Source organism: Ambystoma mexicanum, chromosome 1p, assembly GCF_040938575.1.
Source record: "Ambystoma mexicanum isolate Mex_15411 chromosome 1p, UKY_AmexF1_1, whole genome shotgun sequence".
NCBI lineage: Eukaryota > Metazoa > Chordata > Amphibia > Caudata > Ambystomatidae > Ambystoma > Ambystoma mexicanum.
Genome location: NC_090921.1, coordinates 782,986,682 through 783,130,860, shown reverse-complemented (window position 1 = coordinate 783,130,860; position 144,179 = coordinate 782,986,682).

Genomic DNA, 144,179 nt, shown 5'->3' with positions numbered 1-144,179 from the left:
CAACGTAAGTAACATGTTGTCCGCGTAAGCGGTCGTTTTATGCTTTTTCCTGCCGAATGGGACCCCTTTGATTTCATGGTTCTGCCTGATTTTGGTGAGCAGAGGTTCTAAGTATATGGCGTATAGATGGGGAGACAAGGGACAGCCTTGTCTGGTCCCTCGTTCTATATCTCTAGCTTCTGAAATACATACATTGTCTGCCAATTTTATTGAAGGATTTTTATAGCTTGCCTCCACCATTTGGCTATATTTCGTGCCAAACCCCATTTGTTCAGTCGTCAGAAATAAATAAGGCCATTCTACCCTGTCGAAAGCGTTTTCAGCATCACAGGAAATCAAGGTGGCCGGGGTCCGTTTTATCTCTAATTTCTCCAGTAGGTAAATTACCCTTCTGGTACTGTCCCACGTTTGTCTTCCTGAAATTAAACCTGATTGGTCCTGCCCTATGACCCCTGGCAAAACTCCCTTCACCCTTTCCGCTAAAATCCCTGTAAAGAATTTTGCATCCATATTTAGTAGTGGAATGGGTTTATATGATCCACAGCTATTCGGGTCTTTATTTGGTTTTTCAAACACTACCACCTTTGCCTCTGTCATCGAGTGGGTCACTCCTTCCCCGTTCCGAAAATAATTATTCAATCTAGTGAGGAAGTGTTTTAGTTTGTTACAGTAAGTTTTAGAGAGAATGTCTGTGTAGCCATCCCGGCCTAGAGCCTTATTATTAGGGAGGTGCTTCATCATTTTCTCTACATTTTCTTCGGTGATCCCCCTTTCTAGGTTTCCCCTATTCTCCCCAGCTACCTTGGGTAATTTTATCCCTTCTAAGTATGCTTTTATCCTGCTATTGTCCAGGTGTTCTGAGGAGTACAGCTGCTTATAATATGTTACAAAGGCATGTACTATTCCCTCTGAATCTGTGGTAATGGATCCATCTGGTTGCTTTAATCCCTCTACATGGCGCTGCCCGCTCTGTTGTTTTATTAACCTTACAAGCATTTTATCTGCTTTATTGGCCCCGACATTAAAGCGCTGCTTAAGATTTAGGAGGGCGCTCTCCGCACTGGTGGTCCTAAGCAACCTCAGTTGTCTTTGAGCTTCTTTAACTTTATTATAGTTTTCCCTAGTCTTAAGCTCAGCTAATTCTTGTTGGGCCTTTCCCAATTCTGCCTCCAGATCTTTTTCTAGCCTGTCATTCTCTTTCCTTCTCTGAGATTTTAGGGAGATTAATTCCCCCCTCAGAACTGCCTTAAAAGCATCCCATACCGTGCCTAGGGGAACCGCTTGTGTACCGTTCAGTGAAAAATAATCCTTAATGTTATCCCTCACCTTCTCTCGCAATATGTCATCCCTAAAGAGTTCACCCGGCATCCTGCAGGCCCACAGCGGGCTACTTGGTTTTAACCCACTGAGGTGGATCTTTATTGGTGCATGGTCTGATAGGGAAATCGGGTCTATCTCTAAATCTGTTAGTGTCCCTAATATACCAGGGGTTCCCCAGACATAATCTATTCTGGAGAACATTCAGTGGACCTGGGAGAAACATGTGTACCCAGTTTCCTGCCTTTTTTTGCCCGCCAGAAGTCTCTCAATGCCATTCACACCATCTGGTTTCGTACTGCCTTAGAAGGCTGTTGACCTTTGCTAATAACCCTGCCACTACTATGCCTCTCCGAATCTCGAGTTATGTTACAATCCCCTGTAAGGAGGATCTCGCCTTCCGCGAAGCTCTCTAATTTCCCCAATGTCTGAAGTGAGAATGTGTCCTGTCCCGTATTGGGAGTGGGCATGGTACCTATTGTCATTAGCTTCTTCTCCAATATTACATGCAGGAAGATATACCTCCCATTCGGATCCACTAGAGTTTTGGTTACTTTTGCACCCAAGGAGTTCTTTATGATATGATATGATATAGCATTTATAATGCATCTATACACAAGTGTTTCAAAGCGTGGCAAGGGAGAGGGAACAGAGGGACGACAGAGACAACGATCTTACTAGGCCAGGTGACATTGAGATCGTTCAGGTGCAGGGGAGGGTGGAAAGGGAAAGTGCGGTAGGGGGAGGGGCAGTGGAATACATAAGATCAACAGTAAAAAATAAATAGAATAAAGTGCAGGGGAGGGGACCTGGCCCCGAGATCAGAGGGTAGCCAGGTGACCAGTGCAGTTTCAGTCAGGAGTTCAGCAAGGGAGAGCAGGGGAGAAAGCAGAAGCAAAGAAGCAAAGAGGAAGGTCTTGAGGTGCTTCCGGAACCGGAGATGGTTCTCCTCAAGTTTTATGGAGGCAGGGAGGCTGTTAAAGAGGGAGGCCCTGGCCGAAGGAGATCTACCACCACCTTGTTGCTTGGAGAAGCGACTGACCCTGATGGAGTTGGAGGCGGATGAGCAAAGAGCTCGAGAAGGAAGATATTTAGGAAGAGAGACTTGGAGGTATTGAGGCCCCAGGCCCCAGAAGGCCTTATGGCCACTAATACCCCCGCCATTCTATTCCGGGCATTCGCCTGGTGTATTTGTGTAAACTGGTGCAAGTGTATCTTGGGACCATCTCCTTTTTTGATATGTGTTTCCTGTAGTAATATCAGATCTGTCCCACCCCTTTTTATCTGTGCTCCTAGCTTCTTCCTCTTCACCGGGTTATTCAGGCCCTGTACATTATGTGGGAGAATTAGCAATGGTCTCATCTTAGTTTGTTGTTTTCTCCACCTTTCGTCTTTTGTATCCCCTGAAAGCTCCATTACCCCTGACTGTTCTCATAAGCCCTCCAAGTGGTCCCCACTACCCACCCATCAAACCCTCCCACCTTTCCCCCTACCTGCCCCCCTTACCACTATCCGTTTTAGGCACGGTATCATAACATACATCCCAACCAATGAGGGAACTGGCCCACGGTTCTACCCAGACCCCTAAGAGATTGCACTAACCTTCAACGATTCCAAGTGGTGCCCCACACCCTTCCCGTAGAGGCCAATTATTCATGCTAGATAGCTTTCTCTGTACCACCTTTCTTCATATATTCATCGCCGTTCAACTCTTTCTTTGTACCCCTTAAGGCGAAATGGTGTATGCTTTTATATGGCCTCAGTATTATTTTTCATCCCCTTTTCTTCTCGAATAAGGACCTTTTAGTTAATCTACTCTCTTTCCTTGAACGCTAGTCCACTCCCAAGGCCTGTATCTCTGTTGTTGGGTCACATGTCTTTGCTCCCCTAGGTCTGCATCCCTATCTTCCATCTCCAAGATCACCAGGCCTTCAGCACAAGTGGTGGCTCTCTGTTGTCTCCCATCCCACAGAAATAAAAGGCCAAAGGGAAAGGTCCATTTGTAGGGAATTTCTGTTTCGACCATAGATTTCGTTACCGGCCCCATAGCTCTTATTTTCTGGAGTGTGGTTGCTGCCAAAATATTGGAACAAGCTCCCCTGCAAGCCATTTATTGAAATCGTGGTCTGACCCCTGGCTGCCCTGAGGATTTTCTCTTTTGCTTCATAAGAGGCCAGAGCCGCTAATACGTCCCTTGGTTTGCTTTCCTCGCCACTCCTCTTGGGGCCAACCCTATGAATCCGATCTATCCGGATCTCCTCTGGGGCTGTGTCTGTCAATAAAGCTGCAAAGCACTGCTGTGCCGTTGTTTTCAGATCTGCCTCTAGGTTGTATTCTGCAAGGCCTTTAATTCTTATGTTGGAGGCAGTTTTCTCTAGCAACTCCTCGTTATGGCATACCCTCTTTTCCACTCCCGATAGACCTTGTTCTGCCACGTCCACTCTGTTTCCCAGGAAGTTTATATCATCCCTGACTTCCTTCAAGGAGCTCTTCAGCTCTTCTTCCAGGTTAGCCATTCCCTCTTGTAGAGATGCTGTCATCCTCTCCTCCATGCCCTTTAAGCAAGCCTGCAGATCTTCTTTGCCAACAGCCATATCTTCAGATGTCTGAGGGGCCTCAGTTCCCTTTTCTTGTTGTCCCAATTTCACAGAAACTACTTCTATAGCGGCCTGTTGCCAGCACCTCTCTAATTGGACTCTCCTCGCACTTTTCTGTGACAGTGGGGTCTGCTTCCCCTTTGTTCTGGGCATCTGAGTGTGCACCAGAAGTTAGACGGCTATCTTTGGGTTAACTTGGTTCCTAGCATCTTCTCGCAAATCTGCTTGAATGTGTAGACTTCTTTGGCATTCGCTTCGGGCCCCCACTATGAAAGCTCCTTCTTTTGAGGGCACCCCGTGGCTGCAGATTTCAACTGCCTCTTCCTTAGCAGCCCAAACACCAGGCTATCGAATTCTCCCCTTCGCCACAAGGGGCCCAGGCTCCGCCACTGGGCCCGCTATCTACTTCACCTATGTAGTTGCGGTGTCAAAGGCCAAGAGGGCCCCGGAGCGGGGACCCCGGGGGATCGTCTCTGCTTCTGGGGCCTTGATTGTATGCCTTTTTCTTTACAGAAGGGGCTGGGACGCGCAAAGATTGTCCCTCACCTTGAGTGGCAGCCCGCCTGCATGTTTGTCTCTGGTGCGTTCTGTGCCGGGGGGGCCTTATCGTGGTCGGTCTTCCCTCCAGTCTTGGTTCACGCAAAATGTGTCCCCCACCTTAGGTGGCTGGCCACCTGAATGTTTGTCTCCTGTGCGTTCTTTGCCGGGGGCCCTTATCCGGGCCGGTCTTCCCCTCGGTTTTGGATCACGCACTATGTTTGTTTCAGCGGCTGCTCCCTTCTCCTCTGAGGCGAGGCTTCTGCTTGGGGTCGTCACCCCTCCTTGTCTGCTCCTCCGCACTACGCAGGTCGGGTGGCAGGGATCCACCTCTCCCTCAGTCTTACTGATGCTGGGGCACCTTGCATGAGTCGGGCCTTAGTCGCTGCCTCGCACTCTCTCGGCACCGTGGGGGAATAGCTACCACAAGCATTTGGTTTTGCCGGGTCTCCTCTTCACTGGACCCAATGTCTCTTTTCCTCCAGCAATCCGCTACAGGTCTGACAGCATCCACAGGCCGCCTCTCTTGGTGACAGGGAAGCCGATCGGCTGCCACTCTATAATCCCCAGTCACCGACCACGATCCGTCTGGCACTATAACGGCGCACTTAGTCTCACAGGGGTTGTGAATCTTTATCTCCGTTTTCTTGCTATCTGCTACAGAATTTATTTCTCGTTTTTGTGGACCTGGCCAGGAGCTTGTGGGAGTGCGACCTCACTCTCCGGCAGCCATCTTGGAATCCTGAAATAAAGTTTTAAATACCAAGAGCACACATCAATGTCTAAATTGTTGAACCTGTTGCCAACTAAGCGGTTGCAGGAAAAACCCTGCAGAAAGATGGGTTGTGGCTTTTTCTGCAGATCCACAGCATGCTTAGAAGACACATTCAGAAGGTAGCCATCAAGGAGGTTATTTGCAAACCCTGCATAGAGTGTGCTGTGTGCAGACACTATGTTGTACCTGAACACAATTGTCAAAAATGGAAATGAAACATTTGCAGTGTAGTGTGATTGATGTAGCGACACACAGGTGTTATAGCACCCATATAAAACTTCCTCCCAAAACTCAGTCATACATCATTTTTGACATCGAATGCTGTCAGGAAACTGGTGTACATGTGGCCAACTACCTTTATGCAGACATCTGTCAAATGACTCTTCTTGGCGTTTAAGGGTGAAAGTTGCATAAACAACTTAATCAGCACCTTCATAGACACCCCTTTTCGGGGCTACACGTACATAGTGCACAATTCTGAAGGTACTTTGTCATGAACCGGCTGATTAAGGAAAACAATTAGATATTTCCATTAATGCTGGGCTGTAAGATCATAATGTTGACATTGGTCCCTTTAGAAATCAGGTTTATTGATTTTTTAACCTGTCTGTCGGTGAGCTTGAGCAAGCTACCGGAGGCGCTAGGTTTGGAAGGAGCCAGGGGGTACTTTCCCCACTTTTTTAACACCATGCTGAACCAGGACTACGTAGGAGCCTTGCCAGCTAAACATTTTTGGGGCATGGACGCGATGATGTCTGACATAAAATCATATTTCCTCAAATGGCACGCAGCCAAGAGGGGTAATATATTTGACTTTCAAAAAGAGATGCATTCCTATTGTCAACAGGATGTGCACAACCTGAGGAAGGCCTGTACCCTCTTTAGGAAAAGTATCAAAGAGATGACTTTACACAAAGGCTCTGTCACAAACCCTGAAACCCTAAAAGAGATGCCTTATAAAGATTATCTAGACCCCTTTCAACATGTCGCACTAGCACCTTTGTGTATGGCTATGCTCTGGTACATGTTTTTAAAACCTGACATCATCACCTTAGTGCCTACAGATCTCTACCACGGTCCTCAAAAACATTATTCCACGCCATCCATGCAGTGACTAATGTACATAGTAGAAAGTGAGGGTATCTCTATACAAACGGCTATACTGTATATCTGGCAGTTGTGAAAATGACATGTGGATGCAGAGACTATCTCAGGAGCTTGACAGCATCACTTGTGCGGCTAATCCTCAAAACGTTTAGTCTTGGCTTCAGGTAACATTGTCTCAGATTGATTGTGCAGATACATGCCAATAGATAGTGAATTACCATTTCTTCTGCTAATTTGCACATCGGGCACAGTACAGAAGCATTTGCGTGCAATCGTCTAGTGAACAATGCGATCTGTGGGGTCCCAAGTTTCATGCTGATGTATAATGATCGTTCAAAGGAGGCAAAATGTGGTCAAGGTAGGTGTACTGATCACCTGTCGAACACCGAGATAGATAATCCGGGCCCAGCTTTAGCATGGCGGCTTTGGCCATTAATCTCTCTTTGATTCTTATTTTTAAAGTTTCCTTCAAATTCTGTGACCTTATTCCCACTGCACTCAATGTATGTTTCAGATGTGTGGCCCATCTGACCTTATACATTCCATTCAGAGATAACAAGTGGTTCACTGCTTCATGATAAATGGTCAATTCGCCTGTTTTCCATAGTTGCTCCCAGTATAATGCTGATTTGAACTCAATTAAATCACATAGCGGGGCAACATAAAATTCAAGCTGTAACAGCGATGAAGGAGTGGTAGACGTGTACTCTGCTTGCTAGTTTCCTGATGTTGGCACATCCCCAGAGTTCAGAACCATATGTGGCGGCAGAGACGGCTTGTTTCTTGTATAGTTCCAAAGCCAGGATATTGCACCGCAGCCATGCCTTCTGTATGATTGTTGAATTGCCCTGCTGTATTTTTCCAGAATAATCCTAGATTTGAGAATTTGTTGTGACCATTCCCCCCCCCCCCCCCGAGTCTTGAAATCTTACACCCAGATAGTCAAAATGTTTAACCTGCTCCAGCTTGACATTGTTGACTTGGATCGGCATGGAGCAGTACTTGGCAGACTGTGGTTTCAACACCATAACTTTTGTTTTTCCTGCATTCAATTCGAGATGCACGTTTTTGCATTTTGACAGAAAGTTGTTCAATTCGTTTTTCAGGCCTATGGGTGTAGTGGTCAGGATGACGGCGTCATCTGCATAGAAGAGGGCGGGGATCTCCAGGGATGCCATCTTTGGATGGTCGAAGCAGCCCTTCACCAAAGCGTTTATAATCTCCTGGATGTAGATGCAAAATAAAAGGGGGGCAAGGACACCTCTTTGTTAACAGACAAGGCGTCAGTCTGCTCCCCCCAAGCCATAACATCCAGTGGCTTGGTTTTCCCTATATAGCAGCAATTATGGAGATCAGAAGTTCAGTGGGGATGTTAAGGTTTCTTAGAATCTGCCATAGTAAATTCCTTGACACCATGTCAAACGCGGTTTTTAGGTCCAGAAATAGGGCATATAGTTACATTTTGCATAATACCGGGTATTTCTGGATCACTGTGAACAATAAGAAACAGTGGTCAATTGTGCCCCTTTTAACGTGGAAACCACCTTGCAAGTTGCTCGGCACATCGTTGTCAACCCATTCTTGCACTTGATTGAGGATTACCTTCCCAAATATCTTCCCCACACAATCTAGTAGGGAGATCGGACAGTTATTCCCAGGCCACTATCTGCCCCCTTTTTTGTATATTAGAACTATAATTGTGTTCAGCCAAGACTTGCGGATGGACCTTGAGCTAAACACGGCATTAAAGAGTTTCATCAGCATGGGGGCCCAAATTACTGGCTCGCCCTTGTAGACATCCGACAGGATCAAATCAGGGCCAGAGCCTACCTTGAATCGCACTATACAATGCATGTCTGCATCCCAGAGTCTCACTGTATTTTTCAAAGGTTCAATTTGGAGGTTGAAGTCGCTGGCCACCAATGTACAGCTATTTAGCAATTTGCAATGGCCCCTTGAATTGACCATGCTTTGGAGTTGTGTAGTGTTAACTTTACTTGCTGGTCCTGTGGCCTGTTATATAGATTGCAGAGCTGCATATTTTCTCCCTCAACAGTTTTGATTGACAGCATTTATAGTTTGGACGGGTTTGTGCACACACAGGTTACTTTCCATCCCAGATTGGCATCTAACCACACATGTAAGCCGCCATTCGGCCTCTCCTTCTGTCCTTTGACAGCTGGGAAGTAGAAAATTCTGTACACTTGGACCATTACTGGTTCGACTGCCCATGTTTCTTGGAAGAGGATCCTCTGGTGCCCGCAAATGAATTGACACCATTCCGGATAACCAATGTGGCGGGACAGACCTGGGACATTCCAGGATAAAAGTGTGAGCATATGCATGTTATCCCCTGTGGTGTTCCCAACTCTCAGGCCTCCAGACTGACCTGTTCCTTAGCAAGCCCGGGTGGATGAAGGAGCTGGGGATGCATGATATTATTTGACATTGTGCTGTCATAGTGTGCAAATCTTCCCCGACCCCACTGGTTGATTGATTTAAATTCCCACTATTAACGAAGGACTCCTGCAATTTTAAGACAACTGTGACACTACTGGGTGGGTAGTCCGGAGGTCTGTACCTAGGACTCCTTCCACCAAAAACCATGAACTCAGAAACACCTGAATGTGGTCAAATGGGGAGTTAGGAGTTGGGATCCTACGACAGCCCATAATGTCCTCTCTTATTATGAACAGGCGGCCCTTTGTATGGTGGAACCAGTGGGTACACTTATTAATTAGGGTTCCCTGCGTTTCATATGAACCGGCATGCATGCGCAGGATATATGTCATAATCACTAGTGGGGGGCCCTCCTTCTTCCCTCATTCGGTTCTCTGTCAGCAAATTAGGGTAGGAACAAGCTCCCCAAGGATAAGCAGCTCGAGTCTCTAAGTAGAGACGCAGTTCTTGGTGTAGTGTTTACTTGGGAGCATTTATTAGGGATTTGTTTGTAAAAGGAGCCATGTCCGCGTTGGTGAATGAACTGTTGTCAAAGAGTGCTTGGCTCTACTCCTTCTCTGGGTTTATTATGTTTGTCTGCCCAGTTTGCAGCAGGGCTGGTCAGCACAGGGCCCTTAGGAGCTTGTGGTAGTTGGGTCGTTCTTTCTGACACTTTTGGTGCGGTCTAGACTGCTCTTCTCTGATTTGTGGCCTGAGGATCTTGAATGGCTGTTGGTGCCTTGGGATCAGCATCTATCGCTTGGTCCCTGCCTTCACCCAGCGCAGCCACCCTATCTTTAATTTCTCTTATCTTGTCTACTATTTCTTTTCGCCTGGTGCCTACTGTATTGTTAATCAGATCATATATCTCATCCCAAATAACCTTGTGTTTTGCAGATGGATCCACCAATTCTCATGGCAGTGGGACCACCTGTTTTCTGAGAGCCCAATTGGGATTTGGGGATAGGGAATGGCTTGGGATTCTTTCTCTTCACTGAGGGTCGCTGATCCAAATTGCATTTCTTGCCTTTCTAGCCTGTCCTAATGATGACCTTATTCTTTACCCATCTTGGCCTATTTGGTTTGGTTGGCCCTGCATCCGAAGCCACGTGTGGATCCGGCAATACTTCAAGTCTGTTGGCAGTTGTTATTTGTGGTTTTGCCTGTGTTCCCTTCTCTGTTGTTTCACGTCCACTTAAAACTTCTAAGAGGCTTGTCGTAGCCCTGTCTAGTGGGTTTGCCTGTGGGGTGCCAAAGTCCTTTCCTATACCTAGTTGGACTTCCACAATATTTGCTGTGGTTGTCCCTGGAGTGCCATCTGTACCCTCTGCGGGGAAGTTATAGTTCTTCCCCCTTGGGTGGCTGATCATGAAGGGTGCTAACAGCTCTTTTTTGGGAGCGCTTGGGTTTTTATGGCTTCTGATGGGGGCTGGTGAAACCTGGGTTTTGTTTGGGGCGGCCATAATGTCATTGTTATTCATAACTGGGCAATTAGAGCCACTTGGTTTGGTGGTCAATGTTTGCGCAGGTTGGGGCAAATTTTGACCCGCGCTGCCACTGCTACAAATTGTTTGAATATTAGCAACGGTGAGACCATCAATATTTAAATTGTTGCCTAATAACATAACCTCTATTTCATTCATTAGAACATTGACCTCATTTATGGGGTTCAATATCTTATAGATGTTGTTCTTGATTTTGGGAGAAACAGGCAGGTCAGCCTTCCTTTTACCCATGGTTATTGCAGGAAACATGCAAATAGGCTATCACTGTGCAAGCGACGTTTCAGAAAAAGGAGGGGGGGCGAACCACTAAATGGATGAACCACTAAGTGGACGCTGTACACTGAACAAACAAAGCAGGTATTCAATGAAAATCAATTTAATTGGTGGTGGATGAACACTCCAGAGCCGGGACGCCCGACAGCTAGAGGGGATGCAAGAGTACGACTCCCCCCTACCCTGTGTATCAGAAGTCCGCCAGGAGCTGGCATTGCGCCAAACACAAGTAACAATTCATGAATCCATTTCATCGCCGAACAATGTTCCATCCGTAAGATGAATAAGAGAAATGAAAGGTTGCAATAACATTTGTGGAGTTTCAAACACCCTAACGTGTGTGCGGAGGAGCCGGGGCCTCTGCAGCTAATTCCAAAACAGCACGTCAACAAAGTGGAACACTGGTACGTATCTGTCTAGGTGCTAGGTGCAGAACAGCTTAACACTAACTTGGCAGCGAGGGATTGGGACTATGGCGGCTATGAGTCAATGCAGTAGTCAATATAATGGGCTTACCACTGATGGTGGTCTCGCACAGGTTTCTCTTCCCAATCTGCCCCTTGAGGACCACTGAAGACCACTCTGTTCCCACTCAGCACCCTGCTCCGCTCTCTGCGCCGGAATGGGGATTATGTCGGTCTGCAGGCAGGTTCCACTGGTAAGGCACCTCCCCCTCCTGGTAGATGCAGTAGAAAGACTCAGCTCCAAACAGATTGGGAGAACTGAAGACCACTTAAGACCACTCTGTCCACACTCAGCACCCCCCGCTGTGTTCCATGTTCTGAGTTTAATGTGCTGTAAACATACCTATATGTTTTATATTGCCCTGAATACGTGTGTCCAGTGTTCCCTATTTCAAATGTACTTTGCCTTGAATAAGGGCAGCTTAAATACCTAAATAGACAATACTCCTGATATTTACAATGTTGGACAAGAGAGAGGAGTATTGGCCCTAACTACCATATTTGCCTGTCTGCCATAAGAGGGGGGGTAGGCACCTCCTCTACAAACGTTTTGTGGACTTGTTGGTTCAGCATACATGAATTTTACTTGCATTTAAAATTGCATTCACTTTTGAGTTCGGCACTTGTACATTTGAACGCGTCATTTATTTGTAATCATCATAATCAGCTCTGTTTATTTATTAGGTTTTCTTTCAGTTTCGGTATTCAATAAGTAAGAAGATGTGTTTGTTAAGCTTTTCATTCGGTTCAGAATTCAATAATTGTTAAAGGTTTAATTCCGTCCATCTCATTGATATATATCTTTGTAGATTACCTTTTATAACGTGCCCAGCACTCGAGCGACTTTCGAAAACATGCTTTCAGGTACACTCAACCACTCCATTACAATGTATTCTTAATTGTTTAATAGATAATGAGGATTTAAATTGGAGACCTTCGAAAATGTGTTTTATCATGCACTTGATCACTCCGATACAAAGTTATCCTCTGCATAAGTTCAAACATTCGCCTACTGGGTTTCCTCTCTCACAGAAACTCACTGGTTGCTTCTTTGGAGGTTCCCGCAATGCAGGTCTCTCAGCCTTCTGTTCTCGTCCTCAGGGCTCCACCTACTGCACCTACTACCTGCCTGCATGCCTCCCTTTCAGTGTTTGTTCGGTTCCACAGAGCTCCAGCTCCTGGGACGCACTCACATGAACCGTCGACGTGCTTCACAAGTACAGCTCCCCACTGCTTCTCTTGGTCTCTCTGCTGCTGTTTCACCATCACAACCACTGCATCTCCTACTGACATCATTTGATTGGGATTTCTTTTATACACCTGCAGTCCTTTAACAGGCTGCAGGTGTGAATGTGCAATCAGCCCTGCCTGACCCTCATTAAGGAAACATGCCTGACCTATACAACTCCCAACAGGTCTCTTCCTCGTCCCAGTACAAGAGTGGTAAAAGCATCTAGTCTTCATTACTCTTAATTGCCTCTTCCTCATCCCAGTACTGTTAGTGGTTATATATGAGGAAGTCAGGGGAGGTGACTCACAATAACCCATGAAGGTGGCAGAAGGGTTGGGTTGGTCGTCAGTAGGAAAAGGGGGATACCATATCCCTCCCTAGGGCAACCCAGTCCCCAAAGACCCTGTACCCAGGTGATTCTCCCTCGCCTGTCCACCTCCAGGGGCAGGATGCAAAAGCGATGGCCTTTCCCTGGCCACCTGCGCAGAGGATCCATGGGAAAAAGGAATGGGAATACCCTCAGGTTTCTCACAGAGGGAAAAATAAATGGTCTTGCCTGTGGTTGCTCTTGTGACTGCAGGTGAAGATGATGTGGTTACCTGTGGTTACCAAACAGCAGTAATCTTCATTACTCTGACTAAACACCTCATCACAGACTTTTGAGGTGTGTCCTCCCTTGCCCCTTAACAAGCAACATAATTCTTCCCAAATAAAGCTTGATCATCCTTCCTTCTATTTATTTTTAATCGGCCTCTCTCTCCTCCAGTTGAATATATACATTCCTATAATCAACCCGGGCTTCCTGTATATACCAAGTCATCGTAAGGAAACAACCTTGTTCGCATTTCTTGAGGAGGTCTTTACCAGGGAAGTATTCACCATGACAGGAGAAGCAAAAGAAGGTGATTGGGCTTGAATAAGAAACAAGTATGTAGCAGGTGGTACTAGATGTGCGAGCGCAAAGGACAGGAGAAGGGCACGCCCCCCATCAGCACACTTTAAATAACACCCGCCATTCCCCCAAGGTTACTAATGGTGAAACAGGCATTCGACCTAACCACACACACTGGAGCTCATATAGCACCTGTGCATAATTTGGCAGCGGGGTCCCATTACGTTTACACTGTAACGTAAGCGGGTCCCTGCTGCCAAATGTTCACCATTTGCACTGCAGGGTGCAAATGTAAAGGGTAAAAGGCGGCATAGATGCCTAAATGCCGCCTTTTTCCATTCACATGTGCACTCCACAGTGCTAAGTGAGTAAATACTGCCTAGCATGAGAATGCTGACATGATAGTTATCATTATCATCACAAAGTAGGTGGGCCCCATTCACGTTACGGCTCAATTGAACATGAGCCCCACTGTATCTTGGTTGGTTTCCCAATAAAAGAAGTGCACACACACAATTTTGTTTTATTAGTACAAAAGAAAAGCGTAACAATTTACTTTGCTGTGTTGACTCAGTAATGTGTATTATTTCTTTTATTGACATATCACTTCTACTTTACTATATTTACTCACCTAGTTAATTTTGAAATGCAAAGATGTTAGCTCAAAAGACAAGTCTTTGTTGTTCTTTGCTTGTTCTCTCTCCTTTATTTGGTTCACTAGATTGTGCATGTCTGACACACCCGTCTCCGCCATGTACCTCCCCCCAATGCACCCTAAGGTGTCCAGTAACAGGTGTAACTTGGACAAGTCAGACCAGCAGGTAAAGAGGGCATCCCCAAAGCAACACTAACCACATAAGCGAAGAAACGTTGACGCAAGGAATAACACCAGGCTCAACCAATGCCACGTGGTAGACCCGCAGGCACCAGTGCCACACTGGTAGAGGCACGAAGGTCAACGTATAAAAGTGGGGGAAAGAGAGGGACAGAGACTGTTGTTAAGCAGACATAGCAGATGTATTTATTTCCATGTGTGTTCTAAAAACATACTGTTGAAATCATGCCCTGTCTCCTTCCTCTTATTGTTTGAGCTGACGTGCGTGACCAATTCTGAGACAGGATAGCACGAGGATTATGGCACATTTTGGAGGAATGGTAAAAGTATGTGATGAGACACAAGGGAATGAGAGAGAGTGGCAGGATGATCTTTGGGCTAAAAAGGCTGGGCTGTCTCGGGAGGATAGCACAGGGGCAACATGCTCGCCTTGGAAGCAAGACAACACGGAGCAACGCAGGTTCGATCCCCGGGTCTGTGCTTATAAACCTCTGGGTATTAAGCGTGTTATAAATAACCTATCAATCATATCAAGGAAGCAGGGAGGGAAGTGGAGAAAGCGGCAAAGTAATTAAGAGAATAGTTACATATACTAAACACCACCTCCTGCACCGCTACCATACGCATACAGGATGCAATGAACAGCCACACCAGCGCAATGAGGGATGGAGTGGCTGCAGTAGGATCGGAGGAGGGCATAATTTGGACAGTAGGACAGGAGCAAGCGTGCACTCAACCACGTATGGATCCTGATATTTATGCCCTAACAGCTTAGCACACAACTAGATTGAATCCTTTTGCTAGCCACACGTCTTTACAGTTAATTACACTGCAGCTGACATATCTGGCACATACTCTAGTCTAACTCAGTGGGTTTCCTGCATGCCTAACACATAGCCATATAGACTTGCTTGTTTTTATATGTGCACCACAACAGTCTAAATCATGATGACTGTCCCCAAACACCTAACTCTGAGGTATATTGAATAATTGAATCAGGGGGCGCAGAAGCACGGCTGCCTGAACCGACGTCTCCTTGAATTCAGGCTGAATCAAACCATTAAGAGTTGGTTTTTCTTACAATTTACCATCACTGCACTCTACGCTCCTATGCTCTTACCTTCTGGGAACCTCTGGGCTGAGTTTCATTGGAAATTGGATCCTCCATTCTGTCTGGCAGCCGCCTCTCTGCTGTAGGGCCTTCCTGCTGTACTCTGAGAACCCCGGCCGGCCCATAGAGCCGAGGTTTGCTCAGAAGCACTTTAAGACAAGATAGCTGCACCCATGAGATGGATGGGGGTGCAGATGTATAACTCCAACACCAATCAATAAGGACAACTCAATGGTTTGGCAAAAGGAGTCCGTTTAATGACAAGTACACAAAACGTGGAGTTATGGATATCAGCAGTGATGCGATCTTCCTTCTTGCTTCAACGCCAACGAACGTCATACAAGTTGTAACATTTATACTCAGAACTTGTCATCATTGACGTGTAACACTCAAAAGTTAACATGCAATTCTATTGGTTAAGAAAAGGTAACTTTACTATAGGTATAATATCTGTATATGGTAACGGAGTGAGGGGATTGGGTAAACACTGTCAGGAGGGCGTCTAAGCCCTTCCTTCAAAAATGACTACTGTAAACGTCACTAAAAGTACAACGTCTCATTGGTTCTACTAACTATAGGACCCTATATTATTTGGTCCATTGTGATTGGGTTGGCACCAACCCCATGCATACTTTTCCACTTCGCTTAGCAGCACGCAGAATGGTGGGCCAGAAGGGTGCCCCTTAGTTATCCGGCCTTCCTCCGATTATGGTTACAATCAATCATCACTTTAGTAGCCATGTGTCAATTATTTCACTGTGGTTGGCCTCGAGACTGCATCTTCTGTCTGGAAAAGGTTCTGATATCTCCGCCTGGTCGGGTGCCAGGCGTAGGAGTGAGCCCTCGCTTCTTCTTGCTCGGCTGGTCACATGATTCCTACACCGTGAAATTGTCTCATTTCCCTCAATTTGTGTATTTGATTCTCGTTTCACCCGCTACCTGCCTTCGTCTTCTTATCTCGACCTTTCAGAGGCAGGATATTCTGTTCTTAGTTTCAATTAAATGTAGCTACTGTGCGCCTCTTCTATTGGTCTGACCTTGGCTTTCCTTGCATGAGGTACCTCTGCTGAGTTTCATTTCAGCCGTCTCTTCTCGTTTTGCTAAATATGAATCTTTTCTCATTTGGCCTTTAGTAACCTGGATTGATTCTGCTTCTTGTGCAACGTAGAAATATACTTATAATAATGTGCTTCGTTTGAGGTAGATTATGTATAATGGCGCTTGCCGCACTACTCTCTACTAAGCATAGCAAGCCGCACTGTTTTCTTAGCTTTCTTGCGGTTCCAAGCATATTTAGAGGTGTAAACTGGTAGACAATCTTCATTTTGCTTACAGCTTAATTTTCTTACATTTGGACATCGTTCTTTTACTTTAAGTTCCCGATATCCTTATTCATGGTGTTTCGTCTCGTTGTGTCATTCTCGGGTTGTCATTTCTTCTATATGTGAGTCTGTCCAGGCCCTTGTGACGTCCCCATTCGTCTTCCATTAAGATCTTTTTGGTTTCTTCCGGGACTGCACTTAGGCAATCTTCATTTCGTTTCATTTGTTGGTAGGGTTTTCTTAATGGATACCTTACTGGCTATGCTTTTCTGGGTATCGATACTTCAATAGGTGCTGTTCTTCTGATAGGCACTGGGCAGAGCCCTACTGCGGCTCTCTGCTGGTTTATTTGCTCATCATACGTCACATATCTTGGTGTGAACGTTCCTGGTACTTCAAAATGGGCGACTGGAGTGCAGGTTTTATTTGGGACCTCCTCTACACTCCCCCCTCTGGGCGATTCATCGACCACTTTAACTTCCGTCTTTGGATTCATCGGTTCTTCTGTATTCATTTTCACTTCATTGCCTGGGTTCCTTCCTTGTTCATCTTCTGGATCTATACATGATGGTCTGAAGAGGTGTCTCTATGGAGTCCATATTTGTATTACTCCTTTCAGGCTTCCTGCTGTCCTTACATGTTCGTCTTTATTCCATGTCATCAATTGACATTGTCCATTTGGGCTGCAGTAAACCCATCTTCCCACATAGTTTCAATGTTTCCTGGAATAGAGAAACTTTGTTCCTTCTGGTGCGTGAATGCTGGCCTTCACAAAGTCTCTTATTTCTTCATCAGTCAGGTCTTTGGGCTTCCATCCTGGCTTGACATCAATCATGATCTTCATCCCTATGGCTTTTTGCAGTTTTCTGGCACTGGGAGATTATTATCTTGATAACACAAACTCCTAGCAATATCATCACTAGCAAGGCTCCCAGGAACTTGAATGCATCTGCCATCCATTGTGGTACCCATGAGAATAGTGATCAGAACCAGCTGTCATCATCAACTTCATCACTTTCATCAATCATCTGATTCTGCAGCTTCGTCAGCATACCTGTGGCTTCTGTTAGGATTCCATTTTCCTCATCGTGAGAAGGTATAAATTTGCAACATGATTCTCTGATTTTTGCACACACTCCTCCATCCATAGCTGTGATCATGTCAAGCACATATCTGTTCTGGAGAGTCATCAGTCAGATGGCTCTTAACTCTTCCTTGATTGCATTGAATCCTTTTATTGTTGTGTTGATGGTCTGTAGTAACTCCCATCTGGTTATCTGTAACCATTTAGTATTTTCTACGATTTGGAATCTTGGCATGAAGATTGTCGTGAACACTGATGAGGTGAGGCTAAACAGCCTATGTTCATACGGAATTGCATGAAAAGCTTCTTCTGATTTGGCAGAGAAGTAATTCTCTCTCTTCCTCCGAGTTAGCAGTTCCACAGATCTCTTTTTCCTCAGGTGAGCATCTGCTTTCGGAAAACTATCAATATTCAGGTCACTTTTCGGGATCACCAAAGCGGGAACATGGACGTTCACTATTGTGCATATACCTCCCCAGTTTCCTGGCAGTCTGAAGTATGCTTTGGATCCACATGCCCAATAATGATCCATAATTACTGCAGCCCCATGCACCATTCCTGGGGCGTCAAAACCTCATCCACAGTTCTGATTCTCTCCCATTTTTCTAGTGCCATTATTCCTGAAGCAGAATTTGGCCTTTCCAGTGGCATTATCTGCAATGGTCCTCCTCTGTCTTTGGCCCATGTCAGTAGTTTTGCAAGTCTCTTTACTGTGCATGTTCAAAATATATCAGCTCCCAGTCTATGCCTTTAATCTGTTTCATTCCAGAAGACATGCTGTGTCCTGGTCAGTATAACAAAATCAATTAGAAGAAAAAGTTTCTTCTCTCTTTCTTTTTCTTGCTTTTTCCTTCACTCTGTCCCTCAGCGCAAGGTTTAAAATCTTCTCAAACAGTTCTGTTGATGGTTAGAAAGTTTCAGTTGCATCACAATGCCATGCAAGAGCATGCCCATCTGTGTAGAATTAGCTGGATCTCTGATGAATGTGAGGACGTCAACATCGATCGGTCTCCCCACAAGCTCTGGAAAGTCTGTGATAAACCGGAAGAACACAGTGCTGGCCAACCTACTGTTTACTGGCGACAGGGACGTTGGTCCCGTTCTGCTGATGTTCAGGACTGTATGCTTTCACTTCAATGTAAACAATGTCTGCACGTTCCTTTTGCGTGGAGTGCAACTAAGATCACAATGTTATTTAGGAATGTGCTCAGACGTTCTGTACTCGCTGGATCTCGAAGAAACGTGAGTACGTCTGTCATTCTTCCAACAAGATTTGGACAGTCTTCGATTAGATGAAAGAACAATACGTTGACAAGCTCATTTACTTCTCTCTTTGCTTGGGACATTTGTTTTTTTCCTCGCTGTACTCAGGAAGTAGGAGTAATTGTTCGGCAATTACAGTAAGTAATCTTCTTATTGTCTTTTCGTTTTCAGGATCTTGCAGAAAGTCAGTGACACTGGTGAGCCTCCCCACCAATGATGGGTACGATCTTAGCACTTGATTGAAGAATGTCACCACATCTTTGGTGATGTCGCTACTGTGGGACACCATTCGTGATTCCGAACAAAGCCTCGGTGTGGAAGGAATATGGATACTGTATTTTCTTCCAATTTGTTTGTCCTCGATCAAAATTTGACATGTTACTTTCTCGTCACAGTTTTGATGTGCCTCAATCCAAAGTTCAAATTCAACAAACTATGTTGTGGTTTACAAGTGCAATTGTCTTCTTCAACCTGCAACTAGGATGCACAGAGTGTCCAGGTTATCTGTCCTTATCCTCTTTTTTTTCTCAGAGGAATGTCCTAAGTGAAACCACAACTATCTCGCAAAAGTTCCTTTGTCTTTACTTTGCTGTTGCTCATGCGTCCTTTTCCCCGTCATGGATCTCGTCTGCACGTGCTGTGGTTCTTCCCCGTCGTTCGTAGTATCCTCGCGCTGGGGTGCAGGCAGGGGCCTTCTCCGATGTAGGGTTTGATATCGGCCAGAAAAATTCAAGCTCTCCTGCCTTGCAGTTTCACTGCGTACGGAGTGCAGTCTTCCACTGTAAAGGGACCGTTAAATCTTGGCTCGTCCCACCTTTTTCTCGTGTGGTTCTTAACCAGGACGGTATCTCCAGGGAAAACGGATGGTACACAAAGTCCTTGAGCTGTGCCTGTAGTAGTATCTCCTTCTGTGTTCCGTGCTGCCCTGCACCCTTTTCGTCGTCGCTGCAGCTGGTCTGAAATTACAGTAAGGCAAGATGTCATGCAATTCAGGTCATTTCTCCTGTTGACTGGGCATCACATCTAGCTCTATCTCGGGGTGTCAGGGGAGTGCGCATTCTTCTTCCTGTGGCTATCTCGTGTGGCGTAAAATGATGGTTAGAACCGGGTTGGTTCCTGAGTGCATACAGTGCCAAGGGAAGGCAGTGCAACCATCCCTTTCTTAGAGTAAGCTTCAACTTGGCTATCCTTTCCTTTAATAAACCATTGAGCTTCTCACAGTTTCCGTTACCTTGCGGATGATATGTCGACGAGAACTTGTGCTTTATACCAAGCAGCAAGCTAATCTGTTCGAAAATCTCATTTACAAAGTGAGCCCCATTATCTGATCTCATGACTTCACACACCCCCCACCTGGGGAATACTTCTCTCACTAAAAAGTTGGCCGCACAGGTAGAGTCTGGGTGTGTACATGGACCTGCTTCTATCCATCTAGAGAATGGACACCCCACAACAATTAGGTATCTGTACCCATTACATACTTGAATCATGTCGACATAATCAACATGCAAGTGCTGAAAGGCCCATTTGGCCTTGAGATGACTCCGCTCACTACTTTTAATGTGTGCCCAGCTGTGAATTGTTGGCAGATTATACAGTTCACTATAAAAAATGCAACGTGCTCGGTTAAGTTCGGTATGAACCAGTCATCTGCGAGCGTTGCCGCTAGATTCTCTTTTGTCATGTGTGCCGGATAATGTAGCTGCTCCAGCACTAATTTTAACAAGGCTATAGGCATTGCTGGTTTACCAGTGCTGTCTTGTCGCCACAAACTGTCAGAGGGGTTTAAAGAACACCCTCACCTTTTCCATAGATTTTTCTCTTCCTGTGGTGCCTCCCCTTGGAGTTCCATCAACTGTGTTTGCCCTAGATTGTTATAGCTTTCAGGTGTAGTCCATGCAACCATCATTCTCTCATTCGTATGGGTGACTTCCACTTCCATGATCGTCTCACTTTTGGATGCCATACATTTGGCTTCCGTGTCTGCTGCTTGTTTTCTGTGTGAGATAAAATCTGTCCCTTTCGTGTGGGTGGCGCATTTCACGACCGCAATGCCCACTGGGAGCTGTAGTGCCTTGATCAGCCTATCCAATAAGGCTGCGTGCTGCACTGGCGTGCTGTCTGCTCGGAGGTAGCCCCTCCTTTCCCAGCACGCTAAGCCTGTGTGCACTGTGGATGTTACATAGGCGGAGTCACTGTACACCGTTACTTCGTGGTCTGCGTGATTCTCAATGGCGAGTATCAACACCAATCATTCTGTAGCTTGCGCTGAATAATGAGATTGTATTTGTGCACTAAGGAGTACTTGAAATTCTCCATTTGCGGGGTGTTTCATTACAGCGACGCCTGTATATCTTTGCCCATTATTTTGATCGATTCTCGAAGAACCGTCAATAAAGACACTTTTTCCTTCTGCAAAAGCATTTTCTTTCACCCTGGGAATTTCATCATAGAATTCTTCATAGTTCGCACAGTCATGTATTGGCTCTCCTTCAGTGACTGGCTCTGGTAAAAACATAGCTGGGTTCACTATCTTACATCGGACTATCTTAATCGATGGATTCGATATGTTCACTTCATAAGCAGAAGCTCTCTGAAATGTCAGTGTGCCCTTAGGCTTCTCTAGGATAGCAAATAGCGAATGCTCGATGTACAATGTCATTGAGCATCCCATTACAATGGAAGTAGCTTTTTCAATGGCGAACGCTGCGGTAGCCAAACTTTGTTCGCACAGGAAATGGCCTTTCATCACCGGGTCCAAATTTCCACTATAGTATGCCAGGGGCTTGTACCCCAATGTGGTTCTCTGTGTGAGCACTTCCGTCATAACGCTGCCATTCATGTGTGAAAACAGGTCAAATTCTTCTGCATAATTGGGGATCCCTAAAACTGGTGCCGTGCAAATGGCTTTCTAGAGTTCAGCAAATCCTTCCTCCATGGTCTCAGGCCATTCAATTTTTTCTTTTATCACTTGGGCCTTCTTTAAGGCTTCGAGCAAAGGCTTGGTGTAAGAGCTATAATCGAAGACCCATGCCCTGACATAGTTGCACAGGCCTAAGAAGCTCTGCATCTGTTTTATCGTGTGTGGCTTAGCCGTGTTCAGTATGGCTTCAGCCCTTTCTGGGGTCACTCTTTTTCCCTTATGCGAGATCAGCTGGCCAATGTACAGCACTTCTTGTTTACAATATTGTAGCTTTTCCTTGTCAACCTTATATCTTTTCTCAGCCAGTATAGTCAATAGCTGAACAGAATTGTGCCTGCATTGCTCCTCTGTCGTGCTGCAAATTAAGATGTCATCCACATATTGCAAGACAACGCTTTCCAATGCAATATTGCTTAGGTCCATCTGCAGGACACTCTTAAAAATAGGAGACTCACAGTACCCCTGGGGTAGCCTCGTGCTTTTCAGACGCATCTGTCTGAATGTGAATGACGCCAGATCTTGTGAGTCACGGTGCAACAGGATTGAGAAAAATGCATTTTTCGAGTCAATCACCGTGAAATATTTTGCCTCAACAAGTATATTACATAAAATCGTAGCCGGGTTCGGGACTAAAGGGAACTCGGTCTCAACAATATCATTTATTGGGCGTAAATCCTGAATTAGCCTACAAGACCCTCCCTTTGATTTCTTGATCGGATAAACCTCAGTATTGCATGACGACTCTGACATCACTAAGATGCCTTGCTCCATCATAGCCGAAATTGTCTTAAAAATACCTTCATCTGCCTCTCTGGACATGGGATATTGTCGAGCTTTGGGTATAATTGCTCCTGGTTTCAGTTTAATCTTCACTTCTCCAACCCCTTTCAATAGGCCTACGTCATAGGGTCCTGTGGTCCACACTGAGACAGGCACCTGGGACATGTCGTCATAAAAATATTCAGGACGGTTTCATGCCGACATCATTCTCTGAGGCACTTCCTTTTTGATCATTCTCAGCCAAAAGGTGAGAATCACCTCCACTATTGTCTCTCCCATATCTGCTTGCTCTTCAAACAGATCGTCATCAGTGACGTCAGTCAATCGGTATCCTTCTTCAATGGCGATTACTGCACACCATTGTCGGCCTTCATCGTCATAACCATCAATCAAGGCCATTTTCCCTCGTACTGCAGCTGTGTGTATCACCAAGGGAAATACTTGTCCCTTTTCCTTGTGCATCAGTATTCTTGGCCTAAATAGAAACTCCTCTGGGGTCCTCATGATTTTGTCTGCAAGGCCTGGCTGCCCCGCCATTAGCACCCGCATTCCACACGCGAATATTTCTGGCTCTTATGGTGTAGCCCTCATAGTTATGTGTCCTACGTATGCTCTAATCATTTTGCATACGTTTGAATAGTGCATTCCGGAGTTGAACATACTATGCCCTCCTCCGTGAACGAGATTGTCATATTTAAGTTTGTCATTAAATCTCGATCCAAAATGTTTACTGGGGTCTGTCGTGAATATAATAAAGGCACATTCATCTCACATTATCCTATAGATACTGGAAGTGCGTTTGTGAAGGGAACACGACTTGTAGCTCCTGTGAAACTCTGAGTATTTATGGCCTCGCCGGACAAGGAAAACTTGCCTTCACTTATACACAAACGTGTTGCACCCGTGTCAATTAAGAAGGAATATTCTTTATCTCGTATAACGACATCCACCCTAGGTTCCCGGTGAGGGTCTGTTGTCACTGATAGGATTGAACACATCAGGGCTCCCAGTGACCTGTCCTAGACCATATATAGTTTTGGCCCACCGTGTGCTGATGGATTCCCCCCATTCCCAGTGTTACTTCCCATTACAGGGTTCACGGTCTGCCCTGTGCTCATCGTTTGTGACAATTGCATCAGTGACTGTTGGGACTGTCCTTGTGGAAAATTCACCATATTCTGAGGTTGCAAGCCTTGTTGCGCTCCTGGCGCTTGTTGTTGCACCGTGTGATTTTGTGCAACACCCTGCTGTAAAAATGCAGGTGGACTCGCCGTACCTGCTCCTGTTCCTTGGCCATTCTCCACCATGCCTTGGTTCCTGCATGTTTGTGCTAAATGCCTTGTCATTCCACATAACCAACATACTGGCGGTGGTCGGATCATTTGCCCATTTGACATATCTTGATTACCATGTTGCATGTTTTGAAAACCTCCCTGATTACTCTGCCATCCTTTTCCTCTAAATCCTCTTCCCCCGGGGTAAAACCCAGTACTGCCCTGATTATTCTGTTGTTGATTATTGACTTGTGGCATGCTTGATTCAGCTGTGCTAGTTATCATGGCTCCCTCAAGAGCATATTTTGACAATTTCTTCTGCACCAATTTCGCTTCCTTACCCTTTTGTGCAGCTTCCTTTTTGCGATTCTTTTCTTGCAGTAGCCTTCAATAGTGTGCGATGGTCAGCTGTATTTCTGACCAAGGTTTAGCCTCGATTCCTACCAATTTCTTGAGCTGTTTCTGTACCGGCTCTGGCAGCTCTTGGCACAATATATGGTAGAACACAGGTATAGATTTCCCCAAAGATTCATGAGTCTTGAGCACCCACGCGTCTTGAAAATTCTGTATGTAAATCAACAGATCCTCAGACTCCTTCATTTTATGTGTCATTATAGCTCCCATATCAGAAGTGTCTGGGTAAAGCACTCGTAATGCTTTCCATACCGCGGCTCTGCAATTGTTAAATGGAGCTCCGTCATGTGCGGTATTAACTGTGGTCACACCAGGGTAACCTGCCCGTGTCCACACATCGTCTGCTCTCTCACCAAGTATGGCGATTAGGAGACCCTTGATATCCTCTATAGCTAACGTGTTCCCTCCTGTCATTTTTTCTAACTCGTGTATCCACTTTCTGGCTCCCGATGTCAGCATTGGAAGATTGTTTTTCAAATTTTCTCAATCCATGTGTGGCCATGGAATATATTGTGGTCTTGCTCCCACTTTCTCGAGTAACGGAAATTGGGATGTATAGCTCTCTCTCTCTTCTCTCATTGTTCTCCTGTCTATTGCAGGGGTAATATTCCCGCATCGCCGCCTGCCTGGCAATGTCCTAAGCCTGCTCACATAGGATGGTGGAGACACCCCCCTCTGACCATGAGATACTTCTTCATGTTGGTCTGATTGTGTGGCTAATTCTGCTGTCCTCGGCGCAGACTCGCTAGTGTCTGACCATCTTATGCCTTTTCCCCTTGGGAATCATCTTTTGCACCTTCTCTCTTCGTCCTTTTCCTCACGCTCCTCCCTTTCTGTGTCGGACATTGTCTGTCACCAACTCATGCAACTTCTTGCGTCTTCTTTGTTCCTACTTATTTCTAATATATCCAGGGATAGTTCCCTATTCCCACTACTTCTTGAGACATCCTCAGCGTCGTAAAGCTGAGTGCTCTCTAGGCACTCGTCTTCTCCCTCCCCTTGGGGTATTTGTTCTAACCCCATTTCGTCATATATTCTATCAATCGTTTCTCCGATGCTTCTGGTGTTGAAGTCATTTTCAATAGTCGCCCTAGACGTGCCTGGTACTGAATCGTACTCAGGAAAGAGTTCTTCAATGTCTTCCCAATCTACTACTGGCTCAGGTTTTTTAACTTCTCTCTCCAGATATTCAAGATCGCGTGCTCTCTGTCTTCGCTTACGTTCTACATCGACATCGAATTCTCTGCGCTTCCTCGCCTCTTCTCTGACCATATCTTCTTCCTTTTTCTTTTCGTTTCTACGTTCATATGCCCTTTGGATTTCCTCATCCCTTCGTCTCTTTATTCTCTTCTCTCGTATTCTTTGCTCTTCCTCTAACTTTTGCTGCTTCTGTTTCTCTTGATCATTGGCTGCTCTCTGTTTGCGATCGAGCTGTCTTTCTTGCACTTCACGATATAGCTGTTCTTGTCTTTTCCTATCTTTTTTCCTTATCCTTTCGTCTCTCAATTCTTTCTCTTTCACCTTTCTCTGTACATCGTCTAGCCTCTCCTTTTGTTTCGCATCATCAATGCCTTTGCCATCGAGTTTCAATAAAATTTGCCCTCCCATCCATTTGTTTTTTGCAAAAGCTATCTCATCAGTTCTATCTTCGCTTCCTTTCCATCTTTTACTTTCTCTCTCCTTGTCGAGAGATGCACTTGTCTGTGTCTGGTCCCTTCTTTCGTCATCGCGTCTCTCCTTGTCCCTTGGGACTGTCGAGGTGATATCCTTATCTCTATCTTTACCTTGATTTTCATCACTACTTTGCGTAGGTGACTCATATGCCGGGTTGCTATACCCTGTAGCTGCTTTAAGTTCTCTCCGGGGGTATAACCCCTCGTCTTTGTTTTCTTCAATCTTCGTTTCGGATGGGCGGGTGGTGCGGTAGGTGTCTCACCCCCCTCTGTGCATACATTAAGTATCCAATCTATTGGCAGCTCCTCTCCCTTCACTTGTTCATGCATCTTCCAAAGCTCTAGAACAGCTAGGCGTTTGTCTAACTTTTTGCCCGTGTATGTGACGTGCAAATATGTCGTCATGTGTTGCAAAACAGCTTTAGATAAGGACCCGCCCTGTGGCCACGGCATAAACATTTTGTGGGCGGTTCCTTTAACCCACTCTATACTGTATTTTTTCAGTTTAGGTGCATGTTTCGGCAACTGTTTGCACAGGTGTGCTAATGGAGTTATGTCCTCCATGTTTAAATCTGTTCCCTTTCCCCTTATATAACACTTGTCAAAGCTTCACGTGACTCAAACAATTCCAACATTATGAGCGAGCACCAATCACTGCAAGCTCCAATCCCGATTTTTTCACAAAATATTATATCTTCTATTTTACTCAAGAAACATCAATTCGTATACTATAATATCTCAGTTCTTCAATCGTGTAAAATTTAAGTCAGTTCTTCTAAGGAAAATCTTCGACTTATGACGTCACAACAAACAACGTAAGACAACGTAAGACAGACGTTTAACAGACTAGACGAACACCAGCTGGTCAATGTATATCTGCCTCTAAAATTAGCCTGACATGGAGTTTAAACGTATCCCTTTCACGGCATCTTTAATCCCCATGGTAGTCTATTTGTTCCCCTTTATTTGGGACTATGGATACAAGTTTCTTCTAGCTGCTATATTAAAGCGTAGGAATAAGACAAATCCGCTAACTTCTCGGGTGTCCTCCCCGGTATCTTTCCTCTATCTACTTAATTATTCTTGAGTCATTATTCCCTTCCCCTATATATGTACATTCTTCTCTACTTCTAGCTATATTTTGTTTTCTCCGCTTCCCTCAGTTACCTTTTCCCCTTTACTTGTTCTAAAGCATGCACTTTTGCCAAAACACTTAGGGCCTCATTACGAGTTTGGAGGCAGCCATGCACTTCATAAGGGCATGGCTGCTTCCAAACTCGGGTCCGGGTTCCCTGAATGGGGAAATACCGGGCCATTCTGAGCTTGGAGGGCCCGGTATTTCCCCATCCAGGGAACCCGGACCTGGTACATCCCCATTCCCATTCGAGCCCCTATAGGGCTCGAATGGGAATGGGGAGCATGCTAACCACGGGCCTGTTAATGACTGGCCCGTTGTTAGCATGCTGGTCCCCTTGTGGGACCCGCTCGGGACGTCTGGTGAAATGAGGGAACCTCGTAATGGGACAGTACGGGGTTAACGGCTCCGGCACCAATTCTGGTGCTGTTAACCCCCTACCGCCCCTCTCGTAATGAGGCCCTTAGTCTTTTTCACTCACCGTTCGCATGTTTCCTCTCTGGACCCTCGGGATCACTGCCTTCGTCACCGCCTTCTTCGGCTTTTCTCCTGCTCAGCTGCCCGTAGGAGTGAGAAAGGGTTAGGTGGGTAACACGGGTCCCTTCAGAGCACGTTCTGCAGATTTTTTATCTTTACTCTACCACTGTCTACAGGGAGCTTCACGGTCTACTCAGCCGAATAGCAGCCGAATAGCAATGGACTTGTGATATTGCCAAGGACCTAGAGTTACTTTATGTCAACGGTCAATGGGTGTCTTATTCTAATCGATAACCTTCAATCTCTGCTACCAAGTGTACTCTGAGACCCCCGGCCGGTCCATAGAGCGGAAGTTTACTCAGAAGCACTTTAAGACAAGATAGCTGCACCCATGAGATGGATGGGGGTGCAGATTTATTACTCCAACACCAATCAATAAGGACAACTCAATGGTTTGGCAAAGGGAGTCCGTTTAATGACAAGTACACAAAACGGGGAGTTATGGATATCAGCAGTGATGCGATCTTCCTTCTCGCTTCAACTCCAACGAACTTCATACAAGTTGTAACATTTATACTCAAAACTCATCATCATTGATGTGTAACACTCAAAAGTTAACATGCAATTCTATTGGTTAGGAAAAGGTAACTTTACTATAGGTACTATATCTGTATATGGTAACGGAGTGATGGGATTGGGTAAACACTGTTAGGTGGGCGTCTAAGCCCTTCCTTCAAAAATGACTACTGTAGACGTCACTAAAAGTATAACGTTTCAATGGTTCTACTAACTATAGGACCCTAGATTATCTGTGCCCCTTATTTATCCGGCCTTCCTCTGATTATGATTACAATCAATCATCACTTTAGTAGCCATGTGTCAATTATTTCACTGTGGTTGGCCTCGAGACTGCTGTCATGATGCCTACCCCCGGGCATCCGGATCAAGCCCATCAGCCCCGGGAGCAGGCATCCAGGTATTTAATAAAACCCCAGCAGCCCCGGCTGGGGGCTGTCTGGGTTCAGTCCTGGCGCCTTAGGCGCCATGCTCATAATAGACTTTACTTACCTTATGCAAACCATGCAGCAAATGAATCCAAGCCAACATGAGGCCTGGTTGGGACTATTTTTCTACAGGGACTATTTTTTACTCGGGTGTGGTTCTAGGGACTTCTTACCTGGAACTACTTTGGAGGCTATTTAAACCATGCCCGAACAGCAGCACATGCTTCGTGTTATTCTGCATCCAGCAGCGTAACGCTCACCGTGCCTGTAGTCAGCATCCAGTTTTCAGCCACGCCCGTCTCGAATCCAGAGCTCCTAGCAATAGAAGAAAGAAGAAGGAAAGGTTAGAAAACAGATATTATGTCAATCCTTACCTGAATTCCGGATCCATCACGTCTTTGAACTTGAAAAGGACATTATTTTACACGTGTCGCATCGCCAGCTGCAGCGCCGCGCCATACTCACCAGTCCTCACAGCATTTTTCGATCAAGCGCACCCTCCATCATTTTCTCCGCCGAATTCCACCATCTAGGGGACAAAAGAAACATAAGGTGAGCCGAGAGAGCCAACAAATACAACCTCTCCACCATAGACTTACCTGATTAACAACCGGAGGCATTATTCTGTAACAAACCGCAACTTCTTACGCCGCGCATGTAAGGAGAGAGAAAACAGCAGTTTAAACACCTGCATCTTTTGCCGGACAGGGTTGGGTAATACAGACTCTTACATGAACACCATCAGCTGCCACAAGACAATCTTCCCTTGGACCCAGCTGCAACACAAGAAAGGAATGTACAACAGTGAACATCGGACATATTGAACTCTTTGAACTTTATACTTACGGGTTCTCGCCTGGAACCTCAGAGCTAATATTCATCCGGAACTCTTCCAACGCCCTCAAACCAGTGAAGTAACTGGTATCTACGCGCCCCTGCATTCCACGCAGGATGGAGAGCTCATCATTTATAAACATAAGGTGAGCTTACAGAAAGTGAATATCGGTGGTGATTAGTGGGGAGAACAGTGGGGTGCCATTACTAAAATCCATGGGTGGCTAAATCCCTTTCTCCACTTACAGGAGAATATTTCTACGGGTCAAGCAGACGGGATTAGGCGGTCCAGTCCAGTCTGTCATCCCTGCACTACGCTTCACGTTGGAGGAGGTCGCAGCTGTCCGGGTCCGATCGATGCCCCTAGGGGAGCCAGGTGAGCGTAACAGAACACGAAGCCTATCTACAAATTCCCACCCGGGCACTATGGAAACCTGCGAAACAGACCAACTAGCCCAATTATTAGGGGAACTTAGGGCGGAAGTGCACTCTGCGCGCAACGAGACTAATGCCGTCAGGAGAGAACTGATTGTGTCAAAGGAACGCACAGATGATCTTGCTAGACAACTGCTGCAAAATCAAGCTGGGCAAACACCCCTACCTGGACTCGGGGGAAACCCAGCTCCTGTTTCATCGAGCAATCCTGTGCAAGCAATCCTACCAGGTGCTATTCCTTTAGCTCCACCCGAGCGCTTTGCTGGGGACCCAAAAAGGTTTGCAGTGTTTATGAAACAATGCCGCTTGCACTTTTTTTGCAGACCTGGAGCTTTTCCAAATGACCAAGCCAAAGTAGCCTTTGTACTATCATATCTTAGTGGCAGCGCAGCTGACTGGTCAATTCCACTAGTCAACCAGGATGATCCTCTTCTTCGGGATTTTCAGGGTTTTCAAAGAAGCATGGAAAGACTATTCGCCAGACATTCACAGGGACAAGCCCTGGATAACAAACTTTTATCCCTTCGACAGGGTAATCAGGAATTGCTAACCTATATCGCAACCTTCAATAGGTTGGTGGTGGAAACCGGATGGCCTGAGGAGAAACAAATTACATTATTTCATAGTGGGCTTCGGGGAGAACTCAAAGATGTTTTGGCACAAGTTGTGAACCCACCTCAGGATTGCGCAGAATATATAGACTTAGTGGTCCAGTTAGACCACCGACTTCAGAATAGAAAGGCTGATCGAGCTAAATTCGAGAGTCGGGTATGGGTTAAACCCAATGTTACCCCCAAAGGAACAGATGCATCAGAACCTATGCAGATCGGGGGGTGGGGGGTTGAAGGACCCTTAACTCAAAAGGAAAGAGAAAAGAGACGGCAGATGCAATTGTGTCTGTACTGTGGAACCGCAGGACATTTTCTACGGGATTGCCCTATAAAACCACCCAAGAAAGTAGTAGGAGTTGCTGACAAAAGTCAAATAGAGCCTGATTCGGGAAACGACCACGCCCGACAAGCGTAGAGATCCGCTTGCTGAGCTTAAAGAAGGACACTCAGACCTCCCACCTAATTAAACCAATGGTCCTAATTGATCCAAGGCAGCCATCACGTATGCACGCAGTAAGGGCATACATTGATAGCGGGGCCGTAGGAAACTACATGGACCACGAATTGGCCTCAAGAAAGAATCTACCCCTTTGCAAAAAGACCGCTTCGGATGTCATCACCACAGTCGATGGAACTGAAATTGCCTCTGGGCCTGTAACTAATTCCACTACTGAGCTGACACTGTTGGGTCAAGATGGGCACCGAGAAACTGTTGTGTTTGATTTAATCAAGGCCCCGCAATTCCAAATAATTCTGGGAATGCCATGGTTGGAAACACATACTCCTTGTATTGATTGGCGAGAGAAGAGAGTGACCTTCCCAGATTGTGCACACACCTGTTACCTGGAAAAAACCTTGAACAAAAGCCTGGCCACCGTTACTAATCCAGTTGTGCAGTTACCTCAGGAATATCAAGAATTTCAGGATGTTTTTCAAAAAGAACAGGCAAATACCTTACCACCTCACAGATCATACGATTGTCAAATTGACCTAGTACCCGGTGCACAACCTAGATGCAGTAGAATCTACGCCCTTACGGAACCCGAAAATCTTCACCTACGACAATATCTGGACCAATACCTTGGTAATGGCTTCATTCGTCCATCCAAATCTCCTGCATCCTCAGCTCTATTCTTCGTGCCTAAAAAAGGAAGGTGACCTTAGAACGTGCATAGACTACCGCACATTAAATCAGATTACGGTAAAAAAACGATACCCATTGCCTCTGATCCCCGAATTACTAGACCAAGTAAAGGATGCTTGTATCTACACTAAGTTAGACCTCCGACGGGCATATCATCTGGTACGTGTAAAGAAAGGCGATGAATGGAAGACTGCCTTTCGCACCAAGTACGGGCTATTCGAATACCAGGTGATGCCCTTCGGGTTATGCAATGCACCAGCAGCCTACCAGTATTTTATGAACGATGTCCTTCGTGAACTCATTTACGTCTGTGTTATCGTATACATAGATGATATTCTAGTGTACTCCTCCTCAGAACCAGACCATGTGAAGCACGTTCGTGCAGTCCTAGAGAAACTACGCCAGCACAAGTTATACGCAAAATTGGAGAAATGTGTTTTTCATTCTACAGAAGTTGAATTCCTGGGATTTATCCTGACTCCAAAAGGAGTTCGAATGGACTCTCGAAAGGTGGACGCAATCCTCAAGTGGCCATCACCCAGTTCTGTTAAAGGGGTACAAAGCATGCTTGGATTTGCTAATTTCTATCGAAGATTTATTCCTGAATTCTCACATATTGTACACCCCATCACAGCACTTTTGCGAAAAAACAAATGGTTTTTGTGGACTGAAGAGGCTGAAAGAGCTTCCAAGAGCTAAAATCAAAATTCACGTCTGCACCTGTCTTAAAGCATCCACGCCCTGAGCTTCCATACATAGTTGAAACCGATGCATCCAGTTTAGCCATGGGAGCTGTCCTGTCCCAGAAGGATCCCGAAACTGGTCAACTGCATCCAGTAGCATTCTGGTCAAGAAAGTTCTCAGCACCCGAATTAAACTATTCAGTTACTGATAAGGAGTTATTAGCCATCAAGTCCGCCTTCAAGGCTTGGCGGCATTATCTTCTCGGTGCCAGGCATACCATCACTGTAATCACCGATCACAGGAATCTGCAGTATTTGAAAACAGCCAAGGCCCAATCATCGCGTCAACTTCGGTGGGCATTATTCTTTGCCGAATTCGATTTCGTGATCATTTATCGACCAGGTTGTAAAAACGGCAAGGCAGATGCCCTATCCCGAATAGGGATGGGAGAAGTATATTCGAACCCGGAACCGGTGCCTATAATTTCAGAACAAAGAATTCTTGGCATAACTACTCTACAGACTCTAGAAGACATTCATTTAAAAATCCAACAACTTTTCGATCCAGCAGCCCTGCAGGACTGGGTAAAGAAAGGCCAAGATTATTCAGTCAACAATGACCTGCCCTACTATCAAGGACATCTATTTCTACCACACAAGGAACTACAAGAACTAGTCATCTCCAATTATCATGACGCCCTTATGGAAGGACACCCAGGTATCACTAAGACTGAAGCTAAAATTAAAAGACAATTCTGGTGGCCCACCTGGCGAAAGGACGTAAAGACATTTGTGATGTCTTGTGGTATCTGCGCCCAAAACAAAAGTCAGAAGAAAAAACCAGCTGGCCTTTTATTCTAGTTATTGTGGATCTTTTTTCCAAAATGGCCCACTTTATTCCTTTAAAAGGATTACCTTCCGCTTCGATTTTGGCCAAGGAATTTCTCAAAAACATTGTTCGAATCCATGGATTTCCTTCCGTATTGGTCTCTGACCGAGGTGGTCAATTCATTTCGCAATTTTGGAAGAAATGCTGTCAATTGGCGCAAATCGACGTAAGGCTATCAACCAGTCACCACCCCCAAACTGATGGTCAGACGGAGAGGACCAACCAGACTCTTGAACAATACCTACGTTGTATGCTACACCAAACCGAAAGCAATTGGAAAGATACTTTATGGATTTCCGAATACGCATACAATAACTCCGTACATTCAGGAACCAGAGAAAGCCCCTTTTATACCATATATGGACATCATCCTCGAACCTCAGAACTCGATTCGCCTCAACACTTAGAAATGCCTGCAGTGACTCATCTGCACTCTACTATTACACAAGCTTTTAAGGAAGCAATAGAACACTTGAAACAAGCAAAGGAGAAATACAAGAAAAATGCTGATCGACATAGAAGTGAAACTCCACAATACCAGATTGGAGATCAAGTTTGGCTGGCTACAAAACACATACCTCTAAAGGGAACTCGAACTTTCAATCCAAGATATTTAGGACCTTACACCATTAAGGCCATTATCAACCCGGTGGCCGTCAAATTGGAATTACCCTCTAATTTGCGGATTCATCCTGTCTTTCATGTTTCACTTCTAAAACCAGTTCAACCTGGGACAAGATTAACCAAACCACCTGACCCCATCCTAATAGATGGACAACCTGAATTCAAGGTAAAGAATATCCTGGACTCTAAGATGGTTAAATCAAGACTTTTTTATTTAATCGACTGGAAGGGTTACGGACCACAAGAAAGGTCATGGGAACCTAGTGACCATGTTCATGCACCTCGGTTGGTGAAGAAATTCCATCGGAACTTCCCAGACAAACCAGGACCAAGGGGAAGAGCAACTTTAGGTGGGGCCTTGAGGGGGAGTGCTGTCATGATGCCTACCCCCGGGCATCCGGATCAAGCCCATCAGCCCCGGGAGCAGGCATCCAGGTATTTAATAAAACCCCAGCAGCCCCGGCTGGGGGCTGACTGGGTTCAGTCCTGGCGCCTTAGGCGCCAGGCTCATAATAGATATCAGTCCTGGCGCCATAGGCGCCAGGCTCATAGACTTTACTTACCTCATGCAGACCATGCTGCAAATGAATCCAAGCCAACGTGGGGCCTGGATGGGACTATTTTTCTACAGGGACTATTTTTTACTCGGGTGTGGTTCTAGAGACTTCTTACCTGGAACTACTTTGGAGGCTATTTAAACCACGCCCGAACAGCACCACATGCTTCGTGTTATTCTGCATCCAGCAGCGTAACGCTCACCGTGCCTGCAGTCAGCATCCAGTCTTCAGCCACGCCCGTCTCGAATCCAGAACTCCTAGCAATAGAAGAAAGAAGAAGGAAAGGTTAGAAAACAGATGTTATTTCAATCCTTACCTGAATTCCGGATCCATCACGTCTTCGAACTTGAAAAGGACATTATTTTACACGCGTCGCATCGCCAGCTGCAGCGCCGCGCCATACTCACCAGTCCTCACAGCATTTTTTGATCCAGCGCAGCCTCCATCATTTTCTCCGCCGAATTCCACCATCTAGGGGACAAAAGAAACATAAGGTGAGCCGAGAGACCCAACAAATACAACCTCTCCACCATAGACTTACCTGATTAACAACCGGAGGCATTATTCTGTAACAAACCGCAACTTCTTACGCCGCGCCTGTAAGGAGAGAGAAACCAGAAATTTAAACACCCGCATCTTTTGCCGGACAGTGTTGGGTAATACAGACTCTTACCTGAACACCATCAGCTGCCACAAGACAATCTTCCCTTGGACCCAGCTGCAACACAAGAAAGGAATGTACAAGAGTGAACATCGGACATATTGAACTCTTTGAACTTTATACTTACGGGTTCTCGCCTGGAACCTCGGAGTCAATATTCATCTGGAACTCTGCCAACGCCCTCAAACCAGTGAAGTAACTGGTATCTACGCGCCCCTGCATTCCACGCAGGATGGAGAGCTCATCATTTACAAACATAAGGTGAGCTTACTGAAAGTGAATATCGGTGGTGATTAGTAGGGAGAACAGTGGGGTGCCATTACTAAAATCCATGGGTGGCTAAATCCCTTTCTCCACTTGCAGGAGAATATTTCTACGGGTCAAGCAGACGAGATTAGGCGGTCCAGTCCAGTCTGTCATCCCTGCACTACGCTTCACGTTGGAGGAGGTCGCAGCTGTCCGGGTCCTATCGATGCCCTTGTGGGAGCCAGGTGAGCGTAACAACTGCATCTTCTGTCTGGAAAAGGTTCTGATATCTCCGCCTGGTGGGGTGCCAAGCAGAGGTGTGAGCCCTCGCTTCTTCTTGCTTGGCTGGTCACATGATTCCTACACCGTGAAATTGTCTCTTTTCCCTCAATTTGTGTATTTGATTCTCGTTTCACCCGCCACCTGCCTTCGTCTTCTTATCTCGACCTTTCAGAGACAGGCTATTCTGTTCTTAGTTTCAATTAATTGTAGCTACTGTTCGCTTCTTCTATTGGTCTGACCTTGGCTTTCCTGGCATGAGTTGCCTCTGCTGGGTTTCGTTTCAGCCGTCTCTTCTCGTTTTGCTAAATATGAATCTTTTCTCATTTGGCCTTTAGTAACCAGGGTTGATTCTGCTTCTTGTGCAACGTAGAAATATACTTATAATAATGTGCTTGGTTGAGGTAGATTATGTATAATGGCGCTTGCTGCACTACTCTCTACTAAGCATAGCAAGCCGCACTGTTTTCTTAGCTTTCTTGCGGTTCCAAGCATATTTACAGGTGTAAACTGGTAGACTATCTTCATTTTGCTTCCAGCTTAATTTTCTTACATTTGGACATCGTTCTTTTACTTTAAGTTCCCGATATCCTTATTCATGGCATTTCGTCTCATTGTGTCATTCTTGGGTCGTCATTTCTTCTATATGTGTGTCTTTCCAGACCCTTGTGATGTCACCATTCATCTTCCATTAAGACCTTTTTGGTTTCTTCCGGGACTGTTCTTAGGCAATCTTCATTTCGTTCCATTTGTTGGTAGGGTTTTCTTAATGGATACCTTACTGTCCATGGTTTTCTGGGTATCGATACTTAAATAGGTGCTGTTCTTCTGATAGGCACTTGGAAGAGCCCTACTGCGGCTCTCTGCTGGGTTATTTGCTCATCATACGTCACATATCTCGGTGTGAACGTTCCTGGTACTTCAAAATGGGCGACTGGAGTGCAGGTTTTATTTGGGACCTCCTCTACACTGCTCCCGTCCTGAGCGGGCGTGCTGGGCCTCTGCCGGCTGCTCTAGGGCTCCTCCGCTGGTCTGCTGTCTGCTGCCTCCCTCCTGTGATCTGCCTTACTCCTGCTGCGGCTGCTTCTCTGGGTGCTGTTGCTCCCTCCTCTTCGACTCCTTGTTCGGCTCTGGCTCCGGTGTGCTCCGGGGGTCTCTCTGCCGTGCCTACCCCTCTCAGCTGTGGGCCTGTCGTCGTTGGTCTGGTCTTCCGGGCCTGCCCCTGGGTGGACCCGTGCCTCTCTCTTATCTGCCGATGCTGACTCCTCCTTGCCTCCTCATCCAGCTCTGGCTCCAGTCTGCTCCGGGGGCCTCTCCATCGTACCCGCCCCTCTCTATCACGGGCCTGTCAGCCTTGGTTTGGCTTCCATCTGCCTTCTGCTGCTCCTCCATCGACTGGCCGGCGGGACCCCTCGGACTCCACTCATTTGTGCCTGCGGTCTCGTTCCTATCGGCTGGCCGCCCCTCCACTGGCCGAGTTTCTCCAGGGCTCCTACCTTCTGACTTCTTCTGCCTGCGGGCGGCCCCCGCCTTGTCCACTGGTCCTGACTCTTCAGTAGACTCCTGTTCCTCCTGCATTCACCGGGAATGCTGTGGCTGCCCCGGCCCTTCGGTTGGACTCCTGCGCCTCCTGAACTCTATCAGGGGTGATGTGACTGCTCCGGGCCTCTGTGGGACTCTCGCGCCTCCCACACTCCATCAGGGGTGCTGTAACTGTTCTGACCCTTTTATGGATTCCTGCGCCTTCTACTTCCATCTTGGGTGCTGTAGCCACTCCAGCCATTCTGTGAGACCCCCGCGCCTCCTACATTCAATCAAAGGTGCTGCGACTGTGCTGGCCCTTCTCTGGATCTCCTACGCCTCTTACCTTCCATTGGGGGTGTTGAGACTGCTCCGGCCCCTCTGCGGGACTCCTGGTCCTCCTACCTACCATAATTCTAGTGTGCTGCAACTACTCTTGCCCTTCTTCACGACTCCTGCGCCTCCTACATACCGTCAAAGGTGCCGTGACTGCCCCGCCCCTTCTCTGGGTCTCCCGCACCTCTTACATTCCATCAGGGTGCTGAGACTGCTCCGGCCCTTCTGTGAGACTCCCGCACCTCTTACTGACCATCAAGAGTGCTGTGACTGCTTCGGCCCTTCTGTGGATCTCTTGCTCCTCCTACTCACCATAATTCTAGGGTGCTGCAACTACTCCTGCCCTTCTTTGCGACTCCTGTGCCTCCTACTTACCATCAGGGGTGCAACAACTATTCCTGCCCTTCCTTATCCCTCTGCCTGCAAGCACCTCCCTTCCCTTACTCCAAATCCTGGCTCGTGCGTGGGGTCTCTCACGCACCCGACACACCATGAGGTTCTGCGACTGCTCCGGCCTTTCTGACTTCCTTTGCTTGCAAGCACCTCCTTCCCTAACTCTGGATCCCAGCTCCTCGGTGGGATTCTCATGCCTTCGACACAGACTTCCCTTTCCCTTCTGTCACTCCTCCTTCGTCTGGCCAGTGTGGTCCTTCAACCTCCACGCACATCTGCCTTCAGCCTCTGGGCCGCCCACCACTACTGGATTGTAGTGACTCTCTCCTCTTTCTCCTCTTTTTTGATTTTGTGCCTGCAACTGACCCAGCTCCTCTGACTACAGAAGTGATTCATTACCACCTAAGACTCACTTAGTCTCATTACCACCTAAGACTCATTAGACTCATTACCACCTCCCTTCCCCCCTGTCTGCTGCTCCCCCTTCCATCCCTTCTCTTCACTCATACTGATTACCTGCCACCACCAGATCTCTTCATGCTATAGTCTGCTGATCTCCTCCTCAACCTTTCTATTGTTACCCTCCCAAGCCCTCCCGATCTATCCACCACCAACTGCCTCCTGAGCCCCCTTTCGCTTGCCTCTTGCCTCCTTATCGGCTCATTCTCCCTCCCCCATCTGTCACAACATTACCCTACGGAACTACCATTGCTGTACTTTCTTCTTCCTTCTCCACTCTCTTACCTTTTGCTATCTCTCCCCCTCCCCGTCATCACCCGATTTCTACTTTCTTTTCCTCCTCTCTCCTCATCTTCTCCATCCCGCTCCTTCCCCTCCCCCTTTCCTCTCCTACTCATCCTTTCCCTTTTCCTCATGTCCATTCCCTTGCTCAACCCCCTCCCCCGAACACCTCCTTCCATTTCTTCCCTTCCTTATCGTCTTAACCTCATCTACCCTCCAATCCAACCTTCCAGTCTAATCAATTTTGCTCTTTGGAATGCCAGATCCATTTGCAGCTGTATTAGACATGTTCTTTCGTCTCAACCTTAATTTCCTCTGTCTAACTGAAACCTGGATCCCACCCCTCAACTCTACCGTCCCTGCCTCTCTGACTACGCCTTCCTCTTCATTTTCTCATGTCTCTCGTCCCACTGGTCGTGGTGGAGGCGTTGGTATCCTCTTCCATCCAAAATACCAATCATCTACTTCTACACTGTCCCTTCCTACCTTCCCTTCTTTTGAATACATGTATAAATCCTTTACTTACCCTCACCCTATTTCCTCCCTAAGTATCTATAGACCTCCTGGTCCTCTCTCCTCCTTTTATGACGACCTTGACCACCTCCCCTCTCTTATCTCCCCTTCCCCATCTCCCCTCACTGTACTTGGCGATTTCAACCTTCACCTCTCCACCTCCCCTCAACCTTCACCTCTTCTCTCTATCTTCGACTCCTACCTTCTCTCTCCTCTCCCCTCTTCTCCAACTCACTCTTCTGGTTCCACTATTGACCTCATCTTTAATTCCACTTACTCCTCGTCTCCTGTCTCCTCTTTACCCATCTATCTACCTGATCATGCTCTGCTCTCCTTCTCCCATACTCCCAACATTACACCTTCCTCTCCTCTACCCTCCTCTATATCTTTTACTCGACGTGACCTCCAGAACTTTAGCCCTTCACTCTTCCTTGATACCTGCTCTTCTTCTCTTCCTCCCCTTTCTGATTTCTCTTCTCTCCTGGCTGATCTTGCCTTATCCTCTCTTTCCTCCTCTATCTACACTAGTCTCGATCAACTCTACCCCCTTTCTTCTTTCCGCCCTACTCGTAAGCCTTCCCAACCTTGGCTCTCTCCCCACCTCCTATCCATGTGTCGTCTGCTCCGTCGCCTTGAGCGTTGCTGGCTCAAATCCCCTACTCTTCCTAACCAAAACTCCTACTTCTCTTATCACTCTCTTTATGATCGCTGCCTTAACTACACCAAACGCACATGCTTTTCTAACCTCCTTCCCTCCCAAGTCTCTCATTCTCATCGTATCTTTCAAACCCTCTCTCGTCTCCTCTCCCCTCCCGTTCCAGACATCTCTTCCACTTCTCCTCTTTCTCCTTCTGATTTTGCTAAATTCTTCTCTGAAATAATTATTTCTCTTTGCCAAAGAATTGTGTGTTCTCCTTCTTATTCCTCTCCTCTCCCCTCCATACACCCCCATTTGGCTAGCATGTCCACATTTTCTCCTATCACTCCTTCTGATGTCTCTCTCCTCTTAACTAAATCTCACCCCACCGCCGCTCCTTCCGATCCTATCCCAACCCTTCATATTCCTAAGATTTACCCCCCTCTCATACCCTTTCTAACCTCCTTCTTCAATACTTGTCTCTCTATGGCCACCTTCCCTTCTGCCTTCAAGCATGCCACTATCATGCCTATATTGAAGAAGCCTTCTGCTAATCCTCTTCTCGCTTCTAACTTTTGCCCAATCTCACTTCTACCTTTTCTCTCTAAAATGCTCAAACGCTTAGTCTATTCTCAGCTCTCAACCTTTGTCACTATCCACTCTCTCCTTCCCCCTTCTCAATCTGGCTTCCGCCCCAAACACTCCACTGAGTCTGCTCTTACCTATGTCCTTAACTCTCTCCTTACTGCTTGCTATTCTAAGCAATCCTCTATCCTCATCCTCCTTGACCTCCCTGCTGCATTCAACACTGTCGATCACCCCTTACTTCTCAATACTTTTTCCTCCCTTGGAGTCAAAGGTTCTGTCCTTAACTGGCTCTCCTCTTACCTCTTCCACCGTTCTTTCGCCGTTTCTTGGGGCGGACAAACCTCTACTACCTTCCCTCTTGATTATGTTGTTCCCCAAGGCTCTGTTCTTGGACCCTTCATATTCTCTCTTTACACTTCACTCCTTGCCCCTATCATCTCCTCCTTCAGGATTTCTCACCATTTCTATGCTGATGACACCCAACTGTTCCTCTCCTTCTCTTCCTTCACCTCTGACCTACATCTCAATCTCTCTTCCTGTCTTACTGCCATTAAAAACTGGATGTCATCTCACTATCTCTCTCTTAACACTGATAAAACTGAAGTTTTATTCTTTCCTTCTAACACACTTCATCCTCCCTCTCCCCTCCTTCTATTCTATTTCCCCCTTCTAATCTTCCTATTTCCAACCATGCTCGTAATATTGGCATTTACATTGACTCTTCCCTCTCCTTTGCTCATCATATCTCCCTCACCGCTCGGGCATGTCGCTACCATCTCTTTAACATCCGTACAATCTGTCCCTCTCTCACCTTTCATGCTACTAAACTTTTAATTTCCTCCCTCATTTTTTCTTGCCTCTTCTATTGTTCTTCTCTCTTCTTTGGTCTCCCTGCTTCCCATCTTGCCCCCATCAAATCCCTTTACCACTCCGCCATTCGGACCCTCTGTCTTCTCTCCCCTCACTACTCCATTTCCAACTCCCTTTCTCACCTAGGTTGGCTTCCTTTCCACTCCCAACTTAAATTTCACTTCCTTTGTCTTGTCTTTAAATCTCTTCACAACCTTGTTCCTCCTTACCTCTCCTCTCTTCTCTCATTCTACACCCCCTCTCGCTATCTTTGTTCTGCTGATCTCTTTTTACTCTCTGTCCCCTGACCCCCTTGTGCCGCCTCTCGTTTCTGCTCTTTTCAGCTCCTTGCCCCCTTACACTGGAACTCCCTACCTTTTTCTATCCGCTCTTCCCTCACCTATTCCTCCTTCCGCTCCTCATTGAAATCACTTCTTCATTCCCCTCCCTGACATCCTTCCCCCTCTCACCCTTCTCTCCCTCCCTCTAGTACCCTTCTTTTTGTTCTCTTTATCTTTCCCCTTCTCTTCTAAATTCTCCTTCCTCCTACTATTCACTTTACTCACTACTTTCTCTCCCTCTTTCCTCCTTTCCCACCCCCTTCCTCTCCTTTCCCCTTTTCTCATGTAAATTGTTCTACATGCCGATTTTCCGGTTTGATTCATGTTTACTGTTATTGCTTCTACTGTTCCATGTTTATGTGTTCTTGTTGTTAACTGTAAAGCGCCTTGGATTAAGGCGCTATATAAAACAATAAATACAAATACAAATATAAATTTTGTTAGCCTAAACAGCCATGTTAATTTGTAGAGCTCATTATACTGCCAACCCCATACACATAGCTGACTCTTCGTTTTGCCTGAAATTCCAGATAAAAATCTTGATTGACTCCTTGGGGGTCATTCCGAGTACGGCGGTAGTCATGGAGCAATTGGCAATTAGCTCCATGGCTCCCTCCCATACTGGTACCCAGTCCGGTGTTGTTCAATGGGTATTTACTGGCCTATTCCGACCCTGGAGGGACCGGTAAGTCCCCATTGAACAAACCATTCCCCATTCCCATTTGAGCCCCCATAGAGCTCAATGGGAATGGGGAGGGCGCAAATAACGGGCGCGCAAATGTCAAGCCCGTTATTTGCACCCTGGTCCCTTAGTGGGATCCGTAAAGGACGTGTGGTCCGACCACACGTCCCTTACGGTTCCCGCTAAGGTACCTCGGAATTGGGCGGTAGGGGATTACCGGCATCGGTCTCCTTAACGGTGCCCGGTATCCCTTACTGCCCAACTCGGAATGAGCCCCATTGTGTAAGTCCTGGCAATAAAAAGGCAGTAGTTTTGTATTGTACATTATGCAATATTACACAACATAATAGTCATAATAATAATAACCATATCATACATAATGTACACTTATGGGCACGGAGTCCAGGGTTGTGCCCCCTGGCCCGTGCCGCCACACCTGGATGGGTTACCGGCCTTCCAGGTTCCCCCCAAAAGTTGCTCATCTACCTGCGGCCAGACTGTCTGCCAAGTCTGAACGAAACTCGTCCATTCCCTTGTCCGGTAACTGCCCCTTTCTAGGGTTTTGCCATTACCTGGTGTTGCGCATGAGGGAGTGAATTCCTCCCTTGGTGCAGCAATTTTCCCCCATTTTATCGATCTTGGTCTTTGCTATGTCTATAGCTGTGTATGATCTTAACCCATATATGCTGAGCTCTCTTTTGCACCTGCTCGGGTGTCTGCTCTTTTATTGACATCCTGTTTGTTTAAAATTGACTATCCCATCTCTCCCCAATGCCATGGTAAATGTTGCTCTAACCGTTTCTGTTTCATACGGTTCTGGGCACCCTCTATCCAGCAAACTTATTGTAGTTCCCCTTCTGACCAACTTTAAACAGGGTCTTCCCGTCCTTCTGCAGGCCCATCAACTTTCCTTTACCCATTCCCTGCACCCCTTATACGTCTGCTGCGGGTTGGGTCTGCCCCAGATTGACTTTATACTATTTCTATGTGTGATAGCCCTGTACCTTCTACTAATTTTGGTAGTACCGTATTCAGCCACTTACTGTATTGCGTTGGATGCTGTTTGACACTGGGCCTCATTACGAGTCTGGCGGTAACTGCAGAGGTAAAACCACCTGGTTACCGCCAGACTCGTATTACCATTCCGCCTCCATGATTCCCGGAATTACCGGGGCATTACAACCCCGGTTTCCCGGGAATCACAGAGGCGGAATGGTGTTAATCCCCATTCCCATTGAGTCCTATGGGACTCAATGGAAATGGGGATCATGGAAACACAGGCAGCATCTCGTAATGCTGCCAGTGTTTCCTCGTCCGCCTGAAGGCGGGCAGTCAGACCTGGCGGGAACATCACCTCCCGCCTGCAGGAGTTGTGATCACCCGGCATGGAAACAACGGTGGCGGCGGGTTTACCGCCACCGTTGTTTCCATACCGGGCAATTTGTAATGAGGCCCAATGTCTTCTTGGCGAGCCCCCATTATACTAAACTTAGCTTTTAGTAGTACCGTTTTCAGCCACTTGTTATATTGCGCTGGGTAGTGTTCACCAATGTCGTCTCAGCGAACCCCCCATCACAATAACCCTGTTGTCCATGCTACCTGTAGCCCCTTGGCCACGGCTGTCCGGCGTTGGCCTGTTGTTGCCATACCTATTTCTTAAAGACTTATGCCGCTATTTGACAGTGTCTTGCGGATTTTGGTTCCCTTATTCTACTAAACTTCTAAATACCTTTATCTGACTTGTTATCATCTGTTGGGGGTCTCTTTACTCATTTTTCCCTTGCATGGTATTTCCTAAAGATCTCTGTCTGTCTTTATCAGTGTCTTGCGAGCTTCGGCTGGACCCTATTCCGCTAAACCTCTAGCTACCGTTATCTGACTTGTAATCATCTTTGTGCGGTCTCTTTACTCATTTTTCCCTTGCATGGTAGTTATCATGGTAGCTGTCACTGAATTATTATTTGTATACTTACAGTTCTGACTAAAAGTTACAAGATTTGCATGATGCGCTCTGCCCAAGAATATTGCTGATTCTAAATAAATCGCACTGTGACATATATGCAAAGTCTGCAAGAATAAGTCGTTTCATTTCTTTGAAAAGGTGGTCAGCCGACCTGTGTTTCAACCAGAGTCGTTTTCAAGGCTGACATAACCATGAATAAAATAGAATTGTGCCAGAAAGTAAAGTTACAGTTCAAACGGTACCAAAAACCAAATAAATTGTCACAAAAAATCATTACAAAATCAAAAATTGTCAGCACATTATCAACAAATTAATTTTACAGATATGATAGTTGTATTAAATTGTTTACATACCCAAATTTGATTCAATCATTTGAGGGGCCCTAGGCACTGCATGTGTGTGAGGGCGGCTTTCAGTTCCCTCGGCCGGCTGGTGCCGACAGAAGTTAGCACCTCATGGTGACCATTGTAAGTCACTTGCTATTACTTCCTGCCTCCCTGATCTCTTGTGTGGGTGCGGCACATGCTAATGTGCTTTGGCACGTTGCTGTGGCCCTCATCCTGCCTGTCTCTTTGCAGCTGAGTGAGAGGGGAGGGGTATGGGGTTGACCATGTGTCTGCAGCATGTGTTCTGCCCATACCCCTGTGACTTCCTTGCCCCCAGGTTACTTGTCTGCGCTTTCGTGCTGCCCCCTCCACAGCGCTGCCTAATCACATGCCTCACAGAGGACATCGATGGAACACATATGCCCCTCACAAAATGGACACTCAGAGGGGCAGGAGGGAGCTCACCCTTCACCTATGCAACAATAGGACATCACCACATTTTGGGCACAGGGTATTTTTTATCTTCTAAAAGGCACCCCATTGTATAAAATGCGAGGTGCCTCATCACCACTGCACGGCCTGGTGTGAGCTGTTCTTCCTCACAATGGCCTTCCTCCTGTGAGGGAGGCTCTACTCACTGCTGTCACTCGGTGGACCTGTTCGTCTTTGCGGCAGCCCCATTCCGTGGGGGACGCCACACTCACTGCTGCACCCGCAGTGCACATCTTTTAACTCCCCTCAGGGGACAGAGCTTGCAAGCTTCATATTTGCTTCTGTGTGGGTGGCACAGACGGACGGCCCTGCCCACTCCTTATTCCTCCCGCATTCTGGCATGGATGAGCTCTTCACCCGGGCCACTGTGAGAATGTGGCCTAGGACTTATCTTCTCCCTGGCCTGCCCTTCTTGCTGTGTTAGGATGGTGCCACCGGCACCTTCATCCGGACTGCAGCAACGATACAGCCGGGGACTTATTCTCTTTGATGGCCTGCCTCCTTGACCCCTAGGTGGCCTGCACACCTTCACTTTTCTGTACCCACCATGATTGGCCCAGTGCCAATGGGGACCCCTTTTTAATTTAAACATAGACAAACCTTATTGCCTCAAACCCTTACCCATTTCATAAACTGCCTTCTTTTCTCTACCCCGGTGTGATTCCCCTTCTAGGGGTCTTTACCCCCATCTCACCACACCCATCGGCCAGGCTTATGTTGGGACCATTAAGGTGAGTAGCACCAGTGGGCTGCCCCTTCCTCTAGGCGGCCCCTGGTAGGCAGCTACTTCTACTTAACAAAACACGCTAGGGAAGGTGACTTGCTTTATGTCACTATATGTAGCCCCTGACTCAATTTGTGCCCGGCTCAATAGGGCTAGATGCTTTTCCCATGAGGGAAATAAAGGAATGAATACACGGACAGCAGGGTGGTGTAAAACATATTTTATTTAGTGTATGTGTTTGTTTGTTTAAGTACATCTCGTTCCTGTTTCTTGGTGGACTATACCATCCAGACCACCATTTGGCAGGATAAAATGCTCAAAAGGAAGGAAAAGAACAATGGACAAAGCCTCCCCTGCCCAGGAGTGGGCTGGGCGGGGGAGATAGTTATCAAGAGAAAAGATAACACTATCTCTAATGGTCTGTGGAAGGAGAAAGAGCAAGACATGTTTGCTGCCTGACAGGCTTTGGCCTCAAGCGGCCCCGAAGGGCTAATCAACGCCTGTCAGTTGGGCTGCCAGGAGCGGCCTGACATCAACTGTGGGCCGGGACTGCATGCCCAGTGCAGCTCAGGCACCCAAGGGTCCTGGTGAGCAATCGTCCCGCCCAGGGGCCAGACTGAATGGGCCCAACAGTGAAAACCCCATGTTGCGTGTGCAGGGCAGCCATGTGAGAAGATCAGGGCCACCCAGTCCAAACCTTGAGTGCGGGGAGGCCCATACAGCATGTCGCAACCGTGCCCCATGTCAGCCCGCTCCAGGCCCAGGCAGGGTGGGTGCAGAAGAAAAGTCCTACCAGGCCATGTATGCCAGAGATGGCCCATGAGGTGAAGTTTGACCTCATCCTACTGAAAATCGAAGAACTTTCTCACAATTTAACAACCCTCGATGAAGAAATTGACACTATCAAAGGAACCCTTAGTAAGAGCTTTACTGCAGACCAGTTAAAACAAGTCTTGGATGGAACGAATGAGAAATTAGCCAAGCACAAACAGGAGCTGGAAACCAAGAAGGTACGAAAATTCAGACGTGACACCTAGGATTATAAACTTGACATCATTTATACCTGGCAAGAATACTACGGTCAGCGGACTTCCAGACCTTTCCAACAACGCACGCCAAGAACTGGACCTTCGAACACAGACACCACCTCCTCAGAAGCATCTAGTACAGAACTTGAAGCAACCACAGATACTGGAGTATCAACACCTTCGACCTCAAGGGCTGAGGAGAACGCTCCAAGGACAGTTCCTTTATTAGAAAAAGACCAACTAGACCAACTAGACATGGACAAGGAATGAAAAAAATCAGAGAGGAAGAAACAGACCGGGAAAAAGATATAGTGCTTAACATTTCATCATACCAATTGTCCTGTATGGAATCAAGGGTCCTGCATAAAGGCCTCTCGTTTGTGCCTCAGTACAACACTAGTCTACTGAGAGAAAAGATTGACTTTTTTAAATTGATGAGGAAACTGAAATTGAAAGTCTTTTTTAATGATCTAGCAGAAGAGGAAGACACCAGGGAACCTTCAGATTTTCTCAAACTAACACCAAAGAGCGTATTCAATCCCCCTATCAACAACCACGTCCTGGCAGTGTTTGAAAAATCTGTTTTGGATCAGTTCAAGAAAATTCCCTTTTCTTGAACTGATGAAGGTACTTCACGATGAGTGAACGACAAACTCTTAAAAGGCTACTTGACAACAGCAAGATCATCTTCAAACCCGCAGACAAGGGTGGGGCACTTGTCCTGATGGACAAGACCAAATACATTGCGGAAATTGAACGACAACTAGCGGATCGAGAAACCTATCAGGAAGTTGACCATAATCCAACTGAACAAGTAAGGAACCTGATAAAGGAGGTTCTGGATGAGGCAGAAACAAGGGAGATGATCTCTGAAAAAACACCTAGATTCTTGGAGAAGACACACCCGATCACTCCGGTGATATATATCCTCCCAAAGATTCACAAGAGACTAATAGACCCTCCTGGGCGACCCATCATAGTGGCAACAGACAGCCTCTTGGAACCATTGGCTAAATACTTGGATAAAATCCTACAACCCCTTATACAGGAAACCCCGACCTATATCAAGGACACCACTCACTTTCTGACAAAATTAAAGGAGATCGAGTTTGTCAAAGATAGGGATACTCTATTTACTATGGACGTAACCTCTCCCTACACCAATATCACGCATGAAGCTGGCCTAGAGGCTGTTGAATGGCTACTATTAAGATGTGACAACTGCCAGGGCGACACGATATTTGTGTTAACATTGCTCAAACTGGTGCTAATGAATAATTTCTTCAGATTTCAAGACAGATTCTACCTACAAGTCTCAGGGACCAGTATGGGGGCCGCAATGGCCCTAGCTTACGCGAATACTTATATGTATCATCTGGAAACAGAACATGTCTTGACATCGGCAAGGTGGTTACGTCATCTGACCATCTTTGTAAGATACATGGATGATGTATTTGGTATCTGGTCAGGTCCAGACGATGAACTAAATGAATTCTTCTGCATGATGAATGAAATGCACCCGAGGATCAAGTTTACTACTGAGACGAGCAAAGTTATGATCAATTTCTTGGATGTCGAAGTCTACGTTAAAGGAGATAATCTGGAGACACGGATTTTCACTAAAGCCACTCACAGGAAAAGCCTCCTACTTGCAACAAGTTTTCATTCTCTTAGGACAATTGACAGCATCCCCTTAAGCCAATTTCTATGCTTTCGGAGGAACATCTCAGAAGACACTGAATTTGTGAGACAATCAGCATCCTTACGTCACAAGTTCAAGGAAAGAGGCTACAACCCAACTACTATAGCCCAAATCGAGGAGAAAGTGGCAACCATCGAGAGAGATACCATACTTACATCCAAAAATCGGAACAAAGATGACTCGATGGTGTATGTTACAACATATTCCGCTCAGAGTAAAGAAATCAGGAGCATTATCCAAAGAAACTGGCCAATGTTGCAAATGGACCCCCTAACATAACCTCTCTTTCAACAACTGCCAATTTTTCGCTTACAGAAATAGCAATGCCCTAAGAAATAGTCTAGTTAGAGCAGACTTACCCTTAACTCGAGGGACACTGACAAGATATAAGGGGACACAACCCTGTCATAACTGCCATCATTGCAGTAACATCCTTCCAGGAAACACAATCTCACACCCACACACAGGAAAGCCCATTACACTAAAACACTTGTGTACTTGTGATTCCACAAATGTCGTTTATGCTCTCAAATGCCCCTGTGGTTTTTACTACGTTGGGATCACCATGAGAAAGGCGAAACTGCGTTGGACTGAGCATAAGTCCAACATTCGGACAAAATGTTTCATATCACCAGTGTCAATGCACTTTTTGGAATCAAGGGATACTATTGCTCAACTAAAATGTATGATTTTGGAACAAGTGAAGGTGGGCCCAAGATGTGGGGGGATATCCACAAGAGACTACTCCAGAGGGAGATTGCTTGGATTGATCTATTGGATTGTCTGAGCCCAAGAGGAATGAATTGTGAATTTGACCTTATGTGTTTTTTGTAGTGTGCTTGTAGTGTTTTATTGTAGTGTTTTTAACAGTGCACCTCATAGCCCCCAGTACAGAAGACCCTCTGTCTTCTCTCCCCTCACAACTCCATTTCCAACTCCCTTTCTCACCTAGGTTGGCTTCCTTTCCACTCCCAACTTAAATTTCACTTCCTTTGTCTTGTCTTTAAATCTCTTCACCACCTTGCTCCTCCTTACCTCTCCTCTCTTCTCTCATTCTACACCCCCTCTCGCTATCTTTGTTCTGCTGATCTCTTTTTACTCTCGGTCCCCTGACCTCCTTGTGCCGCCTCTCGTTTCTGCTCTTTTCAGCTCCTTGCCCCCTTACACTGGAACGCCCTACCTTTTTCTATCCGCTCTTCCCTCACCTATTCCTCCTTCCGCTCCTCATTGAAATCACTTCTTCATTCCCCTCCCTGACATCCTTCCCCCTCTCACCCTTCTCTCCCTCCCTCTAGTACCCTTCTTTTTGTTCTCTTTATCTTTCCCCTTCTCTTCTAAATTCTCCTTCCTCCTACTATTCACTTTACTCACTACTTTCTCTCCCTCTTTCCTCCTTTCCCACCCCCTTCCTCTTCTTTCCCCTTTTCTCATGTAAATTGTTCTACATGCCGATTTTCTGGTTTGATTCATGTTTACTGTTATTGCTTCTACTGTTCCATGTTTATGTGTTCTTGTTGTTAACTGTAAAGCGCCTTGGATTAAGGCGCCATATAAAACAATAAATACAAATACAAATACAAATTTTGTTAGCCTAAACAGCCATGTTAATTTGTAGAGCTCATTATACTGCCAACCCCATACACATAGCTGACTCTTCGTTTTGCCTGAAATTCCAGATAAAAATCTTGATTGACTCCTTGGGGGTCATTCCGAGTACGGCGGTAGTCATGGAGCAATTAGCAATTAGCTCCATGGCTCCCTCCCATACTGGTACCCAGTCCGGTGTTGTTCAATGGGGATTTACTGGCCTATTCCGACCCTAGAGGGACCGGTAAGTCCCCATTGAACAAACCATTCCCCATTCCCATTTGAGCCCCCATAGAGCTCAATGGGAATGGGGAGGGTGCAAATAACGGGCGCGCAAATGTCAAGCCTGTTATTTGCACTCTGGTCCCTTAGTGGGATCCGTAAAGGACGTGTGGTCCGACCACACGTCCCTTATGGTTCCCGCTAAGGTACCTCGGAATTGGGCGGTAGGGGATTACCGGCATCGGTCTCCTTAACGGTGCCCGGTATCCCTTACTGCCCAACTCGGAATGAGCCCCATTGTGTAAGTCCTGGCAATAAAAAGGCGGTAGTTTTGTATTGTACATTATGTAATATTACACAACATTATAGTCATAATAATAATAACCATATCATACATAATGTACACTTATGGGCACGGCGTCCAGGGTTGTGCCCCCTGGCCCGTGCCGCCACACCTGGATGGGTTACCGGCCTTCCAGGTTCCCCCCAAAAGTGGCTCATCTACCTGCAGCCAGACTGTCTGCCAAGTCTGAACGAAAATAGTCCATTCCCTTGTCCGGTAACTGCCCCTTTCTAGGGTTTTGCCATTACCTGGTGTTGCGCATGAGGGAGTGAATTCCTCCCTTGGTGCAGCAATTTTCCCCCCTTTTATCGATCTTGGTCTTTGCTATGTCTATAGCTGTGTATGATCTTAACCCATATATGCTGAGCTCTCTTTTGCACCTGCTCTGGTGTCTGCTCTTTTATTGACATCCTGTTTGTTTAAAATTGACTATCCCATCTCTCCCCAATGCCATGGTAAATGTTGCTCTAACCGTTTCGGTTTCATACGGTTCTGGGCACCCTCTATCCAGCAAACTTATTGTATTTCCCCTTCTGACCAACTTTAAACAGGGTCCTCCCGTCCTTCTGCAGGCCCATCAACTTTCCTTTACCCATTCCCTGCACCCCTTATACGTGTGCTGCGGGTTGGGTCTGCCCCAGATTGACTTTATACTATTTCTATGTGTGATAGCCCTGTACCTTCTACTAATTTTGGTAGTACCGTATTCAGCCACTTACTGTATTGCGTTGGATGCTGTTTGACACTGGGCCTCATTACGAGTCTGGCGGTAACTGCAGCGGTAAAACCACCTGGTTACCGCCAGACTCGTATTACCATTCCGCCTCCATGATTCCCGGAATTACCGGGGCATTACAACCCCGGTTTCGCGGGAATCACAGAGCCGGAATGGTGTTAATCCCCATTCCCATTGAGTCCTATGGGACTCAATGGAAATGGGGATCATGGAAACACAGGCAGCATCTCGTAATGCTGCCAGTGTTTCCTCGTCCGCCTGAAGGCGGGCGGTGTTAAACCCGCCAGGTCAGACCTGGCGGGAACATCACCTCCCGCCTGCAGGAGTTGTGATCGCCCAGCATGGAAACAACGGTGGCGGCGGGTTTACCGCCACCGTTGTTTCCATACCGGGCAATTTGTAATGAGGCCCAATGTCTTCTTGGCGAGCCCCCATTATACTAAACTTAGCTTTTAGTAGTACCGTTTTCAGCCACTTGTTATATTGCGCTGGGTAGTGTTCACCAATGTCGTCTCAGCGAACCCCCCATCACAATAACCCTGTTGTCCATGCTACCTGTAGCCCCTTGGCCACGGCTGTCCGGCGTTGGCCTGTTGTTGCCATACCTATTTCTTAAAGACTTATGCCGCTATTTGACAGTGTCTTGCGGACCTTTGCTGCCCTTATTCTACTAAACTTCTAAATACCTTTATCTGACTTGTTATCATCTGTGGGGGATCTCTTTACTCATTTTTCCCTTGCATGGTATTTCCTAAAGATCTCTGTCTGTCTTTATCAGTGTCTTGCGAGCTTCTGCTGGACCCTATTCCGCTAAACCTCTAGCTATCGTTATCTGACTTGTAATCGTCTTTGTGCGGTCTCTTTACTCATTTTTCCCTTGCATGGTAGTTATCATGGTAGCTGTCCCTGAATTATTATTTGTATACTTACAGTTCTGACTAAAAGTTACAAGATTTGCATGATGCGCTCTGCCCAAGAATATTGCTGATTCTAAATAAATCGCACTGTGACATATATGCAAAGTTTGCAAGAATAAGTCGTTTCATTACTTTGAAAAGGTGGTCAGCCGACCTGTGTTTCAACCAGAGTCGTTTTCAAGGCTGACATAACCATGAATAAAATAGAATTGTGCCAGAAAGTAAAGTTACAGTTCAAACGGTACCAAAAACCAAATAAATTGTCACAAAAAATCATTACAAAATCAAAACTTGTCAGCACATTATCAACAAATGAATTTTACAGATATGATAGTTGTATTAAATTGTTTACATACCCAAATTTGATTCAATCATTTGAGGGGCCCTAGGCACTGCATGTGTGTGGGGGCGGCTTTCAGTTCCCTCGGCCGGCTGGTGCCGACAGAAGTTAGCACCTCATGGTGACCATTGTAAGTCACTTGCTATTACTTCCTGCCTCCCTGATCTCTTGTGTGGGTGGGGCACATGCTAATGTGCTTTGGCACGTTGCTGTGGCCCTCATCCTGCCTGTCTCTTTGCAGCTGAGTGAGAGGGGAGGGGTATGGGGTTGACCATGTGTCTGCAGCATGTGTTCTGCCCATACCCCTGTGACTTCCTTGCCCCCAGGTTACTTGTCTGCGCTTTCGTGCTGCCCCCTCCACAGCGCTGCCTAATCACATGCCTCACAGAGGACATCGATGGAACACATATGCCCCTCACAAAATGGAGACTCAGAGGGGCAGGAGGGAGCTCACCCTTCACCTATGCAACAATAGGACATCACCACATTTTGGGCACAGGGTATTTTTTATCTTCTATGCACCCCATTGTATAAAATGCGAGGTGCCTCATCACCACTGCACGGCCTGGTGTGAGCTGTTCTTCCTCACAATGGCCTTCCTCCTGTGAGGGAGGCTCTACTCACTGCTGTCACTCGGTGGACCTGTTCGTCTTTGCGGCAGCCCCATTCCGTGGGGGACGCCACACTCACTGCTGCACCCGCAGTGCACATCTTTTAACTCCCCTCAGGGGACAGAGCTTGCAAGCTTCATATTTGCTTCTGTGTGGGTGGCACAGACGGACGGCCCTGCCCACTCCTTATTCCTTCCGCATTCTGGCATGGATGAGCTCTTCACCCGGGCCACTGTGAGAATGTGGCCTAGGACTTATCTTCTCCCTGGCCTGCCCTTCTTGCTATGTTAGGATGGTGCCACCGGCACCTTCATCTGGACCGCAGCAACGATACAGCCCGGGACCTATTCTCTTTGATGGCCTGCCTCCTTGACCCCTGGGTGGCCTGCACACCTTCACTTTTCTGTACCCACCATGATTGGCCCAGTGCCAATGGGGACCCCTTTTTAATTTAAAAATAGACAAACCTTATTGCCTCAAACCCTTACCCATTTCATAAACTGCCTTCTTTTCTCTACCCCGGTGTGATTCCCCTTCTAGGGGTCTTTAACCCCATCTCACCACACCCATCGGCCAGGCTTATGTTGGGACCATTAAGGTGAGTAGCACCAGTGGGCAGCCCCTTCCTCTAGGCGGCCCCTGGTAGGCAGCTACTTCTACTTAACAGAACACGCTAGGGAACGTGACTTGCTTTATGTCACTATATGTAGCCCCTGACTGAATTTGTGCCCGGCTCAATAGGGCTAGATGCTTTTCCCATGAGGGAAATAAAGGAATGAATACGCGGACAGCAGGGTGGTGTAAAACATATTTTATTTAGTGTATGTGTTTGTTTGTTTAAGTACATCTCGTTCCTGTTTCTTGGTGGACTATACCATCCAGACCACCATTTGGCAGGATAAAATGATCAAAAGGAAGGAAAAGAACATTGGACAAAGCCTCCCCTGCCCAGAAGTGGGCTGGGCGGGGGAGATAGTTATCAAGAGAAAAGATAACACTATCTCTAATGGTCTGTGGAAGGAGAAAGAGCAAGACATGTTTGCTGCCTGACAGGCTTTGGCCTCAAGCGGCCCCGAAGGGCTAATCAACGCCTGTCAGTTGGGCTGCCAGGAGCGGCCTGACATCAACTGTGGGCCGGGACTGCATGCCCAGTGCAGCTCAGGCACCCAAGGGTCCTAGTGAGCAATCGTCCCGCCCAGGGGCCAGACTGAATGGGCCCAACAGTGAAAACCCCATGTTGCGTGTGCAGGGCAGCCATGTGAGAAGATCAGGGCCACCCAGTCCAAACCTTGAGTGCGGGGAGGCCCATACAGCATGTCGCAACCATGCCCCATGTCATCCCGCTCCAGGCCCAGGCAGGGTGGGTGCAGAAGAAAAGTCCTACCAGGCCATGTATGCCAGAGATGGCCCGTGAGGTGAAGTTTGACCTCATCCTACTGACAATGGAAGAACTTTCTCACAATTTAACAACCCTCGATGAAGAAATTGACACTATCAAAGGAACCCTTAGTAAGAGCTTTACTGCAGACCAGTTAAAACAAGTCTTGGATGGAACGAATGAGAAATTAGCCAAGCACAAACAGGAGCTGGAAACCAAGAAGGTACGAAAATTCAGACGTGACACCTAGGATTATAAACTTGACATCATTTATACCTGGCAACAATACTACGGTCAGCGGACTTCCAGACCTTTCCAACAACGCACGCCAAGAACTGGACTTTCGAACACAGACACCACCTCCTCAGAAGCATCTAGTACAGAACTTGAAGCAACCACAGATACTGGAGTATCAACACCTTCGACCTCAAGGGCTGAGGAGAACGCTCCAAGGACAGTTCCTTTTTTAGAAAAAGACCAACTAGACCAACTAGACATGGACAAGGAAAGAAAAAAATCAGAGAGGAAGAAACAGACCGGGAAAAAGATATAGTGCTTAACATTTCATCATACCAATTGTCCTGTATGGAATCAAGGGTCCTGCATAAAGGCCTCTCGTTTGTGCCTCAGTACAACACTAGTCTACTGAGAGAAAAGATTGACTTTTTAAATTGATGAGGAAACTGAAATTGAAAGTCTTTTTTTAATGATCTAGCAGAAGAGGAAGACACCAGGGAACCTTCAGATTTTCTCAAACTAACACCAAAGAGCGTATTCAATCCCCCTATCAACAACCACGTCCTGGCAGTGTTTGAAAAAACTGTTTTGGATCAGTTCAAGAAAATTCCCTTTTCTTGAACTGATGAAGGTACTTCACGATGAGTGAACGACAAACTCTTAAAAGGCTACTTGACAACAGCAAGATCATCTTCAAACCCGCAGACAAGGGTGGTGCACTTGTCCTGATGGACAAGACCAAATACATTGCGGAAATTGAACGACAACTAGCGGATCGAGAAACCTATCAGGAAGTTGACCATAATCCAACTGAACAAGTAAGGAACCTGATAAAGGAGGTTCTGGATGAGGCAGAAACAAGGGAGATGATCTCTGAAAAAACACGCAGATTTTTGGAGAAGACACACCCGATCACTCCGGTGATATATATCCTCCCAAAGATTCACAAGAGACTAATAGACCCTCCTGGGTGACCCATCATAGTGGCAACAGACAGCCTCTTGGAACCATTGGCTAAATACTTGGATAAAATCCTACAACCCCTTATACAGGAAACCCCGACCTATATCAAGGACACCACTCACTTTCTGACACAATTAAAGGAGATCGAGTTTGTCAAAGATAGGGATACTCTATTTACTATGGACGTAACCTCTCCCTACACCAATATCACGCATGAAGCTGGCCTAGAGGCTGTTGAATGGCTACTATTAAGATGTGACAACTGCCAGGGCGACAAGATATTTGTGTTAACATTGCTCAAACTGGTGCTAATGAATAATTTCTTCAGATTTCAAGACAGATTCTACCTACAAGTCTCAGGGACCAGTATGGGGGCCGCAATGGCCCTAGCTTACGCGAATACTTATATGTATCATCTGGAAACAGAACATGTCTTGACATCGGCAAGGTGGTTACGTCATCTGACCATCTTTGTAAGATACATGGATGATGTATTTGGTATCTGGTCAGGTCCAGACGATGAACTAAATGAATTCTTCTGCATGATGAATGAAATGCACCCGAGGATCAAGTTTACTACTGAGACGAGCAAAGTTATGATCAATTTCTTGGATGTCGAAGTCTACATTAAAGGAGATAATCTGGAGACACGGATTTTCACTAAAGCCACTCACAGGAACAGCCTCCTACTGGCAACGAGTTTTCATTCTCGTAGGACAATTGACAGCATCCCCTTAAGCCAATTTCTATGCTTTCGGAGGAACATCTCAGAAGACACTGAATTTGTGAGACAATCAGCATCCTTACGTCACAAGTTCAAGGAAAGAGGCTACAACCAAACTACTATAGCCCAAATCGAGGAGAAAGTGGCAACCATCGAGAGAGATACCATACTTACATCCAAAAATCGGAACAAAGATGCCATGATGGTGTATGTTACAACATATTCCGCTCAGAGTAAAGAAATCAGGAGCATTATCCAAAGAAACTGCCCAATGTTGCAAATGGACCCCCTAACATAACCACTCTTTCAACAACTGCCAATTTTTCGCTTTCAGAAATAGCAATGCCCTAAGAAATAGTCTAGTTAGAGCAGACTTACCCTTACCTCGAGGGACACCGACAAGATATAAGGGGACACAACCCTGTCATAACTGCCATCATTGCAGTAACATCCTTCCAGGAAACACAATCTCACACCCACACACAGGAAAGCCCATTACACTAAAACACTTGTGTACTTGTGATTCCACAAATGTCGTTTATGCTCTCAAATGCCCCTGTGGTTTTTACTACGTTGGGATCACCATGAGAAAGGCGAAACTGCGTTGGACTGAGCATAAGTCCAACATTCGGACAAAATGTTTCATATCACCAGTGTCAATGCACTTTTTGGAATCAAGGGATACTATTGCTCAACTAAAATGTATGATTTTGGAACAAGTGAAGGTGGGCCCAAGAGGGGGGGGGATGTCCACAAGAGACTACTCCAGAGGGAGATTGCTTGGATTGATCTATTGGATTGTCTGAGCCCAAGAGGAATGAATTGTGAATTTGACCTTATGTGTTTTTTGTAGTGTGCTTGTAGTGTTTTATTGTAGTGTTTTTAACAGTGCACCTCATAGCCCCCAGTACAGCAAGCTTGATGTTAGATCTTGAGCAAGAGTCGTTGTTAAAACTGAGTTGAGCATATACTTGCCATCACATGATTTTAAGGCAACCTAGCTGTCATGCTCCACTGTGACACTCCAGATTGTGAACGGCCTTGGCACCGGGGGATTCAATTAGGTTTTGATAAATCTTTTAAGTCTGGATATAAGTATCTGCTTAACCTACCAATTGATCAGAATGTGAACGGCTCTAACACTGGGAGATCGATAAAATCCACATGCAACTGTTGGTTTTGCCCAGCTGTCTCAGTGAGACCCATAAACCTTGATGTAACTTTTCATACTAGGAATATTGCTAAGTTTTTACACCATGCCATTAATGTGGTGACCCTCAGGGAGAGGGGGGAGTTGGCAGTTTGCCATTTGACAACCCCACTTTCGCCAGATGGTTACCTTAATTGCTAGCGGGAGGTAGGTGCACCGCGCAATAGAATGCTGCTTCGGTGCCCCTCCACCCACCCTTAATCTTCCTCAAGTGCTACCATAATCCTACTTATTAGCCATCTCTATCACTCATGTTGAATACACCTAGCTACCTTTATCTTACTCAAGTGCCACAATAATCCTACCTATCAGCCATCTCTATCACTCATGTTGAATACACCTAGCTACCTACTCTTACCTTAATTGCTAGTGGTAGGTAGGGGCACCACGCAGTAGAATACTGCTTTGGTGCCCCTCCTCCCGCCCTTAATCTTCCTCAAGCGCCACTTTACCCCGACTTAGCAGCCATTTCCATCACTCGGGTTGAATACACTGACACGCTACACTACACTGTAGTCTTGACGCGCGTGCCCGTCACGATCATATCTACCTTAGTCCCCCACGCAACGGGGCTTCACAATACTGTCAGGCACTTGGTCCCCATGGAACCTGTGCCTTCACGGGGCTCAGGCCCGGCTATGAAGTGACATTTTTAGCATTTACATCCTGCAAACATTATATTGCAGACGACATTTCCCACACCAAGATGGAGCTGGGAGCCGGGACGCACGTGCGCGCTGCCTCCATGGCAACAATTAGTACAAGCCAGAGACGAGCAGCGCGTCTTGGCGACGGGCTGCTCGTTTTCCTCGGTCTTAATTGGTCCTTGAAGGAGAGTGACTTTAGAGAGATACCCTGAGCCCTGACTCCTCTGCTTTCATATAGACGGTAATATATTGCAGAATCGCATTTGTCCTGTAGAAGACGAGCGAGCACTCGTCTAGGGGCGCAATTCTCAAGACGCCAATTAGTGTCGCACCACGGACGCTGTGTGCTATCATGGAGTTAAATTTTTACCACACACGCAAACAGTTACTTAAGTTTTCACTTTTCTGGTTCCAGTTAGACTCCTATTCAGCCACAGACTTTATTAATTTATATGTCTATCCAGAAGCTATGGTGTATATTCCCTAGACATGAACTGAACACCTTCCACATCTCTTCTTGCCTTTAGCCGCCTACACTGGAAATCACAGTCCGCCACCTTCACATTACCTGGGCAGGGGAGTTGGTCTTCCTACCGGGTAAGTAGATTAGAAAACATATGTATCGCTCGAGAGTGAGACTCTTGCCTTAGAATGGACACTTACAATTTGTGTTATTTTGCATTTACCACGCAGGTAGTTGCCAGTATTTTCTACTTACACAGTAATCAAGGTTAGTGTACTTCTACTTACATGAGAGCAACTTGATAAATCTCCCTGTTACCATAGAGGTCTAATTAGTTTATCTTTATCTGTTTTAGGAATTGAAATTGAACACTGTTGAAACTAAAACACGCCCTGCGCTGAAGATGAATTTTGATTAATCCGAAACACGTTGGCACACATGATTTTATAGGAGTGTCTTTAGGAAGCTCTGAGCAGAGTGAATGATACTGCTCAGAAGGATAAACATGCTAATGTGGTTTCTTAGCCACAAAAGAATCCCTTCTTTAATTACTTATACTAATGAGTTATATTGTGTATAAGTTTCTTTATACTTTACGGTTTTTGTGAGCGCTGCTTTCAGCTCAACCGTATTACTATCATTGTTTTAGAATTGTATGAAGATAAAATTTTGCTGAAGTGGTATCCCACACTATACTTCAATAGTGTGGTGTAAATTAATTTTGTTGTCAATATATAAAATACATTATCTGTCTAACTCCTGGTTTGTCTCAGCCTTGTGGTTCCTGACTGTAGACAAGCAGACTGACAGAGCTTGATGTACATTGTTAATCAATTGAATACCATGTAAATGATGGGAAACTTATTACGTTGAAACAAATTTACAGAAGCAACCATCGTAAGTCAAAACACTTCCTACTGGGAGTGGAATTGGATTTACGAGGTTGAAAAAACATTGGGACTAGGTCCCACTATGAGTGCATCTTAGGGCTACCAGCTGGTAACGGCGGGTGTGTGTCTTGTGCGTCCGTGAGGTGAAGTGACACATGGGTGCAGTAGTACATACCACCCATTGGGTGGGGTGGTGAAGGGAAGCCCCAGGCTGCTGCATCCTCTGGCCCAGGTGAAGAGTTTGGGCTGGCCGCTATAGGGCCAGAGAGCACACACATCCTGTTCTCTTGCGGCATGCATGTGCTGAAGGGAGAGGGGCAGGCCCAGCTCCCAGCAAATGTGGACTGGAGCACAGTGGTGACTGAAATCAGCATCTCCAAGGCAATGGGGATGCAACCAGAGTGAATAAGTCTCAGTGGACCCAGCGGGAAAGTGCCGGCCTGAAGTGGTCGATGTGGCCGGCCATGAAGACCGGTCTACCGTGGATCACGTGGCAGTGAAACTGGCGAGCCCCCTATGGGCATGGGGCTGCCAATGATCTACAATGGAGCACAGACCACGTGGCAGTTATGTTGCAGTCCCACATGGTGGAAGGGCCACCATGAAACAATTAGGCGCTGGTCATGTGTAATGTGGTGCCTCATGTGGTGGATGGAGCACCACCAACAGAAGAACAGTGCCTGGGGCAAGTCAGCCCCTTTGAACAATTTGGGGCAGACCGCGCCCATCCCATCAATGACAACACCATCCAGGTACTAGATGGGTGTGGCTGACTGCAGCAGCCACACCCATTTAGATAATGTAAATACTTGTCAATTAGAGCCTGTAATATATTTAAATATGTATTATTCATATGTGTAGGTGTAGGTTTATATATATATATATATTTTTAAAATATTTAATTGTAGTACAATTTTTACAAAAAATGGAGAGTGGGTGGATCCAACAAGCTCCATGCTTTTTCCCAATTTTCAAGAGTGTGGTGGATCGACAAGTTTTCCTTTGCGAGTCAGAATTGTTTTCTTTTGTCCAAGTCGAGCTCTTTAAAGAATAGAGCCACGCCAATCACCCATTTCGTCTTTGTCCCGCTATTTAGGGCAATCCACCAACTCTCTTCGTCAAATGTTTTGAAAGTTGCGAACATTTTTGCTCAGATGACTTTCTCTGAGGAGTTGTGTTCCTATACAGGACAATAGGAGATGTCGACTGGTTTCTATCCTGTCTTTTTCATCACAGTATCGGCATTTATTAGAGGTAGATTGTTTTCTGGCCGCCAATACTTTGTTGGTCTTTATCTGATTCAGTCTGAATCTTAGAAATAGCCTTGCTAGGAGTGTGTCCGCGAATTTCTCTAGGTAGCTCCGAACTGTATTCACTTTCATTGGCGCTGTTGGAAACCATCTGTTAATTTGTAGTTGTTGGCCACCTCAAGTGCCGTGATCCAGTCTTTTTCCATTAGCCGTTTTGCCACTTTGTTTGGGTTTTCTAATAGTTCGATTTCCGTGGTATGTAGGCTCGCCAATACATTTTGATTAGTTAGGGCCCATTTGTTCATGATGAAATTATTGGCACTTTCCAGTTCCTAGTTGACAATGGACATGACCAGTGGTCTAGGCTTTGTGATCACCTTTCTGTACAACATCAAAGTGTTTCTTGTAGCTATTGCTTCCAGGTATAATGTACATAATTCACGCCTAATGAGCAGCATCAGCGTTGTGTCCGATAAGCCTAGAACTCTTCTCCAAAAGTAGCTCTCTAGTTTCAGCCATAAAGTTGTTGGCAGTAAAGGCATTGCCTCTGTCCCGTACGTCAAGCTTGGTGTGACCTTTGCTCTGAAGAAGTTAATGACAGGTATTAATGAGAAGCGTCCATGCTTATTGTCGATTGCCTTTGCTTGGGACGTTAACATTTTTAATCTGGCTAGTAGGAAATCTTGCATCGGGTACACCATTGGGCTGCTACTTATCGTTACCCCAAGATATCTGAAGGATTTTACCTTCTCCATTCGGAGCCCATCTGCGTTCCAGTTGGTTCTTTCCAGTTTTTTCTCTCGTCTTTCCATCACCATTACCTTCGTTTTTACTTTATTAATTTCTAGGTTGTTAGTCTTTAAGTACTGGGAGAGGTTGTTGATCTGCCTCTGTAGGCCAATCAGTGTTACATCTAGAAGAATAATGTCGTCGGCGTACAAGATTCTAGAGACTTTCTTGTCTCCCACATTTGGAGGAAAGATTTGCAGCGTCTCTTCCGTATCACCGTAGTCAGCTATATAGGCATTGTATAGTGCAGGGGCCAGTGGGCCCCCCTGCTTTACACCCCTAGCTGTTGTGATTTCTTCTGATAGTTGTTGAGTCTTTATCTCTTCGTTGTCGGATTATAGAGGGCTCGGATTGGTCCTGTTATTGACTCTCGGCAATTCCTGTTCTCTAGTTTTGCCCATAAGCGGTCCCTACTGACCTGGTCAAAGGCCTGGACCAGGTCAATGAAGGCTATTTAAACCGTTGGGCCTCCCTGCAGAATTTTTGCTTTGATCGTACTCAGCAGGAGTATGTTTGTTGTTGTCCCTGTGTTTTTTATAAAGCCTGTTTGGAATGGGTCTGATGTATTTGACTTTTTTAGCCAGTTTTGAAAGGCCTCTAAGGTGAGAGAGCTGAACACTTTACCAATAACGTCTGAGAGGGCTATCGGTCTGTATTGTCGGCGGTTGTCTCTTGCCCCTTTTTTTAAAATCGGTACCACGATAGCCTTCCTCCGGGATGGTGGGATCTCTTGCGCTCTGTTACAGTTCGTGAAACTATTCCCCAAGAGTCGGGCCCATTCATGTGGGTGCTTCTTGAGGTCTAAGTTTGAAATACTGTCTGGGCCCGGAGCTCTGGAGTTGGTTAATTTTTTTGATTTTATTCAAGATTGTCTCTTCATCTTCAGGAATGTCCCATGATGATAAAACGGTAGGAGTTGTGAAGTTAATGTCATTTGTCGCAGGTTTGTACAAGTTAGTATAATGGCTCACCCACTGGGCTTCTCCTACGTTGTTTTGCAGGGCGTCGTTGGTATTCTTATTTGAACCTCTTATCAGAGTCCAACATTCTTTTGAGTTCTTTCCACATATTGTTTGTAGCATTTGTTCCACCTCCAACTGTTGTAGGGTATGCTTATGTTGTACAAGCCAGTGTTTATAGTCTCTTTTTCCACAGGTCAGTCGTTTCTGGTTCTCCAGTGTGTTGGATTGTTTGAGGATTCGTGTCAATCGCTGCACAATTTTCCTTCTTGTCACTAATTGGATGTCGTAGGTATGTCAGTGGCAAGTATTCGCAGTTGATCTCGTGGACCTTTTCTGTATGTGTGTTTGGAGAAGTGGTGTGTAGTCTACCACATTAGAGTGTCGTCTATCAAAGGCTAGGACATTTCCCGTAAACTCTTTGTGCTGGTTGGATAGTTGTTCAATTGCTTCAACTGACAATTTTAGTCTAATTCCTCTGTTGTCAGTTTCTAGTTGAAACAGCATTTGTTGTTGTTTACCAGGTTTATATTTAGTTGGACTCCACGGGAATGGGGAGTAACGGAATGCCGGCGTCGGAATTACTGGATCACCGGGGCTATAATGCCCCAGTGATTCCGGCAAGTCCAGAGCCGGTAAATCACCACGGGTCCAGTGGTAGCCTGCCGGTTTTATCAGCACGGCTACCACCGGACTGAAAATAAAAAAAGTTCCCCTTTGGGATCCCTCGAAAAATCTACCTTGGTATCTGTGTCTTCTGGTAATCTAAAATCTTTTATTGCAGATTGCTTAGCACCCTTTCCTGTCGGCGGGGGTGGGGGGTTTGGTTGGTTTCCAGTGAGGTCCTTCCCTGGCCTGGCGAAAAGCAATGTGCACCCTTACCACGAGCTATGGCCAGAAAATACAGGGGCTACATATAACTAACACCCTATCTAATCATTTACATCTACATAAACTTGTAACCCCATAAGCAAATAAGTAATTATAAACATAAATAAATGCAATGCCATGTAGTCCTGCGACTTAGCCCCAATGGGGTCAGGGACTGCACTGGGCCAGATGGGAGAAGGGTGGATGGGGACAGAGAGATTAAGGAGTGAACTAGAGCAGAGGGTGCAGGGAGGAGTGTATCGAGAGAAAGTGCTAGTTAGCAAGCCAAGGCAGGAATTTGTAAACTAGCAACAGAAATTTAAAAAAGATATACTTTTTTCTTGGAAAGCCAACCATAATGGATGCAGTGTCTGGAGTTGAAAGAAGAGCAGTAAGGATTGTAGGGGGAGTGCCAGCTGATGAGTACTTGTCTCATCTGGGAGAAGGAGAAGGAGAAGAAGGGGAGGTTTGAGAAGGAGGCTGGCACAGTAGTTAAGATGACTGAGTACAAAGGTCGGCCTGAGGGTTTTAGTAGAGTTGTAAGTGAGGAGGGAGTGGATTTTCTTGATATTAAGAAAGATAATTCTCACCAAGGTTGAGGTAGAGGTAATGAATTAGTGAAGGTTAAGGCTGCTGTCATTGTATAGATACCTCAAGTTTGAGAAGTTTAAATGGAAATGAGATGGAAGAGGAAATGAGGGCCGGCAGTGGAAAGAGCAACATAGATTGCATCAGTCTTTCCATCACAACGAGCTTTACAGTGGCAATACTGTACTGGCATACATTTGGGCACAGGCCACATGAAAGTATTCTACAGGGCAATGCTGGCATATATTGGAGACATAGGCCTCATGAACTTGTTTTTTGCGGTGTCAATGCTGACATGTATTTGGGCACAGGCAGCATGAAAACGTGTTTTACAATGACATGCTGGCAAGTGGATTAAGGCATCATGAACATGTAAGAAACCTAGAACAGGGATAACTGTCTCCCACTGCGCTGGGGAGATAAAAGTGTTCTGTGCCAGCTACGTGGTGAGTAGCATGTGGTTAACTCTGATACCACTACACAAATTGGTTTAAGTTGAGAAATCACTCCCGCTCTGCGCTTGGCCAATTCAATTAACAATATTTGGTCATGTATAAAGTATCCGAAAGTCTTCAATCGATTGTTATTCCCGTTTATTGCCTGGTATTAGGTGAAGAAGAAAGAGATGCCCTGGTGAAAGAAGCACATCAGGCAGTGAGCATTTGGGGAGGAAGATACCTGGCAGAGAAGCATACCAGAGGATCTGCAAGTACCAGAATGGGATTCCTGGCAGGGGAGTATACCAGGCAATCTATTTGAAACATACAGAGAAATAAGACATTGTCGGCAGATACCTGGCAGGAGAGTATACCAGGAAATATGAAGAACCTACAAAAGGCTTCCTGGTAGGGGAGTAAACAAGGAGGCCATCCTAAAGAAGTTATTTTTTGAAAAGGACACTTTTTGCCATTCTTAAAAAGTTGTTGGTGGAAAGAGACACTTTTGCCATCCTGAAGGATTGTTCTGTTTGATTTGTCTATTTTGGTTTTGAACACTTTTTGCCAAACCTGCATCAGACACTTTCCTTTCACCCTTAGTTCATTTCTAGTGTGAGGGTTATATTAGTATGTTTTGGTCACAAGAACAGTGTATATCATGTTTACGACAAGACACAGACTGATCTTTAGTTTTTATTTCCCAGGTAGGCAAACTCTCTGTAGGATATGGACAGAGAGGACTTTATCCAACCCTTTTACTTTAATAAAGAGGCCTGATGTTGAAAACACTACCACTTGTGTCCGCCTCTCATTTCTGACCTATCACTATGTGCATTATCCATATAAATCCGACTGCAAGAGTTAAAACGGAGTGAATTATGTCTAGGCCCTTGGCTATCGGATCAGGCACGAAGCACGGATGCCCATTGTCGCTCATGCTTATTATATTGGCTATGGAACCTCTGCCAGCTTACCTCAGGGCAGAGTTCAGGGATGCAGCAATCCCCATTGGACAGAAACATCATTTAATATCAATGTACGCGGACAATGTACTCCTCTATGTCCATACAATAGCCCTGAAGTTAACTTAACACATCCTGACGGTCGTACAAAATGTTGGCAAATTATCGGATATAATGGTCAATTGGGAAAAGTCATGCATAACCCCCTTGATGGCCCTGAGACTCAAAACAGGATTACATGCAGTGAACTTGCCATTGAGAAGGGCAAATGACTAATTCAAATACTTAGCCATAGTGATTTATCATGAGCTCCAGGATACACATTTATGTAACACGGACAAGGCACTGTCTACGATGAACCTGTTGATAAAACTTTGGAAAAAGCTATCACTCTCCCTTATGGGATGGATAGTGTTAGTTAAAATGGTCTTCCTACCGAGGATTCTGTATTTTTACACAAATGTCCCCTTTGAGATTGCTGCATCCCTGAACAGGGACCTGCTATGGGCGGGAGCCAGGAAGAGAATAGCTTTAAAGGAATAGTGCGCTCAAAAATATTATTGTCCCGAGCGCTTGGGCATGTGGTTTTAAGCAAACTGTGATCGATCGTAAAAACATTTCCTATGCACCTTACCTTAGTTTTCCTCACTTTTACACGTGCGAAATCAGGCAGCGGGGCGCAGACATCTTATGCTAATCTTATCCATTGCTGCATCGCCCTAGGTTGAACTGCCCTTGCGGCACCATATCATATCCCCCGCCCCTGAAGCTGACATCACTAGATGTGTACGGCCCATTTCACAATGCAAATGCACGTCGCGTTTCAACGTTCTCTGTGCGCCTGATAATGACGTGTCTCCATGGAAATGGCAGGACGCCTCTTTCCTCAATAAGTATAAACAGACCGCTTCTCATCAGACAACATCAGAGTTGCTTTTTCAATCATTTCACTGTCTTTTTTTGGATATCCTGTGACTCGTTTCTGCTCTGTTCAGCTATCTTCATTGCTCGTAGCCTGTGCAAACAGATACTAGTACTAGCATTACTATTGATTTTAATTTTGTCATATAATGGCAACAATACAGCCTTACCAGTATGAGCCAGAGTATTCTGAGTCGGAATTAGTTGAAAGAGAAAGATGCGGAAACGATGGGGCATCGGACGACAGTTGGGAGGACTAATCACCGGATCCTGAGCCAGAACCTAGTCGCATGGAATGACATTTCCACCTGGTGTACCTGCAATCGGTGCAAGGTCATGCCAACCGAGGGGGAGAACTGCTGCTTCAGAGAAAACTCTGGATGCTTGTTTGTCTCCTATATTGTCGTAACTTTGATCTATCACTGCCAAAGGAATGTAGTCTGGCAATTCAATACATCTCTCGTGATTTGGGGAAATCATAGTGGTCATTTTATGTGTCTTTCACGTACAACCAAGAAACAATATTTCTCTGTGCCCCAAACGTTATGGATTGCATGGGTGTTCACTTTCGTAATGTGTCTACACTTTAGAGCCCAAGATGATTGCTCCAAGAAGTAACATTTGTACTGGCAACTATGCCATAGGATACAAGATTGCATTTTCAACTATGGTTTGTACACTTATCATGTTCATTTAAATACAGTGTGTATGTTTCTCTTCCACAGGTGGTACAGGCTGGTGGCCTATCGTTCGTTTACATGGTGGCTTCATGGGAGGCTTGGATACCGTGTTCAACAAGTAATACCCGCCTGTGTCGTTGGTGCCATTCGAACCAAATTCCCCAGTGACAGCGGTCAGTACAGGGGATTTTTCCACACTGTGCTGCAACCTGAAGTATACAATTTGTAGTACATTTGTGCCATCGACATCAGCAACAAAATAAAATAAAAATAATCTTTTAAGAATAGTTGTTTCCATTTTTCAGTAAATCAAGGATGCACTCACTTGTCCTGGCAGAGCTGGCAGGTTGGGAACGGCCAAGCTGCCAAATACCATGTACACTTCAAAGGTATCTTCCGCGCAGGGGCCATTGATCACATGGCCTGGCCAGACCCAGTGTCTCCAGGCAGGCTCCCCTGAAGCAGACCACACCAGAAACATGTCACTCATTCACATACACACCCACTTTTCTAATTCTTTATAAACCCCTTGATATTTATCCTGAGAACACCTGTGAGCACTGGAAGTCAACTTGTGATCGTGCTACCTGTTCTCCTGCTACTAACTACCCTGCTTGCTGAATCTAATTGTTTTTTAGTCAATGTAAGGGCAGGTCACCTAATCATATTTTTCTGATCTCAAAATGTCTATCTATTTCGAACGAATGTACCCAGTAGTGTAATGTTCATACATCTCAATGACTTTACCATTGTCTACTGTTTAAAGTGTTCTGATCTCAATATATAGCCAATTTCATCAGTGTCAATTGGGATAGAATTGCATCTTTCTCGGACCATGTCTATAAGCATGTTTCCTTTTGATGCATGAAAGTTCAATTAAAGGGACGAGTAACATGTTACGATTTACGTTGCATCAATCAATTGTGTATGGAAGTTATCCCAGTGTATATTTGACTATGCTACACAGGTTTTGCTTCTTTGAACAAAACAAACATTGCATAGAAAACTTTAATATAATTCCATCAATCTCATGCATTCAGTAGAATTTTTTTCATTAAGTATACTTTTTTAATACAGATTTTTCAAGAATGCCTGCTTGTATGGTTTTCGGTTGCCATTCTAAGAGTCATGTCAAAGGTAAGGGCACTATCATGCATACATTCACAAGGAATATTAATTTAATAAGAGAATGGGTTCGACATTGTAGATTTCCGGTAGACGAGCTTTAAAGTAGAGCCCAGGATGTCTTGGGAGACTTGAGGGCCAATCGATTCTGCATCTGTAGTCTGCACTTTACCCCGGATATGAACGACCAATCGCAGTACACAAAAAAGCACCGACTCAGAACGTCTCGTGAATTGCTTCCAAATGCAATTCCAACTCTATTAATGCACACGCTGCCTCAAGTGAGTCCCGGATGATGAATTAGCTGCAGGCTGTGGGGTACTGAACAGGTAATTACATGAACGGATTGGTGCTTTCGGTGTAAATGTGTCTTACTAAAGTTTGCATATTTACCAGATTGTATTACTTTTTAACTTTACCACATTTTACTGCACATCTGTCCCTGGTGTCATAGGAAGTAATTATGACCATAGAAAACAATGCCATAGTGCCCTTCAAAAGAAGCATAATCTTTCATAATCGGTTGCTTGACATCTCCATTTTTTTAGGAGAGCATACTGACGGGAGCCCAGACCCTCGCAAGTGACGACACCACCGACACGTCCAGTATACCAATGGTGAGCCCTACAGACTTGCAGAAGTTCACATTATCAAGAGTTGGATCTTCCCACATATCTAATGCAAATCTAATTTTTCCTTTTACCACTTTGTGACAATGCACTGAAAATGAAGGAGCAAGATTCTGCATCCATTTCTTTTCGGGAGTCAACAATAACTTCGAGCGAATACATTGCAAAATGTTTGAGGGCAACATTACTATCAGTATGTTTTGCACAGTGATCTTTGATCGAGTACACTTGCCATCATTCAGGTGAAATTAGAAATGTATATATTGACTAAATGACGTACACTGTTTACAAGGGTATGTATGTAAGCGATGTGTGCAATGAAAGATTTTAATTTAAAAAACATTTGACTTTTGTTTTTTTTTTAATGAATATTCTATTCAAGGAATGTATACAAGGTCAGGAATTAGAAGAGGAGGCACATGGATCAGAGGGGGTGGACCAGCTTGCTGGTGCGGTCATTACTGAGAAGACCACGGTTTCACAGAAAATCAAGAAAACAAGGGCAACTAACAAGCAATTTCGTTTTCTTGAAGTGTTTTGGGCTGGTGTTTTCTCCCTAACATGTTTTTTTTTTAATTTAAAGTGCTATCTACTGTATGTGTGATTTACATTGAACATGTTTTTACAACCCATCTCCTAGAGGCCCAGAAGGAAAAGGAGTATAAAGACACAGACAACAAATGAAACCAAAGATGCTGCTTGCCAAACAGATTTCACCATGGAGCAACTACTATTTGATGCGCAGTGTGGTCCAGTCAATAAGCTGACTCGAGATGCTTATGTCCAATGGCCAGAAAATGAATTGAATGTGACCGGCGAAGCCAGCAAAGTGTTGTTGGACCATTGCTACAATGTGAGAACTCGACAAGATGAAGATGAAACTGAATATAATGAAGATGCTTTTGAATTCCTCGCTGACCACTTGATACAATCTACAACTGCAAAAAAAGGTCCACCCAATAAACAATCAACGTTAATGGTTTCTCCAATTTGTGTGCAAATAACACAAGCTGAACTAACAGAGACTGAAGCTTCTACGCAATTGACTGAGGAACTTGCCAAAGATCTTGACTACAGTTTGTCTAGTTCGGCCGATTTGTCCACCACAGTTGAGTCACAAACCACAATCATGCAGGACGATTGGCTGATAAAGGAGCAGAAATACATTGTATTTGACAGCTGCCTGGTAGAGATTATACTGATGCTGAAATGGGTCCATCCAGAGGGGGAAAATATGCAGGGAGCCATTGGTGATTGTGACTCGTGTATTACAAGGCACTAACCTGAAAATCCAAGCCACCTGTGCCCACCTCCATGATACATTTTCATGGTCCGCTCAACCAATGCTGGGCAAAGTGCCAGCTGGAAATCTACTGTGTTCAGCAGCTTTACTTTTCAGTGGCACTACTTTTAGTACATTGTCAAGTTTCTGTCAATTTGTGGGACTTCACTTCCTTGCTAAAACGCGTACTACAAATATCAAAGAGAATTTTTATTCCCTGCTATTAGTCAAGCCTGGAAAATTGAACAAATGTCAATTGAAAGGACATTCTCTGGCAAACGATTCAGGCAGGCTGGCGATGGACAGTGTGAAAGCCACAGACTTTCAGCAAAGTACTGCCCATACCACTTTCAGGACATGGAAACTAAAAAAATGGTGAGTTTGGAGGTTGTGCAGGTGTCCGAATGTAAATCCTCAGTGGCCATGGAGAAACATGGTTTCCTAAAATCCCTCGAACATCTTCAATCGAGGGGAATGCAAATAGACCTCATAGCCACTAACAGACATATTTCAATAGCCAAGGCCATGCGAGAGCAGTTTCCAAACATTTGCCACCAATTTGATGTATGGCACGTTGCCAAATCAATCAATAAATAAATCACAGCTGCAGGTAAGAAAAAGGGTTCTGAAAATATTTTACAGTGGTCCCAGTCTTTCGGCAACCATCTTTGGTGGAGCTCCAAAACTTGTGATGGTGTTCAGGAGGAGAGGAAATTACTAAGGGGCCCATTGGTCAGTACTCACCCTCGAGAACTTGTAATACGAGATAGCTGCACCGTGTGAGGACAGGGGGCTCAAATGAGAATGGGCAATGGCTTTTTCAATGGGGATTTACCGGTCCCACAAAGGTCATACTACACCGGTAAGTCCCCATTGAACCAGGTCAGAGGCGGTACCGGTATGGGAGGTAGTCATGGCGCAAATAGCACCATGACTACCACCATACTCGGAATGAGGCTGTCCCTTTAGCAGAATGAAGAGGGGTTTGGCGGCTGTCTAATCATGTATTTATTTTCAACAAGAATGTTCTTTTCTTTTAAACTTAGTGTTGCTGTGGTGTATGATCAACTTTATTTTTATTTTATTGGTTATTTATAAGTCGCTTATATAAAAAGACAGTGTTTCAAAGCGCCACAAGGCAAAAGGGAAGGGAACAAGGGAACAAATAAACAATGGAAATGACAAACAATAAATAAGCCAAGAAATAGATATAGAGTTAGATAGGTAGTCTTTATTCGCAAGATATGTAAAAATAAGATTCACAATTCTTGTGTTACTGAGTCTGAACTTCATACATTGTAGTATATAAATCAATTAGACATTTTTCTAAGTAGCACATCTTCAGACTTAGAATTTCGGTGTCCATCATTTTTCTTTTTGTAATAAAAATTACCAACACGTTTCAAGCTTTGCGCTCTTCCATCAGGGGGTTAAACAAACTTCATATGTCTGTAATATGACAAACAATAAGATTCAGTAAGTCATAATGGGCCTCATTAGGACCCTGGCGGAGTGGGTTTCCGCCAGCGCTAATCGCGGCGGACCCGTCCGCCGTACTACGAGTTCCCTTAGCGCCATGGAGGTTTTCTCCGCCTGGTTTTACCGGGCGGAGAAAACCATGGCGCTAAGGGACCTCGTTGTTAATTACGCCGCCGTACTTTACGGCCGCGTAATTAACTCCTTCCCCACTCCCATTATACCCTATGGGGCAAGAATGGGAATGGGGAAGGGTAAAATGGGGATTGGGGATTTACCGCTCCGCCAAGGTCGGCATGGGGTGGTAAATCCGCCAACCCCCATGGCGCTATCGGCGGCTTTCCGCCATGCTCCGCGGTGCATTTAGCACCGCGGATTCCACCAGGGTCGTAATGAGGGCCAATGTGTTTACAGTGTTTACAGGATACATGTAAATAGATATAATTATCATGTTAATTTGAGCAAGCCAAATTAATCACCTCCATCTCCTATTGGTCTCAAAAGCATAGCAGGTGACTTGTTTTATCTGTTACCATGTGCCTCCGAAGATTTTACAAGGCAAGTGAGTAATGTCATTAAAGGAATAGTGCGCTCAAAAATATTATTGTCCCGAGGGTTCGGGTACGTGTTTTTAAGCATATGTTGATCGATTGTACAAACATTTCCTATGCACCTTACTGTAGTTTTCCTCATTTTTACACATGCAAAATCAGGCAGCAGGGCGCGCCCATCTTGTGCTAATCTTATGCGTTGCCGCATCACCCTAAGGTGAACTGCCCTGGCGGCACTAAATCATATCCCCCGCCCCTGAGGCTGACATCACTAGACACGTACCGCCCATTTCACAACGCCAATGCACATCTCGTGTCAACATTCCCTGCGCTTCAGCTAATGACGTGTCTCCATAGAAATGGCAGGACGCCTCTTTCCTCAATAAGTATAAACAGACCGCTTCTCATCAGACAACATCAAATTTGCTTTCCAATCGTTTCACTGTCTTTTTTGTGTATCCTGTGCCTCGTTTCTGCTCTGTTCAGCTACCTTCGTTGCTCGTAGTCCGTGCGAACAGATACTAGTACTAACATTACTATCTATTTTTATTTTGTCGCATAATGGCAACAATACAGCCCTACCAGTACGAGCCGGAGTATTCTGAGGCAGAATTACTCGAAAGAGAAAGATGCGGAAACGATGGGGCTTTGGACGGCAGTTGCGAGGATGAATCACCAGATCAAGAGCATGAGCCTAGTCACATGGACAACGTCTCCACCTGGTGTACCTGCAATCGGTGCGCGGTAATGCCAACCGAGGAGGAGAACTGCTGCTGCCGAGAAAACTCTGGATGCTTGTCCTACATATTGGAAGACGAGGCACGGCCGCAATGCGTTACTGAGCTGCATGACTTCAGGGCAGCCTGCCTCACACGGTCCGTGTTGAGGATTATGATGGTGCTTATGCACGAACTTCGCGCAACAGTTCGCCCTCGCAATCCAAGTAACGAGTAAGTGTACTCTAGATGTGATGTCACTTAGGCCACTAATATTTCATGGTTGTCGCCTATATTGTCGTAACTTTGCTCTATCACTGCCAAATGAATGTAGTCTTGAAATTCTATACATCACTCGTGATTTGGGGAAATCATAGTGGTCATTTTATGTTTATTTCATGTACAACCATGAAGCAATATTTCTTTGTGTTCCAAATGTAATGGAATGCATAGTCGTTCAATATTGTAATGTGTCTACACTTTAAAGCCCAAGTAGATTGATTCGTGAAGTAACATTTGTACTGGCAACAATGCAATAGAATACAATTGCATTTTTAGCTAAAGTTTAATACACTTATCTTGTTCATTTAAAAACAGTTTGTATCTTTCTCTTCCACAGGTGGTACAGGCTGGTGGCCTATCGTTCGTTTACATGGTGGCTTCATGGGAGCCTTGGACACTGCGTTCGACGAGTAATACCCGCCTGTGTCATTGGTGCCATTAGAGACACATTCCCCAGTGACAGCCGTCAGTACAGGGGATTTTCCCACACTGTGCTGCAACCCAAAGTTTATAATGTGTAGTTCATTTGTGCCGTCAAAATCAGCAACAAAATAAAATACAACTGAACTTTTATGAATGGTTGTTTCAATTTTTCAGTGAATCAAGTGTGTCTCCATTCAGCAGTGTTCCAGCCCTTTTATGCATGCCTCATGCCCCTCCATCCCCCCTCCAGAATCAATGACTGTTAGCACCTGTGGCCGTGCCCTCCCAAGGTGGCTGGCAGGGTGGGAATGACCAAGGTGCCACACACCATGTACACTTCAAATGTATTTTACGCACCCCTGCAATCCACATAAGTGTGTCTCCATTCAGCAGTGTTCTGGCCCTTTCTTGCATGCCTCTTGGCCGTCCGTCCCTCCCTAACCTATCAATGACTGTTAGCACCTGTGGCCGTGCCCTCCCAAGGTGGCTGGCAGGGTGGGAACGGCCAAGGTGCCACACACCATGTACACTTCAAAGGTATTTTATGCGCAGGGGCCATTGTTCACATGGCCTCTCCAGACCCTGTGTCTCCATGCAGGCTCCCCTGAAGCAGGCGTGCCCCTACACTCCACATAAGTGTGTCTCTCCCTTCAGCGCTGTTTTGGGCCTTGTCTGCACGCCTCATGCCCATCCATCCCCCCTCCATTATCAACGGCAGTTTGCACCAGTGGATGTGCGCTGCCAAGGGGGCTGGCAGGGATGGGAACGCCCAAGGTGCCAAACACCATGTACACTTCAAAGGTATCTTCCGCGTAGGGGCCATTGTTCACATGGCCTCTCCAGACCCTGTGTCTCCATGCAGGCTCCCCTGAAGCAGGCCGTGCCCCTACAATCAGCATAAGTGTGTCTCTCCCTTCAGCGCTGTTCCAGGCCTTGTCTGCATGCCTCATGCCCATCCATCCCACCTCCATTATCAACGGCAGTTCGCACCAGTGGATGTGCACTGCCAAGGGGGCTGGCAAGGATGGGAACGGCCAAGGTGCCAAACACCATGTACACTTCAAAGGTATCTTCCGCACAGGTGCCATTGTTCACATGGCCTCCTCAGGCCCAGTGTCTCCAGGCAGGCTCCCCTGATGCAGGCCGCGCCCCAGCAATCCACATAAGTGTGTCTCCATTCAGCAGTGTTCCGGCCCTTTCCTGCATTCCTCATGTCCCTCCAACCACCCTTCCAGAATCAATGACTGTTAGCACCTGTGGCCATGCCCTCCCAAGGGGGCTGGCAGGGTGGGAACGGCCAAGGTGCCAAACACCATGTACACTTCAAAGGTATCTTACGCTCAGGGCCCATTGTTCACATGCCCTCCCAGACCCAGTGTCTCCAGGCAGGCTCCCCTGAAGCAGGCCACGCCCCTGCAATCCACATAAGTGTGTCGCTCCCTTCAGCGCTGTTCCAGGCCTTGTCTGCACGCCTCATGCCCATTTATCCCACCTCCATTATCAACGGCAGTTCACACCAGTGGATGTGCGCTGCCAAAGGGACTGGCAGGGGTGGGAATGGCCAAGGTGCCAAACACCATGTACACTTCAAAGGTATCTTCCGCACAGGGGCCATTGTTCACATGGCCTCCCCAGACCCAGTGTCTCCAGGCAGGCTCCCCTGAAGCAGACCGTGCCCCTGCAATCCACATAAGTGTGTCTCTGCCTTCCACACTGTTCTGGGCCTTGTCTGCATGCCTCATGCCCATCCATCCCCCCTCCATTATCAACCGCAGTTCGCACCAGTGGATGTTCGCTGCCAAAGGGGCTGGCAGGGGTGGGAACGCCCAAGGTGCCAAACACCATGTACACTTCAAAGGTATCTTACGCGCAGGGGCCATTGTTCACATGGCCTCCCCAGACCCACTGTCTCCAGGCAGGCTCCCCTGAAGCAGGCCGCGCCCCTGCTATCCACATAAGACCACGCCATATACACATCACTCATTCACATACACACCCACTTTTCTAATTCTTTATAAACCCCCTTGATATTTATCATGAGAACATCTGTGAGCACTGATAGTCAACTCGTCAACGTGCTACCTGTGAACATCTCCCTGTTCTCCTGCTACTAACTACCCTGCTTGCTGAATCTAACTGTTTGTTGGTCAAGGTAAGGGCAGGTCACCTAAACATATCTTCTTGATCTCTACATTTCTATCTATTTCGAATGAACGTGCCCAGTAGTGTAATGTTCATTCATCTCATTGCCATTACCATTGACTTGAGTTTAATTTGTTCTGTTCTCGATATATAGCAATTGTCATCAGTGTCAATTGGGATAGAATTGCATCCTTCGCGGACCGTGTCCGTAAGCATGTTTCCTTTTGATGCATGATAGTATATTTAAGGGACAAGTAACATGTTACGATTTGCATCACATCAATCAATTGTGTATGAAAGTTATCCTAGAATACAGTCGGCTACGCTATACAGGTTTTGCTTCTGTGACCAAAACATACATTGCATAGAAAAATGTATGATATAATTCCATCTTTCTCACGCTTTCATGCAAAATAATTTTTTAACGATGTGGACCTTTTTTTTAACAGAATTTCCAACAATGCCTGCTTGTATGGTTTACGGTTGCTGTTCTAAGACCCAGAACAAACCCAAAGGCACAATAATGCATATATTCCCGAGGAATATAGATCTAATAAGAGAATGGGTCAGATATTGTGGATTTGCGCCGGAAGAGCTTGAAAGTAGAGCCCAGGATGTCTTGGGGGACTTCAGGGGTGATCGATTCCGCATCTGCAGACTGCACTTTGCCACGAATATGTACGACCAATCGCAGTACACAAAGAAGCATCGACTCAGAACGTCTCGTAAATTGCTTCCAAATGCAATTCCAACTCTATTCAGCTGTGGGCCTTGGGGTAGTGAACATGTAACTATATGGACGGATTGGTGTCTTAGGTTTAAATGTTCCTTATAATACTTTTCATATTGACAAGAATGTATTGCTTTATAACTAAACCCCATGTTGCTATACACCTGTCCCTGGTTTTAGGAGCATCATAGAAAACTATTTATGGACACAGAAAAATACACTGTAGTGCTCTTGGAAATAAGCATAATCTTTTCGTAATCGGTTACTTTACATGTCAATTTTTTTAGGTTAGCATTTCTAATTCAAATCTAATTTTCCCTTTACAACTCCATGACAATGCACTGAAATTGAAGGAGCAAGATTCTGCATCCATGTCTTTCCCAGAGTCAACAACAACTTCGAGCGCGTATCAGGTAGTTTTATTTCGCTATTCAGTTCTGGAAATGTATGGAATTAGAGATAATATGATAAAGTTTACGTATCCTGTCGTTTGTTTACATAATGTTTCATTTATGGGTTTTTATTGATATGTACCATTGTCTTCATCCCATTGTGTGTGTTCAATTTCACTTTTTTCATTCATACTAAAACAAGTTCTGTGTTACAAGGTGATGCTGGTACTTCGACTACAATTACAACATCCTTTAGAGCTGATCCAGAGCCTGAGGTATGCGTACTGACAGTTCCCTTGAATGAAAGAAAGTATATCCTACATCTGATACTATTAGACAGTGACATTATTATAAACGAGCATCTTTTGCAAAATGCTGGAGTGAAACATTACAATCAGTGGGTTTTGCACAGTGATCTCTGATCGAATACACTAGCCATCAATCAGGTGAAATTCGAAATGTATATTTTTACTAAATGACATACACAGTGTACGAGGGTACCTATGTAAGCCATGTGTGCAAGGAAATAATTTGATTTCAAATACAATTGACTTTTTTTTAATGAATATTCTATTCTAGGGATGTATACAAGATCGGGAAATAGAAGAGGAGGCACGTGGATCCGAGGTGGCGGACCAACTTGCTGGTGCAGTCGTTACAGTGAAGAACACGGTTTCACAGAAAATCAAGAAAGCAAGGGTAACTAACAAACAATTTCGATTACAAAAAGTGTTTTGGGCTGGTGTCTTCATAACATGCTTTTTAAAAAATCTAAAGTGCTATATACTGTATGTTGGATTTACATTGGACATGTTTTTACAACCCATCTGCTAGAGGCCCAGATGTAAACGAACTATGAAGACACAGACAGCTACTGAAACCACAGATGCTGCTTGCCAAACTGATTTCACCATGGAGCAACTATTATTTGAGGAGCAGGGTGCTCAAATCTATAAGCAGACTCGAGATGCTTATGCCCAATGGCCAGAAAATGAATTGAATGTGACCGGCGAAGCCAGCAAAATGTTGTTGGACCATTGCTACAATGCGAGAACTCGACAAGATGAAGATGAAACTGAATATAATGAAGATGCTTTTGAATTATTCGCAGACCACTTGACACAATCGACACCCGCAGAAAAAGGGCCACCCAAAAAACAATCGACATTGATGTTTTCTGCGATTCGTGTTCTAATAACACAAGCTGAAATAACAGAGACTGAAGCCTCAACACAATTGACCGAGGAACTAGCCAAAGATCTTGACTACAATTTGTCCTGTTCGGCCGATATGTCCACCACAGTTGAGTCACAAAAAAAACACATTCATGCAGGACGATAGTCTAATAAAGGAGCCCAAATACATTGTATTCAACAGCTGCCTGGTGGAGATTATACTGATGCTAAAATATGTCCATCCAGTGAGGGGGGAAGTATGCGGGAAGCCATTGTTGAATGTGACTTGTGTATCACAAGGCACTAAACTGAAAATACAAGCCACCTGTGATCTGCTCCAAGCAAAATTTTAATGGTCCGCTCAACCGATGCTGGGGCAAGTCCCAGCTGGAAATCTACTGTGTGCAGCAGCTTTACTTTTCAGTGGCTTTACTTTTAGTAGGTTGTCCAGCTTCTGTAAACTTGTGGGACTTCAGCTCCTTGCTAAAAGGCAGTACTATAAATATCAAAGAGAATTTTTATTTGCCGCTATTAATGAAGCCTGGAAAATTGAACAAATGTCAATTGAAAGGACATTCTCTGACAAACGATTCAGGCTAACTGGGGATGGACAGTGTGACACTCCCGGATTTTCAGCAAAGTACTGCACATACCACTTTCAGGACATGGAAACTAAAAATATTGTGAGTTCAGTGGTTGTGCAGGTGTCCGAATGTACATCCTAAGTGGCCATGGAGAAACATGGTTTTATCAAATCTCTGGAAGATCTCAAATTGAGGGGAATGCAAATAGACCTCATAGCCACCGACAGACATGTTTCAATAGCCAAGACCATGAGAGAGCAGTTTCCTAATATTCGCCATCAATTTGATGTATGGCACGTTGCCAAATCAATCAATTAAAAAACTCAGCTGCTGGAAAAAAAAGGTTCTGAAAATATTTTACAGTGGTCCCAGTCTTTCAGCAATCGTCTTTGGTGGAGCACCATAACTTGTGGTGGGTATGTGGAAATTCTACTAGAATAATGGCAGTCACTAATGCACCACTGTTCCAACGTTCACTCTTGGACTGAAAACCAACATTTCCACCAATGTGCACATGGACCTTTGTCGGAGGAGCAGGAACGCAAGAAGAAGTGGTTGATTCCATCTTCACCTCCACACAAAGCTCTTGAGAAGATGTGAGAATAGATAAACAATTCCTATCATGGTCTAGCCCCCCTTGGGCAACCATGTATCAGTCTTATACAACCCTAGCCAATCCTAGCCAATCACTATGCCCCCCCATGCTTTCGTATCTCAGGCCCTTTGTGCACTGTGTTACTTCTAGATTACTCCTAACATACTCTTATAGACACAATAACATAAGACACAAAGGAAACACATGAATCGATTTCATTATAACAATAGAATACATTTATTTATGCACAGCAAAGCATGATGCAAACAATACTAAAACTATTGCAAATATCTAATTTGCACCTTTTATGCTTCTGGTGCAAATCTACCATGCAGTGGACTATAAGCCTTACAGGCTTCTAATGCAAGCGATCAGTGTCTAATGCAATATACATATGGCAAGTGTCACATCAGCATTCCTCTCCATTCCACACCATACTTCACACTCACTCTCTAAGACAATCCCTGTCTGATTTCCCCTTCCCCAAACCCAAAGCTCTTTTTGTGAGTGTCTGTTCTAATCAATCAGTTTAGGCCATAAACCATACTTCCCATTTGCATGTGCATCTCTCCCCTCTCCAGCTCTGTCTTTGCCAAGTCTCTCCTCTATGCACAACTCTGCAACCAGCCAGTCAGTGTCTGCCTCTCAAGATCTGGTCACTCAAACTGCCTCTGCCTTTGCCAAGCTCTTCGATCTGTCCCAAGCTGGTCTCCCAGGCCTGCATCACTGTCACACCAAAACGCCTCTCTCTCATCGAACTCCATCAACATCTCAAAACTCCAACAACTAGCACCTTCTACTCCCCTCTCTCTTGGTTATACTATTCCATGACATACTCAAATCCCTATGGTTACTTTGTTCTCTAAGCTAAGAATGTCTCTTTCTCTGTCAGCATTTCTACAATGCCTGAAAGTCTGTGTTTGCATGTTCTTTCACTTCCTGTTCTGTCATCACTGCGTGTTCTGTGTCAATGTGACATTGGACATCATATCTCTATCATGGCCTTCTGTCTGCGGTGCCTCCATTTCTCCATTCATACCCATTCACTCCACTGTTGGCTTCACGAAATCTCTCTTTCCCCATGCATGCAAAGGCTCACCTTGCCTGCAAAGGCTCCTCTCCCATCTCTCCATGTGGCGCTGCCTGGATGGCCTCCACCTTTTCTGTCTCTGCGAACACCAAGCCATGCTGATTAGGCCAGGCCGTCTCTCTACTAAGGCAAAGTTTGTCTGTGCCTGCCAAGAAACTGTTTACGGATACTTGTACTCATTGTAATTCAAAACAATCTTCGCACACCATGGCGCTCCTCTGTCTCCATTCAAAATGGCTTAGGATCCATAGGCCTCATGCTTTCAATAGTGCTTACTCTTTCTCTCGCAATGGCAAGTGCTATATAATACAAACTTATTCTAGGTGTACACTCAATGCGTGGTGTCTCTACAATGCATACATGTGTACATGTAACTACAAAACATAACATGTGTCTCTAAATGGCTCTACAAGTATAACAGTGTGTCTCTAAAGCACTACATGGCACTTCAAATACGACAGTGGCCCTCATTACAACTCAGGCGTTAAGGGTTTAACGGCGCCGTTGGCGCCGTTAACCCTTAACGCCTGATTACAAGTGTCCCTTTGCGGGTTGGTGTTTAACGCCTGCTTTTAGCAGGCGTTAAAAATCCAACCCGCAAAGGGACTTTGGAGCTAATTACGGCACCGTAATTTACGGTGCCGTAATTAGCACCTTCCCCATTCCCATTATGCCCTATGGGGGCAAAAATAGGAATGGGGAAGGGCAAATGGTGAATGGGGAATTACCGCCCCACTCACCTTGGAATGGGGCCGTAATTCCGCCATCCACCATGGCGGAATCGTAACCTTAGCGGCATGGACCATGGTGCTAATAGCACCATGGTCCTCCGCCAAGGTTGTAATGAGGGCCAGTGTGTCATTCTATTGCAAATGGCTAATGCATACAAAGTGGCAGTCTAATATGTGGATAGTGTAATGTTACTAGTTCATGTACTAATCAGAATATATGATGGATAACTAAACAGGATGCAATGATGGAATGATTCCATAGCAAAGAGTAATGATTGGGTAATGATAACAAATCCATGCTCCTCATTTTATCATATTCTACAAAGATTGTGTTTGATAAAACTCTATAGAGAGATCGGAAGGGACTCACAGAATTCTGTCACATGGGAGATTTGGAGGTGTTCCACAATATGTGCCTAAAGTACAGGCCCAAGAGATTACATTTCGGCATAGACAGGATGCAATAAAGGACATTACTAGCGGCATTAGCGCATAACGAGAACGTAGGGTGTGAGCAATCGAGGACTGCTGGAAACTTTGGGATGCTTCATTACACAATTGCCTTTACGAAAAGAAGCAAAAAATGGGTGGTCAAGTCAATATACCAGGAAATGGAATTCGATTTTGTGAAAGATCTCATTTTGACTGTGTTGAACATACATACTCATGGAATCGTGCATGATTTTGTTCCGAGGACACATACATTGCCACAAAACATTGCAAAAGTGCCCTGTCCACCGAAAGCAGACCTCGTGGAGCAGTTCACTTCCCTGGTTCAAATGATTAGCAACTATTTATTTGTTCAACAATGTTTATATAAAGTGTCCAAATAAAGTGTCAATTTGTCTTTTGAAATGTATCCTCTTTGTCAATTCTTTTTTGCAAGAAGGGCCTTTTGGAGAATGCCATACAGTGTAACGCTGTGCTTTCACACTTCCCGGTTTCGTCAAGCTCTTGTGGGTCCTCACTGATCGTAGGAGGGTCAGATGGATAACAGCATGAAAGCAACTTTGGGGTTCTGCAGTTGCCTTACCAAACACTTGTCCAAATAGCTGAATAACTACACGTCCCACAAAAGAAATGAGACCTAGGCTACATAAGATACTTGGCACGCAAGAACTACTGACTGTAAGCAAAACAGTGCATAAAAGGGGGTTGTTGGTGGGATATAGGTGCATTCTGACCTATATTTTCATGGGGGCATGTGTGAGGGGTCGTTGCTAATGTAAGGAAGGAGGGGATCGTTTAAGCCCCCCCCATACATTCTACGTTACAGGGACCACTTGCTCTTGCACTAGTGGGGGGACACCTCCTTTGCCCTTCTGCAGCCATGGGGAATAAGGCCCTGACATAAGCAAAGGTGGGGCTATTGCTAGACACACTTGGACTCCATTTTGTGCACCCTCGACTCCATTTTTGGACAGGGCCGCATTCTGGCATTGCAAAGTCTCCCCTCTCCTCAGCAGCGCCGCGCATAGCGAGCACTGACAGCCCCCACCTTTTTCGTCCTGCGCCTGTGCCTCCCAAGTCCATTTCTCACAGATGTGCTGAAACAAGATGTTGCGAACAAACAAGGTATTCATTTAATTCTTCCTCTGAGATCACTGCCCTGTGTGTGACCGGGCCGAACCATGACTTGTAGTTCATCCATCTCAACAAATCTGCTCCTGCACCTCTCACACCCGCTGTTGGAAAACTACTGCTTGTTCAACCTTGTGCCCCTCCAAAGCTATTCTTTTGATGTACCAGAAGTGTGACCCTTCCTTGCTGACGAACCCCAGAGTGCCCCCTAATAAAACCAGACCCTGGTCACAGTATATTCCGTCCTAAACTAACATGTGTCGCTCCACCCCATTCTCGCTCTGATGTGCCAGACCTGACAGCTATCAATCCTGACCCCCGCAGGTTCCCTCAGGGGCAAGACCACCACACCCTTCACCTCTCTAGTGACCCAAAGAGGGATAGTACAAACACACGTGTGCAATTTAGATGCGTTCAAAGAGAACTGGGGTCATGGGTTCAGGAGACCGTGGCCGGGCAGGAGGTGGTTGCAGCAGGGCTTGCTCTGACATTCTCGTACAAGCACATTTTGTCAGGGCTCGAGACTCACTCCTTGCGAAAAATGTTTACGTGATTTGCCGTGTGAACAGGAGATGGGCTGAGCTGACAGGTGGTGTTGGCTGGCTGGGAGAGTGCGAAGTTCTCCATAGGAACATTATAAATAAGGCATTTGGAAGTAAATTAACTGTAACTGTTTTCATTAAAAAAAGTAAATCACTAGAAATTTCGTGCGGCATTGGTGGATGGCAGCAAACAATTCATTCGTTTTTCAAAAATATTTCTAATGCCACTATGGTCTGAAGGGCTATTCGCTCCCATTCGGAGTGAAGGTCAGCGCCTTTGAATTTTGCTTGTGAGCTGAGCAAACCCACGCATCGTACACGGTATAAGGTTACATTGTTTTTTGACCTTGGAAGAAAGGGATGATTCCGAAAGGAATGAATGAAGGGAGGGGTGTAATACCGTCAAATATGATAAGGTTCACCATTCCAAAACTGGACAAAGGAACATGTAATTTCATTTTATGAAAATCCGTTGATCTGAACGGAGTCTCTGCGTTGCGCCGAGAGAATGGAAATGCCGAATATTATGTAAGTTTTACAGTAGACTGTTTTATAGACGAACGAGTCAAGGTTTCATTAGCCTACTGTTATTGCTGGCTTACATTGTAATGGGTTGTTGTTTGTGGCATATTGCAACGACACGCAAAAACAACCTGTGTGTACTTGTCTTTGTCCCGGGCACATGGGCAGTCCAGGATCGAAATGCATGTAGTCCACATCTGGGTTCCCCCAGGTTCCACAAACGCCAAATTCTACGCTAATATTTAGTTAAAATGCCGTCTATGTGTTCTATGAATTGTAGCGTCACCTTCCGCATATCATTGTGAGCTAAACATACTCTGTAGCACTAACCTCTCAAGCAAATTGAAGACTACTTTCCACAATGTTTTCTCTGTGTTCCCATTGTTTCAAGTTTGTGTTCATTATTAGTTTTCACACGGTGCAGAATTAATAGGTAAATTAATCAATTATAATAAAGAACGGCTACTCTGACACATTTCTGTTATGTTTTCCAAACAGCTACATCCTGCTTTTCTGCGATTGTCATTGATTCAGATACCAATTGATGGCTTCTTTAACAGGCAGCTGCAGATACACTTAAATGGCTGGGTCACTATGACGCTGTTTTGGAACGATCGCCACGGGCCGATATGCCCTTACACGGTACCAGCAATAAGGAGCAACCTGACATTGTTTACGGTGGCCCTGCGCCAAGCTGATGCCGAAGCCTTGCGATTCACAATGCATCCAATGTGCTTCTTATACCCAAAAGGAACACCATGTGACTCACAATAAACATTTGTGGATCGAGAACAAAGAAAAAAATTACCCATTTGCTTGAATATGCCAATCGCCGGATGTTCTCAGAGTGTTTATTGTGAAATATAAGTACATTACAAATTGTAGTGTTTAGCTATTTCCTTTAAAAGTATAGTTTTATATTCAAAACCAGGACGCGCTGTGTTGTGAGATGATGTGTGTTGATATTTCGGGTTCTGCATCAACTTACGTTAACACGTAGGTGATGACTGGGCGCGTTTGGCTACGCTGCCCAGTAACGTCATGGAGATAGGCGGAGAATATCACTAGGTTTTGTGATGTCAGCCTCAGCGGCGGGGGATAAGGTTTAGTGCCGCCTGGGCAGTACACCTTCAGGCGATGCAGCAACGGATAAGATTAGCACAAGATGGCCATGCCCTGCTGCCTGATTTGCATAGGAAATGCTTAAAAACACATGCCCGAACCCTCAGGACAATAATATTTTTGAGCGCACTATTCCTTTAACTATTATATATTTACCTGTTTCAGTTTAAAATTCACGTAAGACAATGTCAGCTCTCACCTCGTGTCACTGTCCATATAATGCAGTTAACTGGGGACAACGGTTCTCACGTCAAACTATACTTCTCAAAGATAAGGAGTTTCTTTAGTCTGAATGATAAAGAATCAAAGCGTGACTAGTCTTTCTGTATATTACTAAAGAAGTGGTGGGTATGGGTAGACATTGTCTTAAACATACTTGTGTGTCTATCCAGGCACTGGATGCCTGGATAGACACACAAGTAAGTTAAAGACAATGGGCCTCATTACAAGTTTGACGGTAGCCTTGCCGGTAAAACCGGCAGGCTGCCGCCAAACTTGTGATTTTTTCCAGCACCCATGAATGGGCAATTACCGGTTCATTACGGCCCTGCCAGACCCGGTAATTGCCCATTCGCGGGCGCCGGTAAAAAATGCTCCCCATTCCCATTTCAGCACCATAGGGCTCAATGAGAATGGGGAGGTTGGCAAGGGAAATGGGTCGGTCGGGCAGGCAGACACCTGCGATCAGAACTCGTAGTTTGCTGGTCCGGTAACAACGGTACCGGCAAGCTTACCGGTACCGTTGTTACCCAACCGGCAAACTTATAATGAGGCCCAATCTCTACCCATACCCACCACTTTTTTAGTAATATACAGAAAGACTAGTCACGCTTTGATTGTTTACCATTCAGACGAAAGAAACTCCTTATCTTTGAGAAGTATAGTTTGACGTGAGAAGCGTTGTCCCCAGCTAACTGCATTATATGGACAGTGAGACGAGGTGAGAGCTGACATTGTCTTACATGAATTTAAAACGCAAATGTGGCAATATGTAATAGTTAGTGACATTACTCACTTGCCTTGCAGAATCTTCAGATGCACATGGTAACATATAGAACAAGTCACCTGCTGTGCTTTTGAGACCAATAGGGAGATGGAGGTGATTAATTTGGCTTGTTCAAATGAACATGATAATTATATGTATTTACATGTATTCTGTAAACAATGTAAGCACATTATGACTTACTGAATCTTATTATGTGTCATATTACAGACATATGAAGTTTGTTTAACCCCCTGATGAAGAGCACAAAGCTTGAAACACGTTGGTAATTTGTATTAAAAAGAAACATTATGGACACCAACATTCTAAGTCTGAAGATGTGCTATTTAAAACATTTCTAATTGATTTATATACTACAATGTATGAAGTTCAGACTCAGTAACACAAGAATTGTGAATCTTTTTTATACATATCTTGCGAATAGAGACTACCTATCTAACTCTATATCTAATTCTTGGCTTTTCTAGCCAGTGCTAGTGTGCAGGGGACTGGAGTTCCCCCACTGAAGGAACTTTACTGTGTATTTGCATATTCCACGATCCATGTGCCAGGACCGGATTTTCTCCCCTGCACCTCAAGAATATTACTAGTAATTTATAATCTCAAACTCTATTTTATACTCATTAACAAGGTGAGTGGTGTATCTTTGTGTTCCATTAAAGAATAAATAAGAAACAACAACAAAAACAATCCTAGTAGGCCTTGTGACATTTGGAAAGTGCAAGTGCAGAGAAAAAAAGAGGGTGGGGTGAGGGGTAAGTGCAAAAAGGGCCCCCTGGTGGGCGAGTGCCAGAGGTGCCTGTTGGGGAAGGCAATTGTGAGTGCATGGGCAGAGGCATCCCAAGCTAAAACAGGGAGGTCTAAAGCACATGAGGTAAGTGCAAGGCCGAGACAAGCTACCCAACTAGCAGATCTGGGCCAAGAGGGTAGTGCAGCGGAGCTGACGGATGCTGGTGTCGATTGGGCAAATGGCCAGGACCCTATTAGACTCTTGAGGGACCGGGCCGCCAATCTCAGCAGTGCCATTGTGATAGACATTAATGATGCACCTACAGGAATACGCCAAGAGTACTTCACATCTAGTGCTGCCATGTCTGGAGAGGGAACAGAGAAGAAGAGATCAGTGACAGTCTGTCTGGAAGTAGCACTGATATAGGTGTCAGCAATAGGTAGGCCAGAATTAGAGGCCAAGAGATCTTTTAAAAAAAATGTCTACCAGACATTGTGAGAGACGAGTCATGGGAGAGAGAATAGCAGTTAGAATAGATGGGAGAGATATAGAGTGCCATTGAAGAAGAGGAAAAAGAGGGATAGTTGAAGAGGCTGCCCAATGCACGGGCAAACTCACCACGTGGCCTAGCAGCCGAGGGAAAGTAGGAGGATACACAGATGTGTAAAGCACACCTACATTTGAATTTTCAAGGCTGCACCTAAATACAGCACAAGATGGAAGATGCGCAGCTATTAAAAAGTACACCTACATTCAATTTCCAAACAGGGTGCAGCACAAGATGGTGGATGCAAAGCTTACAAGAGCACACCGTGGGGTAGGCATGGTATCAAATGGTAGACACAGACACAAGAAAGCAAGATTGTAAAACCTTTATTAACTTGAAACTAACTGGCCCTGTTTCTAAATGGGCGTAATCTCAACCATTAAACTAAGTGAAAAGGAAGCCAAATTTCTGTCAGTCAAATTAGTAAAGATGTCTGTGTCAAACCTATGCTTGCCCTCACTTTCTTCTAGAACAATAATGTGAACAGGATTGGATCAAAATAAAATAGTGAGTGAAAATAATATCAGGATGGCACTGGTGCTGTCTCCCAGCTCCCTTCCCTAAGCTTGAGTTACTTGGGATTCAACAGAGTTCCTTCGGTTCAAATAGTTCACACAAAGTTCCTTCAGGTTTCTAAGGGCTTTCCTTCCCCACAGACTTAGAAGCCCTTCTCGTCACCTTCTCTCAGGAATTTCACAGTTCACAATATTTTGCTTTCACAAGACTCTCTTGCTGTGGTTTCATCAGGGGTTTCCTTCCTCTACAATTCCAACCACTTGACAGTTCAATGGTTTCTCTTCACGTCAGATGCTCTTGTCAAAAAAATGGGGTTCTTTTCCCCAACAGTTCTCAACAACTCAACAACTCTTCAATCAGGGACTTTCGACCACTTTGATACCTTGGCTTCACGGGATCATTCCCTCGGCACTCTATCAGTTTAATCACAGTTCACAAACAGGGTCGAGCCCCAGGCACTCTTTAGCTTCTTTATCTTTTCACAATTAGCTTTCAGGCCTGTGCCCCAGGCACTCTTTAGCTTCTTTTGGGGTTTCAGCTTGATCTTCCTATCTCATGCAGCTCCCCTCTCATGCTTTCTATTTTGCTCCTACTTCGAGCTTCACACAGCACCTTCCCCTGCACCTTCGGAGAGTGATTCAATTTCAACAGTCTTTCGACAACGTGTAAACGTACACACGACCATTCCATTACTTTGTTTCCTTTGCTTTCACAATTATCGCTTTCACATTACAGTTCACAATGGACAATTGAAGCTTTCTCTTCCACATGTCTTTCATCCTACGCTTGTCCTTTACTTGCAACAAATTATCTCTCGCGCTTTGCGTCTTTCACCAACCGGGCTCCCATCTCACTTTGAACTCACCGGTTGTGATAACTTCAGCGTAGCTTTTGCAGTTATGTCGTGTCGAGGTTCAGGGGCTCCTTGCCTGCCCTCAGACACTCCTGGGCTGCCTCGCTGGACCAGGGGAACGATCACCTCTTCAAGGACTTCCCTTCAGAGATCAGCATACCACGCAATCCCCTTCAGGCTGCTTGGAAACACGGCTCCCTTGCCACGCTTTCTCAAGCTTTCTCAAAGCATGGTTTCTAAGCGTCTCAGTGCTCCTTCTCCGACAGCAGATCTCGGGGTGCTCAGGCTTTCCAGTTGCCTGTAAGCTCGTTCTCTAACTCAGGTTCCTTCTCGGGCTCAAACTCGTTCATTCAGTTTCTTGCAGCTACTCCTTTTATACACCTGTGGAGTATTAACAGGCTTCAGGTGGATACAATCTTTGCCCAGTGCCGGACCTTGTTATTGGGACATTCATGAAAATAGTAGAGTGCCTCTGAATGTAGTTTCTTCATTTTAATGGCACTGTGGTGCTTTGGGAAGGAGGAGTATACTGATGAAATGCTCCCCTTCCTCGTCTCAGTTCATTCATCAAAGGAATGGGGAATGTGGGTGTTTGGGGAACAGTAGCCATATAGGCTGAAGGAATGTCAGGTAGGGGGGTGTTCAAAAAGGGGGGATACCATGTCTCACCTTTGGGTAATCCCTCCCCAAACCCAGAGGACCCTCTACCTAGGTGATCCTCCCTCGCTAGTCCGCCCCCAGGGTCGGGCTCCGAAAGCGATGGCCCTCCCCTGGCCACCTGTTTAGAGGATCCCCCAGGAGTGGATAGGGAAAAACCCTCAGGTTTTTCACAACACCTAGATTAGATTTTCAAATGGGAACTAGATTCAATTTTCGAACAGTGTGCAGCGCAAGGTGGTGGATGCAAAGCTTACAAGAGCACACCTATATTCAATTTCCAAACAGGGTGCAGCACAAGATGGTGGATGCAAAGCATTCAAGACCACACCTAGATTCGAAAGTCAAACAAGGCATTTCAAAAGGAGCTGCGCAGCAGTCGCTACATGGATGAAAGAACAGCAAGAGGAACATGTCAAGTGATGCATAATTGGAGTACAGGCTCTTAGATAGACCAGCACAGGCTGACAGCCTCCATAGCACAAAAGGCAGAAAATTAGTACTTAAGAGCGAAGGGACACGTGATACATCCTGTAGTGGAGGAGGGTGTCCAGGAGATAAGTTGTTAGTTAGCCCATTAGAGTTAGTGGAAGTGTGGCAGCTGCAGAGGCGCTTGGCTGGAGGTGGATATTAGGTGCAGTGCCTTAAAATGATCAGGTCATGACAAGAGAGGGGTGATCAGGGCCAGTGAAGCTGACGTTTTGTAGGAGAGCTGAGGGCAGGGGGTCGCAAGGTATGAAGATAGTGAGGAGTAGCAGCTTACCCTGTGCGCAACTGCACAGTGGCACGAAAAGCCTGGATGAAGGTCCCTCGCAGGCTGATCAATGGTGGCTGCACCGCATGGTGTGGGATGCCGCTGAGGGCTACCATGAAAGTTAGCAGGAAAGGCTCTCCCAACCGGGGAGTCAACCTTTATACCTGTGGCCGGTAAGGGGGCCGGCGATCACCTGCCGGCTCCACTTGGAAGTGGATAATATTGTAGATGCCCAGCCAATCATAGCGTGCTTCATCCGGGAAGCAGGAACAGCTGTTATTCAATGCTGCACCGGGCAGCCATGTTGACGAAGGTCCCTCGCAGGCTGATCATTGGTGGCTGCACAGCGTGGTGCACGATGCAGCTGAGGGCTGCCACGAAGGTTAAGCAGGAAAGTCTCTCCCAACAAGGGAGTCAACCTTTATACCTGTGGCCCTTGAGGGGGCCGGCGATCACCTGCCAGCTGCACTTGGAAGTGGATAATATTGTAGATGCCCAGCCAATCATAGCGTGCGTCCCCCGGGAAGCAGGAACAGCTGTTATTCAATGCCCCAGCGGGCAGCCATGTTGACAAAGGTCCCTCGCTGACTGATCAACGCTGGCTGTACCGCGTGGTGTAGGAGGGCTGCCATGAAAGTTAATCAGGAAAGCAATGGATACAATGGGCCTCATTACGAGTTTGGGGGTAACCATGCCCTTAATAATGGCATGGCTGCCTCCAAACTCTGGTCCGGGTCCAGGTTCCCTGAATGGGGAAATACTGGGCCATTCCTACCTAGGAGGGCCCAGTATTTCCCCATTCAGGGAACCCGGACCCGGCCCATCCCCATTTCCATTGAGCCCCCATAGGGCTCAATGGGAATGCGGCGCATGCTAACAACGGGCCCGTTAACGACGGGCCCGTTGTTAGCATGCTGGGCCGCTCGCGGCACCCGCTAAGGACGCCTGGTGAAACTAGGCGTCCGTCCTGAGCGGGTACCTCGTAAAGAGGCGGTATGGGTTTAACGGCGCCGGCAGCTCTACCGTCGCCGTTAAACCCATACCGCCAGGGTCGTAATGAGGCCCAATGTCTCCTAATTATGTATGTTGCGTCTGAAATGTTAAGTTACATCTGCCATTTCACTGATTAAAAAAGATGAATGCAATGATCATATATAACCACAGAAGCACTAGCACATTCAGATGAGACTGTGTCATGAAATTACATAGCACATCTCTGATGCAATGTTCTATGATAATTTTAGCACACCTGGTGAAAAGCACTGGTGCTGTCCTGCAAAGTAAAACAAACCTGATGACATGTCTGGATTAATAGGGAGGTGACATGATGTGTTTTTGAAATACATTTCACCTAGCCTATCAAACTGCCCGTCACCATCAAACTTTAATCCCGCTTTAAACTCTTTTGACAACTTATATAATGCTCTGCCAAATAGAGAATTTGCACTATTTCAACTTCGTCAAGGTAATTTGCAAAATGAAGTACACTATTTAAAGCGCAAGAAAGTGCTTCCCGATTTTGACCGTTTGTCTAAGGCACAATAGAGACAAATGAATCGGTGGAGATCCTGCCCTTATTAGATAAGGAAACACTGAAAAACCTGCATCTCTTAATAAGGGCTTTATTATTTTCGATCTGATGTGCGAGTAGGTGGGCAAAAGAACACAAACATGCAATAATTACTTGCAAGGTTCATAGCATAATGAGCAGTTCTTTTTAGTCACCAGGCCTGACCATAAATCAGTAAGAGATTGTTATTTATATTTTATTGTGTTAATATAGTGCTTAACACCTAAGCGCTGTACAAAGAAAACAAAATGGTACAACAAATATGTAAATGTCAAATAAACAGATCAAGGAGAAAGAAAATGGTCCTTAGGACGAGATTTGAAGAGAGGGAACGAGGATAGAGAACGCAGGGAAAGAGGGAGAGCATTTCAGTGTTTGGGTGTAAGTAGAGAGAACGAAATTGAGAAATAGAAGGAGAAATAGAAGGAGTTTGAGGCCCAGCTAAATGGAAGAGGGACTCAGACTGAAAAGTGCGAGAAGGAGAATAGAACGAGATTATAGAAACAAGATAAGAAGGTGCTAAACCATGAAGGTATTTGAAAACTATACAGAGAAAATTATAAAGTAGACTGGCTTCAAAGGAACGCCACTGTAATGAATATAAATCTGAGGAGACAGAATCACACAGGAAGAGAATACACAGAACATGAACTGAGGAATGAAGGCAGGGTCGGTCTGGGCCATATAACTGGCTCAGGCCCCAATATATAAGTGTCCCAAAGTTGTGACACAATTCGAATAGTACCCATGGTGACGTTTTTTGATAGAATGTGATGCAAATTGGGTATTTTAAAGAATATTTATTCAGCAACACTGGTCAAAACTATTAGTCGCATATTGAAGTAACTCACCAAACTGGCCCACATTGGCCAAAACAAGTGGCCCACTTTGACCAAAACAACTGCCCCACACCAACATTTTGTGTTTTTGGCTCGGCCATGGGCCTATTGCCCTATAGGCCAGTCCGAGCCTGAATGATAGATCAAACGAAGAGGGGTAAGCTGGTAGGCAGGGAGACAGAGAAGAAGACTACAGCAGTAGAACAGGCATGAGAAAACTAAGGAAGAGCTAAGGAGCTTAGAGGCATCAAAAGTAAGGAACCGACGAGCCTTGCAGATGTTAAAAAGTTGAAGCGGCAAGACCGAGAGATGGTAGAAATGTGAGATGTGAATGCGGGAGAGGTGTCAAAGGTAACACCCAGATTAAAAGTAGAGATAAGAAGAGAAGCAGGAGGAAATTGAACAGAGGAAGGGGGCAGAGGGGGAGGTATAGTAGAAGCAGCAAAGAGAAGAACCTCAGTCTGAGATAGATTGAGGTGCAAGTAGTGGGAGGACATCCAGGATTGGATAGTGAACAGTCGTTTTTTGGGGGAATTTCGGTCAATTTAAATTAAATATATATATGGGGTGGGATAAGGGAATAGGTTAAGGTGGGAGGAAGTGGAAAGCAGTCTTCCCCTGCATTTTCAAATTGGAAAAGGTCAATTTATTTCAGTCAAATAGACCTAAACCAGGCCAAGAGAGCAGAATGAATAGAGAAAGAAGAAAGGGACACAAGAATCTGGGAGTCATCAGCGTAGAGATATGAGAAGTCAACAGGAGAATTAATAGGAGTAAGAGGGTTAGAGTAGAGAGAAAAAACTAGAGGACCTAAGACTTGAGGCACACCGTGGGAGAGAGGGGAAAAAGAGCGGTGTGACCGGCCAGGAGAAATAAAAGCATGATTAGAGAGATAGAAGCGGAACCAGTCGAGAACAGAATCCCGAAAGCCAAGTTGAAAGAGAGGAAAGAATTGAAAAGGTTGACCATGTCAAATATTTGACATGGCCAACAAGTCGATGAGAACTAAAAGGGAGGGTCGCTTACAATAATGAGAAGAAAGAAGAGAGTCGGAGACAACAAAAAGGGCAGTTTTAGTCGAGTGTCATGCAGGAAAGCCAGATTGGAAAGGAGGAAGAAGTAAAGGTAGAGAGACCTGAGAGTATACAATACATTCAAGTAGTTTAAAAAGAAGTGAGATAGGGCAAGAATAAGAGGGGAGCAAGGGTCAGGCGTGGTCTTTTTAAGAATAGGAAAAATATAAGCATATTAAAAAAATAAGAAGGAAAAGTAGAGGTATGAAGAGAGGAGTTAAAGAGAGTGACAAGATAGGGAAGGAGAGTAGGATAAACTGAAGGGATTAAAGAAGAGAGGAGAGGATTTCCAGGAGCGGCAGTGGGATGGGTCTTAGAAAGAGGGAGATATCAGATTCAGAAAGAGGATCGAAGGAAGACGTTAGGGTCGAAGGCGAGAAAGAAGGTACTAGAGAAGGTAAGCAGAATGACGGGGTAATAGAGGAGCAGAGTAGAGAGATTTTAGAAGAAAAATAGTTCGCGAAGTCAGAAGCAGAGAGAGAGGAGAGACAACTAGCGTCAGGGGGAGAAGGGGAGAGGATATGATTTAGATTCTGCAATAGACAGCGTGAGCAGGGGCAACGAGAGGCAAAGAGGGTATTAAAGTAATGCTGATTGGCAGAAAGGAGCAGAAAATGACAGGAAGAATGAAGAGTCAATAAGTGATCCATATCAAAAATCGCCCTTGATTTACACCAGCGCCACTTAGCCCAGCGCAGGGTACGGCGGGCAGAGTAGAGGAAAGGGGTCATCCAGGGCTGGGAAGGTTTGTGAGAGGGAGAGAAAGGAGGAGGAGGATAAAGAAGGTCAAGAGTATCCACATGGCTAGAAGAATGAGAACTGAGGCAGCATCTGTAAAAAGAGATGCCAAAGTATCAGTAGAGGGAAGAATATGTGTAAGTGCAGAAGAAAAGGTGGAAACTTGGAATGACCGAAGATCATGGTGAAAAACAGGTGGTAGAAGAAGGGGGGCGCTGAGAGGGGAAGGAGGAATAAGGAAAGAAGAGGAAGGCCTGAGGAATAAAGAGGTAGGGCCAAGATCGAGGAGGAAATGGGAAAGGTGGAAAAGTTGAAGTCCAGTGAGAAACCAGAAATATGAGAAGGGGGAGTCGAAATTTGAAGTAGACGAAACAGAGGTAAGAATAGGTAGCAGAAGCACCGCAGAATGAGATAAAGAGAGGTGCAGGTTACATTTAACATTTTTTTAAATGCATATGATTACTCTGCTCTGGCTCTTTCGATTTTGTAAAAATAATTCATGCAAAAAAGTCTTAACGATCAATAAACAAGGGTCTTTCGACTTTTGAGGGCTGTTTTGAAAATTAACTATTGTGATCGATTTGTCAGGGTGGTAGGGGTACAATGTAATGTAAATGTAAGAAAAATGGCCATTCCACCAAATTGTCTACCCCAGGGTTTCTTAAGTGCCTTGATTTGGAAAATGCAGTAACCATCCAATACAGAATCATCACCAGCCCATGCCTCTTGTAGAAGAATGATATGAAATATTTTCAAATACATAAGAACGTCAGGAATCGTAGATTCTTTATTTGCCCCTGCCATGTTCCACGTCAGTATTGATAGTGAGGTTAAAGTAGACTCTACACCAGGAGTATAGTAGAACATGTGCATTATTTAACCTTTATCCTTGTAAATAGTAGAACTTCTGTACTATTTACCCTTCATCCTGACAGATAGTACACATTTACACTAGTTACCCTTTGTCCAGGCAAACAGTAGACATTCTGCATTATTTAACTTTCTGCCTTTTGTCCTTGTAAATAGTATACATTCTGCACTATTTACCCTTTGTCCTGGCAAGTAATACACATTTTGCACTATTTACCTGTTGTCCTGGGAAATAGTAGACATTCTGCACTTTTTACACTATGCCCATGCAAATAGAACTTCTGCATTATTTACCCTTCGACCTTGCGAATAGGCCCTTCGTCCTTGCAAATAGTGTACATTCTGCACTATTTACCCTTAGTCCTGGCAACTAGTAAACATGTTGCACCATTTACCCATCGTCCTTGAAAATAGTAGAACTTATGCACTATTTACCCATCGTTCTTGTGAGCAGACGCTACTGTATGCCCTGTTGAGAAGTGCTGTACTGCACCACTAAATGGAAGCAATCCTTCTGACATTGACTTTTGCTGCCCAATCAAAAGTATAATAGGCTTGCTGGGGAGTAACAGGACTATTACAATACAAATATGGTTGCCTTGTTCAGAAGTGCAGTATTTTCACAGTAAGAAATCTATGGCATTTTGTCCTTCCGGATACCGATTAATATTTCTCTGTTCTGAGTTATGTCGTGACTTTTGGATCATTGTAGATCGTGTATAAAACAGAAGTTGTGTGGCACTTGACAAAGTCAGTATGATGATGATCATGATAGTCTGGTGAAGTAGTGCTAGTACTATCATAAATGTACTGCAAATCTGCTGATAGCTGCTGATGATTTCTCAATAAATCTTCAGCAGCCCAACCGAGAAGTGTTGGTAGTGCCCTATTAAAAGTATGGCAGCCCTGCTGAGAAACTGCAGTAATGTCCCATCAAGAGTATATCAGATTAAATGATAAGAACCAGTATTGTCCCATTCAGAATATTGTAGTTGTGCTGGCTCTGTCGCATAACAATTAAACATCCCTGCTTAGAAGGGGTGTAACTGTGTCATTAAGATTACAGCAAACCTAATAAGTCAAATATAAGAGCCCTGCTGAGAACTGTTACTCTGTTCTGTGGAGTGAAAGTATAGTAGCTCAGCTGGGAAGCGCTGGCATTCACCCACGAACAGCATGGCAAGCACACGGCTGAGAAGTGCCTGTAAGGTAACAGTAGAAGTATAGCAGGTTTCATGCAGGTATGGTTCCATTGAAACAGCAGCTGCCACAATGAGGTGTGCTGATTGCTTCTGCATTCATAGCATGGAAGCATTGCTAAGTGCTAATACTCTCCTGATAGTTGCTTTGCTCTTCTGCTGAAAAGTAATAGTAGATTCTCCTACTTCATGCCCGTGAAGAGACCAAACTTCAGGAAGTAGTCGAACTTCACACCCAGTCGATTGCCGCCCTCTCTGATGAGATTATCATCCAGTAAAAACAACCGCTTCACATGATTAATTAAAACAAACCTATCTATACAACAAATGTTCATGTTCATATCACCCCATTCAAGCTGTGCACTGTAGAAAAGTCCTAATCAATTGGCTTTAACAAGGCTTGTTCATCCATGAGATAGAGCGGCTGCCCAATAATGCCATGTTCGCTGGCCTTCTCTATCTCTCCTTTTCACCCCTTTACCTAGTCAGACTTAGCCTACATCCTGCCTCTCATTCCCACCTTCCCTGTATTGTCTCATCTCCCCAATACACCCCTCTCTGGATAAGGTTTCCTCCACCTACCTATTAAAACATCTCAGTCTGTTCCCTTAGCCTGCACCTCTTTTCTCTCCCCCCTCCCACTTTCCCGTCCTCTCGCTGGCCTTCTCTAGGCAGAGCGGGATCTTGTAACCCCTTAAGAAGAGACTTTTCAGAATCCAGCACCAATTTAAAACATTTAATAAAGTTATGAACTTTTACTTCGGTGTCCAGTGCTTCTTAGAAATTCAGAGAGCAAACAAGTATACATCACGGTGACAGAGGGAAGTCATGTTTGACCAACAGCACCCTAAACCGGATGTCCCTCCCCTATTTTCTACGTGAATTGTAGTTTATCAAGCTTTCATTCTTTTTTTTTATTATTATTTTTTTATTTTAAACAAAAGCAACCAATAACATAGGTACATACATCAATTGCTTAAACACTTTCCCTTGTCCCTTACTCATCCATGTACTCCTCCCGCTAACCCCTGAACTCCCCAATTCCCCCTCCCTCCCCACCTGCCAGACTGACATCCCCACTACTACCCTTGGCTTATGCCCCTCTTATTCACAGCTATTTATCCATGCATTTCTGTTCTGTCAGTACTCTGCCTTGCTTGGAACAAGGTTAGTTCTGTCCAATGTAGTATTTCTGCCCCCAGTTCCCGGTTTTGCACCCTACACGCCTGCTTCCACACTCCTGCTTCTGACCACTTCTGTAAATCCCACCACCACTTCTCTACCGACGGGCCTTTTACAGCCTTCCACCCCATCGCTATGCAGCGTTTGGCCAAAATGTATGCCAAATCCTTTCATTTCCCCAGCGCTTTCTTCTTCTTGTCTCTCGGGTACAGCCCCAATAAACATGCCTCCGGAGATCGGACATCTAATTCTATTTGGCATGTGGACAACCTCTGTGCAACCTCAGCCCAAAACCTCCCCACAACTCTGCATCCCCAGAACATATGTATCATGCCAGCCTTCTCCTCTTTACATTTCGGGCAGACTTGTTCACAGGCCTCCTTGAACACAGCTATTGTACTCGGTGCAAGGGAAGCTCTTTGTGTTATGTGCATTTGTATTAGCTGTAATCTAGAGCTTCTGGAGACCTTCTCATGGTAGTCCAGCACCCTTTGCCACTGCTTGTCCTTGAAGGGTTTGTCTAATTCTGTTTCCCATTTCGCTCTAGCATTCAGTTCCCGACTGGAGTGGTTTTATATCGCCACTTCGTACAACCTTGATATGGAGTGCCCGCCTTCAGAGATTTTAATTATCGTTTCTACCTCCTCGTGTTCTATTGTACTGCCCCCTATGTCTGGCCACCTAGCCTTTGCTGTACTCAAAATGAATTGATGAAGGAGGTATTGACCTACGTGTAGGTAGAGCTGATATATCTCAAAAAAACGTCTTCGCTACGCAGATCACTTAACGTTATAATCCCCGATGACTCCCAGTGGAGCCTCACATTGGCCTTCAGTACTCTGTCATCAGACATCACCGCCGCCAGGGGTATTTGCAGCAACATTGGGTCCTTAAGCCTGAGTTTTTTACAAGTTCTCTGCCATATTTGTATGTCCAATTTTGCCAGTTGTGGATATCTGTGCGGCTCTGCTGGGGGTGCCCATAATATCTCTCTTAAATACAGGGGTTGTATCACTGGTTGCAAGAGAGTTGTCTATTGTGGATTCATCAGCGAGCCAGCCCACTACCTACTGCAGTTAGCTTGCCAGGTAATACAGTTCAAAATTCGGGATTCTCAGCCCCACCTTATCATAAGGTCTCTGTAGGGTACTCAACGCCACTCTGTGTCTGCCCTCCTGCCATAGGAAACATCTACACATTTTATCTAATTTCGTGAACATTTTGGGGTTTTATTGTATGGGATGTTCCCGAAGCAATGGAGGAGCCGGGGCAGAGCAACCATCTTAAGGAACTCTGCCCTTCCTGTAACTGACAATGGCAGCCTTGTCCAGAATTTCATTGACATCTCCAGTCTCGCTACAGACTTTTCTGTGCTGTGTGCATGCTCTTGGTCTGGGGTGTGGTATATATCCAACCCAGAAACCTGAAGGTGTCTTTTTTCCACGGTATTGATAATACTGGGAGCTCCTCCTTGTGCCTGGAGGCGTACTTAGCTAGTGGAAATACACAAGATCTGCTCTTATTTATTGCAATTCCGGACAGCGCACTGAAGTTATCCAATACCACCATAATGTGTTGCAGATCTTCCGCAGGGCCTTTTATATATAGCAGAGTGTCATCTGCGTACATTGATATTACGTGCTTCACTCCATCTATCATGATCCCTGCATCCTGATATGCTTTTTGCAGGAATGCTGCTATTGGTTCCGTTGTCATTATGTACAGCATCGGGGATAGCGGGCATCCTTGTCTGGTACCCTTTCTTAGTTCCCATTTTCAGATAAAATACCCCACGTTTTGACTCTGGCCATGGGCTTTGTGTATATCAACTTTATCCACTGGATATACTTTGGCCTGAAGCCTAATTTAACCATGGTTGCATATAGCCAGTACCACTGGACTGAGTCAAACGCTTTCATTGCGTCAAGCTAAGCCACGGTGCAAAATCCGTCCCACTCTCTAGTACTATTTATGATGTGTTGTACGCAGGTTCCAGGAGATGTTTCGCCCTAGCACATAGCCTGTCTGATCGTAATGTATTAGTTCTGTTATCACTCTCCTAAGCCTGTTTGCCAGTAATGCTATTAAAATCTTTTTATCTTGGTTCAATAGAGATAAGGGCATGTAGGAGCTGCACTCTGTTGCACTCTTATGAGGCTTGGGGAGGGGAATTATTACTGCCTCTCTAATGCTTTCCGGGAGCATTCCTATTTCGAATGCTTCTGTATATACTTTCAGTAAGATTGGGGTCAGTGTGTCTGTGTATGCCTTATAGAATTCTCCTGGTATTCCATCTGTGCACAGTGCTTTGCCCGAGGGTAATGCTCTAATTGTGGTAAGGATCTCTTACGCCGTAATGGGTTCTTTGAGCAACTGCGCTTTCTCTATTTCAAGTTGCGGAAAGACTATGGGCCTCATTATGAGGCTTGCGCTCCCGTAATGAAGGGTGCCGGTACAGGACCGGCACCCTTCATTACAGGATGCCCAATTACGAGGTTCCCTTTGCGGGACCCTGTAAGGATCCCTGGTAAAACCAGGCATTCTTAGCGGGTCCCGCAAGGGGAAGAGGGAGCTAATAACGGGCCATTTGTAATGTGCCTGTTATTATCTCCCTCCCCATTCCCATTGAGCCCTGTGGGGGCTCAAATGGGAATGGGTATGGGTTCCTGCAAGGAGGGATTACCGGGTCCTCCTATGTCGGAATGACCCGGTAAGTCCTCATTGCAGCAACCCGGTATTGGAGCCCGGTATGGAAGCAGCCATGGTGCTAATAGCACCATGGCTGCCTCCATTGTCGTAATGAGGCCCTATTGGTTCTAATGATTCCTGTAGTTCCTCCTTTTGCCCTTTTTTGGTTACCACATACAGCTCATTGTAATACTCATAGAATGTGTTGTTTACTCCTATTTGTGTGTTGCATACCGTGCCTTCTTTGCTCTGTACAGCGTGTATTGGCATTTTCTTCCTCTCGTTCTTGCATAAACACGCTAGAAGTCTACTAGTTTTGTCCCCTTCAACGTGCATTTTTTCCACCTGCTTCACATCGCTAAATTTACCTAATCTCTCCCATTGCACTAGGCATTCTTGCCGCAATCGGCTCACCGTTTCTATCTTCCCTACTCCCCAGCTGTACTTCTTCTCTGCCTGGGCCAGTTCTTGTTCCTTACTGTTTAGTTCTGCCGTAATGCTTTTATATACTCCCCTGCTTGGGCCATCATCTCTCCCCTGCTCACAATTCTGAAGGACTCCCATACTGTACGCATCGACTCCACACTACCTATGTTGTCTTTAAAGAAATTCTCCATGTGTTTGCGCACGTGTTCCTTGAACGCTTCATCTAGGAGGGTCTCACTACGTAGCCTCCATGTTGGTATGGTCGGTCTGGGGCCCCTTATTAACCACTACTAGCGGGGAATGATCTGACAGCACTCTTGCCCTGTATTCTGCTTCCACAAATTCTCTCATGTGTTCCTCACTCATGAATACATAGTCTAATCTTGTGTGCACCTTGTGTTTGGCGGAGTAGTGTGAATAGTCTCTACCTGTTGGATGGAGCAACCTCCAGATGTCTACCAGGCCGAAGGACCACAGTAGGGTGTTTAAAACTTTTGCAGGTGGAGCCGGCTTCCTGAATTTGTCGTCAGACTTGTCTATATTAGGGTGTATCGTGCAATTGAAGTCTCCTCCCCATACCAGCACAGTTTCTTTACAGACTCAGTCTTGCATATAAGGAGCGAAAAAAGGCCGTAGCATCATGGTTTGGTGCGTAGGTATTCCCTATGCACACCTCCCTGTTCTTTAGTGTGCCATAAATCAGTATCATCCTACCTTCATCATCCGCTTTAGTGTGTAGCAACCTAAATGGAACAGTAGGGGCTATCCATATGAGTACCCCTCTAGCGTATGTTGAATATGTGGATCCCACTACCATCCCACCCCATTTCTGCTCTATCCTGTCCAGTCTACTTCTGTTGTGGTGCGTTTATTGTAGCATTGCTATTTCAAATTTTGTTCCTGAGCAAGTACATTATGGTTCTCAGTCTTTTAACATAGCTGTTTAGGCCTCTAATGTTGAGCAACATTACTTTAATGTAGCTCCCCATTGCTTTAATGTATGGTTGATTTTGGTTGTGGCCACTTCTTTGTAACTTTGTGCTGTGAGGCCAATTCTTTATACATGATTCGCAGTGGAGATACCTTTTCCGGCTTACCCTTTATTTCCATTGTTGACTCCCATCCCTCCCACAGCTTAACTGTCTTACTCCCAAAATAACACATCCAGCTGTGCAACGCATGCTTGGACACTCCTGCTTCCGCTCCCTCCCTCCTAGTCTATCAACTAGGTGCTCCGTGCCAACGGGTAGGTATTTGTCCCGTACCCTAACAAAAGTGTATGGGAAGGATGGGGTGTCCTCTGTCCTGTGGCCGCCCTCATAGTCTGTGTCTATACGCCTTTTTCTCCTGCTTTGTAGCTATCTTCCATAACTGCAGCGTTTATGTAATGTTGCCTGCACTTCCTCTGTGCTGCCTCCGAGCTTCTGTTTGGTCCAGATGTTCCTGCAGTTGCTTTTTGTACTCTGTTCCCTTATTACCGACTTAACTCAGAGTTTGTTCTTGTTCTATTCAGTCTCTGCTTGCTGTCAGCGCTTTCGCACTGTCTCGTGCGTCCTTAGGCGTGTTGAAGAACAGTGACCTTCCATTGTGCATGATCTTCAGTCTAATTTGATATATCAGCATCTATTTTAGTTCTGACTTTCTTAGTCTTTCCTTTAGTGCTTTAAATTGTGCTCTGGGTTTCTGCACTTGGAATGTTTAGTCTGGGCATATAGCCAATTTTGCAGAGGCTCGTTGTATCGTACCCCTTGTCGAGAATGCCGAAATCTTCTCCCTGTCTTTATAGTTTAATTTTTTAGCTATGATGGGTCTAGGAGGTGCTCCAGGTGGTGGCTTCCTTATTAAGGAGCGGTGTGCCCGTTCCACTGTGAAACCCTGCGTGAGGCTTCCTGGTCCCAGTTCTTGCAGTAACATATTTTCCACAAAATTAGTGGGGTCTGATCCTTCCATTCCCTCTGGCAGTCCTAGGATTCTGATGTTGTTCCTTCTAGCCCGCCCCTATGCGTCCTCTGCTCTGTCTTCAAGCAGTTTCACTTTCTGTTTCAGTATGTCAACTTCCCCTGTTGCTTGCTGCGTTTCTTTGGTGTTCTCTGCGACTTGCCTTTCCAGTTGCCCCGTGCGCTCCGCTAATTCCGCAGACGTCTTGTCTCAACAGTCCAACATCCACTAATACCACATACATTTTCGTCTCCAGGGCTGACTTCAGTGCTTCTATGGTGGCTACCATCTGTTGGTCCCCTTTGTCCAGGGTATCTCCCCCTTTGCCAGTGTCTGTGGTCCTTTACCGTTTTTTGGGGCTATCCTGGCCTTTGTTGAATGCTTCCATGATGTTTTGCTTCCCTTTCACTTTGGCTCCCTTAGATGCCATCAGCTACAGTGCTATTGCTTCTTTGCTGCTTGCTTTACGCGTACCGCTTTCTGGGCCCTTTTTGCGCGTGCTGCTAACTGAGGTTTCCACTGTGCTCTCCACGTGCCGGTGCCCCCTTGTGTTTGGGTATGTGGGGCTTAATACCCCTTGGCTCTGTTCCTGTTGAGTATCTGTGTGACTTTGGGGTGACTTTGGGTGGCGGCCATCTGCTTGTTTGATTATAGCCCTATCAAACTGCTTAGTGTGTTGTTAAGGCCTGTTGCTGTTGGTCTCTGTGTCCCCCTTCCTTGTTGTCCCTTGTGCTTCCTGTTCACATTCCTGCTATTGTCTGGGTGTGCAGAGCGTAGTTTTACCCCAGCAGTGAGCCTGAGTAGCTGTTGTCTGCCTGCTTGCTTGCGTGACATACCTCGGCTGGGAGCGTTAATCCCTCCTGCTACTTTACTTTTCTTATTCTCCTTATCTCGGCTGCACGTCCCTATGTGCTTCCAGCTGAACGTTCTATTGGCTTTGCTACGTTCCTCTTATTATGACGCCCAGGGAGTTGGAGCTTCGCAAGCGGTTCTACGTGCACTCTGAGCCCTTAGTATGCTTGGTGTCCTAATGTCCGCCCACCAGCGTATTGCTCCCTTTACGGCCCTCTTACCGGTATTATGCTGTTCCGGCTCGCACCCACGCTCATCCTCTGTCCGCTCTCGCAGCTCACCGCTTGCTCGGTCCCCAGGGGGCTTGAGGCCGCGTTAGTTCGCACGCTGTGCCCGCTTTTTACCCTCTTCTCCTTTCGCATGGGCTGTCATCTCCGACGCGCTCTTCTCCCCTGCCGCACGTCTTTACTTGCTGTTGCTTCCGTGCTTGTATTTCTCTCTGCTGCCTGGTTACATTGCTCCGGCCGACATCTTGGGAGACTCGGGAGTCCCGCTGAGTTTTCTCGTTGTGGTTTTCCACAGTACACAATCCCGTAGGGCACCACTGTTACACTCTGGTGTGTTTAATTAGTGTGCAGCTTGGTTATTGTCCACCGCCACTCTATTTTAGCTGTTTCATGCCGTATCAGTTCAGGATCCAGCAGGAGCTCCGACGAGACACGTCCTTACTGCATGGCAATTGCCCCCCGCCCATCCCCACCAAGCTTTTATTCTTCATTTGTTTCTTTTGGACAATCGGGAGGACCATGGACCTGAAAGATAGGCTAATCTATTTGAAACGTTATATTTAAACTTGTTCATTGCAGGGTTAGGGACATCTTGGGCCAGATTACCGAAACTTTGCACCGGTGCAAGTGCGAAATTGCACCACATTAGCAGCAGGGCAAAGTTTGCCCTAGTTCAAAGAACATTTGGGCATATACCATTCCGTATTAACGCCAGGGTAAACTTTGCCCTGTTGCATAAATGGGTTTATAGTCATAATATCGAAAAAATAATGTCGAATTACAAAAATGTCGAAAAAAAAATGTCGAATTCAAAAATGTCGAAAACACATACATATAATAGAAAAAGTCATTAAAGGAGAGTTCCGGGACTTTTTTTTTATTGTCCCTACGGGTCGGCCATGTGTTTGTAAGCATAAATCGGTAGATCGTAGGAAACTTTCCTATGGACCTTACCCGACTTTTCGCCCATTATCGCACTCGAAATCAGCCTCCATTTTGTGATAATCCTATCATTCCGCCGCATCGACCTGGCTCACCTGCCTTTGCGGCACTAAATCAAATCCCCCGCCCCTGAAACAGACTTTATCAAAACATTCATATTCCCCGCCTCTATCCGTGACGTGACTGAGCTGCGTAGGCAAACGCGCCCAGGCGTCTTCTACGCGACTCCACACAGACCCCGGAAATCAACACAGATCAGCTCACAATACAGCGCGCCACAATTCGGAATATGAAACTGTACTTTGAAATCAAACCGCAAGATTGTAAATGTGGTAAAGTACATTTATTTGACATCAAATGTTTAGAGAATATTCAGCGATTTACATTTTTATTTGCTCACGTTCCAAAAAGTTCGTATTGAGGAACGCGATGGTCCTTTGCTGTACACAGGGTCTTAGAGCATCTCACAATACAGCGCCACAATTCGGAATGTGAAACCGTGGTTTAAAAGCAAACGGCAAGATTGTACATTTGGCAAAGTACGTTTATTGGACATCAAATGTTTAGAGAATATTCAGCGATTTGCATTTTTCTTTGCTCTCGATCCAAATTAGTTCGTCTTGAGGGAAGCGATGTTCGTGTGCAGTACACAGGGTGTTGGTTTACGATAAAAATAAGCTCTTCGGTCGCACTGATAATCGCATGGCTGTTCCAACAACCAGGCACTAGGCCACCACAACGGTAGGTATGTTGCATCTAACCGTTAGTACCGCGTAAGGGCATACTTGTACTTGGCGATCGTCCCATAAAATGGTCAGGGTGGTAACGTTGTTCACGCGGAGAAGCAACTGGCGGCTGTAGAACCCGTCCGCAGGTGTCTGGTACTCGTGACACAGACAGTAGTGAATGATGTACCTAAAAACATAAAAAATGAAATTAGTCTCACCATCAGATCCTTATTAAAATTATTCATTTCATAGCGAGGACAGCGCTACTGGGTGTACACAAGTGTTTAAAGGCGTGGCGAGGCATGGAGGGGGGGGGGAGTGGAGTACAAGGTAAGTAGCATAAAATAATAAATAAATAGGGCCAGCTGGTGGCAAGTGCAAGGTAAGTGCAGAACAAGTGCTGGGAAGGGGGGGCTGTAGGATACTGAGACAGTCCCCCAGTGCAGGGGTTGACAGGGAGGCAGTGCAGGTGGAGAGTGGAAGGGCCCAGGACCGAGGTCGCAGACAGTGGACCAGTTGTAGCAGGGGAGAGGGAGAGAGAAAGCAGAAGCAAAGAGGAAGGTTTTGAGGTGCTTCAGTAAAAGCAGATGTTTCTCCTCAAGATAGTGCGCGGTAGAAAACAATATGCCACATAGAACGAACAAGTACAACTGAACCCGTCTTTAAAGCCACTGTATAGTAATGAAATTGCGGTATAAACCCATCAAAAGTTACTTACATTATATTTGCATTTTCCATTGTGTCTCTGTGTAGGGCAGACCCGAAACACCACTCCTTCTTTGCCGACGTTACTTCTTCTAATTAACGTGGCTCATCGTTTCGTTTCTGAATTTTTATTCATTATCTTTTCTTAGTCTTTCAGGATGGTCCCGGCCTGTCAAGGTCAAATCACAATAGAACCTTATATTGGGTCGTGGGCCGTTCCGCCACCCGAGCAAAACATCAAAGCAGCTGACCTTCACTTTGAGCGAGCACACATTTCTAGTTAGCTGCAGTTAGTTTTAGGGACATCTTGTCTGCGTGCCTTTTTTTTTATTGTCCCTATGGGTCGGCCATGTTTTTGCAATACGGAAACATTCTATAATTTTTGTAAAAATGATTTATATTACTGTTTTGTTTAATTGCAATGGGCCTGCAACATGAGGAGACTCGAGAGAACAGACAATCAAATTACAATCATTTAAACCGTGATGTGTATTTCTCAATGAGCTCTGCTTTAGGTGGACATGGAACAGAGGCAATGTTGGGTGGCAATGCAGTTGTCCCCTGCATAGGTTCGTTCACCACTCCATGTATGTGCCTATCGAGGACATCTACGATAAGTCTCTCAATAAACTCATATTGCATATCCTCAAACACTGGTTTGATCACCCATTGTTTACTTCTTTTAGTGAAGGCCTTATTGTAGCGAAGCGTCCCTAAAGTTCCGGTCGTCCTACTTTGTTGACGGCCAACATTATGGTTATGTGCCAAGACCGCTAAAAGAGTCCGATTTATCATGCCTTCCATGCCAAAATGCAATCTTTTGGGCCTGTACTTGAGGCACATATTGTGGAACACCTCCAAATCTCCTGTGTGGCAGAATTCCGTGAGTCCCCTCAAAGCTTTTGTTATAGTTTTATCAAATACACAATCTTTTCAATGGCTTTGTGAGTGGGTGATGAAGGAATCAACCACTTCTTCTTCCGTGCCTCCTCTGTGGACAAATGGCCATGTTCACATTTGTGGAAATGCTCATTTGTCGACCATCGATGTACGTTGCTACAGTGCAACATTACTGACCGCCATTTTTCCAGTAGAATTTCCAACGACCCTTCACATGTTTTTGAGCTCCACCAAAGATGGTTGCTGATTGACTTGGACCACTGTGAAATACCTTGCAATTCTTTTTTTTTACCTGCAGCAGACAATTTTTTATTGATTGATTTTGCAAGATGCCAAACGTCAAATTGGTGATTTATATTTTTGTACTGTTCTCTCATTGTCTTGGCAATTGAAACGTGTCTGTCCGTGGCTATCAGGTCGATCACCATTCCCCGCGATTGTAGTTCTTGCAATGATGCTACAAAGCCAACTTTCTCCATGGCCACTGAGGATGTACTTTGTGACACCTGCACGACCACCGAACTCACAATTTTCTTACTTTCCATGTCCTGAAAGTGGTAGGTGCAGTACTTGGCTGAAAATCCTGGGCTGTCGCACTGTCCATCACCGGCTAGCCTGAAGCGTTTGCCCGCGAATGTACTTTCCATTGACATTTTTTCCATTCTCCAAGCTTCGCTGATGGCTGGAAATAGATAATCGGTTTGGTATTTGTAGAACTGACTTTTCGCAATGAAATGGATTCCCACAAACTGAAAGAAATACTGTAACTTTTTAAAACTTGAACCACTAAAAAGTGCGGCCGCTGCACAAAGTAGATTGCCTGCTGGCAGTTGCCCCAGCATGGGTTGTGCAGACCATGCGAACGGATGATATTGTGTACAGGTGGCATGTATTTTAAGGTTAGTGCCTCGAATTGCACGAGTCACATTAATCAATGGCTCCCCACATACTTCCCCACCAACCGAATGCCCACATTTCATCATCATAATAATATCCATCAAACAGCTATCGAATACAATGAATTTGGCCTCTTTCCTTATACTGTCACTCTGCATCCCAGCTGGTTCGGCCTGTAACGTTGAGGACATGTCACTCGCATGAAAGGTACAATCTCTGATATCGTCTTCCGCTATGCTGAGTGATATTGATGGTGTTTCATTGTCGTCCACGTCAATCTCTTCCATTGCAACATCTGTTCCTTGTCCGGAGATGGGAGAAAAAAACAATGTCTTCAACTTTCGCGCGCTCTTATTTTTTGCGGGTGTGGATTCTGTGAATTGATCTCCGACTGCATCCAAACTACCAGGAGGACATTCACTATCAATGGCTGGTGGTGGTATAGCTCCGTTGTCAATCACTTCATATTCTTCCCATTGGCACGATGCATCTCCAGTCTCAAGTCCCTGCCAAAAGGTTTGACAAGCAACATCTCTCGTTCGCTTCACTGTCTGTGTAGATCTAGTTCTTACACCCACTCGCAACTAGAGGACAGATTAGAAAAGGGATGTTCAGTTTAAACACAACTTACAGTATTGAACTATTGACAGTGAAAGACAACATAATATAGTGAACAGGACACTAACCTTCTTTTGCTTTCTTTTCTTTGAAACTTTCTTGCCTCGAACTTCAACATCTGGACGCTGTTGCTCCGACTCGTGTGTGCATGTCTCCACTTCCTCTCGCGCTGCAACGACTATATTTTCATGATAAGCACATCCATCACTCACTGAGGCTCCATCGACTCCCTGAAACATAGAACTTTCATTAGTATGTATAATAATATTGAAAACACAAAATGTACTTGGGGACCAATACCCATACGTACATCTCAATAGCAAAACACGAATGAACGCATTGTGTAGAACATTCAAACGACAATAGTTCACGCATTGTTGATCTAGTTAGATTGAACTGTCAAGATCCATACCTCGGGCTCCGCATAGACTTCCATTGATGATATTATTGAAGATGACGCTTCAGCAACTCCCTGAAACACAGTAATTGCATTAGTATGCTTTTCTATTTTGTTAAAAAGAACATAAACTTTGAGCAGGCGTCAACGGCTCATCTAAATAGACCTGCACAAATGATCAGTTGTCTAAAATAAATAATGGATATGTAAATATGATTCGATTTGCTCGATCGTTGGAAGTGTCACCACCCAGAGATCTGCATCAACTACTAGGGGTGATGTTCTTGTAGAAGAAGCTCCGTCATCTCCCTGAAACATAGTACTTGCGTTAATAAAGAAGGAAGTATAGCGGATGTAATCACGTCATATGATTTCGCTTGAACGAACTGTCAGTATCCATACCTCGAAATGCATAAGAACATCAAGGGACGATGTAACTGCGGTGCACACTTCTGCAAGCTGTTGCGCCGACCCGTAACTGCATGCTCCCCCTTCTACTTGGACTAATGCTCCATCGACTCCCTGAAACATAGGACTTTCATTAGTATTGAACACAATATTGAAAAAAGAAGACAAATAGGAGGGCGACGACAGAAGGACATATCAATGGCTAAAAACGAAAGAAACATTGTGTGTAACAATCACGCTACAAGAATGCAAGATCTGATGATCTCCATCGATGGAACTGTCCGGAAACGTACCTCGAGCATCTGAGTGACATCTACGGTTGTCGTCAATGCGTTGGACTCCTCAGCATCTCCCTGAAAGACAGTACTTGCATTATTTTGGATAACAATAATTATAACTGAAAACAAAGACTAGAGGACGAGTACAAGGGTGTACCATTAGGTAAAATAATTACACGATCAATTAAAACTATTGATTTACATGCCTAAAACAAGTCAGTGTCAGAATAGCTAAGTAAGATTACCCGATAGGCGCTTGAAGTGGCTGATGACTGCAATAACGACACGGATGGAGAATCTTCCGCCTTCATATTGAGTGGATACATAAATGGGGAAATTATTGTTAGCTAATGCTACACACTACCGCAAGGCCGAGAGATAAATACGTAAACTTGACTCACCAGTGGAGGGATGTGGACGAATAGAGTGGGAATAGCGGTTGAGAGCAATTTTCGCCTCGCTCGCGGTGTTTTCTTCTTTATTAGCAATGATGTGGAGTACATGTCTGGGCTAAAGTGCCTGCTGCAGATGCGGTATCGATCACCCCTCTTGTCCGCAAAGACTTCTAGGACTCTACTTTCTATCTCAGAGGCTGGATATCCGCAATATCGGACCCATTCTCTTATCTGATCTATTGTCTTAGGGAAAACATGCATTATAGTACCTTCAGATTTGTTATGGGTCTTCGAAGGGCAACCGCCAATGGAACAGGCAGGCATTATGGAAAGTTCTGAAAAGTAAAGATCAACAATTCTCTATGAATACCAATGTGTTAAAACAGTAAATGACACATAAAAGGTTCAATGCAAGGTCCGTTTTGGTTCTTGGAACTATACACGTTATTCACATGCGGATAAGTATTTCAATAACTTTCAAAAAATAGAAAAAGTAATTTGACTAAACTCAGAACATGTGACTAGTTCCTTGCATGTACTGTCGTGAACGAAAAGAAAACATGGATGCAATTTGATGACTACTAGCAAATAGATATAAATTAAAAAATTGGACGCAAAATGATTATGGTACATGGACTTACCTTGACGAACAAACAGTTAGATGCAGGGATCAGAGTAGTTTCTTGTCGTAGAACAGGGAGCAGTTCACAGGTTGCAAACTGACGAGTTTGCTCAAAGTGGTCACGGAAGTTCACAGAGACGAAGAGCAGATAACCAGCACCTTCACGGGTTGACTAGCAAAGCGCAAAGAAGTTCTCATTAGAAATATGAAGTGGGTTATAAAGAATTCGAACCAGGGGTGTGTTTGTGAATGAATGACGTGTATATGTCGTGGCATTATGTGGATTGCAGGGGGCCGTCCAGCGTGAGGGGGATGCTTGGCAGGAGACACGGGGTCTGGAGGTAGACATGGGAACAACAAACCCATGCTCTATAGACCACTTTGAAGTGTACATGGTCTTTGGCACCTCTTGGCCTTTATCGCTCCCTGACAGCTCCACTTGCCAGCAGCGCAAGTACCCCGGTGCGAACTGCCTTTGATAGGGCGGGGGGTGGATCGGGGCGGTGGTCGTGCAGACAAGACACAGGAAGACTCGTGAATGGAGACACACTTATGTGGATTGCAGGGGGCCGTCCAGCGTGAGGGGGATGCTTGGCAGGAGACACGGGGTCTGGAGGTAGACATGGGAACAACAAACCCATGCTCTATAGACCACTTTGAAGTGTACATGGTCTTTGGCACCTCTTGGCCTTTATCGCTCCCTGACAGCTCCACTTGCCAGCAGCGCAAGTACCCCGGTGCGAACTGCCTTTGATAGGGCGGGGGGTGGATCGGGGCGGTGGTCGTGCAGACAAGACCCGTTTGCCGCAGGGCCTCACCAAGGAGAGGCCATCTAACTGAATGTAAGAGGATGGCTGCAGGATCTACTACATGGAAGGCAGGGGGGTGAGTTTATAAATACCTCACCCTCCCAGGAGAATATACACTAGATTCATTTAAAAAATCAAAACAACCATTGTTAAAATATATGTTGGGCTTTATTTTAGATTTTAATTAAACATAAATAATAAACATTACACATTGTAAAGTTGAGGTTGCAGCACATCGAGGGAAAATCCGCGGTATTGTCCACTGTCACTGGGGAAATGTTGTCTAATGGCAAGTACCACACAGGCAGGTATTACTCTCCGAACGCGGTGTCCGAGCCTCCCGTGAAGCCACCAAGTGAAGCAACGATAGGCCACCAGCCTGTACCACCTGTGAAAAAAAAAGATGCAAACTGTATTAAACTGACCAAACTTTCTTATCAATGTCGATTCAGGTAACACATGTCATTTTCCTTAGAAAAAAATTATATCTAGAAAATGCACTATATGGAACCAATTTACATGCGTTCCAATGATATGTAAATGTAATTTTATATGTGGGAGACGACCATGAAATAGTGGTGGCATCACTGACATCACAAACAGAGTATACTTACTCGTTACTCGGATTACGCGGACGAACAGTGCCACGAAGTTCGTGCATAAGCACCATCATCATCCTCAACACTGTCCGTGAGAGGCAGGCTTCCCTGAACTCTGGCAGCTCGGTGATGCATTGCGGACTTTGCTCGCCTTCCTGCTGACTTTGCTCGCTTTCCGAAATGTAGGCCAAGCACCCGGAATTTTCACGGCAGCAGCAGTTCTCCTCCTCAGTTGGCATTAGCTCGCACCGATTGCACGTGCACCAGGTGGAGACGCCGTCCATGCGACATGGTCCAGGCTCTTCATCCGTTGACTGGTCCTCCCAACTGCCGTCCGAATCCCCATCGTTTTCGCGTGCTTGCCTTTCCAGTAGTTCTTCCTCGGTGTACTCGGGCTCGTACATATACGGCATTATTGTGGCCATTGTGCGGTAAAGATAGTAAAATAATTTATAGCGGTGGTACTGGTATCTGTTCACACGGGCTACAAGCGGCGAAGGTAGCTGACCAGAGCATTGAAACGAGTCACAGAATACTCAAAGTAACACAGAGAGAGGAATGGAATCGAAAATCTGCTGCTGTATGTTGTGAAACGGTCTGTTTATACTTATTGGGGAAAGAGGCGTCCTGCCATTTCCATGGCAACACGTCAATAGCTGAGGCGCAGCGATTGTTGACACGAGACGTGCTTGAAATGGGCAGTACGCGTCTGCTGATGTCAGGCTCAGGGGCGGGGGATTTGATTTAGTGCCGCAAAGGCAGGTGAGCCAGGGCGATGCGGCGGAATGATAGGATTATCACAAAATGGCGGCTGATTTCGAGTGCGATAATGGGCGAAAAGTCGGGTAAGGTCCATAGGAAAGTTTCCTACGATCTACCGATTTATGCTTACAAACACATGGCCGACCCGTAGGGACAATAAAAAAAAAGTCCCGGAACTCTCCTTTAATTCGAAAATAAAATGTCGAAAAAAAATCGAAAAACCAAAGTTAAAATAACTATGTAAAATGTCACACATACTAACGTTTTTTTATTGGGGGGGGTCCCCCCAAACCCCCCATCCCAAACCCCTACCCCAACCCTCCACTCCTCCCCATCCCCCCCAACACCCCCATTGATATACCTTTAATTTTTTTAAAAAAGTATTTAATAAAACATTAATTAAATAATTAATTATTAAAAAACCCCATCCCAAACCCCTACCCCAACCCCCCCCTCCTCCCCATCCCCCCCAACCACCATGGATATACCTTTAACCATTTAAAAAAATTATGTTTTATAAACTATAATTAATTAATTATTTATTTAAACATTCATTCGAAAAAAAATTCGACATTTTTGTAATTCGACATTTTTATTTTCGAATAAATATTTTCGACATTTTGACTTTCGACATTATTGTATTCGACATTATGACTGGACACCGCATAAATGCTATCAAAGTGCATGTTTTTTGCACCAGGGAAATGTTTGTGCTAGTGCTTATATCATGAAAAATGACTTTTCACAGTGCAAATGTTTTTTTTCAAATATGGCGCCAATATTTTTTTAACTACTTTTCATCTGCACAGGTGCAAAGCTTCTGTAATCTGGCTCCTGGTTTCAATGGAATAAAACAAAAGCTCCAGTACAGCCAGAAAATGCTATTTTCATGTGTAACCTGCAGTAACACTACTTTAGAGAGATGCCTTGCACCAGACCAGCTCTACTGGAACACTGTTGCAACAGGACACAGCAACAGCATAGAGGCTCTTTCCCAGGTCTCAGCACTTCTGGAAGGAAGTCCAGAATAACTTGGACGTGACCGGCTTTGTCTTTAGAAGAAGTTGTTAGGGTATTTGGGGTAGTTTTTCCTGGATCTATGTGAAAATATCGAATCCATAACTGCGCAGTTAAAAATGCTGATTCTTTTTTCTTTTACCCCATTTCTCTGCATATATATGCGGGGGGAGATCTCCCACAGCCCGCCCCAACACCTCTCCACATTTGTTATTCACTTAACCCATTCCCCCCACATATATATGCGTTGAAATGGGTCTGTTAAAAAATCAACATTTTCGGCTTCGAAGTGGTGGTCTGCGATATTTTTTAGTAATACCGTTTTGCTCAATGCAAGGTCATCACTCGACAAGAGTGAATAAATACTGTACAACAAAGGGGAAGTAAAAGTCGGCAAACTTTTTATGAGAGCATGCTTATTATTAGGCCATGCTATTCTAATATGACTTGCAATCCAACGCAAGCCCAGCCAGAAACCTATTGACCAAGTGGAGTGATGGCATCATCTGTGGTGCAGCTGGGGCACAATGCTATCTATGCTTAATGGAGGGTTCCCTGACTGACAGATAAACATGCTGGGTGGTCATGTTTTCTGGGATGTTAAAAGAGGAGTGTCTTCTCCACAGGGACACATGCAATTTTTCAAAAAAAAGGTGCCTGGAGGGCAGGTGGCGGGAACTGTTTTTTCTTTAAAGGAATGTGAATAGGCAGATAGGCTTAGCTGCTTCAAGGTGACCTGTGCTATCACAGTTTATTCAAAATGGCTGCACACACCCCACATCAGACAGTATTTTACAAATGTCCTTTGCCACCCGCATGTAAGCTCCCCTTTGGGGGCTATAAATAAAATAAGCACAGATCTCTGGGGCGTGAAGCCACACCGTGGATACTGAAATGAAATAAACAAACAAGTTAGAGTAAAGAAACCCTCACTCGGTTCCTTTACTCTTTTAAAAGAAAATAAATTTTGCAGACACAAGCGGAGCGCCATGGATAATGGAAAAACCCCTTTAAACGTTCAGAGGCACTATATGCCGTCACTGCCACTGCCTGGGCCTTCAAGCTGGCGCTCCCCTGACAAGCAAGGGAGTGGCCCACTTGGTCTCCTGGGGCCACACCTGGCAGGCGTGGCCGAGGTGGAATAGTGTTGAGCCCCCCAACCCCACTGCTGCAGACAACGTCGGGCTGCACCTGTCATACACAGCCCGGCTAACTTAAAATAAGGGACTTCCACCCCACCCCCACCTATGCTGCTGCTACCTGCTGGGCTGCTCTGAGCATAAGCAGCACAGCCATATAAAAGACTTTGGGGGCCCCCAAACACTGCTGCTGCCTGCTGCCGGCTTCCCGCCGCCTGCTGCCTACTGCCTGTAAATCAGAACTGCTTGCCAGAACCATTTCAAGAGAGCTCCAAGACCAAGAAGAACATCAAGAAAGCAGCAAAGACCTTGAGACAGCCTTGGCTAGGCTGTCTCCGAAAAAGGGGGTTTTTATATAGCGCTTTTTATATAGTGCACTGCATGGACTTTGTCTATATTTTTAAGACTTCTTAAATTTTTTTTAAAGAAGTATTTTAAAATACTTTTTTGTATATTGGTGGTATTTTTAGATATGCAGCTGCTTAAGGTTAAGTTAATTGTATATAGTGTCTTGTGTTTTCCTCCTTTTCTTTAAAAAAGACCTCTCAAAACTCTGCTGGCGTACCAGAAGATGAAAGTATAAGCAAGCATACAATAACTAAAAGAACCATACACCTGCATTCCCTTGTCCGCCTTTCCTTTTGTGTGCCAGCTACTTTAACCTAGTGTCTTTTTTTAGGGGGATTTGGGGGAAATCCTGCCTTAATATTTGACTTTTGCTCCCTTCCTCGCATCACAGAGGGGCTCACCGGTGTGATCTTGGACCCAGGTAAGCGAGGTTGGAGACATGTAAGAGGCGGGTCAAGTATTCAGTAGAGGTATATAACAAGTGTATTGTGTGACCGCCTACTTCTGTCCCCCTATAAGGCGCATGGTACGATACCCCCGCTACATTTACTTTGGTCCACCGTCAGCTTTTTCAACCCCGTAGATGTCACCAAGCCTGAGAAATGTTCAATTAAAGCAATGCTGGTGGAAGGAGATGTGTTTGATGTACCATAAAGTAAATTTATGGAATTTTCTCTCGTCCAAATAAGAGGAAGAAGAAAATAAGAACATATTATAAAAATAGAATCAATTAACCAAGAAGCTTGTGAAATAGTGAACTATGTCATTGTCAATATTGTCTGCAACTATGAAATGATGTCATTTTGAACTCGAGCTGGTGGAGAAGCAAAAAGGATTTGTTTTTCAGGTCAGTTTCATGACCTGGGAAGAATTGTAACCTTAATAGGGTGAGGAAGGTTACCACTGGCAGTGTTTGCAACATTTGTAGGGAGGCAGAATATGCCCTTGCTTTGGCCTGCTTGTGTTGATATAAACCCAGCTTTACCTCTGTGCGATCCCGCGTATTTTCATGCCAAACAAAGCAGCAGTTGGGACATGAAGTCATAAACCCCCTCCTTGTTTTAAGGTGGTTTTCAATGGCTTCCTCCATAATGCATACACGTGCGCTTGTAATGATGACATACCATTGGAAGAAGTACACAATATTCTATGCAAAACAGACTGGGCCGAAGGGAAATTGATGTTGCTGATATCTGCACAACCGAAGGAAGGAGACATACTTCTGTATAACACCACAATAGTGTGCCTTCATCATGAGCTTCACTTCCATTTTGATCACAACAGATGGATATCCAAAGGAGCAAACTTCCATCCCAATCGTGGGAATCCCCTGGCTGTAATGAAAAGATGCTACATATTGAAGGATCCAAAATGGGAAGAAAAAAAGTATTTTTGTGCTTTTGCAAACATGCATACTACTCGTAAGAATGCATGACTCAAGGAAGTTGTATACCGTACGCCAGGGGTCTGCCACCTTTGGCTCTCCGAATGTTCCTGATTACGACTCCTATGATCCTTCACCATTGAATTAATTGGCTGGGGCAGATGGGGGTTGTAGTCCAAAACACCCAGAGAGGCAAAGATCGCAGACCCTTTTCCTACTCTATTTCAGTGGTGAAAATGTGCACAATGCATTATGTCATTGAAACCGTAAACCTCCCAACAAAACATTTCTTGGCACAATGAAAAGTGCCATCTCAGAAAAAAGAGTGTGTGCAGCAAAGTGAACTGACAAACATCATTAGCTAAGCATGCATTCAGGCCATGGATCTGACAGACACATGAGTGTTGATCATTCCAGAAAGCAAGTGCAACATGTCTCCTACTGAGAAGCATTACTTAAATCACTAACCCAATATTTCCTGTTGCTTTTCTTCGATGAGAGACAATTCAATTTATGAAATTGAGAATGTTTATCTGACCTTTTCAACTGTTTAGATAGGCCCAAGATCACATGTATCCCCTTTGTGTCTTACAGAAAAAGTGGGGCTTGGGGATCCTCTACAGGAACATTTCCGAAAGATACTTCATATTATCTTCTGCACAAATTCTGTTTAAGAGATGTTGATACCTGAATAAGGAAGCATGGATAAAGATATTATCATATTAAACTACAACGTAGCACAATTGATCGACACAGACTCACTTAAATTGTTTCATAGCTGTTAGGATTCGTTCAGAATACGACAGAGTAAAGAATGTAAACACTATTTTGATTAACAAGAAAAAAAAATTGTGCCAAATTTGTAACATCCAAATTTGATGCCTTTTCGAAAGGATGGAAATGCAAGAAACAGTATCACCAAAAGTTTAAACTGAATTGAAAGAAATGCCTGTTGATGTACTAGCACTTGCAGTGTTCTATATGCAGTTTTATTCACACAAACAGATTCATATTGGCCGGGCGAGGCCGGGTGAGGCAGGCCCTGCAGTGTGGCGTTGTTGCAGTCTGTCTTTGCTGGCAGTTTCTTTACGAAGCCTCGAAGTCCGCAGAGCGGAGTGAAGCTGAGTGAGGCAGTCCCTGCAGTCCGAGCAGGCGACGGGCAACATGGCCAGGAAGTAGACTTCACTGATTTCGTGCTTCCTCAGCGCCTGCAAAACGTGGCATAGCAATGAGTTAAAACTCTAACATTGCTGCAACTAACAGACCACTGTTTTGACATTGGTGGATTTTTATTATTCCACGTGTGGGAATTTGTCAAGAGATACGACTTTCAACTAGCCACGGGAAAAAGTTGCCTTAGCGAATGCATATGGTGCCACACTCATATTAACGGGCAAAGTTTAGAGCATTAAGCGCACGAGGAAACTGTGGGGCACGACCCTTTGATCCTCAGGAAAACCATTTAAACGCGCCCAGTTACATAGATTGGGTCTAAACACATTTATAAACGGGCAAATATTGGTATCAAATGTGCAGGGAGACTGTGGAGTCAGACCCTTTGCAAAACGAACTAAACACCTTTGTGGGGGTGAACCTTTTGATCCTCTGTGTGACTGACCAAACATCTTTTTGACACACCGTTTTTGCCTTTTTCACAAGACCAGTAAAGGTGTGGAAGTAAAAGAAACAAGGAGACTGTGAGGTAATTCCACGAGGATTCTCTTTGTGGCTCTAGTAGCTGAACATGAGAGGTAAAGCGTAGTGCTATATGCTGTGGAGTGGCAATACACACGGGCTGCACAAGCCACCTGTGCATACAGAAGAGAGTCACTTAGCCTTCCAGGAATTGAGGAAACAAGGAAAAATGTCAACCTTTTTTCCCCCAAGTGCTCAACAAAACTTTTTAGTGAAGCAACAAAGGAGGGTTGCAGGATATCTGACCATAACCTCACCACAATAAATGATACAACAATGGAAAACGAAAATATAGAAATCTCAGAATGTGAAGTATCGGGACAGATCCTAACACAAGTGGAACACCAAGTGAACACCAAGGGAATACCTCTATTTTTGACGCCTGCGTAAGCCTGGAAAATGAGATAGACGCAATTGAAAATCTACGAGATCGATTAAGTGTCTCTCCGGCCCTATTTAGAAATCAGGTCGAACTCAGTAATGAGATACCCGACACATTATGTCCAGAAGGGGGCGGAATGGACGACTCTATTGCAACACAGGATCATACTTCTCTTCCCTTTTATGGAACTGAAACAAACTGTAATGCATCAATGGACGGCACCTTAACATCTTTAGCTGCTTTAAATCTGGTCCTGCAATTATTCATACGGCTATATGACACAATGGCCCACGAAGTAAGAATGAATACCCAATCCTTGAAGGAGATAAAGTTGCTGTTGATGAAGGGGGTATTATCGGAAGCACCTTATAGCAGTAGGAGTGCCAAGGCGTTAGGTTCATCAGTTTTACCCCTGGAACAGACAGAATCAAAAGAGACTGCTCCGATTGAAGTAACATGAACCCAAATACCAAACAAGATAGCAGCTAAAAAGGAGGAACTTTACAGTAAGGAAAAAAGACCAAAAATATGAAAGGCAGATCAAAAATCTCGAATAAAGGTTCTCGTAAGTTTCAACATGACATTGTGTCCGTAGGTAAAAGGATAAATCAAAAGAAGACTTCATGTGAAATCATATGTATAGATGATTTAAGTCACAAAAAAGTAGTGACAAAGGAGGACAGAATATGCAGCAAAGAACTCCATATAATTAAGTCTACTAAAATCTCACAGGAAAAAGTGAACTTTTCCTGATGGAAGATCAAATAGGAAAAAAGAACTCTTGCACCAAATATAAAAGTCCTGGAGCACCGATAGTAGACCTATCACGGAAAGCAAGCAGAAGGAAAAACAAGGACACAGTAACTATTAAAAACACATCGAGTCTGAAGAATATCAGAAGTTTGACATCTCAATTACCCCAAACCAGAGGGAACAGTTCCCAAGGGACAGACAGCGGTAAGTATAATCAGAGTGGCTACGAGGAAAAACAAGGCAATCAAGGAGGCTGTGCAACGTAAAACAATTGAGTCCCGAGAGATAAACAATAGGGGATTGTTTCGACAAGCAACAGAGTATTTTCTTATTTTTGAATCTGTAAGTGAAGGAGACTGCAATTTCTCTCTGAATAGAAGCAGACTCCTCCAGGTCTTGATGTCCATCGCACATCTGCAGACTATATCATCGGCAGATGTCAAGTACGTTCATCTATTTGACTATGACAATTTGGGGAAATGCGCAGTCCACTTCCACTCAAAAATGGTGGAAAGATTGGTAATAGAACAACAGAAAGAAATACTATCAAAGGGTGATGAATGTTATTACGCACAGCAACCCAAAAAGATGTGGCGAGACCAAGGGAAACCTACGATCAAAGTAACCTGCCATTACGACACTGTCTACCAATGAGAAACCACTGACAATCATGAAAGGTCGAATTGGGGTTGGCTTGCTTCCACCCTCCCTGCCACAACTCAAAGTAGACCAGGCTATGTTTGAATTCCAGAGGATATAATTATTTCCTGAATGAAAACATAAATGAGAAGTGGGAACAATGTAATATCATTCTTTTACAGGAGACATGGCTGAAGATGACCCCTGTGTGGGATGGGTTTTCGATCATACTAAAACCGGCAAAAAAGGGATTAAGAGGGAGACCAATGGGAGGGCTTTTAACAGCGATAAGGGTAACTAAAGCCTTGCCAGTAACTGAAATCACTACTAAATCTGAGGATATATTGGTCACAATGCTCACGGACACAGGAAAATCCATGTGTTCCGTTGGCCCTCGTGATCAATGTCTGCTTTAACCCACTGAACATCACCCACGAAGTGGTTATGAATGAAGTAGAAGACATTTTGGTTTCTTGGTTATCTGAATATCCCCAAGGTCGTATTGTCATAGCAGCTGATTTTAACAGTCAATGTCTAGTTGAGTACTTTGATTGGGATGATCAAGATAGGGATAGTAAAATTATACCCACAACTCAGATGGTAGGGAAGGCTAGGTTAGGGAGGAGTTGGTCGAGATTCCTATGAAGGTGGGCCTTTATAAAAACAAATCTGTTAAATGGAGGTCTCCTTAGAGACACTCCAATGTGGTCTAATGTTTTTATAGCCTCTGTGATTGACTACATCTTTGTTAAAAATGTTAAGTTAGAGCAAATAGGTCCATTGGAAAACCTCAAAACCAAGACGAGTGATCATGCAAGGTTGCAAATATCACTGGTTATAGAGGGGCTTCATGCAGTTACTGAGCCACCATTAAAGAAATCATTAGTGGTCTCGAACCAAGGAAACAGGGTAGCCCAATATTGTCACAACCCAGAAGAAGCAAATTCAGATTTATTGAAATGGTGGAGTACACTGAGTAGTGGAGAGAAATGCGAGCAATTTCTCCCAGAAAATGTTCCCAAATGATTATATAGATTGAAGAAACCGAGAGTAAATAGACCACCTAACAAATTACACATTCCCTTCGATCCTAATAGAGAAAAATATGATAGGGAGATTTAGAAACGCAAACACATAATGCGTAAGGAAATCAGGACGCTCGTTAAACTTACAGATTTGAGGTGGGCAGAGAAGGCAGATAGAAAAAAATCTCAAAAACAAAATATAGAAACTTGTGTAAATCACACAAAATACAAAAATATATTGGTAATAATCAGAATATCCTATATAAGATTCTGCAAAAAGATATACAAGCTATTTGGTGGACCCTTAGGCACACAAACAAATCACAAATAGCTACCCAGGCCACAGGAGTGAGTGAAGGGGACTGGTTTAGGTTTTTCTCTAATAAATATGATGTAAATAAGAAGGGTCAAGTGAACATACCCCAATATACCACTTTGTCTCAATCGATTGTCTTTGATCCAACAGACATTGAGATTGTGATTGGAATTCAAGAGCGAGTGGTCCTGATGGGGTCATGAACAGTATCTTCAAAGAAAATCCAGTACTCTGGGTCGATATTCTCTTTCATCTTTTCACACATGTAACCCAAAAGAATATTCGCCCATACTCGTGGGCTGATTCAATCCTTGTCCCAATTTTTTAAAAAGTAAATAGAACTGAACCATCCAGTTATAGACCCATTTCATTATTGGATACATCGTCAAACATGTTTGCAAATATAGTCCTTAAGCAATTAACAACCTGGGCTGAAAAAACTCGATTTAGCCTGTTACAGACAGGCTACAGAAGGGTGTGAGGACAATACAAAGTGGTATTGCCTTGAAGGTCTGTCTGTCAGATGTTGGGCCATATTCAGGTTGCACCCTATATATTGCGGTTATTGATCTGTCATCCGCTTTTGACAAGGTTGATATCTCTAGGCGATGGGAGAAGCTGTCTTGGTGGGGATTGAGTCATCTCTTCTTAGCATGGTGCAGCTGATGTACTCAGAAAATGCCACAACAGTTAGTTTAAACACTCTAGGAGACCTGTCGGGGAAGATAACATTGAAAAAACAGTTCTGACAGGGGTGTGTGTTGGCCCCCACCTTATTTAACTTATACTTGGCAGACTTGTGGCACATTTGTCAAGAGTGGGGGGTGGGCGGTTGGTACCAACATGAGCAGGGTTGAAGTTGAGGTGTATCGCTTTCACAGACGACATGCTGCTAATGGATTACACCCCAGCAGGCCTCCAAAGGCAACTTTTGGGGTTTGAAACTTACTCTAAAGCAAATTACCTTGAAATTAAAACAAACAAATTGTGTGTTATGGTTAGTACAAATAGGAGAACGAGCAAATAGTACTCTTGGACGCCGAATAATATTACTATGCAACAAGTCGACTCTATTAGCTACTTGGGGTTTGAGATAGCAGTCAAAAAACAACACGAAAAACAAGTGGCTAGAATTGAAGAAAAAAATCCTGTCATGCATATCAATGCTAAGTAGTAACAAAACATAAATTGTGTTTGTACTCCCTTGTTCCATTGATTGAGCTTTATAGAGTTAAATTTTCACCAATTGTCCTGTATGGGTGCAAAATGCTGGACATCGAGGACAGGAAGTTCTTCGACGTATTTGAAGGGAAAATATGGAAACAGGTCTTGAGTCTCCCAAAATCTGTTGCAATAAGCATCATTAGATTAGAGTTGGGTCTTGCATCTTGGTGGTCCCAGTATATTAGCAGGAGTCTATCCCTAGTGGATGGTTTAGATCGAGCAGATGTACACTCAATTGGGTTTTATCTTAAGGCTCTAATGAGAAACTTGAAGAAAAGATGTGAGAACTTTCGCATAATGCTGGACATAAGTGGAATATAGTCTGAAATCGCTCTTAAAAAATAAAATTAAAAAATGGGATAGATGTACTGACATGTCTGATCTTGCACGATTAAAACTGTATGCAGGAAAATACTTATGTTATTTACCATCAAATCAGTTGAGATTGTATGTGGTGAAATTCCCTTGTTCAAAACATTGTGACTGGTACCTAAAATTTAGGCTAAATTGTCTTCCTACGTTAGAAGTCGTAAGTCCTAAACTGGGAGTTGTGCATGAATTACGCACCTGTAGACTGTGTGGATCAGCTTCCATTGAGACACTGTACCTTTTGGTAATGCTATGCCCTGTTTTTGTTGATCATAGAGAGCGTATTCTTGGGAGATTTATTTACTCAACATAGGCAGTTCTTACAGATGAGTTGTGGTACAGACTGATGACTAACTCTCAACTATCACTATGGTTAGTGCTGGCTAAAATGCTAATGGACATTTTTATAGTAAAAGATAAAGTAATACAGCAAGGTGTTCTAGATTTGAATCAGTGTGTGTGAATCCTAATTTTATTGGAAGCATTCCACACAGAATCAGTGGTTAAACTATTGGTCCTAAAGGTTAGGGTAAGATATGTAAATAATCCGTTTCTTTATGTGTTCTTAGTCATACTTGGTTCTTTTTTACATGGTATGTCTGTTTTATGGATTTTATGAAGAAAATGTTTTGTGATTTGTGCAAATGTACTTGGTGTACAGTAAACATAACTTTTTTTAAAAAAATTCATACTTGGAAAAAACAGTTGCAGAGTAAAAAAAAAATCCCCCATTTTATCTACTGGAATGTATAATTGATAGGCTAGAATGTCTGATCAGCCTCAAGTGAACAGAGTGGAAAAGGGTAATCATTACCGAAAGGTCTTTAGCAAAACACTGTATAGAATCTGATGGAATTTCCCTCTGACCGCAGTCACAAATGTTTCTTGCACAGAGTATTTATGGTACACAAAGACATGCAGTACATTTCGTACCAGATTCTGCTTTTTTGTCTTTTGTACTAGCACAGGTTTGTGATATTATATTACAGCAGCTCAAATGTCAGTTGGATGAAGGACTGTCATGGTCATGAAGTCAGGGGCACAGGTATGCAGGGGTCACATGCACAGGAGACCTGGGTGGGCACTGTACTGGTACCTTTGGCGCCAGGCTCATGAACAAAAGTAAACAAGAACATCCATTTAACACCAGAAAACTTTAATTATAGACATAGCACTTCAGATGCATTAACCTTGAACATTCCATCCATTAAGCAGGATGCATTAACCTTGAACATACCGTCCATTAAGCAGCCCCAAGTGTATTCTTGGGTGTGGCTGCTAATGGATTGCCTTTGCACGTGCTCACTCTCTAGGAGTGGCAGGGTGTGGCTGGTAAGCCGGCCCTAATGGGCGTGCCCATGATCTCAGCTAAATAAACTGCCCCGATCCTCAAGACAGACGCTTTGCGTTATTCTGCACTTGCAAGCAGCGTAACGCTTACCGTCGCCTGAGGTCAGACTTACCTTTGAAGATCCTGCTTCCTAGACAAAACCTTCCTGCCAGCATACTTACCAACTGGGGGAAGCTGTTCTTACCTGTACATCTCTTCGGCGAACCAAGTATTCATCTTTACACTTTCCGGAATGCCGAAATCTTCATCTTGGCACCGCAGCACGACACGCTCCATCATCGACATCAGTGCCTGCAAGGAAAAACAGAAGACAAGGTTAGACATCGAAAAAACATTCAGTTTCAGGTTGCGCTTCACCATACTTCGCGCTTTTCCTTAAACCATCACTTACCTGCTGTCGAACATTGCGGCAGCATCCATCATCCATCCGGCCATGTCTCACAGCTGCATTGAGGCCACATTTCCATCTAAGGGAAGAAAACAGAAGAGAGACATTATTGCGGGCATAAATAGGAGCAACATATAAAGACATTAAACAGAACGAACAGCATCACAAGAGCTCAAGAAAGACTTACCAATCATAAGGAGAAGCATAGTCGCAGCTGGACTGGACTAATCCTTATCAGGGATCAGTGAAAGAACTAGATCCCATTCGGCGCGCCCCTGCCAGATGTAGCAGGACGGAGAGCTTATCTTCCATAATTCACAGGTGAGCTTTATGGGCCGGCGTATGACAGAAACCGTACTTTGGGGTGAAGGGTTCGAGAGGTACAACAATCACAGATTGGCGCACTCACACACTCCTATCTCCGCGCAGGAGCAGTATCACCACGTACCACCGCTCACAGCTTTTCCACTGAGGGAGAGGCCTGAAGGGGGTGATTCAAGTTCAGGGAGGCCTGCAACCGAGCCCCATAGCCTCGGCAGAGACCAGGTGAGCGTAACAGAACGTGAAACCTCTAATAATCTCTCCCTGGGCGTTATGGAAACTTCAGAAACAGATCAGTTAGCCCTATTACTAGGGGAATTACGGGATGAAGTACATGCTTCAAGACAGGAAACCAATGCATTACGGAGGGATCTTATTGTAACTCGAGAAAGAACTGACGAATTGGCAAGACAAATGCTACAAGCACAAGCAGGACAGGTTCCACTGCCTGGAGTGACCCACTCTTCTCATTCTTCCACACCACAACAACCAACACTGGTTCAGGTGGTTCCTCCAGGAGCAGTGCCTCTAGCCCCTCCCGAACGCTTCATCAGTGACCCAAACAAGTTTGCTGTATTTATGAACCAATATTGCCTTCATTTCTTGTGCAGACCAGGAGCCTTTCCTAATGACCAAGCCAAAGTGGCATTTGTACTCTCGTATTTAGGAGGTAGTGCAGCAGACTGGTCTATACCTTTGGTAAATCAAGATGACCCTTTACTCCGGAACTTTGGGAATTTCCAACATGAGATGGAGAAATTGTTTGCCCGTCATACTCAAGGACAAGCTCTGGACATCGAGTTGTTGTCACTCAGACAAGGGAGTCAAGATCTATCTACCTATATTGCAACCTTCAATCGTCTCATAGCCCAGAACAACTGGCCCGAAGAGAAGAGGACTATACTCTTTTACCGAGGGTTACGTGGAGAACTTAAGGATGTGTTGGCGCAAGTGGTGAATCCCCCTGAGAGGTGTGCGGACTACATAGACCTAACGGTGCAACTCGATCATAGGATGCAGAATCGGAAAATGGATCGAGCTAGATCAGAGGGACGGTAAGTTTACATACGACCTCGTGAGAATCAGACTAAACCACATGAACAGTCTCAGCCAATGCAAATTGGTGGATTACGAAGTCCTCTTACCAAAGCAGAAAGGGAAAAAAGAAGACAACAACAGCTTTGCTTACATTGTGGACAAGCAGGTCACTTCCTCTGTGACTGCCCGGTAAAACCACCCAAGAAAACGGTTGGGGCAACAGACAAAACTAATGAAGAAGAACAGAACTCGGGAAACGCCAATGCTCGACAAGTGTAGGGGTCTGCTTGTCGAGCATGAAAAAGGAATCCGTACAGACCTCACATCTAGTCCCTCCAGTGCTTTTGGTGAATCACAAGCAACCATCAAAAATACATGCATTGGAGGCATATATTGATTGTGGAGCTGTGGGTAACTACATTGACCAAGATGTGGCTCTCAGAATAGGCCTTCCTCTCCGACAGAAGCAGAAATCGGAAAATGTCACTGCTGTGGATGGTTCTCAGCTATCATCCGGCCCGGTGACACAATTCAGTTCTCAACAATGGTGTTCTGCAATTCCAGATGAAATTAGAAATGCCCGGGCTGGAGACACACAATCCTAGGATCGACTGGCAAAAACGAGTTCTGACATTTCCTCATGATTGTGCCAACACATGTTACAAAAAAGATGACACCAATCTGAAACCGAAGAAAGGAATTGTGTTGGGCCTCATCAGTTCCTTACCGCTTGAATACCAAGATTACCAGGATGTCTTACAAAAAAAGCAAGCCAACGTTCTGCCCCCGCACAGACCCTACGATTGTCAAATAGATCTTGTACCTGGAGCCCCGATCCCTTGCAGCCGAATTTATTTTCTGACAGAACAGGAAAATCAGCATCTTAGAACTTACCTGGATCAGTACCTGGCAAACAGTTTCATTTGCCCGTCCAAGTCACCTGCCTCCTCGCCCTTATTCTTCGTGCCTAAAAAGGAGGGGGACTTAAGAACTCGCATCGACTATAGAGCCATCAATCAGATCACAGTAAATAAATCGATATCCTTTACTACTTATACCAGAGCTCCTGGACCAAATTAAACATGCTCAAATCTACACAAAACTGGATTTAAGAGCAGCATACCATCTTGTAAGAGTAAAAGAGGGAGACAAGTGGAAAGGGCCTTCCGCACGAAGTACGGCCTCATTGAATACCAGGTCATGCCCTTTGGGCTATGCAATGCCCCCGCGGCATTCCAATTTTTTATGAATGATGTACTCCGTGAACTACTGAATGTTTGCGCTCTTGTTTATATTGGCAGCATTCTTATATACTCAAATTCCATCGAAGAACATGCAGGCCATGTCCGGGCAGTCTTAGAGAAGCTTCGACAACACCAATTGTGTGCCAAGTTGGAAAAATGTTTTTTCCATGTAACCAAGGTCGAGTTTCTCGGTTTCATGCTCACATCACAAGGCGTACATATGGATACACGAAAGGTGAATGCAATCCTCCAATGGCCCTCACCAACATCCACAAAAGGAGTGCAAAGCGTGCTCGGATTTGCCAACTTTTACCGTAGGTTTATACCTGGGTTTTCACAAATTGAACATCCAATTACCTCCTTGTTAAAGAAAAATCAAAAGTTCCATTGGTCGATAGAAGCTGAAGACGCTTTCCAGAAGTTGAAACTAGCATTCACTACAGCACCAGTCCTTCGACACCCACGACCAGACCTACCTTACATAGTTGAGACAGATACTTCAAAAATAGCCATGGGAGCAGTATTGTCACAACGAGACACTGAAACAGGACAACTACACCCCGTTGCATTCTGGTCCTGCAAATTTTTAGCCCCTGAGTTGAACTACGCAATCACAGATAAGAAATTACTGTCGATTAAAGCAGCATTCAAGGCCTAGAGACATTACCTTCTTGGGGCGAGACAAACGGTCACTGTCATCACAGACCACGTAACTTGCAATACTTGAAAACCGCCAAAGCACAGTCCTCGCGTCAACTTCTTTGGGCTCTCTTTTTCACGGAATACAACGTTATTATCACTTGTGGACCTGGAGTACGCAATGGGAAAGTAGACGCTCTATCACGCATGAGTGAAGAAAAAGAGGCTTTTGCAACATCCGACCCCGTGGCCATAATTTCTGAGGAAAGGATTCAAACTAGAATAGCTGCCACCACGTGTGTGGATGACCAAACACCCAGTTTGCAATCCCTGATGGATCTATCAACACAACAGGAATGACTGTTAAAAGGTGACCAGTACACCATCGAAGACAATCTACCGTATTTCCAAGGACGATTATATGTCCAAGACCAAGAACTGCAAAAGCAAATCATCACAAATTAGCACGATTCATTAGTGGAAGGACACCCAGGAATTGCCAAAACTCAGGCTAAGGTAAAACAAAACTACTGGTGGCCAACCTGGCGAAAATACATCGCCCAATTTATTGAAACCTGCAGTGTCTGTGCACAACACAAGTCTCAGAAACAGAACCCTGCTGGCTTACTACATCCCCTAAAAGTACCACCAGCACCTTGGCATACCCTGTCGATGGACTTCATCACAGCTCTTCCACCCTGCAATGGATACAACACCATATTAGTCGTTGTGGATTTATTCTTCAAAATTGCCCATTTCATCCCTCTGAAGGAACTCCCAACTGCGTCAACTCTCGCTTTTGTGTTCCTAGAGCGAATTGTTCGATTGCATGGATTTGCATCAAAATTAGTATCTGATCGCAGAACACAATTTGCTTCTGCCTTTTGGAGAAAGTGTTGTACGATTGCCAAAATCGATCTCCGGTTGTCCACAAGCCATCACCCTCAAACTGATGGGCCAACTGATGGTCCAACTGAACGAACCAACCTAACTTAAGAGCAATATCGTAGGTGTATGTTGCAACAGTCCAAAGATTCTTGGAAAAATATACTCTGGATAGCTGTGTATGCATACAACAACTCAGTTCACACAAGCACAGGGCAGCCTCTATTCTACACTGTGCACTGAAGACATCTGAGGACATCACTATTTGATCCACCCGATACCCTGGAAATGCCAAAAAACTTGTATAAAACCATCACTCAGGTTCTTAAGCAGGCGACAGAGCATCTGACCAAGGCTAAGGAAAGACAAAAACTGTTTGCTGATCGACATCGGAAGGAAGCTCCCACCTACCAGATTGGAGAAAAGGTGTGGTTCGCATCCAAATATATTCTCCTGAAGGGGCCAAGAGCTTTCCGCCCAAGATACCTGGGCCCCTATACTATAATGTCCATAATCAATCCTGTTGCCATGAAATTGGAGTTACCATCTCACATGAAAATTCCCCCTGTATTTCATGTCTCTCTCCTCAAACCAATGAAGTCCAATACACGGCTTAGTTCCCCGCCAGAGCCCGAAGTAATAGATGGAGAAACAGAATATGAAGTCAAATCCATCCTGGACTCCAAGGTGGTTCGATCAAAATTGTATTACCTAATTGACTGGAAATGTTACGGACCTCAAGACCGAACTTGGGAACCCAGTTAACACGTCCATGCTCTGCGTTTAATCAAACCAGGACGGGGAGGAGAACCACCCTTGAGAGGAGCCTTGGGGGCGAGTGCTGTCATGGTCATGAAGTCAGGGGCACAGGTATGCAGGGGTCGCATGCACAGGAGACCTGGGTGGACACTGTCCTGGCGCCTTTGGCGCCAGGCTCATGAACAAAAGTAAACAAGAACATCCATTTAACACCATTTATTTTGGACATAGCACTTCAGATGCATTAACCTTGAACATTCCATCCATTAAGCAGGATGCATTAACCTTGAACATTCTGTCCATAAAGCAGCCCCAAGTGTATTCTTGGCTATATAAGCTGCCCCGATCCTCAAGACAGTCGCTTCGCGTTATTCTGCACTTGCAAGCAGCGTAATGCTCACCGTCGCCTGAGGTCAGACTTACCTTTGAAAATCCTGCTTCCTGGACATCCTGCTTGCTGCCAGCATACTTACCAAGTGGGGGAAGCTGTTCTTGCCTGTACATCTCTACGGCGAACCAAGTATTCATCTTTACACTTTCCGGAACGCCAAATTCTTCATCTTGGCACCGCAGCATGACACGCTCCATCGTCGACAGCAGCACCTGCAAGGAAAAACAGAAGGCAAGGTTAGGCTTCGCCATACTTCGCGCTTTTCCTTAAACCATCACTTACCTGCTGTCGAACATTGCGGTAGCATCCATCTTCCATCCAGCCGCGTCTCACAACTGCATTGAGGCCGCATTTCCATCTAAGGGAAGAGAACAGAAGAGAGACATTATTGCGGGCATAAATAGGAGCAACATATAAAGACATTAAACAGAACGAACAGCATCACAAGAGCTCAAGAAAGACTTACCAATCATAAGGAGAAGCATAGTCGCAGCTGGACTGGACTAATCCTTATCAAGGATCAGTGAAGGAACTAGATCCCATTTGACGCGCCGTGCCAGAAGTAGCAGGACGGAGAGCTTATCTTTCATAATTCACAGGTGAGCTTTATGGGCCGGCGTATGCTCACAGAAACCGTACTTTGGAGTGAAGGGTTTGAGAAGTACAACAATCACAGATTGGTGCACTCACACACTCTTATCTCCACCCAGGAGCAGTATCACCACGTACCAATGCTCATAGCTTTTCTACTGAGGGAGAGGCCTGAAGGGGGTGATTCAAGTTCAGGGATGGCTGCAACCGTGCCCCAACGCCTTCGCAGAGACCAGGTGAGTGTAACAGGACTCAATGGGTAAGGAAACATACTCAGTGTCAATGCTTTCCAAGAAGAAAAGTGAACAATGAAAATGTTTAGGAAGAAAGAAAGAAAGTAAGGAAGAGGGGATTAGGATTACACTGTTAAACCTTCAGCGTGTGGGGGGAAAGTCTGGAATTTAAAATGTTATGTACTCCCCAGGTATACTGCTGCATTATAATATCGAGTAGTTACTGTGAAGGCATCATTAAGTATGACACAGACAACAGACTTAAAAGTCAAACAAAATATATTTATTAACTTAAATGTCAGGATGGTTGAAGGCCTAATTTGCCCTATGCTAAGGTAGGATTTCCCTACCTGAACGAAACTAAGGAAAATCTGAGTCAAAGAGTTCAACTTAAAAGTCTGTCTGTGTCCAAAACCTATTCTTGCCCTCACAAGTACAATTAACCAACGTGTAGGGATGTCACAGGCAAAGGAAATAGTGTTCAACTTGAAGTTCTGAGCTTCTTCCAGCTCACAGCTTATTTTCAGCTCCCCTTTCCCAAGTACAAGAAAGTTCCATGAAAAAAGTCTAAATGTTCACCTTCTCCCAGTTCAGGGTGATAGAGTTTTGAACCAATCCTTGGGGTTCCTTTCCCCAAGTTCAGGCAACACAATCCAAAAGCAAAAGGGGTCTTGAGACGCTGCTCTCAAGACAAGAAAGGTGTTCTTGTAGGTCTCAGAGGTCCCTTACCCAAGGCTTTTATTCTGCCGCCTAAACTTGTTATAGTCTTTCCAAAGGAAAATGTCTTGATCAAAACACCAGGTCAACCTGACCTTCTTTCTGGCCCTCTTTGCCAGCTCGGATGCAGTGGTTTCCTTATGCTGTGGTTCAGAGTTCTAATGGTTTACCATGCAGGGCTCTCTGGTCTAGCCGCAGTTGTTAGACCACACGGTCCACCCATTATAGATCAAGCAACTAGGGGGCCAGGACTCCTTGGAACACATACACATACACATGTTTACTTGGCACTGGCTCCAGTGCACCAAGTCACCTTCACTTGGCTCCTTTTGTTGGCCTCTTGGTTTTGGAGTTAATCTTGCACTTCCATGGCTTCTCCTTATTCGCCTCATGGTCCTGCCACCATATGTTCCTCACCCCTTGCCAAGCTGTGGCCTTGTTGTGGTCTTGTTGGAGCACCCCGGAACCTCTGTGAACTCTGGACACCCACCGATCTCCTGTACAAAGCTAGCACAGCTTGTTCTTCTATCCGCATGCTGGCAGCTTCAGTGCCTCGGTGTGCACGCGGGCAGCGTCCTCTCTGCTCTGGCTTCACAGCAGATCCTGCCTCTCTCTCAGGGGTCTGGAAGCTCCCAGGCTTGGTGAGGTCACAAGGCCCACTTGCTTTGGGTCCCCCAAGTATGCTGCGTGTCTTGCTGGCTTCCTGGCTTGTGCTGCTCCAGTTCCACCACGGCTGCCTCTTCACATGTTGATCTCCGTCTGACACTCCTTCTCTCTTCCTCTGGCTGCTTGATTTCCATTTATACACATGCAGCCCCTTGACAGGCCGCAGGCTTGGCTGACTCATTAGTCCTGCCTGACCATAATCAGAGAGACATGCCTGACCCTCACAACTCTTACTATGCATCTTCCTCGTCCCAGTACCAAAGTGGTGAAAAGAGGTCATCTTCACTGCTCTTGATGTTCTTGTCTTCGTCCCAGTACTGTCAAGTGTTATATGTTGAAGGTTTAGGGGGATGTGCGTATAATAGCCTATGAAGGTTGGGGGAGGGTTATGTTGGTTTTCATTAGGAAAAAGGGATACCATGTCTCACTCAAGGGCCCCCCACTCCCAATCCTCAAGGACTCTCTAGCCAGGTGACCCTCCCTCGCTTTTCCGCCCCCAGGGTCAGGATCCAAAAGTGATGGCCTTTCCCTGGCCACCTGCACAGAGGATCCAAGTGGAGTTGGAGTGAGAATATCCTCATGTTTCTCACAGTACTGCAAACTACAATGTTTAAGCAATTGTTTCTTGCTTGTGTGAGGCAAGGCTTGGATAGAGGGTCTTTGTACTCTGCTTGTAGCATTGCTTCAGTGTGATTCCTTGCCCTTTCTAGACCTCCCTTTCCATTGAAATGGATGTGTTTCTTTGGGTATAAGAGAACGATGCTTGGAGGGATGGGGGTTCTCACTCGCGTCGAAGTGTTGAACTCTTGTTGGTTTGTTTTTGTCCTGCTACTTGCGTTTTACCAATATATTGTTCACCAATCCACAGGAATTGTCAGTGGTAATTCTTTCCTCAACAACCAGTGTCTATCTTTTGTTGCTCACCTGAAAGTAGACATTTTCAGCCAAGAAACACCTAAGAGCAGTTATCACTACAAATAGTAGAGTCTGAGCTTGATATTTCCAGCAAGTGCTTTGGCCAGTTGCCTAATCACGATACACCCAAAAAAAGAAGGGATTAAAAGAAATGGAACTGGTGCACGTGATTAATTCTCTCCATGCAATGTGCCAGGAGCAGAAATGCTGATGATAGATTGGTAGAAAGATTGAAAGAAAGAATTCTGAAAACAGCAGATCCTGAAGAATGGCTTTGAGTAAAGTTATAGAAAAAGCCATGGGTAACTTTACCTTCACAGAAATCTCAAAGAAAGGTCTTGCTATTAGGGCTGGGCAATAATGGCTAATTCCGTTCTGTGGGAAAATTGGCAGATTCCTGGCAACTTGACATTTTTACCTCCAGAGCGGAATTGGCTGTTTGGGGCCTTTCATTGCCCCAAATGTCATGTTTTTGAAATTTCTTATTTTAAAAGATACAATTTTGGGTGGGCAAGAGGTGTTTTGCCATTTAAAATTTAGTTTCCCCCCCCAAAACATTTTTGGGTGTATTTTGGACCACACAAAAAACAAGATTTTTCCAAAAGACGAAATTTCTGCTGCAAAAAAAAAACCCAGCCAAAAGTGTGACGTTACAGGTGGAAAATCACCCAGCTCATGAAACATAATTGTTGGTGAATTTCACCAATTCCGTTTTGCTGGCAGGATTTTATCCCACCCCTAATTGCTATGTCCCACCTACATTTAAGAGGGTATCAGTGGCATACCACAAAATGTGTGGGCCCTGTGATGAATCAGCCATGATCCTTCCCAAAAACCTGGCCTGAGACCCTTCTCATGTGACCAGGGAAGGGCAGACGCTTCCTGATCCCGACCCTGTGGTGTTATTCTGCAGGAGAATCACATGGTGGGTGGGAAACAGGTCAGGAACTCTGGGAAAAACCCCTCTTTAACTTTCTCAACAGTCACACACTTTCCATGGGTTATTGCCAAGTAGAAGAAATGAGAAAGCCTAATTCTGTTAGTTGGGACTACCATAATTCCTAGGTACTGGGACAAGGAAGAGTGCTAAAGAGCAATGTTGCAGAAGTAGTCAGCTTGTTAAGCCAAATGACTGTCATGATCTCTGCTTCCAAAAGATCAGGACTTGCCCGACTCCCTTGGAAGCAGACCCATAACCCCGGTTCCGAGTGCCAGCCAGTCCCAATTGGGACCTTTTGGACCATGTCCTGGTGCCAGTGGCACCAGGCTCATAAAGATGCCCAGTCCCAGCGCTGGAAGCGCCGGGCTCATAATGCTTGGGCGGATTTACCTGCAGCAGACCATGCTGCTTACTTACCTGCCAGTTGAACCCCTGATCCTCTTCTGTTTGGGACTACTTTTCCTGTTGGGTGGGGCAGGAGCCACTCCCTAGGTTCAGAACACTGGAACTCTTCTGGAAAGCAGGAACTCTTTTCTTACCTAGGCGTGGCTGTGGAAGGAGACACCTAAGCACTACAGGAGGCTATTTAAACCACACCCGATGGATGAATCTTGCTTTGCGTTATTCTGCATTCTCTGCAGCAGAACGCTCATCGTGTCTTCTGCTTCTGATCCTGGGCCTAAGGGAACAAAGGCTTACCATCCTGGAATCCAGTCTTCAGCAGCACCTGTAAAGACAAAGAAAGAACAGGTTAGCACTACGGTCTTCAGTGGCAGCGCATCTCTTACCTGGTCCATCGGCTGTCACCAACGCCTTGCGCTGCATTCCGGCATCTGAAAGACAAAAGCTTACCAGCTCTTCGCACGCTCCGGAGGCCTTCGGCGCTGCATCCCGCATCTGAAAGACAAAAGAAGGTGCGTTTAAAGACATTGGGCAACTTTATTACTCACGTGCCATTACTCCTTCCCACGCCGAATCCAGTGGGTATTCCAGCACCCTTCAGCTTCTCTAAAGCTCCGAACTTGTACCTGCAAGATAAAAGGGACAGTTAGTGTGCATCGTGAAGCAGGCTACAAGCGCTTACTTACATGCTTCCAGGCGCTTCTATTCCTCACGCGGGTTCGATCCTCAACTCTCATCAGCCCGCCATCCGCCATCGCCGGAACCCTGCAAAACAAGAGATATCATTACAAAAGACTTTTAAGACATTTGAAGTGCCCAGAACTTACCGTTCGTGCAGTTAACGACGGACAGCAGTCCTCTGGGGTCAAGAGGCCTGCACCCTTATCCAGTGAAGAAACTGGTTACGGCACCCTGCCCCAAGGCAGATGGAGAGATCGGCGTTCACTTACCTAAGGTGAGGGCGTTAACCTTTGGGGTTCTACAGGAGAAGAGAAAGGGAAGAGGAGAGAGGCACCCAATAACCCCAGTTCATTAATCCCATATTTTCTATCTGCAGACATCTTACTCTTCGAGTCAGACATACAGTGCACAGAGGTCCAGCCCAAAGAGCCAACCGTGTGTTACACATCACCTTTGAAGATACGGCATTCACCCAGTCAAGACCGGCGCCTCTGCGGGAATCAGGTGAGCGTTACAGAACGCAAAGCCTACCGCAAAACTCCCACCCAGGCGCTATGGAAACCTCGGATACCGACCAGCTAGCCCAGTTACTTGGGGAACTAAGAGCAGATGTGCATGCAGCCCGTCAGGAAACGAATGCTCTAAGAAGGGAACTGATTATATCCAAGGAGCGAACAGACGATCTCGCTAGACAACTGCTACAGTCACAAGCCGGACAAACTCTGTTACCCGCATCAGGGGCAAATCTTCCTTCAACATCCTCTACGAACCCAGTGCAGATCAACCTACCTGGGAATGTACCTCTGGCTCCGCCCGAACGATTTTCTGGTGACCCAAAGAGGTTTGCAGTATTTATTAACCAGTGCCGGTTGCACTTCTTATGCCGGCCAGCAGCCTTTCCAACTGATCAAGCTAAGGTAGCTTTCGTGCTTTCGTACCTTAGTGGCAATGCGGCAGACTGGTCGATCCCTCTAGTTAATCAAGATGATCCGGTTCTCCATGATTTTCAAGCTTTTCAGCTCAGTATGGAAAAACTGTTTGCAAGACATTCACAGGGGCAGGCCTTGGACAATGAGCTCCTTTCATTGCGACGGGGTAATCAAGACCTTTTGGCTTATATTGCGTCTTTCAACAGACTGATAGTGGAAACTCGATGGCCTGAGGACAAAAGGATTACGCTGTTTTATAGAGGTCTACGTGGAGAGCTCAAAGATGTGTTAGCCCAAGTAGTGAATCCCCCGCAAGACTGTTCGGACTATATTGACTTAGTCGTTCAAATTGACCACAGACTGCAGAACAGGAAGGCCGATCGTTCCAAGTTTGATGCTCGAGTATTTTCCAAACCACCAACTCCTACCAAAGGGGTAGACTCCGGGGAACCCATGCAAATAGGGGGCCTGAAAGGACCATTAACACAAAAGGAGCGGGAAAGGAGAAAACAGCTGCAATTATGCCTCTATTGCGGAAACTCGGGGCACTTTCTTCGAGACTGTCCAGTGAAACCAACCAAGAAGGAAGTAGGAGCTGCAGTTACCAGGGTCACAAACTCTGAGCAGGGAAACAACCTCGCCCGACAAGAATAGAGGTCCTCTTGCCGAGCGTTAAAACCAGTTCCGTGACCTCGCATTTCGTGATACCTATGGTCCTCATTAGCCCTGAACATCCGGATCGATTACATGCGATTGAAGCTTACGTCGACAGCGGTGCCATCGGCAATTATGTGGATCATGAAATGGTTTTGAGGATGAATCTGACTCTTTGTCCAAAGGCTGTAAAGGACGTCATTACTACGGTGGATGGTACGGAGATAGCCTCCGGACCAGTAATGCATACCACCCAAGAAGTGACACTAGTAAGTCAAGATGGACACCATGAGAAGATCGTGTTCGATGTGATCAAGGCCCCTCTGTTCCAGATTATTCTAGGAATTCCTTGGTTCCTCAGATCGATTGGCGAGCAAGAACGGTTCAGTTTCCAGAATGTGTCTCTACTTGTCACCCTCGACCTGGTGTTGCACTGGCAGCAATTTCCTCGGAGGCTCCCCAGTTACCTCCTGAATACCTAGAATTCCAAGATGTTTTCCGGAAGGATCAGGCTAACTCTCTACCTCCTCATAGGTCTTATGACTGCCAGATAGACCTGATACCTGGATCCACTCCTCCTTGTAGTAGAATTTATGCCCTCACCGAGCCTGAGAATCTTCACCTCCGACAATACCTGGATCAATACCTAGCAAATGGGTTTATTCGTCCTTCCAAGTCCCCTGCTTCCTCAGCTTTGTTCTTCGTTCCAAAAAAAGAAGGGGACCTTAGAACTTGTATAGATTATCGCGCCCTGAACCAGATCACCGTTAAGAATAGATATCCGTTACCTTTGATCCCTGAACTCCTGGACCAAGTCAGAAAAGCATGCATATCTACAAAGCTGGATCTTAGAGGAGCCTACCACTTGGTACGAGTAAAAGAGGGCGATGAATGGAAGACGGCCTTCCGCACCAAGTATGGGCTATTTGAATATCAGGTCATGCCCTTCGGACTTTGCAATGCCCCGGCCGCCTTTCAATATTTTATGAACGATGTCCTCAGAGAGCTCATAGATGTGTGTGTTGTTGTTTACATTGACGACATCCTCGTTTATTCTTCATCGGAAACTGAACATCAGAAACACGTGAAAATGGTCCTCGAGAGATTGCGTCAACACAAACTTTTCGCTAAGTTGGAAAAATGTGTTTTCAACGTGACTGAAGTTGAATTCTTGGGATTCATATTATCACCTAGCGGAGTGCGTATGGATTCAAAGAAGGTCGATGCAATTCTCAAATGGCCATCGCCATCCTCCGTAAAAGGTGTTCAAAGCATGTTAGGCTTCGTTAACTTTTACCGCAGGTTTATCCCCGAATTCTCTGGAATAGTCCAGCCCATCACCGCCTTGTTAAAGAAAAACAAACGTTTTGAATGGTCTACCGAGGCGGAACAAGCTTTCCAGAATTTGAAGACTAGATTTATCTCTGCACCGATCTTAAAACATCCTCGCCCAGAACTCCCCTACATCGTTGAAACTGATGCTTCGAGCCTTGCCATGGGGGCAGTTCTATCACAAAAGGACCCAGTAACCAATCAGTTGCATCCCGTGGCATTTTGGTCCCGCAAATTCTCGCCTCCTGAAATCAATTACACTATTACTGATAAGGAACTTCTAGCTATCAAGTCCGCCTTTAAGGCTTGGCGGCATTATCTTCTGGCGGCCCGACACACCGTTACTGTGATTACAGATCACCGAAACCTGCAATATTTGAAAACCGCAAAAGCTCAATCCTCTAGGCAACTCCGTTGGGCACTATTCTTTGCAGAGTTTGACTTCATAATTACCTATCGACCTGGTACAAAAAACGGTAAAGCTGATGCCCTTTCTCGGATGGGAGTGGAAGAACATTTGATCAATCCTAAACCTGTACCTATCATTCCCGAACAAAGAATTCTAGGTGTAATCGCCACACAATCCATAGAGGAAGTTAAGGATAAAGCCAGGCTACTGGTAACTCCAGCAGACATACAGAATTGGCATCTGCAGGGAAAGGACTTTACGGTGAAGGACAACCTATTATATTTCCAAGAACGGTTATACCTGCCCAGCACAGATTTACAGAAAAAGGTAATCTCTTGTTATCACGATTCTTTAATGGAAGGACATCCCGGTATGACCAAGACCTCGGAAAAGATCAAGCGCTACTTCTGGTGGCCGTCTTGGAAAAAAGATATCAGAGACTTTATAATGTCCTGTGGAGTATGCGCCCAAAACAAGAGTCAAAAGGAAAAACCAGCCGGCCTCTTACGCCCTATTGACATCCCGCCTCGCCCTTGGCATACGCTTTCTATGGACTTCATCACCGATCTACCTCCATGCTCCGGATACAATACGATCCTAGTAATCGTGGACCTATTCTCCAAGATGGCGCATTTCATTCCACTCAAAGGCTTACCAACAGCAGCAACTCTGGCCCGAGAATTTCTCGAAAACATCGTCCGACTGCACGGTTTTCCTTCAGTTCTAATTTCGGATCAAGGTAGTCAATTTATTTCTCATTTTTGGCGAAGTTGCTGTCGGTCGGCTCAAATTGATGTGAGACTTTCGACCAGCCACCACCCTCAAACCGACGGACAAACCGAGAGGACCAATCAAACTCTGGAACAGTATTTGGGCTGCATGCTACAACAAACTGAAAAAACTTGGAAAGATATCCTTTGGATAGCCGAATATGCCTACAATAACTCTGTCCACTCGGGAACTGGGAAGACCCCGTTTTTTCTTTTATACGGTAGTCACCCTCGAACCTCGGAGTTGGATCCACTCCAAGATCTTGGAACACCAGCAGTAGACCACCTGCATTCTACAATCACCCAAGCCTTTAAGGAAGCCGTTTCTCACCTTCAAAGGGCTAAAGAACAATACAAGAAAGGAGCAGACCAACATCGGAAGGAAGCCCCCCAATATCAAGTAGGAGATCAAGTCTGGTTATCCACCAAATATCTACCTCTAAAAGGACCACGCACATTCAACCCAAGATAGCTTGGTCCCTATTCCATCACTACCATAGTAAATCCACTAGCGGTCAAGTTGGACTTGCCCCCTCACATGAAGATACATCTGGTCTTCCACGTCTCTCTATTAAAACCCGTGCAACCTCAAACCCGACTAACTACATCTCCAAAACCTATTCTAGTTGATGGAGAACTCGAGTTTGAAGTCAAAAGCATCCTGGATTCCAAGATCTCCAAATCTAAACTATTTTACCTGATTGACTGGAAAGGCTACGGTCCCCAAGAAAGATCCTGGGAACCTGCAGAATATGTCCACGCGCCTCGTCTAATCAAAAGATTTCATCGAACATTTCCTAACAAGCCCAAACCCCCAGAGAAGCCCGGTTTGGGAGGGGCCATGAGGGGGGGTGCTGTCATGATCTCTGCTTCCAAAAGATCAGGACTTGCCCGACTCCCTTGGAAGCAGACCCATAACCCCAGTTCCGAGTGCCAGCCAGTCCCAATTGGGACCTTTTGGACCATGTCCTGGCGCCAGTGGCACCAGGCTCATAAAGATGCCCAGTCCCAGCGCTGGAAGCGCCGGGCTCATAATGCTTGGGTGGACTTACCTGCAGCAGACCATGCTGCTTACTTACCTGCCAGTTGAACCCCTGATCCTCTTCTGTTTGGGACTACTTTTCCTGTTGGGTGGGGCAGGAGCCACTCCCTAGGTTCAGAACACTGGAACTCTTCTGGAAAGCAGGAACTCTTTTCTTACCTAGGCGTGGCTGTGGAAGGAGACACCTAAGCACTACAGGAGGCTATTTAAACCACACCCGATGGATGAATCTTGCTTTGCGTTATTCTGCATTCTCTGCAGCAGAACGCTCATCGTGTCTTCTGCTTCTGATCCTGGGCCTAAGGGAACAAAGGCTTACCATCCTGGAATCCAGTCTTCAGCAGCACCTGTAAAGACAAAGAAAGAACAGGTTAGCACTACGGTCTTCAGTGGCAGCGCATCTCTTACCTGGTCCATCGGCTGTCACCAACGCCTCGCGCTGCATTCCGGCATCTGAAAGACAAAAGCTTACCAGCTCTTCGCACGCTCCGGAGGCCTTCGGCGCTGCATCCCGCATCTGAAAGACAAAAGAAGGTGCGTTTAAAGACATTGGGCAACTTTATTACTCACGTGCCATTACTCCTTCCCACGCCGAATCCAGTGGGTATTCCAGCACCCTTCAGCTTCTCTAAAGCTCCGAACTTGTACCTGCAAGATAAAAGGGACAGTTAGTGCGCATCGTGAAGCAGGCTACAAGCGCTTACTTACGTGCTTCCAGGCGCTTCTATTCCTCACGTGGGTTCGATCCTCAACTCTCATCAGCCCGCCATCCGCCATCGCCGGAACCCTGCAAAACAAGAGATATCATTACAAAAGACTTTTAAGACATTTGAAGTGCCCAGAACTTACCGTTCATGCAGTTAACGACGGACAGCAATCCTCTGAGGTCAAGAGGCCTGCACCCTTATCCAGTGAAGAAACTGGTTACGGCACCCTGCCCCGAGGCAGATGGAGAGCTCGGCGTTCACTTACCTAAGGTGAGGGCGTTAACCTTTGGGGTTCTACAGGAGAAGAGAAAGGGAAGAGGAGAGAGGCACCCAATAACCCCAGTTCATTAATCCCATATTTTCTATCTGCAGACATCTTACTCTTCGAGTCAGACATACAGTGCACAGAGGTCCAGCCCAAAGAGCCAACCGTGTGTTACACATCACCTTTGAAGATACGGCATTCACCCAGTCAAGACCGGCGCCTCTGCGGGAATCAGGTGAGCGTTACAATGACCCACACCTGAGGGAAGCAGAGAGGCTTTAAAAGGCCCCCTCAGATGAGGACCATTCGATGGAGCTGTAGCTGGAGAGGTCGCAGCAGAAGCAGCAGCAGAAGCAGAGCACGGTTTTGGCAAACCAGGCAGAAGAGGGTGAAAAGAAGGGGCACAGGGATTTTAACCAAGCAGATTTCTACTGCCTGTTCCGAGAGGGTCCTGTTTCCCCTGCGGAGGTTGCACAGCGGAAGGCGTGAAGGAAGACTGCTTTTCCACATGTGAACCTAATTGCAGACAATACGCAACAGGAAGCGTGCCGGAGTCCGTGGCTGAGAAGTGTTGTGCAGCCAAGGGTCATGGGAGCGAGAGGAGCACCGTGACCGCATGGTGGTGTCAGAGACATCTTCACAGATGAAGGGTGTGTGCCCAAAAGAACACTGAATCAGTCCAAGTCCTGCACCACGCGAAGGAAACATGACGGAAAATGGTGAGTCTTACCAAGCGTTTTGAACCCTTGCGCGAACAAAGGTTGGGAACTGTATCCAATACAACCACTCACGTACAAGTGAAAGCTGTATTAAACTGACCAGAGATTGCCTAATCCAAGAGTGTAACAGGAATCGCCTAATCCAAGAGTGGAACAAGCATTGCCTAATCCAAGAGAGATACAAGTATTGCCAGAGCCAGGAGTGAGTCAAACATTGTTTAAAACCCAAAAGAGATTGACAACACAGCATACAGTTAAGCTACTCTGGTTGGCAGGAAGCAAAAAGGTGAATGCAAGGCTGTATAAAGGGGAAGCTTGGTGATGGTGATTGTTCCCTAAAGTTATATGACTCACATTGCTGAAGCCAAGAAGAGGAAAAGTAGAAGCATATCTTCAAAGGCACTTTGATTGTTGATGTGGCTGAAAGACAAGAGTGGCAAAGAGGCTGCACTTCTTAAAGGTGAATGTTCAGAGGAAGAGTGCCTTGCCAAGATGTAAAGTGTTGAAGCTGGAGTAAACCTTTTGGTTGTCAGTAGATTTAAAACTTCAAAGTCCAGTTGAATGTGGAACACCATGGGCCAGGCGAGAAGAACTGCATGCTGAACCCTTGCAGAGGTTAAGCTGGTATGAGAGTTACCCAAGTAGAAGAAGTGGCGCTATGAAGTCATCCTGACAAAGATATAAACTGTGCTACATAATGCTGTGAAGAGAAACTTAAAAAGAGTGCTGTTGAGAAGCTGTGTCTCTTTGTAACTGACAAGGAACTGTATTTCTTCTTTTGACATTTCTAGGTTGTGCCAAATAATTGTGACCCAGAATCTTATTGGTGAATTTGTTACTCAAAGAAGATGAAGAATTCTTTTGGTTGGTTGAACATTGTTTAAACAGATCTTTTCTTTTGACAAAGCGAAGGAGACGAGAATTGAGTTGGAACCTTCGTACAAACCAGGATTTCCTTGTTACTTTATGTTGAACATTGGAACCGAACATAACTTGAAACCTGGGGAAGGGGCATTCACCCAGGTTACAAAGAGAGACTGTGGATATATGAGAAATACGGTTGTTGATCTTTTTGTGAATTGCCATATATTTTCTTGTGTATGTTATGCTTAAGTGTGAGGGCCAGATATCCAAATGTTATCCGCCTCACATTTATGACAGCTCAAAGCCCCATGTGAGCCATGCTGAGGGCCCCCCTCCTAAGTTCGACAACAAAGCATGGGTTGCGCCAAACTGCAGGCTTGCCTGGTCCACCACGCATGTTCACACACAATTATCATTCTGCTACAGAGGCCTGCTGCACACTGCACTAGGAGAAAGATCTAAATATAATATGTATTTTAATCAAACCTTAAAGCTCTCACCTAACGTAGAAACATAGGGTCTGTGCCTGGCTCTGGGTACCCAAACCTACCAGCCAACTCTGTGCCTAGCCAGTAATATTACGTAAAATAATGATACAAAAAGAAAACATGAATGTACTGGCTCTGCCTGTATCACCATATGCGAACATTCTCTTGTTGACTTTGCCCTTACTGCCAGTAACTATCTCGGGCCACAGGAAGAAAGCATGCTATTGCTGGCTGCATAAATACTTGCCTAACTCCTGCATCACTGTGCAAACTTTACCCTCAACACCAGTAAAACATGCAAAGATGCAAAGCTACATTAAGGAAACATTTCCTTGTTTGGCTGCACAAATGCCTCCACTGACCATGTAAGAACACACATCATAGTGGTCTTGCCTTCTATGTGAGTTAAAAATGCCACGCCACAGAAAGTGTACAGTCTGCCTGCCAGGGGTGGACTGGGAACCAAAAGAGGCCCTTGAAATATTCAAAGTGGCCCCATATTACACATTTTCAGCAAGCCCAACCCTTTTCCTAAGGGAACATTTAGAACTAGGACACAAAAGAGGCCCAGGGTGCAGAGGCATACCGGGAGATCTCCAGAGATCCCTACAGGCTAGTCCACTGTTGGGGACGGACCCCCAGGTATGCCAGAGAGACACTGGAAGTCCACGGACTTGGAGGGCCCAACACCCTCCCTCAGGATACACGAAAGACTCAGTCAATGGCAAGTTCAAACTGCGGTTTATTACAAACAAAACCAACAGGGATCAGTGCAGGAATGGAAAGTATCCATGCATATCTCGCTCTTACTCGGCTTGTTTTACTTCCAAATGACATCAGCGCTTTGTCACAACCTGGGCCCCGCTCCAGAAAACCTATCGGGCCAGGTGATTGGGTATGGGTATGGGTATGTCTATTACCTATATAGGACATTATAGATATTGTTCTACTGGCCCTTGCATGTCAGGTGGCTGGCCTGCCCCATTCCCAAGTCACAAACTATAACATTGTTGCAGTGTTGTGGAGTTACCATTGGTTCTTGCCCGTTGCTACCAACCGCTAGGGTACTAAACTTTGATTGGTTAGAGCTGAAGTCCCCAGCCTGGGATCCGCAAAGATTCCCAGCTCACTGTGTACCTCTTCAAGGTAATAGGAATGATTATGTGTCTGCATTGTAACTT